The sequence below is a fragment of the Leptosomus discolor genome, chromosome 7 (genome assembly GCF_034619465.1).
Source record: "Leptosomus discolor isolate bLepDis1 chromosome 7, bLepDis1.hap2, whole genome shotgun sequence".
Lineage (NCBI taxonomy): Eukaryota > Metazoa > Chordata > Aves > Leptosomiformes > Leptosomidae > Leptosomus > Leptosomus discolor.
The window spans coordinates 38,573,558-38,691,146 of NC_141397.1; the positions used below are offsets into that span (position 1 = coordinate 38,573,558).

The window sequence follows — 117,589 nt, forward strand, 5'->3', positions numbered from 1 at the left end:
CTCTCCAGCCGCACCTTGCCCATCACTTTGGGGAGGAAGCAGCCCCACCGCCAATGGGAACAGGAGGCAGAGGAGGGCTGGAATGCAGCCCCATCCCATATACCCAGAGAAGTGCCTGCTGTGGGCGATGTTCCCCGCTCCAGCGTGACGTTTCCAGCCGGGTAATGCCCCTCCTGGAGCAGGGGAGATGGCTGCCAACCCTGTGGGGCTGCCCTGTGTTCCCCCCCGCTGCCTGCACCCCCTCGCAGAGGTCAGCATGGACACCACACACATGTTGTGAAACGTTATTACTAGGGGTTTACTGCAGAACATCTGGGGGGGTTGTTTTTTGGGGGTTTGTTTTTTTTTTTTTAAATAAAGGTCACTTTTCCAATTGTGGTGCTTTGCTAGTCTCCCCCCCCACCCCCAAGCACCCCCAAGAGCTGTCCCCATCAGCAAGGCAAGGCAGTGGAGCCTGCAGGCAGGGTGTGGGGGGGGTGCGGGCATGGGGCTGGGGGTTGCAAGCAGGAGTAGGGAGTTACAGCCAGGGTGCAGGGCTCTGCAGGCATAGGGATGTGGGCAGGGTGTTGCAGGCAGGGTTCGTGTGGCTGCGAGTAGGTGACAGTGGGCTTTGGCATGGGGCTGCAGGCAGAGTATTGCAGGCAGCATGGAGGGGTCTGCAGGTAGGGTGCAGGGCAGTGCAGGCATGTGGCTGTGGACACAGGGCTTGAGACCAGAGCTCTAGACAGGGTGCAGGGGGCTGTGGGCACAATGCCAGGGGTTGCAGGCAGGGGGTTGTGGGCAGGGGGCTAGAGACAGGGTGCAGTGGGCCTCAGAAGTGTCTGTGGGCAGGGGCTGCAGGCAGAAGGCAGGGGGCTGCGGGCAGCAGGTTGCAGGCATGGTGTTGGAGGCAGAGGCGTGCCAGCATAGTACAGGTGGGTGCAGGCATGGGGCTGTGGGCAGTGGGTTGTAGGCAGGGTGCATGGGGTGCAGGCATGGCACAGGGCACTGCAGGCAGCATGTTACAGGTATGGGGCTGACACCATGGGGCTGCAGGCATGGGGGTGTTGGCAGTGGGTTGCAGGCAGGGTACAAAGAGCTGCAGGAACAGGGCTGCAGGCACTGAGCAGGGGGTTGCCATGAGGGTGCTGTGGACTGTAGGCAGGGAGCAGATGCTACAGGCAGGGAGCTGGAGACAGCATTCATGGGCTGCATGAATGGGTTTGTGGGTAGAGTGCTGCAGGCAGGATTTGGGGCACTGCAGGCAGGGTGCTGCAAGGATGAGGCTGATGACCTAGTGTTGCAGACCATGCAGGGGGCTGCATGCATGGGGCTGCAGGCAGAGGGCTTCAGCCATGTGGCTGTCGGCAGTGGGCTGCAGGCGGCAGGCAGGGGCAGGAGGCAAGGGGCTATGGAAACAGGGCTACAGGGGGCTGGCAGTGGGGACCCACAGGGCAGAGGTGCAACAGGTTGCACGCAGGCTGCAGAGAGCTGCAAGCAGGGGGCTGTGGGCAGGGAGCTGGCAGCAGCATTCACGGGGCTGCAGGCATAGGGCCTGCAGGAATGGCTGAGGGATCTGCAGGCAGGATGCTACAGGCATGGGGCTGATGGCAGGGTGATGCAGGTAGGGTAGAGTGGGCACAAGGATGCCGGCAGATGACTGCAGGCAGCGTGCAGGGGTGTGGAGGCAAGGGGCTGGCAGCAGGGGCTGCAGTTATGGGGCTGTGGGCAAAGGGCTTGGGCATGGAGGTCTAGGCAGAGTGCAGGCAGCTGTGGGCATAAGCAGCAGGCAGGGGGCTGAAGGCAGGGGGCTGGAGACAGAATTCAGAGGGCTACAGGAAGGGTCTATGGGCAGGGAGCTGCAGGCATGGGGCGTGGGCAGGGGCTGCAGGGAGGGTACAGGGGCTGTGGGCAGGATGCAAGGAGCTTTGGGCATGGAGTTGCAGTCAGGGTTCACGTGGCAGTAGGCAGGGTCTGTGGGTAGCAGCACGCAGGGAAGGGTCATGGGACTGCAGGCAGAGGGCCTGCAGGAACAGCCCAGGGGGCTGCAGGGAGGGTGCCAAGGCATGGGGCTGATGGCAAGGGGGTGCAGGCAGAGGACTGCAGGCAGCACACAGCACTACAGGTGGGGGCTGTAGGTAGGGTTGTGCAGGATGTATACCTGCCTGTGGCACCTCTGAAGGGAGCGCAGCAGCTCCAGGGCCTCCCTAACCCACTCTGGCAGAGCTTCTCCTGCCCCCCCAGCGCTAGTCAGGACCTCTCCTTTCCTGACAGGATGAAGGCAACCTGCTAGAATGGGAAGAGAGGTGTCGGCTAGTGGGATCTGGAGATGCACCCACTGATGACGACAGCCTGCTGTCACCTGCAGAGGATGACACACCCCTTGACTGGCATCACAGGAATTGCTTCCTGAGCTGATCTGAAGAGCCTGGTGCTATGCAAAGGACACACCATCCATGTCGCCAAGCTGATGCTGCAAAAAGGTGAAGCCAAGAGCAAAGGGCTTGACATGAATGCACTAGATCCGAGAGGGTCACAGCTCTTCCATGGCTCCTGTAGGAGGGCAGGCTGTTGAAGCGCGTTTGCCACCCAGAGAGGACCATGGCTGGTCAGGATCAGCAATACTATCCCCAGGGGTGGGATAGCAAAGGATGCTAGAGAGTCAGTCGGTGGGTCAGGATCAGCAGGGTCCATGGTCAGGCATAGACATGGCCATGGCCAAGCTGGAGATCGCTACACCTACAACATACCTCAGGAAGTGACTGAAGGGCCAGGACTGAGCTGCGATAGGGCTCCTGGGCCCATGGGAAAGGAGTATAGGCCAGTCAGGGCCACCACACCTTCCTCCTCCCTTACACTGTGGCTGTATCCCCTCCTGGGCAGCATCACAGAGTAAAAGAAAGGTGACCCGGATACAATGGCAAGGGACAGGAGAGGAGCAGACGACTTTCCCTGGGAAATGTATTCAGCCTCTGCTGTCCTCACCTCGTCGCTGTGTGGGGCAAGGAGTGCCTTTTCACTGTGCTCTTGGCCAATAGCCCTGCTGCATCCATGCTCACAAAGGGAGTAAAGGAGAGTAGAGGGAAAAGGAGACAGGAGGGGAGCTGCCTTGGATTTGCTCTGGATCAGCAAGTCTGTAGGAAAATGAGGTCTGTCCATGCTATTCCTGTTCGCCCTCCACCTGGCAGGTTTTCCATTAACACCTGCATCACCTTCCTTAACTCTGCTTTCTCCACCTTCATCCCATCAGGGGTAACATCAAGCTGGACACGCCCCAGGAGGTGCCAGCCAGGGGAAGCATACGAGGTGACTCAAACGGGGCCACACAGAAGCTCCTGGCCCCAAAGGTGTTAAGGTGGCTGGGGCTTTCACAGGAAAGGTCACAGTCACAATACCTGGTTTTGAGAGCCTTGGAAGCCACCACCACCAGATGCCAACGTTCAGGCATTGGGCTATTTTTGCTTTTCTTTGCCTTTCAGCAATGTCTCCTCCACTTTCATGTGGTTTCTGCTATCCTGGATCTCACTGTGCTTGTCAATCTCTTCCAAAAGCACCTTTCCTTTCCAGGGGAACAATTCGCAGGAAAAACAAAACCCATAGCAAAAAGTACCACTCAAAAGAGTTTTAAAGTACAGTAAAAGCCTCCATCCCTGCAGATGTGTAACTGCAGCAGGCTGACTGACCCTGGGTCTGGCAGCTGGAGCAGAAGGGGCTGAGTTTATCACATCCCACTGTCTTGCCAAAGCCATCTAAACACACTGGCTGCCAGGCTGCAGCCTGAGGAGCAACTTGCCCAGCCAGCACAAAGCCACAGGCTGGGAGCAAGGTTTATACATCAGAGCCAAAAACAAAGCTGACTGGGGAAGCTGACTGGGGAAGAAAAAAAACAACAAAACAAAACAACATTCAGAGAACAACATTCAGAGTTTCCAGTTCTGCACTTTTCCCTCAGCCACTGGGGAAAAAACCAGCCCCAAATATTTAACAGACCATTCGTGGAGCATGGTGCAAAAACCACGTGCAGCTCTGCACCAGCCCAATGCACACTCCATCCTTTGGCACAAGCGGCACTGGGTGCAGCCCCAGTTCAGCTGCCCCCAAGCAGGGAAAGCTGAGGTGTCCCTGTCCAGCTGCAAAGGCGTAGGGTGCCATCGCCATCTCCACCACAGTCCACATGCAGTTGACACCACTGAGAAAGGGCCAACACAGACAGACTCGAGAACAAAGCAAAAAAAAAATTTATTTAAGGAATACTTTTAATAACTTAAACCCAACCATGGCCTCATGCTACCTGCCCCCCCACTACCCCAGCAGAGGCTGGCGTTTGGCCTCTGCTTTTGAAGGAGACAGGTCTTTGCAAGCAGAACAACCACCCAAAGAAACAGCAATATTCTCTCTTCAGCATTACAGATTCAAAGCAGGCAGCCTAGGAAGGATTTCCAGCTAAAGGAGTTCAAAGCATGACAATCACGTTCCAACAATACTCTGGCTGCAGGAAACAGTATAACCTACTTCATAAATATAACCCTCCCCACCTCCTGCATGGATAGTAGAAGAGCCACTGGTTTCACAAGACTAGAAATGCAAGGCCCAGCTCCATCACGAGCACAGATCCTTGCTGAAGACTGTTCTCACTCTTCCCAATGCTACTAACACTCGGCAACGCTACAGGGAGGCAGAGAATGCCCCTGACAAAATGGAAAAGAACATAACAGCTCAGTTGAGGGATGAAGGAAGCATCAAACCAGAGGAGAGGAGCCAGCAAAGGACAAAAAAGGTCTACCAGGAGCCTGCCACTCCCTCCTACCTAAAACAAAAGGGGAAGAAACAAAAACAAAGGAAAAATTCCAATGCTGCAGGACCTCGCAACATGCAGCGTGGAGAGTAATCATCCTTGTGTAAGCGCTGCAGGGAAATGACACCTCACCAGGGCACAAAGCTGTCTGAAGCTGCTGGGCAGGAAAACTGTGTTTTAGGGCCGTTTAGGAAGGGAAAGCTGAACGCATAGCACCAGGGTCTTGTCTCCCACCTGACCAACACCAATGCTGCTGGAAGATCTGTTTTTGGATAACCAACGCTCCTGGCCAGAGGATGGGATGGAGGAGAGCAAGTGTCCCTTGGACAGTTCATGCCAAAAATCAGAGCCCTCCAAGCAGCCTCCTGAGCCACCAAGCTATCTAGAATGACAGGCATTCCCCAAACCTTCCCTGCAAGATTAATGGCTGAGATAACACACACCATAGAGAATTTGGCTTTGAACACCACAGACAAACTGGGAAAATCTCCCATTTCTTCCCCTTCTTCACCGAGCATCTTCCTCAGGAGAATGAATCATACTCATGTGCTAGCAGCTCCCTGACTTTCCCTCTCACTTTGCCCCAACTGCTGACTAATTAAATACAAAACACGATCTCACTGCAGTCACCGGAGCAGGAGACAGGCAGGGGAGTGCACAGCAAATGCCTGTCATGCCAGATCTCACACATAATGTAGGTATCAATCTAAAAATGTTTCAAGCTGAGACCCTGCTATAACTCTGCCACTTGGGGCATGCACGCACACGTCCATGGGAGAAGAGCCTGACGTAAGGGAAGGAGAAGCAGAGTGAAACAAGCTTTCAGGACACAGCGCTCAGTTAAAGAAAAATTCCCAAAAACTGTCCAAAGGTGGAAATCACCCAAAGACATGGGCACCGCAAGACACAGGCAGTGCGCAGGGACAAAGACAGAGCAGCTAGCCTGGTTTGGGCATTTAACGGACCACTCCAGTCCCACAGAAACAGGACTGCACCAGTTTGGAAGAGGGGGAAGGTAGGAGACACAGAGGAAAGCAGCTTTTTATACTCTCCTCAATGACTGCCCAACTGCGAGAAACTATGCACTTCACTGGGGCAGCACAGGTGATGCGCACAGTGCTTCCAAGCAGCGAGACGCTGGGGAAAGAAGTCTGAATGCAGAGGTGATCAGTAGCTCTAAGAGGTAACAGGGCTGCAATGCTAAACCAAGGCAGAAGACAACATGCAGACTCCAACCTCTAAAACTCACCTGGCAGTGCACTCCTTCCTAATTTGCTTGGCAACTATCAAATGAAAAGCCTAAACATTAAGGAAACACAGAAGCCCAGAGCGTCAGCAACCCAGAAGAAGACAAAGGAAGAGGGGAGAGGAAAAAAAGTTGCAGCGTGAAGAGACAGTCTGAGGAAGTCACGCCAGCAATTGTGTCACGTTGCTCCCAAGCCCATGAGCAGCAGAGGAAGATACAATGCTGATTTCCAGCTTAAGTTTCTTCTTTCTACAGCAAGATGAGCTTTGAGTGCTTCAGACGATCTTTTTTCTTTCAGTCCACAAGTGTCCTGGCCCCCAGCCTCCCCAAGCTTCTCCCTCCAGCCCTGCCCTTCTCCATTCAGGCAATCTTGGCCAGCCATTTCTTGAGGCCCTCGAAGTCAGCATCTCCCTCCTCTCCCTTGCTGCCCCGAGCACTGCACTCCACAAATTCCACCTTCATGGGTAGCTGAGAGAAGTCAAAGTCCTTGCCCTTCTTCCCCAGCTGGGCAGGGCCCCCAGTGGCTGATCCATCCAGACTGGTGGGGGCTGCAGAGCGGGTCACTCGTAAGGTGTTGCTGCAGAGAAGGGAAAGGGTCAAGAACTGTAATCCAGGGGAAGGTTACCTACACCATGGCTGCTGAGATGTTCCGGACCCGGCTGTGTCAGCAGGATGCTGACTACACTAAGGACAGAAGGCTCCAGGCTCTGCCCTGTGAGGCACAGGCAGCGTCAGGCACTTTGGCCACTTCTCCTAAATACCTGCTGGAAGGCACAACTGCAGGGAGCCTCAAGACAGCAAGACAGAGAGGAGGCCACTCAAGGAGAGGGTGCTTAAACAGGTTTTGTTTTGTAATAAACAACAGGAAGAGTCAGGTGAGAATGTCCTCATCCAAATTTCCCCAACTATCCCCATGGCAGACACCAGTCACTAGGAATTACATGTGATTTAGCCCACAGGGCTCAGGATCTGCACTAGTTTAACAGGTTAACTGGGAAGAGAGAGGCACCCATGATATCAGGGATGATGCAAGGGCTCACCCCACTGCCACTTGAGAGTGGGACTGAGAGGGGGATTGAGCCCCTCCACTGCTCCCGTAAGCAATGCCTGCCCAAGGACCAGGCTGCAATGTCACTGCTGCTCCTGCCCTTCAGCTTGCTGCAGCATCTCAACCCCCTGTCACGTGTGGAGAGGAAGGATGGACCTCCTTGTCCACACTCACCAGGCACCCAAAGGCAGAGGAGCACAGGGAAATGGAACAGCCCAAGAAACGCAGAGGCACTGTGATTTGCTTGCCTCCGAGGTCCCAAAAAGCAAGGCTAGGGAAGTCAAGGGGCTGCACCAGGCACAGATGCAAAGAGCAATCTCTCCCCAGGTCTTCAACTTCCTTGTGGATGGCACACTGTACCTCTTCTAGGGACAGAGCAGCCTAGCAGTGCCTGCTCTCAGTCAACCCCAGCTACTCCTTATTCAGAATGGAAATAAATTACTGGGCCACAGGGAAAGAACAACACTGCCCAGAGGTGTGAGCTCAGGAATAAGAAAACAGACACTTCCTTGGGTTCTCCACAAAAGGACATCCAAGTAGAGCAGCACAGGGAGGAGGATGGCAGCAATCTGCCAGCCTGCAGGGATAACACTGCCTAACAGGGCACACATAACCTAGAAATCCAAATTCTACATACAGGCAACTGGCAAATGCTCAACATCAGAACCAAGGAACGCTTATTTTCTGTGAGAGCTTGAATATGTGGCAACTAATTCCTTCCTTAAAAACAGGAAGGTCAGGTATTCAGCCTGGAAGAGGCACCAGAATAAATAACCCTGCTGCCGTCTACTGGCCAAAGAGGTTAGAGAACCACAGAATCATTTAGGTTGGAAAAGACCCTTAAGATCAAGTCCAACCGTACACCCAACACTGTCAAGTCCACCACGTGGCAACAAGATGGCCGTATCCCACGAACACGCATTTGTTTGGAGACCAAAGAGCTACATTCCTCTGCCCCCTCAAGGCCGCCTTGCCACTAACTGCACACGAGCAAACAGGATCCACAGGCAAAAAGAAAGTGAAATACCCAGTTCTGAGTGTGCGGGGAAGGAAAAATATCTACTAGATGCTGGTGGAGAAGTCCACCGCAGCACAAGAGCTACACAGGCCTCTCCCAGAGCAGATTTGACCCAACTACAATTACGGGACTCAGAGGCAGAATCTTCACACACAGAAATTAAAGACAGCTTAAAAATCATCTTCTACTTGCCCTCTCCCTGGATGGACATGCCAGCCGTTGATGCTGCAGCTCATTTCAGCTGCCGGCTTACAACGTAGCACAGTCTACAAGCCACTTTCTCCTCCTTCCACTTCCTCTTACAACTTAAAATTAGCAACAGATCATACTTTGTTTGTCTTCCCAGGTTAATGTCCTGACATTCAGAAACCAGCCCTGCCTGTACCTGAGAGAGGACAGCCCTGGGCCACGGGACGTATTGCTCAACCTAGGGATGGCAGCTTTTATGAAAGGACTGGGATGCTGTTTCTCCAACCCACAGCTTCTAGGAGGCACTACACTGTGCCTACTGCTTTTCTGCGTGCTTTAGACAAGGAGCAATCTTCTCTCATCCTGGTTACACACACACAGACAAAACAGACTGCTCTTTTTCTACAGTGAACTTACATGTGGCTTAAGGGAACTCCTTGAGCACTGAGGTAAGAGATAGAAAGGAAAAAAGCTCAGAGTGTTTAAGATCCAATTTCATACTTACAGCTCTTTCTCCAGCTGCTGTTGAATAAGTTTTGCTGATTTTGCCATTGTGACATCTAGAGAGAGAAAAGAAAAGGAAATCAGCTCTTTGTTTTTTTTGTCAGAATTCAGAACCCTATTCCTCCCCCTAAAGGTACAGACAGCAAAGCCTGCTCGTCTGCACAGTCATAAGAGTTACTGGGACAGACAAGGCTGTGTCTGCACTTGGAGAAGGGACGCTGGAACTTTGGGTTTGCAGGCATGAATGGAAGCAACCCAAAAGTCTGAAATAAGGTAAGGAATTCGTTTCTTCTTGCTGGGCAGTTAAGTTGTTTCAAATAGAGGATGGGGTTTGATGTCCTACCCACAAGGCCCAGCACTCTCACCTGTCCTGGCAGTACAGAGCTCAACACAGCACTTTTTCACCTACAGCACGTGGAGCCACGAGGGCCTCAGGCAGCTCCTGAAGTACCACACAAAATAACTAAGAAAATCAAACCTGATAATGTCCAAAAGCTTCAGATTGTTAGACAGGGATCCACATCTTCACTATAAAAGCTGTAGGGATCTGAAAATCTAGTCCTTTTCAGTGACTGGATGTTCCTGTTAGTCCAATCAAAACGCATCACCTTGACAGCCAAATGGCTGTCTGATTTTAACACTGAAGTGACCAAGTGTGTACAGAGAGTTCGTTACACACAAGTTGATCCTATTTTCTGCTACCTGACAATTCAGGAAGACAGTTCCACATAAGGAGAAAGCCACCTGCCTTACTTAAGCCTGTCTAAAAAGCTGTAGCCCTCCCAAGCGGTGCTTCTCTGCAAAACTATAAGGCATACCTGACCTAAGAATTCTTCCAATAGCTGCTAGAAATGTTCCTGCTGAGTAGTCCAAGTTTAAAACTAAGCTCCAGCCTTCATTTCACTGAAATCCCAACTCCTAAGAAATTCAGCCTCCACAGCATGAACCCCTGTCACTCAAGGACCGAATCCAATGCCCAGCCCACAGGGCAGCACACAATACCTTGCTTATTGCAAGCAATCAGCAGCGCAGGTGCATTTTTGAGCACGGTGCTATCAACCAGAACCTGGTACAGGAACTCTGCCACATCCTTCACCTCCCGCTGGAAGGCCACACTGTCCACCACAAACACAATGGCTCTGGAAGAAAGAGGGAAGAACACACGCTGGGCCTGAAACTCTGCAACCATCTTCCCTTGCAAGTATTCCAGCCTGGGCTAACGCATCTGTTTCCACAACTGATCTCATCCAACCCACGAGCATGCCAGCACGTGCTGGCTGAAATACACCCCGCGTTCAGCCCCAGCAGGAAACCTTTCCCTTTCTGCCCGAGGGATACACCACATCCCCTAAACCCTCCCTGCTGCAGTTGCTTTGCCTCCTGATGCACGACAAACATAGGTAAGCAAAAAAGTAGAACAGTAACTATCCCCCGCTGCTCCACGGCAGAGCTCTGACTCTCAGGGCACCACCACACCGAGTGAATGCAGCCCACAGCATCCCCACCACCACCATTTGGTTTATCCCTCTCCAAAACATCACCTGGCCCCTCCTCCCCTGCCAACTTCCTCTCCAGGTTACCTGGCTGCGGCCTTGAACCTCTCTAAGAACTGAAGGCGCAAACTCTCATGGCCTGGAAGGTCGATTAAGGTCACATTAGCGCTCTGGGGACAGAAATGAGAAGGTATCAGCAACATCTAACTGAGGGGTACCACTGATCACAGACTGGGGAAAACCAGTCTGATATGGATTCCAGTTAACCCAGTGCTGAGGCAGCACTGGGCGAGTGAATCCCCATATACTGAGCAGAGGCACGGAACTCTCCCTGAGGCACAGTGTCTCCACCAGCCCAAACAATTCTGACAGGCAAAAGAAATGCTGACGAACGACACCCATGGCCGGGCCTCAGCGAGGAGGATACCAACACCGGGAAACCACCCGCCAGCAGTGAGTGGACAGAGCACGACCACAGAGAAAAGAGAACATTCAACTCATTTCTCTTCCAAAGCACCCCCCTACAACTACCACACGCTCAGTGAGAGCGACAAAGCTTCATCAGTCACCTCTCTCTATACAGCACTGTCCCCAAAAGCAGGCAGATCTCCGCACAGCAAAGCCACAAACTCCTGTCATGCAAGTACCCAAGACAGAATATTAATCCCACAGGCTCTGAATCAAGTCATCTATACACACACAGAACCTACCCACCTGCAAGTTTACCTAAATACACACAATTTCGCTGGGAATAACACAAAAATGCCCTTGCAAGAGACTTTTTTAAAGTGAAAGCTACAAATGTTTCCCTTCCCACAGGTTGCCAGCCAGAGAAAGCAGGGACATTAAAGAGAACAAATGCCTCTCACACACTCCTGATCAAGACATGGCTAAGCAGGGCCATGTCACCATTCTCAAGATAATGCTCATTGCTCTGGAGAGGGCAGGGAAGGCTACACAAGACCCCAGCTACTCACTGCTCTTGAATTTTAACAGAAACCTTGTCTACAACTTAAAAATAGAAAAGCAACAGCCTGCATTGCAGCATTCCAGCACCTCTCCCCCTCCAAATACCTCCTGTCTGCTCAATCTTAAAGACGCAAATATAAAAAAAGCCCCTGCACTTCCCTTTACTAGGTTTTCAGCCCCTTATTATCACCACTGTTACTGAAGATTGCCATAGAGAAGCCACAAAAAACATCCTCTACTTTTACAATTCACGGGCACGTAACACGCTTCCAGCTTGCTGCTCTCACTCCCACACGTGCCCCTGGCAAGAGAAAGAAACTCTTCTGAAACCAGAGTCACCATAAACTGAAAATAACTAGGTCTGTGGCAGCACCAGGACCTGAAAGTAACCAGAAAAGCACACAAAGTTCAGATGGAGGCTCTTTCTAAGCCTGCTAAAGCTTTTAAATTTAGGTTTTCTTCGGAGACACAGAAATTACTGCCAAGCAAATAAATCACACAACAGAACAGTCCCTCACAAATCTCCCTCCTGCTCTGAACCACACTGCTATCCCCACAGCACTGTGCTTTACTCCGCTTGTAAAAGCAGCTCCTTTTGCTCTTCTATAGAAAAAAAAAAAATACCCCACACTAGCCAGCTTTCAAAAGGTGATACACAGATGTGGTTTTCAGTCAAAAAGGTATCACAATTTGCCAAGCAAAAGCTGCAGAGACGAGGAGTCCCTAATACTTCACAGTATTTTCCTATTTTCTCAGCATGCATTGCCTAGAAAAATCCTGTCCTACATTTGGATGAAACTAAGGACTGATTTCAAGGTGGGAACAATGAGTAGCACAAAAAAAAAAAATAATCAAGCCAGGTTTGGCACAGGGAGCAGAAAAACAGAAAGGCACCAGAGAAAAAAAAACAAGAAAAACATAGGCATCAGCCGGCTGTAGCAACCATGCATGAGTTACAGTATGGACTAGATAATCTCCAGAGGTCCCTTCCAACCCCTACCACTCTGTGAAAAACCTGCCCGCTCACCTTGTCATTGTTGACTCTGTAAACTGCGGAGCTGTCGGTTATCGAGGTCTGGGTATCGCGGTATTTGCCTGTCAACAGCTGGGGAAAAAAAAAACCCAGTCATTTTCAGAAAAAGGAGACTGAAGGAACACTGGCATCGTGTTTCATCCACCCAGAAACTGAAATGATCCGGGGTAACAGACTTCAGATATCTAATTTCAATTTACACGCGTGAAACAATTTCAGGGTTTTTTTCCCCTCAAAGAATTTAAAAAACACTCATAAAGAAAAAAAAAAAAACACACATAAACTTGTTTACATACTGAATCTCCACGTCGCCAAGACAAGGAAGAGAGTGTGCCTGCAAATCCTTCGGAGCACCTTCACCTCCGCACGGGAGGCCGCCAGGCGGCTGGAGCCGGGCCGCTCCCCCGCCCAAGGCTCTTTTCGCCGCCGCTAGGACCGACGGGCCGGCCGCCCACCCCCGCCCCCCCCGCGACTCCCCGCTCACCCTCGCGAAAAGCAGCGTCTTTCCCGCGTCGCAGAGCCCCACCAGCAGCACAGCCTTCCGGCTGCTCCTCCTGCCCTGCACAAACCTCCAGATCACTGCGGGAGAGAGAAGGGAGCACCTGAGCCCGCCGCCGGCGCCCCCTCAGCGAGCGCGGCCCGGCGCTCCCCCGCAGGCCCCCAGAACGTGGCAGGGGGGATCCGGGGTGGAGGGAGATGGTTCCTCGCAACTCACGGATCGTGATGGCGACGGCGAGCAGCGCCAGGAGGACGGAGAGCAGGGCAGGGTCGGGCGCCCCCAGTTCCCGCCGAAGCGCCTCCAGGTGCGGCTCCAACCTGCCCGCCATGGCTACCTCCGCGCACACGTCCTCGGGCCGCTGTCGCTTCCGGCCCCGCGGCCTGCCGGGAAGGGTAGCGCGAGGTCTCACGGGAGTTGTAGTTCCCCGGGGTGTGTGGGAGTTGGGGCGGGGGGGGGAGGAATGCTGAGAGCCTTGGAAGTCCAGGCGGTGATTGCGCCCCTCCCGGGCTCAGCATCATGTCCTTGGTTTGAGACTCAGACATGTTAAGATGTTTGGCCACATCTAGGTACTGCAGCTGGTTTGCCCCCCCGCCCCAGTTCAAGCAAGACACCCATGAATGAGCGCAAGCACGGAGGAGAGCCACCGAGATGGTTGGGGGGCTGGTGAGTCTGGGGGAGCAGGGCTTGGCGAGCCTGGAGAAGAGGTGGCCACATTTGTAGCAGGCATCAGGAAGACGGAGCCAGGCTTTTCACGGTGGTGCAGGATGAGGAGCAATGGGAATACTCTGAAACAAGCGAGGTTCAGAATGGGTGTGAGAGAAACTTATTCCCCTTGAGGGCTATCAAGCAGCGGGGCAGGTTGCCCAGAGAGGCTGTGAATTTGCCATCCTTAGAGGTCAAGCCCTGAGCAATGCCGTTGACCCCTTTCTTTGAGCAGGAGACCCCCAGAGATCCCTTCCTATTTCAGTTACTCTGTGATCCTCTGGTGAAGTTCCTTTTATCCATGCCTTCTCCTTATGGCACAGGGGGTTGCACCTGATGTGGAGTACAGGCGACACAGCTTTTCTTGGGGAAAGTTTTCTAACTGTAGCCGTGTTTAGTTGTAGAAGCACAGTTTTAGAGACACTATTTCTCATTCTTTGCTAGTTTTTAAGAACAGGTTAAACATCTGTCCAGCATATTTCATCCTACATAAATGTGAGGAATTAAATTTCATTGCTTCCTGTCATGCTCTACATTTCTGTCATCCAAAGTGATCTTCAGTCAGGCTAGCGGACTTCTCACAACACACATCATGTGCATCTAAAAATCATCACTGCGAGTGCATCAAAACATTCATTCCCTCAAAGCCTCTTAGTCTCTTTCTGCTCTCAGCAGCTCTTCCATGCCTGCCTTGACAACAGGGTTGGGACTTGCTGGATTACCCCAGACTCTTCCTCTGAAGCAGAGGGCCTCAGCAAACCTTTTTATTTTTACCATGGATCAGAGCCAGACTGCCCACCTGCAGATCTGTTTTCAGGTCAGCAGCACATCGAACAAAACCATGCATGTTTCTGAGTAAGTCCTAGATTTTTTTCAGAAAGTCTAAGCCTAGACTGTCCCCATCAATATACGTGTGTGTTTTGAGAGTGCTGCCTGGTGGAAATGACTCAGATCCAGACAGCTGAGATATGAGATAGAGTGATTTCTATTCACACCTTCCATCTTACAACCACTGTATTTTTTTTTGTTTTTTTTTTGTTTTTTTCATTCTCCACCCTTCAGCTTTGCTGACTTAAACACGGGAAGAGCCTTTGTCCCGAACCACACTGGGTGACTGTCATCTGCTGGGGAGGTTATGGCATAACCTGGCTGAAGCAAAAGCACAGAGAATACAAAACATCTGTTAATTAGGCTCTAGGGCATATTTAATCCATTTTGCTTTGGTAAATGCTGAAATAAATTTCTCTAATGGGCAGCAATAGCCTTAAGAGGCAAGAGCCACTTTGGTATCTGACACTGTTCTACAGCGAGAGGTACTCAGGGAGGAATGGGCTTAAAGACCATTTTGAAGAATATCAGGATGCCCATTTAGATTTGAGATTTTATTTTCTTGCTGTGACGGCAGCAGAGAACAGTTAATTCTCACACAGACACTTTCAGAGTGAAGAGGAAGGGCAGAGAAAGCAGTGACGGCAGGGGGCCCTCTGCAGGTCGGTGTTCGGGCATGAGAGGAGTCATGGCTTGAAGTTTCGTCCCCCTCCGGCAAGGGTCCTTCCCGTCTCGCTACTTCTCAAGGAAGGTGCACACCTGGAGGAGATCTGAAAAGGGAAAGGACAGGGAAAAAAAATCAGATCCTGCCTTTAAACCCTCCCATCCCACCAGCACACACCCAGCTGTGCCAACAACATCATTGCATGGAAAATATATTCAGTGTACCACAAAAAAAAAAGTGTGTATTAACCATGGATAGCACTGAACCACTGATGGGACAGGGTGGGTTCCTTTTACCATTTCTCAAAGAGCATACTGTTTTCTAAAGGTGAGTAAAAATCTTTGATACCAATTGGTGGAGGGGACTTCAAGATTGTTTTCAGTTCGTCCAAGGAACTTTGAGAAAAGTATACTGTCATTTTCATGAGTTATCCTCATTTTGCTTTAAAAAATTAAATGGACAGCTACTGAAGAAACTGTCCATGCCTGCAAGGCTAAGAACTGCAATTCACAGACTTCTTCCTGGGGCTATTACAGTTACCTGATGGATTGCAGGTATTGAGGCTAGAAACTGAAGCATAGTATTGATCTCCGAGGAATTCCTTGTACGTTATTCCATCGCGAAGTTTGACCAGACACTTGGTCAAGTCTTTAAACAGAAGGTCCTTGGTTTGAGACTCAAACATCTTGAACTTGTCTTTCTCAATTCCCTTTGTTCCAAACAGTTTCTGAAATAAAGGCACAAAGAGGTAAGTGTATGTAAAAAGTAGAAAGCTGCCAAGATTCAGCTCGTACAAGCCTAGCTCTTAGTCCTAGCTCTTCACCGTCATCCTGGGGAGCCCGCAGCCAAGCTCCAGAAACTTAGGATTGAATCTTCTCTCCGTGTGGTTAGATGAGGGATCTCTCAGTGGTAGGTGCAGTTGTGGCACAACTATCAAACCCATTTTTTTTTTCCATTTTAACATGTCACTACACACAGAGCCCATCAGCAGATGCTGCCAGCAGGCCCTATGCCTTAGCCATGAGTTGAAACCAAAAAGAGCTGACTTCCCAAGTGCCTCTCAGAAGACCCTGATGGTGGAGCAAATATTAACATTTTCAGTGTAAAATCAAACAGCTGGTTTAACATCGTCACATTTACACCAGTAGCTGTAAGACTGTGTGTGTGCAGGGAGGCTGCTGTCTTCTCGGGGCTGTGCCTGACCCAGCTGGGTTAGGGACCAGGCACCCCAGAGGAGTTTTTGAAACACACCTGCAGGAGCACAACCCAAGAAAGAGGTGATAGTCTCATATTACACAAGTATAGTGTGACAATAGTAACCATTACGATCCAGCTGTTAACTAAAGGTGTATTTGCTAAGGTGGCAGAGGAGAAAAAAGGGTTTGGAAGTGATGGAGGAAGAGGGAGGGCCAAGGCACAAGGCTGTCACCCCGTATCAGTAAGTTAAAATCTTCCACGAAGTGCTGACTCAGGGAAGCTCAGAGCATCATTGTTCTAAAAATGCAAACGTGGCACATAAAAACAACCCAGAACATTTTTGCCACTGTCAGCACTACTGACCTCTTGTCTCTCCAGCAGCTCACGGACTTTTTTCGCTTTCTCAGGACGTGTGACCACAGCATGGGTAGGAACTTTGGCCAGGTGGCACTGCCTGTAATCCATGACATTTGCCCGTCGCCCATCAGTGCACAGCAACTCAAAATCGTCCATTTTCAGACCTTTGGCCCAGTCTTCTTTATTTTTGCCTTTAAAGAGAATTAGTTTGGAGACTCAGAGATCTGCAGAACAGAAGAACTAGTAGCAGAAGAACGTCAGCCTCACAACACCTAAGCAAGGCATTTGACCCTGCCTGCATGTGCACGGGCACTTGGAGATTTGTCTTGTCACGTATGAAGGAGGCTGTAAAACTCAGGAAGAGTCAATGGGATGAGTCAGACTGTCAGAGCAGGCTGGGAGATTTAGTTACATCTCCTTCCTTGTATTTTTTCCCAAATGCTTGGAAAACTTCAGCCGTTGCTTTCAGAAACGTGAACTGAGCTTTCAATTTTCAGGCAAGCAGGGACCTAGAGTGCGGTACCAAGGTGCCAAGGCAGGAGTCAATGGTTAAGGGACCGCCTTAATAACTGTGCAGCTGAAATAAATGATAGTTTTTCTGCAGGAATGCCTGGGAAGAGCCACCCTGGGCAGACAGCATGTCCTGACGCTTGAATACTGCTCCTCCTGAGAGACGGGTGAGACTGACAGGACGAGCAGGTAAAGCTTGCTATTACCTTCTGCACTGGGAACAAAAATAATGCAGATAGGGGAAGGCAGCCCTGCCAAGACCCATGCAACAGAACAATCACGTACCGTCAGTGTTTTCCTCGACGATCGAATGCTTAATAAAGGCCACATCCCCCCGCTCGACCAGACACCTGGGAAGTATAAAGAAAGGCAAGTGATGTGGGTGCTTGAATCCTGGCCCTTTCCTGCAGATTTGATTCTGACCTGTGTCTTATCTTGTAAAATTAATCTCCGAGGACAGCCATGTCTAGGAGCCCTGCTGTTAATATTTTAAGGATATCTGAAACACAATCTTTTAACACATTCTGGAAAAATACATGTGTCCTTCTCACATGGTAAGTACCCAATTTATTTTATTGTCAGAAAGAAGCAGTTTGGCCAGATTCAGAATTCTCTTTGCTTTCTGCAATGCCTGCCTGCAGGTGTTAATAGCCTTGTAAAAACACTAACTTGCACCCAAAGGGGTGCAAACCCTGAAGCAGGGTCTCTTTGCTATTAGATGTAAATGAAGCAATATTAATTATCTTTTTAAATTCATGCCCAACATGAATCACTTAGACTTGAGCTGATACTGAATGGGTACAGAGGAGGTGGCACTGGGGCTGACCTCTGATCTCTGAACTTTTTAGAGGACGGCTCATTTTAACTAAGGCAAGCAGCATTTTTTTAACAGGGAGTGAGTGTCTAGTGGTAGCATTGTTTGCAGGTCCCCATCTTTTAACGCTTCTTAGTTGTGTCAAAAGTGTAGCACTGCTCCCCCTGTAGGAGGTCTGGCCAAAACACTTGTGTCTCTCCAGGTTTGCCTGAAGGCACCAGGACATGAGTTTTATAGAATGGGAATGTTTTACAGAATAGGAACATTTTACATCATTTTGCAAGAAGCTGTATAAAGAAAAAATTTATAGCATATGTGTAATATTACAGAGATATAAACCTTCAGCTGTATAATGGGGAAAAAGAGAAGGTCAGCAAATTAGCATCAATATGAAGCTGTACTCTTATGTGATCTACCCATAGCCTCTGTCATTAGACTCAGGGTCCTTGGGAGCAGCCACCTACCGGAAAGCTCCAGTATATCCGTAGTATTTCTCATGGCTGCTGGCGACACACTTCTCCGGCGGGACCCTCCCTGAGCCCTGGCAGAGTTGGCAGAGGCGGGAGTTACGAGGAGACCCAGGAGCACAGCCCTCGCTGAAGTATTCATCTGAAGGCAGGAATAGGAAAAAGTCACTTTTCCTGCACTGAAAAATTAGGTTTTCTTTTAATAATATGTTCTCATGCTGACTTTGTATTAGCAGTGGGAGCTGGAAACAGGCTGCGAGAAGGAGCACGATTCAGTGGACAGCAAATCACATGCATCCAGTTTTCATTATGAAACATGTGTCATCTTATTATTGATAATGAAGTGGGGCCTAAGGCTCAATTGCAATAGACACTTATCTTGGCATAAAATGAAGAATGTTTTTGCTGAGAACCATTCCCAGAGCCAGCCCAACCCTCCGCAGCCTTTGTGGGTTGGCAGAGTTGCACTTGGCAGCAATGCCGGAGCTCTGGGAGAAGAACGGACAGTAGGAAAGGCAGGCAGGAGGATGGAGAGGCTGAGTCTAAAGCACACTAACACTCGTATCTTCTTGTGGTTAGAGATTTCCTTTTAATAACTATATGCTTAATTTGCCTTGGTCAATAATATTTCCAACTTATTTTTGTTGGACCATAATTCTCACTGAAAGTTGGGTGCAGGAGTTGATCTTCTGACCAATCTCTAAAGTCCCAGAGCCAATGCAGACTTTTACCCCCTTATTTTCAGGCAGTCAGATCAGTCCCTTTAAGTTTCTTGAAGATCAGCCTCTGTCCCCTGTTCTCAGCCCTTCCCCTCCCTTCTTCATAAGCCCATCCTTTATGCCCACTCCATACCCTGCACAAGCACCAGGCCCACTATACCTGGGGCAGCCTGTATTCCCTTTTTGGGAATAGCTTTTGGGCTGCTGCAAAGGGACGGGGAGAGATGTGAAAAGAAAGCAACGCCCCCCAAAGCAGCTGATGTGCCATATCTCACTCTGAAGCAGTCACCAACAGCCTGATCAGTGAAACCTTAAATAAGAGTCTTCTCCATTTCCCTCCTCCAGGTGGGAATCTTCGAAGCACAAGGAAATTTGAAGATCAAATGAAGGATGGAAAAACATTTTTGCAAGCAGATTCCCAGCTCAAAGGAACCAACACAAAACTCAGCTCACCAAAATTGCAGTTCCCCGTCCTGTTGTGAATCAAGCCCATGGGGATGTTCCAGCCAGCAGTTCTCCCAACAGCAGTGTGGCACGACTTCTTGCCCTGCAGATTGTTCCATGTGATACCACTGTCAGATTTCTTCACAACAGCCACAGCAAAGTAGGATGCTTTCAGAAGATAAAATAAAGGAGAATTAAGGACTGACCCAAGGACCCCACCATGCTCCCTTAGGAGAGCATTGGCTCCACTTGGGAGAGGATACCTGTGAACAACATCGGAGAAGTACTTCGCACTTATAAATTATTTGCCAGGCAGTGACAATGGAAGAGCTTGAAGATGTGATGCATGTAGTCCCACCATGCTCCTGGGAAATTATCCCTGACATTTCCCCATCCCCCAAAACTCTGATACTTTGGCATGTGAGAAGGCTATAGCAAGACATACATGATTTCTTATCCCCTCCTGATTTCTTATCCCCTCTGTAGCAAAGGACAAAACCCTTCCCTCCTCTCCCTCTGCCGGTTTCTATAAAGAACAATTTCCTAATGCTACAACCGAGACCCTCTTTCCCTGCCCACAGCTCTGGCACCATTATGGTGTGACCGTGCTCCAGATAGCAGCAATTAAGCACAAAGCTTTGCTGCTATTGTGTGCTTTGCCTTGATGTCTGCTTGCAGACCCAGACTTTCCATCTGACTACTAAATTTGTCTCCCAAATTATTAATATCTACACTGGAGACAGTGGCTCTTTGTGTGGAGACTGGCCGTTTATTCTCCACTCATGACTGCATATATATTTTTCTGCTTATATTCATCAGGACTGGTTTGTGTCCCTCTGTTGGTAGTAATTACCTGGTTCTCCTTCCGCCCTGCTGCATTGACTGTCATCTGAGGGAGCGAGAAAGAAGAAGATATTAGATAAAAGATACAGCAAATCCAAAAAAAGGATTGAGCTCACTAATTTCTGCAAAAACTTCGTTCTAGAAGTGACTATTTCAGGTAACACCTTGTGCCTCAACAGAACAAAGCACAGCCTCCACCTGCTCCTCTGAGCTAAAACAACTAGTTTTGCCAAGACTGGTGCTAAAGGACAGGGACATCATGATTAAAATGAAGAAAAGAGGAGCTGGAGGTTGTTGTGTTCCTGACTGTCAATGCCCACTCTCCAGGGCTGTTCCACCTTTGTGGAAAACTGAGGCATGCAGCGGTAAGCAGAGTTGCGTCAGAGCGCACTGTGTTTTCTGCAGGATGCAGCGCTGAGATTTCAGAATAAAACCAGTGCTTTTGCACCAGCCTGTTGCCCACCACCTGGACCCAGAGGGGCAGCCTGAACTGTGCTTACCCTCATAGCTTTCTCCCATCACTGGCACCAAGCCACACACACCAGCAGTGTAGACAAAACCTCCGTCTAAGCTGATAGCATCCGCTTCACCTTTCTGCAACGAAAATGGCGCAGTGATGAAATGATGCTGTATGTCCCCAGACCAGTGCTTTTCAGAAACTGGATTGTAAAAGAAGCACTTGATGTAAGGGAGAAGGGCTTGGGGCTAAGGGAACATGAGAAGCCATTCCTCAGCATATGGGCAGACAAGGTCTTGCTGATGTAAACAGAGGGAGTTTTGAAATTATCCCTCCCGTGCACTCATGAGTACCTCCAGCAGCAGCTCTCCTCCTAGCCTGCTTCCCTGCCAAACAGATTGCCTTATCTCACCTGTCATTCCAAGTTTGCATTTTGTGCCGTCTTCACCGTACTGACCCAACCCTCTGAGATGCCACCAGCATCCTCATCTATGCTGTAGAATCACTCCTCTTCTAAGCAGGCAGCTGTTTTTCTCTGCATTTTACAAAATTTGTATTTTGCCTTCGTTTTCCAAATAAAAAGTTACTTCACAGCAGAAAATTGCTTTTTATTTAGGGAACATTAAAAAAAGAACACTGTCCAATAAATTTTTTTTTTTAAATGTAAACTGGCAAAAAACAAGTCAAACCTTTTCCCTGTGATGACATTGATTTCTGCCCACTGGTATTTTGCACAAAGCTTCCAACATTTTATTTTAAAATCTACTCCCCCCTGCCCCATCTATTCCCAGGCTGAAAGAAGCAATGCTGCTCTCCATCTGAAAGGTTCACAGGGAGAAGAAAAGGAAAGAAGCCATACCATGATCTTAATAATGCAGTCCTTGGTGTTGTCTGATACGGTGCACTCCACCTCCCCGTTGCTCATCACACTCCAGAGGTCACACTTGCTCTTCTCATTGTTGCCTACTGCACACCATCGTGTCTTGTTTTCTCTGCGGTTGGAGTTCAACTGATCTGTAACACCGGCAGAGGAAGAAGGATAAGCCTAGAGCCCCACTGAGCAATAAGGCTACAAAAAGGCTGCTTTCTGGGTGCGTGAGACTCAGCCATTAAACCATGTGTACACACCAACGTGCTGTTGCCTGGTGCAAGATGTTCTTGTTTAATAAGCCCTGGGCTGGCGTGAATAGAAGGAATGTTTTTTAAGCTGAAGGATGCTCAAAAATCAACTTAATAGGTCAGAAAGGAGAATTTCTGCGTAATACAAGCTGTTCACGCAGATTCGTGTTAGCTAAATCATCACAACCACTAAACCACCATGCATTAATAATACTTGATATTGCTGCCTAGAATGTATTTCACATTTCTCCAGACCTGACAGCCCAGACAACCATGAGACTAAGACCAGACCAAGCTGGAAAAACCTAGTTATGTTTCTGTACAGTGGCATATGAATAATCTGTTTTGATGCTACTCAAAGTCCATGTACCCACTTCCACAAATGCCATAGCGGCTGAGCCTACCACAGAGATCTCTGAGCAACTATGTATTTAAAGTGGGTTTTGGAGGTCATTCGTGGGACGTTTGACTCCCAGAAAGCCAGCTAGAACATCAGTAAATGCCTGATGAGTCTAAATGAAAATAAAGACTGTTTCCCTCAAGTGGCCGATACTGAACCTGGTGTCCTGGGATGTTCCTTCCTCTTATGTCCCAGAAATGGCTTTTCTAAGCAGCAGTTTTGACCATGCCCACTCTCTACCACCAGCTGAATAACTGCAGGCAATTTTTGTTGTAATCGTGGTGAAGGGGTGACAGGTGGAGCGTGTGTAAATTTTCCACCCTTATCAGTGTGGCGATGATGTTATTTTGACTTTGGAATCAAGAAATTCCTTTTGTCAATGTAAGTGAAGTTTGCAAAGATTGTGTGATTTTAATTATAATGCCCTTCACAGGAAATATTTTGCAGAGAATACTGTCTGTGTTTGTTTGAAAAAATTGTGTTCCTTTTGCCCAGGCGTATTTGCTGATCCTGACTCTTCAACGCAGCTCACACTGATATGATATTAGTGTTTCATGTCCTGCCTACCTTTCTGAAGGTTCTGGATGGCAGTGTAATAATTAAAGCCCAGGTAGAGCTGGGAATCCATTCGTGCTGGGATACGCTTCAGCTGTACAGCAGAGTCTTTGAAAAGCAAGTCTTTGAGGCCTGTGTCCTTCTTGCCAGGTGGCCCAAAGAGGTGGAAGCTGCTGGTTGTGCCCACACCAAATTTTTCCTGCCACAAGGGGAAAATAATCAGCAAATGACTGTACCAAAGCTCTTGGAAAGCTGGAGAGAGCAAGCAAAGCCAGAGGACAGAAGAGAGGATGCTAGGGGAAGGAAAGCAGAGCTTGATGATACCTGTGCTTTTGAGAGAAAGTTCCAGATGTCATCAATCTTGCTATCATCTCGAGCCACAACGGCATGAGCAGGCACCCTGGCCCAGTGACAGGCTTTGTAGTTGTCCACAGTCTGGCGGCTGCCATCCAGACACAGAAGCTCATATTCTTCCTTCTCGTCCTGGGCATTTTCTGGAGGAAGGGAAGAACCACGAGTTGCATCACCACAAAAACAGACAGATAAAAATGTGGCAGCTTTGTATTGAATTTATTTCTGCTGAAGCTTGGGGGGGGATTCTTTGCTGAAGACAGGTTGCACACACCCCCTTTGCAATGGTAATGGGGTCACTGTGGTCATATGAAGGCAATGCAGAAAGGAGAATACATGTGCCTGTGAAAGAGAGATTACCTCTGCCTCTGTTTCATAACTAACTTAGCAATAAGGTTTATGTAGCAGTAGTTGCTAGACATCCAGACACATACCAATGAATATGAATACATATAGGTTTACAAACACCATACAAATGGATTGAACAGGTCGGGAACTGCACATGGACTGTGAAGGCCAGTAGGTAGCCAATGTCAAGGCTGAAAACAGAACCCAGGTCCAATATCATAGGGTTACAGGACAATTCAGCTGGGAAGGGACCTCTGAAGATCTCTGGTCCAAGCCCCTGCTCAAAGCAGAGGCAGACTAGGTTGCTCCAGGTGGATCTTGAAAACCTTCAAGGACAGAGCACACAGCTGTCCTGGGCAACCTGTCCCACTACCTGACTGTCCTCAAGGGGAACAAAAATTCCCCTTGTATCTGGTCCAAACCTCTCTTGTTTCTGTTTATCATTATTGTTTCTCGTCTTTCCACTGTCCACCTCCGTAAAGATCTTGGCTCCACCTTCTTGCTAGCCTCCTTGTAGGTAAAGGCAGGCTACTCTGAGGTCCCCCCAAAGCCATCTCTTCCCCAGGCTGATCAAGACCACCGCATTGAGCATCTCCTCGCAGGACAAGTGTCCCTGCCCCACAACCATCTTGGTAGCCCTCCACTGAGCTCACTGCAGGTCTTGGATGTGCCAGGCCATCTTCCATCTCTGAGAAGTGCAGAGTTAGTGAACTCTCGTTGTGGGCTGAATTCCCTCCAAAAACCCTCCCAGACAGATGGGTGAGTGTAATTACATCCACAATTGCTCACCCTGTGTTTACTCTGATAAAGTTACAGCTGGCTCTGAGATATGGCACCAACTATAACACCATTGAACTTAAATCAAGCAGGTTTTCCTTCTTCAAAGAAGAACCTCAAAGAAGAAAAAGTGGACCCGACAATAATCATGTTTCTTAATAACAAGGATGAGTCAGCCCACAGTGTGCAAAACAAGTATTTCTAGAGATGAAAAAGAGAAGGGCAAACCTGAAGAGGAATGAAAGCCTGCACAGTGTATATTAATTGCAGGATGGAGTGGCAGTGAGACGTTGAACTAGGAAGGAGAGGAACAAGTGATCTTGCGGGCCTACCTTCAACAGTTGTGTGTTTCACAAAAGCCACATCTCCTTTTCCATCTTTCAGACATCTGCAGGTGGGAGGAACAGAAGAGATGTTAAAAAAAAACAGACTTTATGGCACCCTATCTCCTGTTTCAGCAAATTACTTTGGCACAAACTGCAACCATAGAGCCATGGTCTTCCCCAAGAAAAGCTATGCTGGCAGGGAAGAAAATGTAATGGCAGAGAAGTAATGCTCAAGAAGCCCGGTTAGACCTAGCACAACGCTAATGCTATGTATTCTTAAGTCTGTGCAAAACCATACAGCCTCTCTCATCTCCCACTAGCTGACTGCCAGTTATTACTAATTGGATCTTTAATTACCAGCACTCCCAGTTTTTCTATAAATTCAGTCTCCTCAGGACCCCTGATTACAACACATCCCTCCCTGGTAGAATGAAAACTTGCATGTGTCAGGGCTAGAATATTTTCCCAAAGGAAAAGTAACTTCCACTCACTGAAAAGCTCCAGAATATCCAGCATAAGGTGCTGAGCGTGAGCATTTGGTTTTGGGGTCCCCCTTGCACTGACGGCACAGTTTTTGTTCACTGGTGGCACCAGGCACACAGCTGGCAGAGAAAAAATTGGCCACCGCTATGGATGAGAAAGAAGCAATAGTTAGTCTGAAATTCACTTTTACAAGGTCCTGGAATGGAGGGGATGCACAAAAAATATCAATGATTTGACTGCTCTGTGAGCCACCTCTGGACCTCTGCAGGACATTGCTTTCACTGTACCAGCACCCCAGCTTAACACCAAGCTATTTATCTCGCCGTTTCCCACCTCACCTTGCTCAATGGAGCCTGAGTCTTTGCCATCCCACTTGATGTCTCCCCGGCGGAGGAGTGTCCCAATTGGGATGTTCCAGCCAGCCGACCTGCCCAGGCCCGTGTGGCAGGAGGTCTTGCCCTGCAAGTCATCTATTGTGAAGCCGGTTCCTTTTTTCACAACAGCCACAGTGTAGTAGCTGGTTGCGGAGCCTGCAGTGCAGGAAAAAGCAGGAAAGTGATGAAATAACAGGACTTAGGAACATTTTAAATCCTGCCAAACTCCCAATTTCAGAGAATAAAGTGCTGCACTTACAAATAATTAGCAGCTTAACATGAACACTCATGGTCTTCCCATTTTCTTGAGGGCGAGCTATACACCAAATATCAAACCAATGCTGTGCATTACATCTTGTAATGGTAAGTGGTCTGAAAATACTACCGCACGCAAAATGCTTTGTCACTGGGCAGACATTAGGCATGCTCATAGTTTTGTAAGGATGCTTCAACAAGTCTTTTTGGCAAATCTTCTTTGGCAAGTCTTTTCTCAAAAGCTGTTGCTCACTGAAGCATACATGTAAGCCTTATGAGACTGAAATTCCACGCTTAGTCTTTAAAATTATACCTAGTCCATCGCATGCTACATCATCATGAATAAAATGACTGAGTTTCAGGGGTGGTAGAGACCACAGCCTTCCATTTAATATCTGTATTTGCTTAGCTACCATGTTGAGAATGACTCTGCCATGTTGCTTTCATCCTGAATATTGTGTACAAACAGGCTGAGCTCCAGGGCAGACGTCACAAGAGATTGGGAGCTTTGGATGTGGTGGGATTGCATGAGGTGAGACAGACAAAAAGGGAGAAATAACATCTGTTCGGCTCCCAAGAGAAAGATGGGAAAGACAAAGGATGGTACGGAGAATGAGTAGAGATGGAGCAACAGAGCAAACTCTTATCAGAAGGGATTGCTGCAGAGCACTTCTTATGCTTCTCTTCTTTTTTTCCTGTGCATTTTCTGCATGTCTTGCCTCAGTAATCTCAACCAGGTGTTCCTTCGCAGCCACTAATGGCAATGATGTTGCCTCGTCATTCTTTTTTTTTTTTGTCTTGATGACTGTGCAGGAAGATACACAGGCTATCTGTGTTATCTAGCTCGGTGTCTTACCCACATAGTTCAAGGTCATGGAAAGCAGAAGTTCTCTAGGACCAGCATAGTTTTTATGCCATGCTTCACAAGGACCATGATTTCTGCTCATGTTGCTCTCCTTCCATGGCCACTGCATCGTTACAGGATCATTGACTTTCAACATAGCTAATATCAGAAATGGGGCACTGGCTCTGCCCCTTTCCATTGCAGTGACTCTGTGACAATGAGTGATGATTCGCATTTTGGTGTAACGGCCCCCCACTCCTTCCCCTCGAGGATCTAGAAGCCAGGGGCAATATCTTGGACACCCAACAGAAATCATGTGGGTGCTCTCTGTGGAAAGGATGGACTTTGCACTATCAGTTTGTTACCACCACTTGGACTAAAAATATTGCATGAAAACCTACCTCCACTTTCTTGATAGACTTCAGCAGCAATGGGCTTCAGCTTGTAGGGGGCAAGGCCTGCCTCAAAAATGTGACCACCATCCAAGCTAGTGGCATCTGCTTCATTATTCTAAACAACAGAAAGATTTTGGTCAATAAACAAAGAGCAGGGACACGTGAGGGCAAATGCTTCCCCAGGGTCTCTCCTGGATCCTGGTGGGTGCGTCCTTCTCTGCAGGGGGATCACAGGTAACAAACAGTGACTCAGGGAAACCCCAGTCTTCTCCAGGCTGCTGAAACATCCTCAGTTCCCAGCACAGATGTTTGCTGCCTACTCACCGAAATGGCTTTTATGCAATCGAGGTACGTTCCTTTCTGCAAGCAATTCAATGCAACACCATCTTGTTGCATGAGGTCCCTTAGAGCATGGCATTTGTTCTCTTCTGCTGAGGATATTGTGCACCATCTGATGCTTGCCTTGGGGGGAGCAGCAAAACACAGAGCTGTAGAAAGAAACAGAAATAAATACTCTCTGAGAGGTAGAAAGACACCACGTGGAGAGAAAAAGCATCTCTCTGAATACACAATCTCTGGTTTCCTGCAGTCCTGGCCTTGGGGGATGGCCGGGTGCAAGATCTCCCTTGCACATCTCCTAAGTCACGCAGGAAGCCTGTTTCTTTCTTGCCTGACATGTGCCCCTTCAGGAACATTTGGAAAGATCATTCCTGTTCCCGGGTAAAGGATGTCACAAACAGCTCCATGATTCAAGCAGCCTCAGCTCACAGCAACATCTACAGGAGTAGGAGAACAAATCCACACGCTTCAATAGAAAGCAAACTCAAGGCTTTGCAAAAACTGAGAGAAAAGGCAGTCCACTGCAGCCAGTCTTTGCAAATAACCCCAGAGGGAAAGCAGCTCTGATCTGGCCAGGCTATATTTGCTATGTTGCCACACATGACCTCCTTGGTAGCTAGATGATCTGATATATTTAACTGTCTCCACCTCTCCACTACATCCAGTAACAGAGATGCTCTACCAGCTTCACAGTCCTCTCTTCTGAGAGTCCTGCAACTAGTAAATACAACTGACTGTCTGCTCTGGGAGACTGGAGCAAAGCAAAGACCTCAGATGGACACAGACTCATGGCTCCTTCAGCAAACTAAACACTAGAAATGCTGGAAACTTGCAGTTAAAGTATGTGGCTGGCCTGTGCTGTGCAATTCACCTTAACTCTGCCCCTTTCTGGCAGGATTGTGCAGACCAAGAGGCTGTATACACAGCTCACTACCTCCAAATTCTTGATGGCAGATTTCATTCAAACATCTCAAGATTAACCTGTGTCATTTCCATTTTCTCTTTTGCCTCTGAAATATTCTCTCTTCTTTGATTTTTGAGCCATAACTCTGACAGCAGACACCTCCCCTCCTCCCAGTGGAGGTGCTGAGTTTGGCCACAGGGAGAATTCTTAGCCTTAATTTCTACTGCCATCATCTACGTTTTTCAAGTCTTGGCTGCACAAAGCCATGGTCACCTTAATCCAGTGCTGGCAACCATCCTGCATTGGGCAGAGGCTGGATAGATACCTCCCATGGGAGTTAGCCCAGCTGCACTGGTGAACACTGAGAAGGCAATGGGAGCCCAGGTGTCACAGCCTCTGCCACAGAGATTTTGGGCAACCCCTTGGCTCCTTCCATGCAGGGGAAGAGGAGGGGCTCTTCACCATTAATAAGACATCATTGAGTGCTAGTACTCAGCAAAGGTGCTCAAGCACTTTCTGATGCCAGTGGCACAGGGAGCACTTCCCACTGGAGTACATTAATCACCACCACAATTTATGGGGGATCAGAAGACACCTGCTGCCTACTCCAAGAAGGGGAACCCTCTTTCCCTTTCCAGGAAGCAGTCCCCAGGTCAGGTGTAGACAGCAGCAATCTCCTTGTTGTGACTACATGCCCAATGCCTGCCAAAATTGTGAGGAGAGAGAGAGAAAATAATCACTTCAAGAAGAGTCGGCTCTGCGGCGGTGTAATTTAGGCATGAAATACACAGGAGCCTGAGCAAAGTGCAGCCACGGCAGCAGGACAGAGCAGTGCAGGAGCAGAGAAGGGAGCATGCGGATTCTTTCATTATTTAAGATAGTTTCTCCCCTCTGGCTGAACTCCTGCTCCTCTCTTAGCACAGCAGTTGGCCAGAGGGTGATTTTTCCCTTTACCCTGCAGCAGCAGGTGTGAGGAGCCTCTCCCGAGAAGTCCCCTCCCCAGCAATGGGTGCCAAGCATCCCTCCTCCTTGCTAGCCAGGTGCTCAGCAGCTTGCTGTGGGGAGCTGCAGACCTCCCTCCAGCCTCCATGGACTGGCCCAAGGAAAAAAGTTGCTGTCATTAAGGCTCAAAATACCATCTTTGTTGACAGAGATCCACAAATGCCAAAGCAACCATTACTTCACGTCCTGGCTTTTACTTAACAGATGCCTGGGTCTGGCACGTGCTGCAGCTCTAAAACAGCCTTGTCTAGGGGAAAAGCCTGGGGTCCTGGGAGGTCTTGACTCTTCCTTTCCCCCAAAACTGCTTTCAGCAGACACTTACCCACTATCCCGAAGGACAGCACAGTAGAGAGTAAAAGTTTCATACTTGAGCGGGGAGTCAGATGCTGAGGAGAGAGTGCAGGAGTTTTGGTCACAGACTGTCCCCTCCAAGTCTGTGATGGCTCTGGAACTGCTTTCTCCCCCTTTTATAGAGGAACAGCCCTGGTTGTGTTTGCAGAAGAAATGACCTAACACTGTTTGTCCTTCCTTGTTTCTCAATAGCTCCTAAATCGCCCCCCTCCCTGGATCAGCCCATTTTTAGGAAGCCTTTCACTTTGGCACTGAACCCTTCCACAGGCAGGAGTCGGAGCTGCTCATTTTACAAGGGGTTTCAGATGGAAAATTCCCAAGTTGTGACATTTGAATTCCCTTGCAGGCTGAAACACCGCAGGAGGGGCTATTTTCTTTGTGCTAGCCACCCCCTGCCTTGCAAAGCCTAATCTCAGAAAGTCCCTGCTGGATCCAGCCCTGAGTTTTGCACGTTTGCCAGTAATTGCTGCTGTCCTGCCCATCGCCCTTTGGCTTGCAGCACCCTGAGTGCCTGCCCACTCCCTTGTGCTTTCTTGGCAATGGCAACAGGGTTGAAAGGTAGTAAATGTTCCTCACACATGATCTAGAAAGCTCCTTGCACAGGCAAAGAAAGTCAATGGCAGTGACAGACAGCTCGATAAATGCCCTCCAGCCAGAAGGAAATATCATGCTGCACCTTTGTTAAACTCTTGGGATGAACCTGGGAAGAAATGCTGAGATTAGCAGTCATCCTCCTCCTGCTTCCTCTGCAAAACCTCTCCATCCAATTGTATCACTCCTGATTTATCTCCCTGCAGCCGGGACCAGCGGGGCACGGCTAGGTTTACAAAGGTCTGCCTTCATAATGCTGTCCTAAGCTCAGTGTCCCAATATTTGCTGCAGGCTACAAGACCAGCTTCAGGTTGAATTTGGCAAACACACAGAGTAAATGAGAGTCCCTGGACCACATCAGCTAGCCCACAAGCCCTGGCAGCATCCCTAGACAGTAGCTGTTGGGGCTGGTCCACCCACCAGGTCCACCTGACACAAGCTACAGGAGTGCTGTAGGAAGCCCAGCAGTGAGGTCCAGCTTCCACGCTCGCTTTCAAGAGCACCACCCTTCCTTTGTGATCTTCTGGATCCCCTGTACAGGTCCTTCCTCTCCCATTGCCTGCACCCTCCAGGCAGCAGTGCCATGGGCCTGCCCACAGTAGGCTCCTGGCTGAGGTTGGCTGGAAGCACCCTGGGTCGGCTTTTCCCTCTCCTCTCAGCAGGCTCAGGGCACAGCAACTTGCAGGTGGGTGGCAGTGGCCAGAGTGTCTTCAGTGCAGGTTGGAGCCCAGTATCAGTCAAGGATACAGCTCTACAAAGTGACCCAGGGAAGGAGACTGCTGGAGACCTTCAGGCAATGACCATCTCCACCGTGGCACCATGAGCCTGCCCCTACCTGTGACTCTGGCTGCTGGAGGTCCCTACAGGCTGAGCAAGAGGCACTCATGGCCATGCTGGTTATTTCAGCATCATCTTTAGCAGTTCCTTCAACATGGTTAGTCCTTATTTCTCATCCCTCCATCCCTTGCTTTCCCAGAAGGGTAGCGCATCTTGTGTTCAGAGCATCTCCAAACACACTGCAACTGCGGGGGGTGGAATGACTTGCCTTTTAAAACATTGTCATCTCCCATCTGTATTTACTCCAGCAATACTGTGGCCCTCCAAGGTCTTCCTCCACTGAGACACATAGATGCCACAGAAATCCATCCCCAGCTCCCTATGGGTCTCACCAAACCTCGCTTCACTCAGGGTAGCCTTAGCAGTGTCCCCATCCATAAGAAGAAGTGGCATGAGGGCTTGCAGGAGGCCGTCCCACCCAGTTCTTCCATAGCGGTTTGTCAATTTGTTCCAAAATGCCTGTTCTAACAGATATCTGAGAAAGCCTAGAAATTGCTACTGAAAAGACAAAGTTATCTGAGCACGTAAATAACGGTGAAAATACTTTGACATTTTGACTCCACAAACTAAGTAGTCACAACACTAGCCAGAATAGATAAAGTTATTTTTGCCACACGACAGATGAAGGGGAAAGAAGCAGAAGAAAGTTTGGAAAACATAAAGGATCTATTCAAGCAACAGAAGAGCAGTTGCTGGAAGAGCCCATACTATCTTGCCTTCTGCGTGTGGTTCCCAGCTTTTTTTTTTACAGGGAACACCCACTGCTCCTCTCAAGTCGCACCTCCATCCCCAATACACTCTTTGTACCTGCTGAGGGGATGGGTGTGATGTAGTGATATGATGGGTGGTTTTTCACTCCACTACTCTTTCCCTTGCCCTCCCAGATGGCATCAAGGCAAATCTAGGGATGAAGGAAGAGGCTTGGATTGCAATAGATTTTACTGCTTACCTCTTGTCCTCCAGCCTTTACCAGTAACCTCCTGGATTTCCAGATGCCCAGCCACTAGTCATCTGGAGAGTCATTGGCCACCTACAGAGCAGCTTCTATACCTCCTTTTGATGCTACCAAATCCTACCTTTCTCCACGATGGATTTCTATTCACTTCCTGGTCTGTGCCCATCTTGTGGCTGCTCTTTCAATGGCTTTGCCTCTCCTGTGGCCAAGATCTGCTGCTCCAGCCTGTTGCAGAGCAGATCTGGGGAGAAGAAACTCTTCCAACATGCAGCTTGCCTTGGAGGTACCAAATGGCAAAGGCACAGCAGATTGGTGACATGTCCTTTAGACCACCTGGGCTTGAAGGCTCAGACCTTGATCTCCAAAAGATCCAACAGGCCTCCAAGATGCTCCTTTTTGAGGAGTACCTCTCACCAAGGGAAGCCTTGGATGCAAATGGAAGAGTACTCTGGGTGGCCTCCAGCTGCAAAATGCCTTCCCTTTGGAGTCCAGGAGGGACAAACTTCTTGGTGCAAGCAACTTCTTCCCCTGAATGTCTATCAGAAAACTGCTTTTCCAAATTTTGTGTTAAAAAATTCAAGCTTATTTACACAGTGGGTGCCTCTCTTTCACTAAATGCATACACATGCTTCTACAAGCTCTAATTAGATCCGTACCTCACTGCCTGGGTGCACAGTTTTGTGCAAAAAGAGAGCTCCTCCCATGCCCAAATGCATGTATGTGTCTGACTAAGCTGAGATTGAACACCATGGGCCAATTCTTACTAACACTGGAAATTCTTGTTGTCTTTCAAGATAAGAGGTCAATGCTCTGGCTCATACAAGCAGGAGCAGCTTTACCAGAAAGGACAGAGCTAAGACAGTGCCTCTCGGACTTTGTCCTTCTTATTCAGAGAGCATCAAGTCTTCTATAGTGTACATCTTCATGAAATGAGTTGAATTACTATTACACATCACAAGTTCGTTGTATTGCAACACTATGGATCCTGGCTGTTCTGCTTTCAGAAAGAGGATGCTGCTAAAAATTGCATGAATGATGAAGAAATACAAATTAACACACCCTCTGACCAACCACAGGTCACTGGTGATTCATAAACACATCTAAACCCGAAGAAAAAAACAGGGCTCAGCCCCGTGTTAAATAAAATTAAAGGTAAAACAATACTGCTTATTTCTACATCTCCCTTATTACTGCAAACCACACTGTGGTTTGTGGTTGAGACGAGGCTGGACTGGAGTTTTGGTTGTGTCCTAAGAACATTTGTTGTTATTGGGCTGGGGTAAAGTTAGAGCTGGCACAACTGTCTGGGAGAGGGCTTGGCTTTGTCATGGTGTTGGCTGCTCCCCATGGCAGAGCTCATCCTAGAGCAAATGCAGCTGAACTGAGGCTGGAGCCAAGCTCTGGTAGTGTGTGCATGTGGGGAAAACATTAACTGGGGAGAGAGAAAGCTGTGATCAAAGCACCGCATCAACACAGGCATCTCTCCTGACACTTTTGAGCAGCTATTTCCGTAGAGGTGATCCTATCCAGCAGTGGAGGCCGTTGGAGACAATGCTGCTGTTCCCAGGGGTCACCAGGTTGGAAAAGGTGTGATGAAGACCCAGCTCACCTGGAGATATTAAGGAGAAAAAGCACTGAAAACAGAAGAATTAAAAAAAAAAAAAGGAAACAATCGAATCTCGAGGTGGGATGGGCTGAGGGCAATATATACCCACCAGGACTTTGGGCTAGTTTCCCTCTAGAGAGGGGGTTTCTAGTTTGTGGCTCAGAGAACGCTGGAGCCTGCCCACCACAAGGACATCAGCGTGGTCAGCCGTCAAAACCGGGCTCAAGTCTTGTTCTGTCCTGGCTCCACAGGTCGTGACACAGCAGGTGAAGGCAAGAAGACCAGCCTGACGGGAATCCATTTTCCCAGACCATCTTCCCTGCTCCTCTGTCAATAGCCCAGGGTGAGACACGAGAGTGAGACTGGCACTGAACTGGCAACAGTGCCCATCTCAAGAGATGGGAGACGGTGATGCTGGCCGGTGAATGGATAGAGAGCAGCCATGTGGAGGATTTGGGGATATTGGTGGGTGACAAATCGGACATGAGCTGGCACTGTGCAACCGCAGACCAGAAGGCCAACCATATCCTGGGCTGCATCAAGAGCAGCGTGGCCAGCAGGTCGAGGGAGGGGACTCTGACCCTCCGCTCTGGTGAGACCCCACCTGCAGGGCTGCATCCAGCTCTGGGGCCCCCAGGACAAGAAAGACATGGACCTGCTCGACTAGGTCCAGAGGAGGGCTCAGGGGGCTGGAGCACCTCCACTGTGAGGACAGGCTGAGAGAGGTGCGGTTGTTCAGCCTGGAGACAAGAAGGCTCCCGGGATACTGTTCAACATATAGAAGGGGCTTACAGAAAAGAGAGAGACCTTTTACCAGGGCCTGTAGTAACAGGGCAAGGGGCAATGGTTTTAAAATGAAGGAGGGTAGATTCAGATTGGATATTAAGAAGAAAGTATTTCCTGTGAGGGTGGTGAGGCATTGGAACAGGTTGCCCGAGTGAGTTGTGGGTGTCCCCTCCCTGGAAGTGTTCAAGGCCAGGCTGGACGGGGCTTTGAGCAACATGACCTAGTGAATGATGTCCCTGCCCATAGCAGGGGTGTGGACTAGATGGTCTTTAAAGGTCCTTTCCAACCCAAACCATTCTGTGGTTCAATGTTCAGGTACCAAGGAGGGGCAGGGATAAATCAGAGGGGTTCTGCAAAGCTGGCTTACCTGGTCAATGTAAGCATCTGGGGGAAATCCGAGACCTCCTGCCCAATGCTGGGTCTCTCTTGGAAGAGGGAATCACTCACTTGTCCCCTGGAGCCTGGGTCGGCATGGGGCTTGCAGGAACTCTAAGCCACACAGTAGGAGTGACAGTTCGGCCAGTGTGTCCGTGGCCGATGGTGGACCAGGACCAGCTCAGTATTCCCTGTGGCTCCCAAGGCCTGACAGATACCTGGAGAGCTGTGGCAGTCTTTCCAGAAACATACTTTTAGCCCCTGTTTGGACCTACAGGTCAATTTTGAGGCTGTGCTCCATCTCCAGAATCATCTGAGTTAATTTATTTTTCAGGAAATGCCACAAACCAGTTTCCCTGGTGGTTAGGAGAAATACTTGGTGTCGGGTTTTGACTGTGTTGCAATATGCTGTTTTCTACCTGGGATGAGCTTAACTGGCCACTGGAGAGTGGGAGCTGATGTTGTTTGAACTAATATTTGCTTCTAAGTATTGCTTCTAAGTATTGCTTAATTTCAAAACCGCTCACAGCAAACAAAGAGCTCTCTGTCAATTTTAAGCAGCTGTTCCTGGCTCAGAGCACTAAGCCCAGCTGCAGACTGTAGCCTCTTGTCCAGAGCTGCTTACCATGTCATGCCATTACAGGTTTGCATTTTTAGGTTGGAAGCTACTGTCAACTTGACAGCCAGGTACCAGCAGTTTGACGCTTTCTGCCTTGCACAGAACCTCTGCAGGACAGTGCCACTGCCCGCATCCTGTCCATGCACATCCCCCCCTCCAGCAAACTCCAACTGGTCCAGCATTGGTGGGGAAACAGGTTTTCTTGACGTCCTTTCTCAAGCAAGCCAACACTAATTCCCCAGCCCCCTTCCTGAAGTCAGCAGCGGTTTCTGCTCTGCCAGCCAGCAGTCCATGCAACACTCACCCTCTTGGATATGCAGTTAGAGCCATTCCTCCTGATGAAGGATTCCAGTTTGCTCAATTAACCCAAAAGTTAACAGGATTACCAGCAACTCTATGCTACCTTGGGAGCTGTGATATTCTTGAAGGGTTTTCAGAAGGGAAGGCAGAAAAATGCAGTGGGTTAATCATTCCTGCTGAAGACATGCTTGCAAATAGAGCGTCTGGAGCTTGATAACATTCACCCCCACTTCCCATGTATTTTTCAAAGATCTGTAGGAACAAAGCAGTAAATACTGATAGCTGGGAAAGAAAGGGCAGGAGTGTCAGTCGCCCTGCGTGGCCACAGTGCCCTCAGCTCCTCAGTGCCCTCGGCTCCTCTGTCACAGGACCCCCAGGTCCCATGCCAGGGCAAGCACCAGGTAGTTGCACAACTCTTCGTTCCACAAAATGGTTGTGTCCAGGTCTGTGGGACACCCAGACATTTTCCATGGAGGCATGTCGCCACAACGAGATGCTGTACAATCGCAGAGGATGTGTCTGGGTGAGAACAGGAGAAAAGGTGGTTTATTTCCAGGAGAGGAGGGAGCTGTGGTGCACATCCAAACAAGGGAGTAGGGGTGTGAGTGGTAACATTCCCCTGCGGTCACAGAGCCCAGGTCACCAGGATGGGGACAGAGGCAAGAAGGTGGTTGAGCTGGTCAAGAAGACCCCGTGGTGAGAGGGGAGCAAGAGTGGAGAAGCACAAGGTGTACCTGGAGGTGAGTCACAGCCACCCCATCACCACAAGGGGACACCCAGCTGGGTCCTACATCTTTGGCTGCCAAAGGAACAGGGAGACATCACTGAAGCAAGCAGAAGAAAGTTCCTGGCAGATGCAGCCAGCCTTGCTCGGCTGGCAGCCCTGCATGTGCTGTAGAGGGATGCTGATGATCTGGGTGGACCAAAAGTGACTTTGAAGGAGCTGTGAGCACAGAGCTGCTGGTGAGAGCAGGCAGCAGAGACCAGCAGCTAGAAGGGCACAAAAGGAGAAAGCAAGGGGAGACATCAAGATGGGAAGACTTGTGAACCGACTTCACAGAGCAGCGCCGGCAGCATGAGCCCCAGGGCTCACAGCCCTGGCTGGCTGTTGGAGCAGCTCTCGCTGGTGAATCCAGTCCAAGGAGTGGGGATTGAACCTCTTACTCTCCTCCACAGCCCACGGGCAGCCCGGCTGGGCTGGTGTGGCCACCTGCCACTGCACCCAAGCATTGTGTTCAGCTTTTGGATAGCCATTCTAGCCAGACATTATATTTGGGCATTAAATGAATGGGAAAAGGGTCAGCTCACCAGTGGGTCAAGCTGAACTCTACCACTTGCTGTTCAACCTCTTTCCAGTTAGTTAATTCGTGGTAATCATTAATACCAAGCCCCTGTCCATACGTGGAGCCTCACAATAGCTAATTTTTAAACTGTCACCGCAATTACATGCTGTTATACATGTCCTGGTTGAAGCCACCTTCCCATTTAAACACTCTTATGGCAAATACATTTCCTCACTGATTAATAGTGCGTGTTTTGAAACCACAAATAAAAGGGCCAGCATTCCCTTCCACTTCATCATTTTAAAGCAGCATTGAAGGAAATTAATGGAAATAAGGATTCGGAATAACAGCAAGGCTTAGTCTTTATTGGAGACCCTTTGAACTCTGGCTAAATTAATTTTCCTTCTGCTCTTAAGATTTTCAAACACAGATCTGGCAGTTCAGCAGTCATGAGCCATGCAAACATCTCACCCTTTGGAGGTCAATAGCTAAGTATGACAGCAATGACTAAATACTGGACCCAGGAACTGGGAGGGCATCTCTTCCCTTCCAGCATCAGTGAAAGACCTCCCCTGCCCAGGAATCTCTAAGGAGTCCATCGGCAGGCTTGACCTTTTCGTTCCCCCTCTCCCTCCCAAGCAGCACAGGAATTTGTTTCCTGGTCATTGGTCAAGATGTTCTCATCAAGATAAAATCCGAGGGGAATGGCTCCTCCCGTCCTCACTGCTCCACTCCCTGGTTGCCCGGGGCTGGCACAGCCCCGAAAGGCACTGCTGGACCCTGGCTCTTAAAACACCTCGTTCTTTCCAGTAATTACTGGTTTTCAACGTGGAAAATAATAAAAGACTTGGGACTATTAAGAGCTCTGGAAGGAGCAGAGAGGGGGTAGCAAAAGGCCAGGCTAAGCAGATTTCAACCCCCTCCTGAGGTCTCAGACTCCCACGGAATTTTAATCCTCTCGGCATTTCTAGCTGCAGGGATAAAGAAGCAGAAATCCTAGGCAGAGGTTTCAGGGCTTCAGAGCACATGTCTGGCTGGGGCTGGTCCTGGGAAGGAAGCTCTGATTAGCAGGATGCAGCAGCCCTCTCCCAGAGCCCCCACAGCATCATCCATAAGCCCTTTGCCCACATGTTCTGCTCACTCATGTGCCTTGGGGCTGGGGAAGGTGATGGCAAAGCCCAGCTAAAGTGTGACATGGCCCTGACAACCCCTGAAAATGTTGCAAGAATAAGGAAGGAACCAGAAAATTTTCTTGCTTCAGATGCTTTGCCTAGTCTTGGATAAGGTGGGGGAATGTGTCTGTGCTCTGTAGGTGTAATGGTCAGTTATATTATAGACAGAGGGTGCTGTATGGGGAGAAATGGCTTCATGCCACTAACCTTCAAACAGCAGTGCAAAACAAAATCCTTTTAGGGAGTCTGGTCACTGGCAGTGATTGAGGGTCTCAGCACAATCATGTCCACACCCTTGCAAGAACCGAGCTGATATCTGTTGTTCTCCCCCTCACCAGAGTTTTTGCCCTTCAACACACACCCCTCTGATCACCAACACCCTTCCCCCATCATCTGTGTGTGCCAGTGGCATCCACTGCAGGCAGAAAGACATGCCACCATTCTGCCATGTGAAACCCAGACTGACACCACAGCCAGAGTGCACTGGGACCACATGCTAAGGACACAAAGAGAGAAGAGAGAACAAGTTTTGGAGAAACATTGGAGACAAGTGTTTCTTGCAAGAGACATCCCTCATCAAAAGGCATCACCAGCTCTTAAACCTTCATCCTCCCTCATTTTCAGCCTCACCAGGGGCCTCCAGCGAGAAGCCTGCAGGAGCCCATTCATGCTCAGCCCATCAGTCCTTGCCCAAGGAATGCTGGAGGAGCACTGGTCCCCAAGTCCACCACAGCTCTGCACTCTGCCCCCTGCCTCTGCCTGGCCATGGCCCTGTTGATCCAGACCCTGACCCATGGACAGACTTCCCAGCCAGAGCTGCCTGGTTGCTGCAGACCTGCCTGGTGATCCCCAGGCTGTGCCCAACCCTGCTACAGCCCCCAGACCCAATCCCAACCTCGCACCTGCCTCATCACCATCACCTTCCCAGGGGATCTGGACTCTGGGCTGACCCCAGCTACTATCCCAGGGCCCATCCTGCTCACCTTGCATGGAGACAGTGATGGATGAGTCCCCCGCCTGCCCAGCCATGCCATCACGCTGCGCTTCCCATCCCTCTGGGAGCAGTCAGCCCTTGCGGTACCCTGGCACGTAGGAGAGAACAACACAAAGCTATCTCCTGGTTAGACTAGGGAATGGAAAACAAGACCCCAACTCTCTTGTAGGGCAATGAGTCTGTATTTCAGTCCATTTGCAGTCCACTTTATCCTGGGCAATTTTTTTTATATGCAGCAGTGAACCAAATGTTTCTACTGAGTGCTGGCTCTCGAAGGAGTCCCACAGCCCCAAGCTGACATCAACACCATCTTCTACAAACATGCCATGGAGACATAACATGAACAAACAGCAGGAAAGGCTTTATGGAGATCCTATTACAAACAAGATGTTTGTTCCTCTCGCACATTCCCCTTGAGGTGGGAAATCCCCATGAAAAGACCAGGCTGGCCTTTAGTCAAGGACATCAGACTTGTGTAATAACAGCAGGCTCCAGGGAAGCTGGAACTATCAACCTGTGTCTCCTTTCTTGTCTACTGCAAGGGATGCTAGCACAGATTTTAAGAGCATAGCAGCAAACAGCTTCTCAGGGGAGTGTTTTGCACCAGAAAAGCAATCAGCTTTTTACTCATTAGCATAATATTTCTATCAGTAACACTTGTAAGCTCTGTCTGTGACAGAAGACTTAATAAATAGGAGAAGCCAAACGAAGGGACCATCTTGCTCTGGTTTAGCCCTATAAAAGTTAAATCTGGGCTGCCTGTATCATCCCAGGGGGTAGACATCTTCAGAGGCCAGTTCATCCCACTATAGTACAGGTAGCACAAAGTATCCCATGGACGTGGTAGAGGACACAGCTGGTGGCTCAGACAGCACACCCACTTGCCTGGTGGCTAGGGGAGGTTATTCCCACCTTCAGCAGTCAAAGATGAATTAAAGGATTAACTGATTGCAAGTCAAGCTGTCCTAATTTTAAGGGGAGACCTAAGCACCTGCAGCAGTTCAGGGTTAAATCTACTGTACTCACAAATGCCAAAGTACAGGTTGCTCATTTATCCAGCAGCCATAGTGCAGTTTCTTCTGGTCACAGGTGACCGCTTAAAAATAAAAGAGGTGGGGGTGGAAAGGTAGGGGTGGGAAACACAGAGGATGTGCCATAGCTGGACTCCTGTGGCAGGGACATTCACCCCGGCTGGGGCACCTTGATGGAGAGCTCAGGGCTGTGGCCAGCTCCTGTTCCAGCTCATGCACTGCTAGCATGCAGGGTCCTGGCTTGAGGGGACAAGCCAGGGAACAGTATCCCAACCCAAACCTTGGACATCATCTCCTGAAGGTTTCCAGCAGGGTGCTGAGTCTGCTAAACTCACTTTCCTGCATCTGCAATCTTCAGTTCAGTGCTGAGCCAAGAAGCAAACTCCAGCATCTTTGGGCACAAGACATAGCCTTCCTCTCCAGGAACAGGCGCTCCTTCTGCTCGTGCAGCTTGACCTGCGACTGCTTTTTGATTTCTCACACATGGTAATAGAGTTTCCCAGTTTGAGGAAAGATCCTACTTTTCTTTTACTTTTTCTTTAACTTATCCCTTACCCAGTTCACAGTTGTCATACTCTCATGTTCATGCATCTCTTACTCAGAGACTTTAATGGTGAAAGGGAAAGTAGGGGAGAGCTAGAAGATCATGATCTGTAAGATTAGCTAAGGTTGAGGAGCAATGTAAAGATGGAGAAAGGCCTCAGGCACTATCTTCTCATGTTGCTCTGTTCAAAGGAAAATAATGCTCCCAGACTGGCTGAGGAACACCTGGAAAGAGACACATCCTGCGCCAACAGAAGGCCAATGTCCCAGAGGTGTCTGAACACTAATATCCGTTCCCTGGGGCACTGGGGCTGTTTTGGAGGGACATCATGCCAGTCCCTCCCTGGAGCTACCACACATGGGAGCACACAGACCACCCTCCAGAGACGGTCTTCAGACTCTTCAAGGCTGGTGGAAACCACTGCAGCTACACAGACACCAGCAGAGCTCTTCCACTTCTTGTGATCTGACCTCACATCTGTAATTTGTCCTACACCACTTTAAGCCATATGCACATCTATGGCTTCCCCCTTTTCTCCTTTCAATGCCGAACAGCCTGAATTACCCTAGTTTCTCTCTTCTGGGGCTCAGTTCCTCATCTCTGAACATCTTCTCAACCTGGACCTCAATTCTCTTTATTCAGAAATTGCCTTTTTGAAGATGGGATCAGCGGATGTGAAGAAGGGAAGGCTCCTCCTGGGATGTGGTGTCCCACTAGACTGTTGGCAGCAGTTTCCTGCTTCCCAGCTGGCTGAACCGCTGAGCCTCACTGGGCGAGTGTCTCCCTTGGGCTACTTTCAACATAGACCTTCTCTCTGACAGGAGAAAGATATCTAGAGCCCACTCTGATGTACAACCAGCACCAACAGTGGTACTATGTACCCCTATGCCTGCACGCTTTGATCAACATTGCATGGCACCTGCATTTCCCTCAGCCTTGTTTTGCAGAGAATTAGTTGTTTTCATAAATATCAGCTCCTGCCTCCTTACAGCATCCCCAGGAGAGGCAGCAAAGAATGCATCAGCCCTATCCAGCTTTGTGTCTGGTGGAACAGGAGCTCATCCAAGGTGCCCTGCTGGCTGCCCTGGGGCAGCATATTGCAGAAGATACAGAGGATAAGCCTGAGGAAGAACCATAAAGCAGCAACTATAGAAATAAATGGCCCAGAGGAAGGTCATTCCCCTGGCCCGTGGCAGAGAAAGGGATCCAAAGCCAAGGCAGCGGAGGTGGGGGGGGCACAAGTCGTAACATGTGATCCCCAGAACAAAGTTCAACCAAACTGTAGCCTAATGAATCCCCTCTGTGCAAATAACAGCTGCTTGCTCAGCAAACACACCTACCCCAGCCCCATCTGCCGTAGCCTCGGCCACAATTTTTGGAGGAAGGGATATTTTAACACCTGCAATTTGGTATTTGGATCACTTATGCAACAGTTGCGTGTCAAGAGGGTGTACCTTCACATGCAGCCACAGTGCACCCCGTTCCCCTCATTGAACCACCATCATCAGTCTTCAGAGGTGCAACCAGGAGTGCCCTTGCTCTGCTGGATGTAGGAGAGTACACCAATGGCACCTGGTAAAACACCCATATCCAAACCCACAGCACACAAGAGACTCCACCCCCACCTTCTTCGGCTCCTTGGCTTTCTGTAGGACCTCAGACCCCATGGGAAGAGAGAGAGCTCTCCAGGCCCAGGACCAAGATGAGAAAGGACATCAGAGACGTCAGGGCAGGAGGAAGGAATGAAGGCAGCCAAGGAGATGGAGCAGGGGTAGAGTGCCTGTGCTCAAGTGTGAAGGAAGGAAACAAGCTGACTGTGCTCCTCTTCCTCACCACATTGCCAGGGCTGCTGCATCCACCTCAATTGTCTCTTCTCCTCCTGCCCCACAGGTCTACATGGACTACCCACTCTGGCTCTTGAGACCACAGCACAGGGCTCTCAGTCCCCAGACTCTATCATGTCTCTGATGAGTAACATCTTTCCTCACACATAGACTCTGGACCCAAATCTGTCCCTCTGAACCTCCGACCCACCGCTGCCAACAAGAAACGGCAATGGCAGCCTTGGCCTGGCACGTACTGCTGTTTGCACAGCCCTTGCTCAAACACAATGGCCAGAGCTGGCTCTACGTGGGGCACAGCTCCCCACCAGCAATGCTGCAACCTCCCTCCCACCCTGACCTGCTGCCTTAGTAGGATTACAATACTGTATTGTGCACCTCCATCTCTGCTTCAGTGCCTGTGGGAGTTTGCAGGCAGGTGTCCACAGTTCAGCTTCAGAGTATGAAGGTTCACACTCCTTCCGTGACTCACCTTGTCACTCCTCAACTAACCCGCGGTGTCTCAGAGGGCATTAACATCCAAATTAGGTTAATTATTGCAGTTGTACATGGTAATCAAGCATAAACCTCAGACAGTATGTACTATAGGGCTTTGCTGGTCTTGGAGAAGACAACAGTGACTTGGCTAATATTCAAGCCTTGGATACCTTCTGTGTCAACAGTGTCCTGAAGGCGAGAAGTGATGAGAATGTGGTTTATCTACAGCCTCGATGCCAGCTGAGCTGCAGCAGAACCAAGCAGAGAGCTTGGGAACCCCAGCAGGAGCCTGACCTACAGATGTTGCTCTAAGAAAACACTCCACATTTACACCTTGACCCATGAATCCCCCCAAAGCAGCACCATCACACACAAAAGCAGCAAAAATAAACAAATAAATTAATAAATAGATAGATCCATCAGCAGGTACCAAGCCTCCAAAAGAAGCAATCCCCATTGTAGGAAAGCACAGAGTCCTCCCGGCCAAAGGGAGAAGCAGCAGAACCCTACCTTTTGTGTACATTATGTGTGCAATGGAGCAGGTTGTAGAAACAGAGCATCAGCTCTTCATTCATAGTCAAAGGTGTCACACACTCACTCATGGAAGCTCCAGGGACCAGCCAAGAAGCTGCTGGGACTAACACAACACAGACCTGAATGCCTTTCTGTGGGGATTTGACTTCAAAAGTCCTTCCTTCTTGGGGTGAAGAGGGCGGTGGCAAAGGAGCCAGGCCAGAATAGACCAGCACATGCTGGTGGAAAAGCAAAGGAGCAAAGTTAGGCTTCCTGTGAACTTCTTCAGCTCCTATGCAGCCTTCCAAGGCCTACAAACTATTTTTCTTCCCCTGAAAACATTTTGAACATGTCAACAGATTTCTCCATGACAAACAGGGATAGAAAATGCAGATCTCATGGGCTTTTTTCCTGCAAAAAGAGTTCAGATCAGGAAACACTTTATCATGCGTGTTCTCTGGGCAGCTATCTGCAACTTCCACGCTGTTTTGATGACCCCTGCAGGGACAAGTAGTAAAAAGTCCTGAGTTTTAATTGCTTCCTCACCTAGAAGAGCTGTGATGTGAACATGGGCACTGCAGTTGTCATAAGGGATAGCTGTGAAGGCCAGCCAGTCTCTCCTCCCTGGGAAAAGCAAAGATTTAACACTCACTGGAAGCTCCTGGAGTCAGAGGTCCTTGTGCAAGGAAGGATGACTGTTCTCAGTAGCATCCCGCTGTGGTTGGGTATGAATGGAGGAACCAGATACAGCATCCGCTGCATGGAAATGGCTGCAGAAGAGCCAAAACACATGTACACGCACATTGCTGGCAGCATGGAGTGATGCTGGCCTTGTCCAAGGACACCACCTGATGTTTTCCATCTTTCCCTTGCCTTTGACATATAGAAGTCTTCCATCCTGCCCAAAACTCCCACATCTCTGCATAGTTCTTTTCAAGTTCATCCTTCTACATAGCTACATAGCCACTGCTTTTTCCCTTTCCCTGGTGGGCACTCTTTCTTCTCTAAGTCCTTCAAGGACACTAGCACTAGCCCTCTTGTTCTCTTCCTTGCTGATGGGACTCCGTGATCAAATTCCCAAAAGATCTGACACAGCCTCACATGAGTACTAATGCTCTCGGTACATGAGGAGGAGGCAGCTCTGTTGTCAGGATCTACAGGAAAATACAACTGCAAACCCATAACTTCAGCATCCTTCCTCTTATTGAACTTCGGCTCACTTGTGCGCAGAGCAAAATTCTCACATCCCACCTCACAGACATGAAAAGAAGATGGAAAGATCTGATTTAAATGTGGACGCCTCCTCCAACACTGACCGTGACCCATGCAGTAATTACGTTTCATCATGGCTGCAAGTATCCCTAATATGGACTGAACCAATGTTTTAAGAGATCTCAGACAAAAGGCTTGTTAAATGAATATCAAATAGCACACACCCTGCTGTGTTGCCCTCCTTACTGGGTGCTCACAGGAATGCTCTGCAGTATCTCTCCATGCACACTCCACCACTCCCAAAGTTTTCCTTTTTCTGATCTCATCGTGAGAGGCAGAAGGCAGGACACCCTTTGTGGCATGAACATGCAAATACATCTCAGTCAGCAGGGCAGGTATGCAAGGGACACTCCCCTTGGAAACCCAGCAGAACAGCCCATCTTTGCCATCATGTTCAGATGATGACACTCAGCTTCCCTCCGTAACCCAGGGAACACCGTCCAGTAAGAGGTGAGGCCAGGGTAACTTGCACATCTCCACCTTTGGGGCAACTGTACTCATGAGTCAATGCTGTAGCTTTCTTAGAAACCATAAAATCTCTCCTAGATTTGACTCCGTTTTGTTATTTTTTTTTGCCAGGTGAGGCATTGACATTTATCTAGGTGCCCTGTCATGCCTTCCATAAATAGGAGGTGGCATCAGACCGTGAGGTCCCCGCCCTGTTTGCCTGCTGATTTGTTTCAAAAGGCATTTCTTCTGTAAATGCCTGCTTCCTTTGGTCAACATGGCTTTTCTAGACAGGCTTCATCTGAAAACTATTTCCACTATTTTGTTCTAGGCACCAGACACTGGCCAAGGCAGATCCAGCACTAGACTCAGGACTTACCCACTCCTCCAGGTCAGATGCCACTGCACAGGAGTCCCACTGGCCATGGAGAGTCCTGAAGACATCTTTGGCCATCCCCAGGTCAAACACAGCTTTCTGAGCTCCAGCAGCCTCCTTTCCCACTCTGCTCAGTACTGATGAGGCCACATCTGCAGCACTGGGTCCAGTTCTGGGCTCCTCAGTATGAGAGATGCCCTCACTGGAGCCAGTCCAATGCAAGGCTACAAAGGTGAGGAAGGGTCTGAAGCATCTTTCATATGAGGAGAGGTCGAGAGAGCTGGGGCTGTTCAGCCCAGAGAAGAGTAATCTCGGAGGAACCTCATAGATGTATATAAACATCTGATGGGAGGGAATGAAGATGAGGGAGCCAGGCTCTTCTCAGTGGTACCCAGTGACAGGACAAGAAGCAATTGGAGCAAACTGAAATGCATGCAATTCACCCACGGGAGCTGACTCTCCACCTCTGCTGAGGAGAGAGCACAGCACCTCGCAGCTGGGATGCCCATTTTCATTTCTGCTTCCAAACACCTACAGCTGGACCAGCAAGTCCTCCCAGTAACATGTAACCTGGTGTCTTTGGAGAAGAAGACCCGGATAGCCATCAGGAATCGTTTAGAAGATCCTGGATGATACAAGGCCCTGAGGGATCTGGCCTAATGTCAAAGCCACCCTAAATATGCAAGTCTTTCAGCACCTGAGAGCTGCTGGCACCACAGGCTTCAGAGACTCCTAAAACAAAGCCCAGTTTTGTGAGGGAACACTCTAATCTCTCAGAGGTTTCTGGCAAGGACACAAAACTAACCAAAAAGAAATGGCAAGGACTGTTCCCAAGGTGAGTGGAGATGTATTTGGTTGTTCAAAGGCTTCTGATAAGGTGACCAAGATTAAAGAACAAATAAGTGTATGGGTGGGGCTGAAGTCCCAACACAAGATGAACAGCATACAGCCAGAAGCAACAGCATGCTTCTCACCTAAACTGAAGCACATCCAGCTGTTCTTCAGCCTTCATGCCCAAGAGCTCTGCCTGGTTCTGGCACAAGCTCTGCCTCATCCCCTCTGGGACAAGGTCCCCATGCCAGCAGGGATCTCATACAGTCCAGCAGCACTGGTCCTGTGCTTGGCTCTCTCCACACTTTGCTCCCGACTTCCCAGCTGGACACATTTGCTCCCATTGGCCCTGAGCATCCTTTCAGAGGGAGCTGGTATCAACGGGCATGTCACTGCAGAGTAGACTGACCTCAATGTCCTAGGTGAGCTGTTGAAGTTAATCGGAGCTAATTGAATGGGCATGCCTCACTCACTCTGCAAAGTGTAAAATTAACTAAATATCAGTTTAGGGAGGCACTAATGGACCGGCAGCTGCCCAGCAGCGGAAGGGGAGGCCTGGTGTGTGACAGATTTCAAAATTACTTGAAAAGCAAACTTGCACATTGCTGATAATGCAGTGCACTGGATTGCCCAGAAAAAGTCATCTAGAAATTATCATGGGTCATTTCCTGCATAAGTCTGTCTGAAAAGCCGCACAGAGAGTTGGATGGGGGTGGGGGGAAAGCTCGTCCCCCCCTGAAGTTTCTCTCCATCAGGGGTTTTGTGGAAACAACTGCAGACCTAGGAGATAGTGATATCCCAGATGATGATTTCCTCAATCCATCACTGTGTCTGGGGCTGACTTGCTGGTGGGGAGACACACACAGACCTCTTGTCTTCCATTCCCCTTTGAGATCCAGCAAGCTCTAGGCTACCAGGATACAAATGACATAGCCAAACTGACCATGTGTAGACAGAAAATGATGAACATAAGTTCTTGCCTAAGCAAAGCACATACACAAAAAATATTTTAAAAGCTGCAAAGAAATAAAGATGAGGGGAAAAAGAATGATGAAGCAATGTGAGCAGGGACAGCTCTGCCAGCCTCAGCAGAGTGTAGGTCTCAGCTGTGCTCCTCTCTCTCACTGGGATCAGAACAACAAATTGTGGCATTGCTCAAAGGTACCGTTTTATGTACCGGCTTAGGTTGTACTTCTGTGCCTGTAAAAGGCAGATCCCCAGCCTCAGCCACAGCTCGGCTGTTTCTTGCAGGGTGGGAGGTAGCAGCGCTGGGTGACTGGAAACCTTAGGACAAAGGACCTGAACTGAGAGGCAGAGGCGAGTTTAGGGGTTTCCTGCTGGGATGCTGTGAGCAGGCAATGAGAGATAGGCCAGTGGAGCCTGGGCAGGAGGCATGGCAGCACAGGCACAGCGGGGACCAACGGTGGGAAACAGGACCTTGTGGTCATCCTGGGTAAGGAATGGGACCCAGTCCAACAATGGACATGCCTTCCCTGACTTATTCCAGTAGGAACAGCCTCCTTCCACGTCCTCAAAGCCTAGATGCCTGCATGAAGCTAAGGGATGACAGTCACCAGGCAACTCTGGCTTCAGGTACCAGAACTCCCACCGCAGATGCAGCCAGTGCCCACAGTCCTTCCTCGTGGAAGGCCTCCTCAGCTCCTCTCACCAGCTGGGCTTCTTCCAAGGTCTGCCCTACCATCACAGCACTGCCAAGAGGTCTTCCAGGCTCCTCTGATATACTATCAGTAGATTTTTAACTCCTGGCCATTCCCAGGAGAACTTTAACCCTGGGTATGCCTTTTCTGTAGCACTCTGGTTTTCCCCCTCCAGCTAATGACTTCTCCAGAAGTTTAAGGAGCATTGACTGCTTCTTTTAGGCACAGAAAGGTTTTCATTTATTTTGCAGATGTTCTGCTTTGACTTTAAAGTAAGGAGCCATTTCCAGCAGGAGCTCCATCACCCTCCATTCCCTACTAAGTAAATTTCTGCGGGCCACTCCCACCCCAGGAGATTTCCAGCAGTTGCCCCAACCTCTGCTGGCAAAGCCCAGAAGCAGTTTTCTCCCCTACCCCAGGACCCCAGTCTCTGCTCTCTACAAAAACACCTCTCTGGCTGCCTGTACCTTCCAGGCTACAGCTGCCTCCCTTTGCCAACACACACAAGGACATCAGTCCCCTCCTTGTTAGCCAAGGAAAACATTGTCCTGGAGAGCAGCAGTGGCCTTTCTCTTGCACCTTGTTTTCACAGCACTGTGTCAGCATCCTAGCTCTCGCAGGAGAACAAAGCTTCACTGGTCCTCCCTGGAAAGCCCTTCCTGGCTCCTCACCTTTGCAAGGTGATCTGTCATGCCACCCACCTGAAGGAGGCTGTTCATGCCTTGGGGCTCATCAAGGAGTGTTGTTGATGCCAAACACACCTGCCTTTAGCAAGACCAAACACAAACCTATGCACAGCTTTCTGCTGTGTTATTTTTATGCTTGAGTAGTCCCCCACCCAGCAGGAAAAGGAATAAGGTATGGATGAAGGGAGGCAGACAGCTAGTTGATGTTACAGCAGAGGTCAAGCCCTTGCAAACCCCAGTGCTCTCCCTCGCACCATCCATTGCTCTGGCAATTGGTCCAGCCCCCAGTGTTGGAAATCTGGGTTGCAGGTCTCCTCTCCTCACCAGAGAGGCAGTCACCTTCCCACATGTTCCTCTTCACCTCAGCCCTGGGTACAGGCTTGCAAATGGGCCAGAGATGCCCGATTTCCAGGCGCAGATGCAGCTTGTTCAACAACCCAGGGAAAACCCCACCAGCAACCCTTCCAGGCCATGGACAGGCCAAGCAGGATAGTCATTGCACGAGAATGGCAAAGTCCTGGACGTCTCAAGGCAAGCTGAGGTCTCCTTGCTCATCATCTTAAGCAGGGGTGGGAGTACAGGGACACAGGATGGGAAGGGACTTCAGGCTTCTGCTATTATTACCTGTCTTTGGGGCTCCTTATCTGCCTTCTGCTGAGGTCAGCCTGTCCCCAGGTAGTGAATGAGCACACCACCTAAGAGGGTGCACATACCCTATGAGTATGACCCTGTGACAGTCTTCTCATGTACACAAGTTATGAGCCTGTTAGGTCACCCCAGTAGGACCCAGCTGCGCAGTGAGCAGAGACAGAGCCCAATCTCTCCTACAGGGCTACCTTTCGCTTCTCAAGAGACACAGCTGCAAAAGGCTCATTTGCCTGCCTGTATCCTGAGCCCTGCTCCAGCATCTGCAGGAAAGAAGAGACCACCAAGTGTAATCTCAGAGGACTGCCATCTCCACCAACGGCCTCAGACACTGATCCACAAGTGGAGCCCCATCCCATCCAGGTCATGCTCCAAAACAGCCTCTCTGGGATGCAGTTGCAAGGTGACAGAAGCAGCCCAAAAGAGCTGTTGAGGTCCTGCAGATGTGGCCGCCAACACAAGAAGCATACAGGCAGATGAGAGCATAAGCTGTACTTCACATCACCAGATCCCAGCAGGAGCAGACTACTTTGCCTTTGGAATTTCTATCCGAAGATGCATCAAGTCATGCCCAAGAAAGAGACTGCCAGGCAGCAAACATGAATACAGGAGATCCTGAATGGGATTACATACCGAAACTGGACCTCCCATGAGGTCTTCGTGGACAAATAGGCTTGTCCTTAGGGAAGCAAGTGAGCCAAGCAGTGGCAAATCCTGCAAGTGGCAACCCAGCAAGTGGAAACAACCAAAGAAGAGCAAGATCAAGTCTGTTTGGGCACCCTCACGTTGATGAGCCTCTGGATGCTCCCAGGCAAGGGTGCCCCATGCCTTGCAGCAATACAATGTCCCCCGAGGTCTTGGCTGGAGGATGCTCACAGCCACCTCAGCCACCTACCCCACATCACTGTGCCCCCCCACCAGGCAGGCTTACCCATATCAGATTGCATGGGGCATGGTTGTACAGAGGGAAGGAGTGGGGAGAAGCACCAACCCTCAGTCCCAACAGCAGAAAGGGGTTTGATCCTTTCAAACGGCAAGCTCACTCATGGCTCTCACCCAGTCCCAGACTCCCAGATAAGCTGCCAGCCTAGGCAGATAGCTGGAGCGCAGGATGGGTGGAGAACACGACAGCCCCACGGTAAACTTGTGGTTTTGATGAGGTGGACAGGGAGAGGCAGCGCCTGCCTGTGCAAGGGGGAGGGGAAGAGGCCTCCCTGTCTGCAAGCCGGGAGGGAGGAAGCTGGGCCCTTTTGTCCCTTGATAAAAACAAGGTCTGGGCTGGAAGTGACTTATCTGCCAGGTATGCGTTTCCTGAGACACATGGGCACAGGTGAAGGGAAAGCATGCAGCGCCAGAGTCATCTCCACCGGTGCCAGGAGGCATGTGGAGGACCTGGTCCTGCAGAATGGGTGTTGCACAGCCTTGAGACACTGGTCCTTATGGCACGCATCACAGCCACGCATCCTCCATGTCCACCACCACCCCAGGTGTCCAGGGCCTAAATATGAGAAGCATGCGGTCCTGCTACCTGGGCTTAGGGCCCCTGGTCATGCAAAGCCATGGCTGTGTCTTGCTGATGCTGTGCAGGATGCTAGGATGAGCCTCATAGGGGAAGGAAAAGCTGCTAAAGAGGGATGAGACCCTGGTCAAAGGACTGGCTATGGACCTCCATCATGGAGGGCAGCCTCCCAGTCCTCCTCTGAGTTGTCCTATATTGTCCACCAGCCAGCAAGAAGCAGACCCAGTTACTGTTTTTCTACTGGTACTGGAAAACAGTTGGCTTCCTAGTGGGGCTCTCCTGTTGCTGGTCATCCTGGCGCAGCACAAGGAGTTGAGGACTTCAATGGCTTGGAGGAACATGAGAGGCCAGTCTGAAGATGGCAAATGCAAGACATTAACATATTAAGCTGTGCCTGGAGCCACAGGTGGTTAAACGCTATGCCTGGAGCAGGGAGTACGGCAACAGGAAGCAAAGGAGGGAGCTGGGTACTGCTGTAACTCCAGCCCAGGGTGGATGAAGCCAGGCTGCATGGGAGAGGATTAGCTCCATGCCATGCAGGTGTGACCCAGCCTGCACAGGATCTCAGCAGCAGAGACCTAAAGACTGTATCAACATAGGGATTATCAACAGCTAAACACTCACGACCAAACACCTCTGTCCTCAGCTTTGTCAAGAAGTAAGAGCAGGACACAAGAAGGCAAAAGAAGGGACAACAACAAAAAGCAGAGTGAGGACATGAGGGGTCAAAGTAGATCATCAATATCCATGGGCGAAACCAAGGAGTACGGCAGGGACACAGACATGAGTGGCATGGCCACCCCTCTGCAGTGTCTGCAAGCACCTGGACAGCCTGCCCACCACTCCACGTGACGTGTCAGCAGTTTGCTGCCAGCAGCCCTTTGAAGCTCCAGCCATGTAAATGTGCCACTCACTGGAGCAGAGGTTGGTCACTCCCTGGGGCAGGCACTGGAGAGCAGGGCACCGGTGGCACGAGTGGGAAGTTGCACTGCGGGCTCACCGATCCGGGCGCCCCCCCCCGGGGAGGGGCCACTGGCCGCAGGCACACAAGCCAGGCTCCGAGTGTTTGCTTTCCATTCTCCCAGTCTGATGATAACCACACGCTCCCCAGCCAAGGCTCCGTCTCACCATGCTGAAATTCAGAAGGTATTTGATCACGTAAGTGGATTTATTTATTTATTTATTTATTCAAGTAAAATACTGTTTCCTTAAGTAAAATTCTATTTCCATCCTACCCAGTGGTCATGTCCTTGTTGGTCCCTCTGTGCTGAGAAAAGATTGGAGATTGAAGTGATAATGGGAATGGGCAGAGTAGTGCTTCTGTTCCACAGAAACGTGGGGAGGTCTGGGTTGATGGGGCTCTCTTCTAGTGAATCTCCAAGGGCAGCACTTCTCCCCTGCGTGCTAGGCAGGAAAATAGCATCTTCTGTAAGGCCTGATACTGCAAAGGAAGAAGAAGTGGGGCAAGTAGCATGCTGATCCCTCCTGCCTTGTCCCAGGTGAGGTCTCACCACTTTCAGCTCTGCACACTCACCTGCGGAGCAGATGTGTAGCAGAAACATGTCTCTGCACAAGTCTTCTATGCGGCCAACCCAATGAACACATCTAGGGTGAGGTGCGCTCTTCCGCAGCCTCAATTTCGGAAAGGATGGATGAAGAACAGAGAAGGGCAAGGCTCGACTTCACGACAGTGCCCTTCTGCTGGGGGGAGAGCCTTTCAGGGCAGGACAGCCTTTCCACACGCACCTGCAGCATCTGGGGCGATGCACACCCTGCTGCTGCACACCAAGCTGTGGTGCTAGGGGGCTCGGGGTCTTTCCTAACCCAGCTGTTTCAAGGGTAGGTTGGACACCAACACAGGCAGGCAGTGCCATTGTGCCCTCACTGCGCTATGTTATCTTCTCCTGAGCATCCTGCAGACCTTTGTCCCTTTTTCCTCATTTATTGCAATGTAAGTGAAGAAAATGGCTCCAGTCGCTAGACAGGGGAAGCAGACTATTGCTGGTATACATATCATGTACATTAATTCCCCATGCAGCATCACTCACTGCCTAGAGAATATCTAGCCCCAGCAAATCAATAAAGTAATTTTCTGCCACCTGTCTGTCTGGTGAACTCTGTCTCAACACCTCTTACAGCACCCGGCAGTCAGCTGAGACCCTGCACGGCTCAGTAAATGCCAGCCAACCATAGACCCATTCAGACCAGTGCATTTGTTTTATTGTTGGACAGGGAAGGGGCACAGGTCGAAAGGAAGCAGGTCATCCTCTCTGCTTCAAGCAGAGGGAAAAAAAATGGAGGGGAAATCTGTAGTCAAGCAGTACCTGCTTCCAAGCAGCACCCCAGGCACCCCTTCCTCTGCCATAAGCAGGCAGCAAGACACATCTGGGGGATCGCCCCTTGCAAATGAATGACCAACAGACTGGGTTTTGATTAAATTAATCAAGCCAGCATAGGAGGACTCAGCTGCTGTGGCTCTGCTGCTGAGCCCTTGCAGCCAAAGGCATCCTTGGGGTGCTGCTTCCATCTTTGCACCCTGCTTTGTCACTTTTGGAGGTGACAGTACACAGGCTCTGATCTGTGGGGGCTCTTCAGTTATAGCCTGCCCACAGCCCAAGACATTTCCAAAGGCTCTGCAGGTTGCTCTCACAGCCCAGCCCACTCTATAGGACAGCGTTGATGCCCACCAGCTCTGAGTGCATCTTGGACATCTTCCTGGTAATTTGATCTCAAGTATTCAACTCTACTCCAAGACACCCACACCTGTGATCTCATCCTGGCATATTAAACTGAGAGAAGGCTGTGAAGGAGTTACCCATGGAAAGCAGTGGAGCCTTTTGAAGGCTCATTGTCCAGCTACAAATCATCCAGCTGCTCCAGCCTCCAAGACAAAGGCTTCTCATGCTGCACCAGCCATTTTGTCCTGTTTTTTCTGCCTGCAGGGCAACTTCTTGGCATCTTCAATACAAACTTCAGTGCTGCCACAGCTCTCCCTTTTTCAGTGCACCCTCCTTGATGCACGTGTGTCCCACCAGAGCCAGCCTGGAGGAAGGCCTTTTTGCTAGCCTGATCAGACCCAAGCAGCCAGGAATGCGTTGTGCATTCTCAACTGGCTGTTCAACAAACACAACGGCCATCTCAAAAGAGGCAGCAGGCGGGCAGAAGAAGGACCTGGATCTTTCACAGATTCTTTACAGGTTGCAAGTTTAGTACTGACCAGGGACCTCTGTGGAAGCAAGTCCAAAATCATATCTGCACAAAATACAGTTACTGGAGTAGCAGAGGGTGCCATTTACCTAAGTGCTGCTTGCTGGGGAAGCGTTGCATCACTCTGCCTTCAATACTGGGTGCTCATGCAGATCTTCCTGAAGAAAGAGTTTGGATCTATCGCTGAATATCAGAGTCAGTTAGGTCTTCATTCTCTTCTTGCTGCTTTTCTTAGGCTGGCCAGGTAAACAAACTTATCATCAGCTGTGCCTTGAGTGATGGGAGAGTTGGATCAAGTCTCCAACAAGATCTGTCCAGCAGCATCATCTTGGAGCAACTCCTCCTCCACTGCCTTCTCCCTCTTTGGTCTCTCTGGCCATCAGTGATCTTCCACACAGGCGTATTTCAACAAGCCTTGCCATGCAGCACCTCTGAGGCAGCCCCGAGTCTCCACTTCAACCCCCTCCCTTCAACATGTCTTGGCACTTTAAGTGCCATTTAAGCATTTGGCATTTTTCTGATCCATTGCTTTTTATACCCATTTATCTTTGACGGCATGAGGCTTTCCTTGTGCTGATGCATGGCCTGTCAGTGAGCTCATGTGAGCTTGGCATTCTGCTCCTCAAGTGGAAAATGAGCACAGATACTTCCAGGTTGCCATCAGGTTTTGGGGATGCTGTGCTGCTGACGACTAGTTGTCATCATGCTAGTAATTAGGTGCCTTTTGAATCTTCAGTAGCAGTGTCATAACGGAAGACCTCCCAGCCTTTACAGTCCCAAGTGCTTTAGACATTAAAAATCTCCCAGGAGAAGCTTAGCATTTCAACTCAGTAGGTGACGTTATTGAGAGCAGAGCAGAACCATACCTATGAGTGTCCAAACTGATGCACAAGCACTGGAAGCAGTGCTGTAATAAGCAAACTACAGTTAGTCATAACAGTTGAATATTTTTCTGGAACAGATCCAGTTTTTCAATAGCAAACCCAAACTCTTGCCCGGTACCAACAGGATGCATGTGGCCACTTCAGAGAGCCGACGTTTGTGTCATTGCTAGCTCATCAAGCTAGTGCTTCTCCCACATGTCACAAGACTGCCCAGAGTAGGAGACAAAGCACCATGGAGATGAAGAATCTCTGGGACAAGCAGGTCTGTGCAGTCCCAGGCCCACTCTCTTGGTCCAAACCTGACCACTGAAGGAAGCAGGCAAGATCAAGAAACACAGATTAGCTATCGGAACACATCTGGGGCTTGCAGGCTGGACTCCCACCCAAGGAGGAGCCCACAACAGAGGATTTAACTCGATTTCAGTACAAATGATCTCCCGTTAGGCAACAATATGTTCCCTGGGTAGAAACCAGCAGAAGTGAAACGTGAACTAATCTTTTTTTTCCAGGAAACTTAGTCCCCGGACTGCTCTGCTTAAGATTAAGACTACGATCAAGCTCCACCAGGGTTTGCAGCAAGTCCTACAAACAGTGGAAGTCCTGTGGCAATGTTTGTTATGATCTGAATGTCCACACAGAGAACCCAAAGCCCCATAGTGTAGTGCTGATGACTTGAAGAAATCACGCTGCCATTGTAGACTTGGCTAAAACCAGACTAAGAGCCAGGTCATGCACCGGAGAGGCACAGCTGATGCCCCCACAGTAGCATCACATCTGCAGCCACAGCTGGAGCCTGCACAGGTGGCAATTGCCTCCAACGGCAGGTGTGGAGAGAAAGGGAGAGCAGGGAAAACAAAGTTTTATTCTCTTTGTTTATAAAGATAGGGTTCTGATGTTTCTAGGCCAGGCAGGGTAGGGAAAATGCAAGCAGTGCCTATTCCTGCTGCCAAAGTGGGAGCTCAGACTGTGCCGGTAAGGCGTTTCTGAGCAGCCAAAGGGACTTTGTAGTTATCGCTGTTTACCTTTCAGTGCGATATTTGTGTCCCAGATGGAAATTTCCACTAGGCTATGCTGCTTGAGCACAGCCTCTGAGGTTCATTGCTTATCGCTGCCTCCGCACCCCTTCCACCTGTGAAACATGACCTTACCTTAAAAAAAAAATAGCTAAAAAGTCTCAAAGCGCCTTTCCCCTCTGCCTCACACATGCATTTCTTCTACTTACTAATGGCCTAAAATGTCTGCTTCCTTGCAGGAAGTTGAAAGCAATATACAGGTGCCAGCCAGGTCGTCTCTGGGTCTTCTTCAGCCTCCTCATCTTCCTCTTGTTCACGCTTCAAGTCGTGGAGAAGCTGCAGCCTCCCAGGTAAGTCCCAAGCAGGACTGCAAACCTGCACCTCATCCACCAGCCTTTCGCTGACTACTGAGATGGGCTCAGAACCGCCCTTCTGAAAAGCACCTAACACTGTCTTCTTCAGACAGGGAGGAAAATCCAGGTGGGAGAGGACCCCTCTGAGGCTCTCAGGTCCAAGGCCTACACCCTGGCCAGAGCTGAGCCCACTCTGCCTTCAGACCAGGCTGCTCTGGGCTTTGTCTTGGCTGGCCTCAAAACCCTACAGCCCTTGAGTGTCCTCCCAGTCATCCCAATCTGGGGTCATCTGCAAACTTTCCTCCAGCTCCTCAAGGTCACTTGCTCTCCTCTTTCCTTGCATCTTCTTGCTTTGCCCCTTTCCACAAGCCCACCATGCTCCAGGACAGGGCCATCGCTGACCTGTTCTTCTCTTCTCGTGCCCACCCCGACCTCCCAGGGCAGTAGTCAAGTCCTACACTCACCAGCAATGCCACCCACCCCAAGAAAGACAGGGGAACATGCTTTGGAGTGTCTGCAGGGGGGGGTTAATTTGGCTGCAGAGGGGCTGCCTTCTTTGCACTCTCCTTCCATTCTCTGCAGCTGAGCCTTGCGTCCTCCATGTTACAGAAACTGCCACTGCAAGCTGGAGCATGCCCTGCAGCAGACCGCGGACCATGGCCAGAAGCAGCTCGGCTATGCCCTCCAGACCCCTCACCAGCTGTGGGAGGACGATCCCCCGCATGGGCAGAGGAAAGCCATGCTAGACCCCACTTCAACTGAGAGCGTGCAGGACGTTTTCCAGATGCATCTGTACTTCAGCCAGGAGACACCCCTGGAAAGCAGCCCAAGCAGCCAAAAGGAGCACTGGACGTGGCAGCCTGTGGAGAGCAACAGGAAGGTGAAAGCCCATCTTTCATCCACGAGGCTGAAAGCACAGCTTCCCAGGCTGATAAAAACAACCAAAGAGGGTCCTTCTCCAAATCTTCCTGGGAGGATCTCTGCAGTTTGGGGAGATGCTGATGCGATTACCAGCAAGTTCACAATCCTTGCCAACAGGATGACTGCAGAGGAGCACAGGAGAATGTCACCACCAGAAAGGACACGGGTAGTGGTACAGAGCCAGTCTCAGCCTCAAGCTATGGGCTCCCCCCGCCATCAATGGGGCAGCTCACTTAAGCACGCCATGCCAGATTCAGCTCAACCTCCACAGGCAGAGGGCTTTTACAAGACAGACCTGGAGATAGGACTTTTCCCAAGCCAGACAGAAGTCTCTAAGGTTAAGCAGGTGACACGTGAAGAAGACCAGAAGGACAGAGGAGTCTCCTCTCGAGCGGAGACATGTAAGCCCAAGACTGACATTGTTTTCCTAAAAGTCCACAAGAGCGCCAGCAGCACTGTCATGAACATCCTCTTCCGCTTCGGTGAGACACATAACCTCACCTTCGCCTTCCCCATTGGGGGCGGCAACCAGCTCTTCTACCCACGCCACTTCTTGGCGAGCTTCGTGCAGGGCTTCTCCCCGAGGAGCCCTCAGCGGTTCAACATCCTCTGCCACCACATGCGATTTCTGCAGCCGGAGGTACAGGCAAAGCCATGGTGTCTTGGGAAGGGCGAATGGGGGAGGGAGAGTGTGGCTCATGGGGAGCAAGGTGAGACACCTAGCACTCTTGGATGAAGCTAAAGAGAGACAAGATTTCCCCCAGGTACCTTACATGTTATGGGTATCTCCTGAGCACTTCTGTAAACAGGGGACAGCGTCTGCAGCAGTCAGCAACTGCCATCTCATTCTTGTCTGGTGGGCCCTTGGAGATGTCTTGCTCCCAGGACAGGCCCAGAGGGTATCAGTTGCGAGAGGAGAATGCCTTAAGTGCATCAGCTCAAGTCTGTTGTGCCCAGCATCCCCCCTTCTGGATGCTACTTGAGGACACGCAGATCCGGGGAAAGGCAAGGAGGCAGGACATACCTCAAGCCCAGACAGGCCACCCAGATGTTGCAGCATGTAGTGGGGAGCTTTGGTCACTGCTGTCCCCAGGTACCTCTTCTGGGGCTCCCCATAGCTGACACAAGTGCTCCTTTGATGAGCTGCACCCTGAAACCCTCCCCAACACCCACCATCTACAACCCCAGTGAGCGTTTCTGCTTTCCAGCCGTGCACAAGATTGCAAGAGAGCAGGGCACTTCTTCCTACCCCACCTTTAAAACCTCCTTTTTCTCCTCCACAGGTGCAGAAAGTGGTGTCCAGCTCAGCCATCTACTTCTCCATTCTGAGGAACCCTGTGCAGCTCATGGAGTCCTCCTTCATGTACTACAAGGGCACGTCAGCTTTCTCCCGCGCTCGCAGCTTGGAGGAGTTCCTCAGCCAGCCCTACAGCTACTACAACCCCTCAAAGGGTGACAGCCACTATGCCAGGAACCTCATGACATTCGACTTTGGCTTCAACCCCGATGGAGAGGTCTCCGCTGAGCGGGTGCAACTCATGCTGAAGGCTATCGAGGCATCCTTTGACTTACTCCTCATCTCTGAGTACTTTGACGAGTCCATGGTGCTGCTGAAGGAGATGCTGTGCTGGGACCTGGACAGCATCGTCTCCTTCCCGCTCAACAGCAGGGACAGCAGCACCAAGTCCCCCCTCCCAGACACTATTGTGGAGAAGATAAAGAACTGGAACAGGCTGGACTGGGAAATCTACACCCACTTCAACAGGACCTTCTGGGAAAGGATTGACCAAGACTTTGGCAGGGAGCGCATGCAGCGGGAAGTAAAGGTGCTTCAGGAGAGGCAGACAGAGCTGGCAAGGACCTGCCTGCAAGGTATGGGCAGCGTGGCCCCGAAGGACATCAAGGACTCTTCCCTGCGGCCACTGCAGCATGGCAGCGCAAAGATCTTGGGCTATAACCTCAAGCAGGGCTTGGACAAGGAGACAGAGCACATGTGCCGGCGGCTGGTAACCCCAGAGCTGCAGTACAGCAGCACTCTCTACAAGAAGCAGTTTTCCCAGAAGCACCCCCAGACCGCTCCCTCTCAGCACAGGCCAGAGGGCACCCAGAACTGAGCCTCCTTGTCCCCTCCAGGCATCGTTTTCCAGCTGCCTTTGCTGAGGACAGCGAGGCACTCGCCTCCTGAGCTCAGGGGCTCCTTCTGCCCCAGGGAGGGGCAGGCAGGCTGGGACTCTGCTGCCCATGAGAGACCCTGGCCACCTCTCTCTGTGCAGGACTGTGCGCAAGCTCTTGGGTGCTACATGCCGCTGTTGCTGCAGAGCGGGACAAGATGCAACAGGGGGTCTCAGGGGCTCGACACGTCATGACCCTTCCAGGGGTAGGTCCTGACCAAATAGGGCAAAGCTGCCGACTGGCGGGTGAAGCCTTGGAAGAGGCAATCCGGGGCTTTGCACTGTGTAGCACCAAGTCCAACAGCAGAAGCAAGAGGGCAGCCCAAGTCCTTGGCCCTGTGCCAGGTCAAGCTGTAAATCAGAGCTGCGGAGCTTGATTTACAGCTTGGGAACAAGTCTGTCTGTCCAGCTGTGGCTCTCCTCCACTATGCTTTAATGCCACTGTGCTGAAAAAGCAGCCTTTTAATCAAAAATAACAATATTCAATGTCACTCCTATTAAGTTCCCCTTAATTACATCAGTCTGCCCAGTAGATGATCTCCCCAGCAGCCCAAGAAACAGACCTCAAACATCTGAAAATGTCCTAGAGAAAAAAAAAAAATCCAGTCCTGACTCTGAGGTTACATGTTACCTTCAGATGCTGCACTCGTACACTGCATTTATAGGATCAGCATCCCACCCCAGAGCTGACTGACACCGCGGTGTCAGCATCCCTGCAAGTTAAATACCCATGCGCGCAGGAGACCTCTCGTGAGCATCTCTGCAGCCAGACATCCCGACCCACCACTTGGAGCGGCTGTAGGAATATTCTGTGCTCTGCCTTGGGAAAAACACCACCAGAAGGGGTTGTGGTGGGCTAGTTAACCTTACTTTTCACATCCTATGCTTATCTTCAAATCAAAAGCAGAGCCAGCAAATCAGTTTGGATGAACAGAGTCCCCATCTCAGGATTTTCATCACAGTTTCCAAACCAAAAGAGGTTCAGAAAAAAATTGCCGGTGGGGATCTGAGCATCCCAGGCTCTCCCTTGGCCAGCCACGCAGAGCCTCAAAGGTTTTGGTTTCATCCTGAAGGTGTCCCATTTCCTGCTTACAGCTCAACCAGGATAGAAGCCAGGCTGTGTTCCCACAGCCTTTCCCTGGAATGGACAGGGCAGTGCTGAGCATCCAGCCCAGCATGATGCAGGGGCATCATTTTTGTGGCATTTGCTGCATCGTTTTGGGGGCATTGTTTGTTCCATAAAGTTTCATCTCTGAGGCATGTCCATGTATTGCTGCGTTGGTCCCTTCCCTCAGTTCTCCTGTTGGGATGTGGTGTGGTCTCAAGGTTTGCAGAGGTCTGGCTTCCCTCTGGGTTCCTGGGTGATCTCTGGTTCATCCCAGAGGGCAATCCCACATGGGATCAAGGGAGATGGGCAGCCCATGGGCAGCATAGCCAGGGTCATCTCCCACAAACCCACAGGGGACACGGAGGGTGGTGCAGGGAGGAGCAGGGCTCGCACCCAAGTACCAAACCTGCATCTGACACCTTCACTCTGGCTTTTAATAGGGTCCCACTTCCTTATTCACGGTTTGCAACTCGGTACATGGGAGCAGAACTTCCCTGCTCAAGCTCCTGCCAAGGCAACCCAGCGCAGGGACACTTGTACAACCACAGCATTGCGTCCGCCCTGTGACCACTCACATAAAAAGCACAGCCTGCCCCAGAGAACGCACATGGCCAATTGCTCCAACAAGCCGTGGTGCATCAAGAATATATTCAGCCTGGGAATTTTCTGCGCCAAGAGGTCCTGCAAAAATTGGCTGTTTGCTGCAAAATGCAGGAACTGGCCTTTTTTGGCAGGGGAGACCTCTTGGGCAGCAGCTCAGTATCCAGCCATGCCCAGCAGCCCTGCTCCAGGGATGCTGCACACGGGATTGCCCCAGCCTCTGCTTTTCCCCATGAAGAGACTCACGGGGTGCAGCAGCCATGGGGTGCCCTGGCCCCAGCACTGCCTGGGGAGAGCCCCACTTACCTAGCAGGCATTTCCACCCTTCCAGAGCAAGGGGCAGGCAAGGCAGAGTCAGTTTGGACATCTCCATGGCGTCTCGCATTTTCAGGGATCAGATGGGCTGATGCCCCCTGGCAGAGCTCACGGGAATGACATCACTCTACCCAAATGCCGATCACAATATTTATTTTTATTATTTCCACAAGCTGTAATTTTATCTTTAGGTCTATTTCACATAAACACAGAGAGGAGCCCTGGGATGCACTTGTTCTCCCACAACAGCTGCTGTGTGGATCTCATTTTTTAACCACAGACACTTTGTGCTCTGTTTCTTGATGCCTTACAACACATGACACCCAGGCTAAGCACCACGTCCACAGAGGAGCGCGGTCTCCTGTGGCCAGTGAACTCCCTTGCCCTGGAGCATTTTTAATTCCTCTCCAAGAACTGCCAGGTTCAGCCTGTGCAATTCAAGGACCTCAGTTTAACTCAAAGAACACCAATTTTTGACCAATATCCAGGTCTTGAGCCTGCTTCCCCCTCATCCCAAGTTTCCAAGGCGGTTACTGGTTCACACTTTGGTTTTACAACTGCAAGAGACCCAGTCAGATTATTTCAAACATGGCATGATGCAATAACCTGGGAGTTGCTCAAGCCTGCTCACATAATGGTCCCAACTTTCTGCAAGCTTCCTGGCAATACAAGAGAACCGGCACTTTATGCAAGTGATGCAGGTTTGAAATATTTTAGGCTCTCCAGGGAGACTTTCAAAGCTATTCCGAAAGGAGCTCAGAGATTCAGTCATCTGTAAGGCCAGTTTGGCCAATTGCTTTGTGATGCTTTAAAAAAATCTCACTCTGCAGTACGGACTGAATGGCCACGATGGATGCTGGGCGGGATGAGCAGCAAAATCCTCTGTGCCAGGAAACCCACTCCCAGGTGAGGGGTTGTAGGGACCTCCTTGGGCCCCATCTGCGGCTCAGACACGAGGATCAAAGTTGCTCTTCTCCCCTTTCATCTTCTGCTGTGGTTTGTCACCTTCCTTGTGCGCTGACAGCCTTGCCTTGGGTATCTTGTATTTGCTCTTTGGGTTGTAAAGGAGGTTTTTCTGGAAAAGTCGTGGGATATTGCCTTGGAACACCAAGAGGGCAGCTAGCATCCCTGAAACAAGAGCACAGATACCTTCCATGTGCTGCACCAAGCATCTCCACCCTCCCCACAGCTGAGCAGTGATTTTCAGGTCTTTGCCACAACCTTCATCATGACCAAAAAGTAGCTCAGCACCACTGAAGTCCCCACCAACAGCATCTGAAAGACCCTTGCTATATTACTTAAAGGAGAATTTAACTATTGTGTCTTTAATACAATAAACAAGGCTTGTTTTGAACCAAAAGGGCCATAAACCATGCCAGCGATCTTCTGCTCCCACTCTTTGCATTCAAGGCAGCACATATTCAGCTCCCCATGGTCATCCTGAAGCTGTGGACAACCTCAAAAGCATAGCTCAGCTTGTTGCCCTAAAACATCTTTGCTTCATCTCTCCCAGACTTTGGCCTCGGGGAGAGTTTTGCCGATGCCCCGTGTAGAAACTGGATTAAAAAAAATGGATAGCAGAGAGATGACTCGAGTGACAGGGAAGGGGGACAGAAAAGGACGCTTGCTACTGGCAAGACCCAAGTTCAGCCCTTTGCCAGGAACAGTTTGTGTTATGCCCAGCACTTCTGTCTTGCCCACTGCCCCCGGTGCCAACTCCTGCTCCCCAGTACCTCCTGGGCAGATCTCACCTGTGAGGGGCCCCAGCCAGTAAACCTGGACGTAGTCCCAAAAGCTGTTCCCCGAGCAGTGGAAGGTGGCAGCTGTGGCAAGGGCAGGGTTGAAGAAGGCCCCCGTGAATGGTCCGGCTGCGTGAGAAGAGGAGCATGGCCATCTGTTCCACTTGCATCCTTTGAAAACCTGACAAAGAGCTGGAACAGGAGACCCACAACCTCTCCTCCCAGCTCCAGCAGCTGCATCTCTTGGGCTGTGTAATAGCAGAACACAGGGAAATCCCACCCCGTCACCCTGAGCTTTGTGGGAAGCAAAAGATCTCGGTGTGGGACCGAGGGGTTGCGTTAGGGGACTGTCAAGGAAAACAGTCCCAGTCTTGGGGCAAGTTATGGCTTCTCATGTGCTGATATTACACCTGCTACCTAGATACCCTAAACTGCTGTCTTCATCCCCAAAATAAGTAGAAAACAAATGTCTTGGTAATCATTACCTCTCAAGTCCTGGAAAAGGAAAAAGGGACCATTCCTCCCCCACAAATTAGATATTTTTCTAAATGGCTTAGATAAAGAAAGGCAAGTGCTGCTCACCTGCGTAGGTCAAGAAGGTGACGGTCGCTGCCAGCACCAGGACCCGGTACATCAGGTGACTCTGGCGCCACTTGAAAAGGACAAGGTGGAAAAGGAAAGAGCAGGTGCCTTCCACAAAGGCAGCATGATGCAGAGGTGTGTGGATGGAGGAGCTGCACTCTGACGCCATCAAGTTCTGAATGAGGTGGAAAGGCGTCAGCTCCCAGGACCAGTAGAGCTTGGTGACAGCCCAGCCCAGCCCTGTGCCCACACCCTGGGCCAGCAGCTTGGCAGCAGTTGCTGTGAAGTTGGACTCAAGGAGCAGGAACTCCTGGAGACAGATGGTCGGGTTGGCGGACGCGCCATCGAAAGAGGCACCGTGAACCACAAAGAGGAGGAAGAGCAGAGTCAGGACCACATCTAGGCCAAAGCCACCCCCCCACAGCCCAATCTCCAACAGCATCCTCAGCTCAAGGCAGCTCATGCACAACTGTAATGAGCCAGCAAGTTCTTTGGCAAGGCAGCCATATGCTCCAGGAGACAGAAGCCTCTTGGAAAGGCGCCTGAGCGCCTGGCACACCCCAACAACCAGGAAAAAAAAAGCAACAGAGACATTCAGGCCAGCCATAGCCACAGCTACGTGGGGGAGAGAGACTGAACCAAACCCAGGAAAGGAGCAGAGAAATCTTCTGCACCTCCTCTTTATAAAGCTGCATATAAGCAAACGTGGCACAGCCCGACAGGCTTGGGAAACACAGCACATGCCCTCTCCTTCACCGGGTAGTACCTGCTGCCACAGGGAGCTGATGGCGTCTCCCGCAGCTGGATCAGCCAAGTTGTTTGTCCCAGCAAGCAGGTCCCGGTGTTATCTCCACCACATGGTCGCTGAGCCTCCAACCCACAGCATTCACATCTGAGAGCCTGCAGCAGTTCCCCAGAGCTGCTCAGGTCTTCCAGAAGGAGCAAAAAACTTCATTTCATTTCTACTTGGCACCGTAAAACGCGACCTACCGCCCCAATCCCAAAGCCTGGGACATGAGGGGACTCCTAGAAAGCCAGCGACCCATGCAAGGAGCTTCCATTTCTCCCAGGCAGAGCCACTCTAAGCCACAGCAAAGTCTGCCTTCAGCCAATTTGAAAGCCCAGCTCACTTACTGCTTCCCATCCTTGTCTTGATTAAGACCTCACCTCGTTTGCTGGTGGTAGCACTAATTGCACATGCCATTTGTCTGCAGGTGGCATTTTAGCAACAGTGACTTTTCAACTCCTTCTGCTGGTAACGCACATATCCGGGACAGGATCTTTCCCAGCTCCACCAAAACCACCCCATGGTGTCATCATTACCTGACTTCTGAAACCCACACCATCCAAACACCCAAACACATTTGGGTTAGACCTTTGAATACATGATGGAGTCTACAGCAATCGTAGGTGACAAAATACACCGTGTTTTCCCCAGTGGTTACAACCTTCGCACCAGCTCCCACCAGGTCACTGGGGACCTCTGGACTCCCACTACTGGGGTCTGCAGGAAGAAAGGAGATGGCAAGTGATAAAAAGCACAAGAGCAGCACAGGCCATGACAAGAAGGTTGGGATAGGGTGGATAATGCCATATGATCTGGGACTCACAGTTAACAGACCATAAACAATTCATTATGTCTCTTCTGGATCACTTCCCTGCTCTGCAGCAGAAATTACACCACCCTGAGCCCACGTTTCCCATCCCTGCAGTCAGAACAGCATCTCCTTCACCATCGGCATGCTGCAGGGCTAAAGGCGCCCAGGGCATCCTCTGCTACAATTGGTGGGACATACCGTGAAACAGCTGCTGGGCATCAGGGCCATCACGCTGGGTACACCATGCCCAGGGCAAAGCAGGCAGCATCAGTGGATAACGCAGGCTCCTCTCATTGCCCCATTGCATGCAAGGAGCCAACAGCTTTTATTAATGCCATTTTATTTTCCCCGCTAGTCATTTATAAAAGAAATTGCCAGGAGACGCAGGTTTGAAGCATGCTTGAGCCAGGGATGAGCATTTAACACAGTTCAAGCCGGCTACAGCAACGCAGACCAACCCATGAAAACCAGGAGTGTATGCTTCGAAGGGATCGGAGCTGCCCGGCCTCTCTCCCTTATAGCCTTACTGCAGGCGAAAAGTAACATGATGGCTTGGTGGGGCATTTTGGAGATGTTTGTGAAAGTCACGGCCAGCCTCAGCATCTCCTCCTGCATCTCCCTCCTTTCATCTTCATTCCCGCAGCCATTGCTATCACCAACTGCTCACCTGAGGGTGGTTTTGAGAAGTTCCCTAGTCCCCAGTGATCACCACACACAGCACTTGCTTCAGAAACCCAAGCAAGGAGAGGGATCATGCCGCAAACAGCCCATCATCCAAGCCTTCCCCTCCTCCCCACAAGAACTGCCCTGATTTTGGTTGGCCTGCCTCAAGACATACCATGATTTCACCATTTTTAACCTATTTCTCTCTCCAGAAGACAGGGCCAGCATTCATCTTTAACCTCAAATAAGCAAACGACCTTGCCTGAATAAAGGAAGATGAAATATGCTTTAAAAGTCTCATAAAATCAATATTTTTGACCTCATGAAAATCCACCTCTAGCAGCGTCAAAGTGCTGGTCAGACTAAGCTACTCATCACTGCAGAACAGACCACACAAAAATCCAACATCACAATCCAATTGGTTTCTTTCCATCTCCCCATACTTTTGTGTTTCTCAAAAGTAGAGAAACTGTAACAGTTTCATCTTGAGAAACGTTTTATCTTGAGAAACAAAACCTTACAAGGACGCAGCAACATCAGCCCAAAGTCCCTGGAAGAGAAGCACCAGCTCGTGGGACACTTCTCTATCTATTGAATCTCTCAGTCCCTCTTATGAGCATGTAAACCTGGGTTTCAACAGATAGAGAAGACCAGAGCTTTCCGACAGCTCTCCTCTGGAGAACGTCTCAGCCATCGAGCAGAGTTCATCCAGCACAACACAAAAAAGGGGGGTTAACCCAAGTCCCTTACACCAACATTTTAGCTACTCTTGTAAGAGAAAGCTGCCATGCACCAATGCCCAGGAAACAAGTGCATTCTTGTCCCCTTTCTCCAAACACAGCTGTGAGATGGAAAACACTGTAAGACCCATGGTAAAACTGGAAAAAAAATCCTAACATCTCTTTGCAGGAACTGATTTTTCCCTTCTCCCTTTCAAGTGTTTTAAGAGTTGGGCCTGAGGAAATAAAGGCTCAGAGGTCTTTAAAAACTATGTCCCATCCATTGCCTGTAATTATGCCCATGGCACATCCTGCAATTGTGGGACACTTAATCCAGGCCGAAGAGAGGAGCTGGAAGCTGCCGCTTAAGAGGATAATTATGGGATTAAATAACGCCAGTGGCAGAGGTGCAAGTGGCTTGTTTCCTATCTCGCTTGAGTGCTGTCACAGCAAAGGGGGCATGCTACAAGCTCTGTACAGGAGCCACTGCAAAGGCAAAAGCAAGAGTCCATGCAACCTTTGCATGGCTGCTTTTCTAGAAACAAGTCTGTCTAAAAATTCAGATACCTGCATTGAAAACCACTTTTCCATGGCTGGAACATCAGTGTCTTTGCTACATCAAATTTCCTTTCAGGCCTGTCAAGAACTATGACAGCTTAAAATGGGGTTTTTTAGCCATGGGATAGGAACAAGCTGGCATTTCCACCGTTAAGTAAAATAAACACTCTTCAAACACACTGAAGGATAACAAAAGCTGAACAGGACCGCCCTGGCTCCCCCCACCATGCTACTTTCACCCACAAAGAGGTAATAGCCACAGCTGAATAGAGTTGTAAGGTTACTTAAGGAGAGTTTTACTGGTCAGAGGAGTGGTAAAGAGCTTTCCAAGAGCAGCCACCTGTTATCAGCCATTGCGATAAGGCAGCAGAAACCTGGCGGCAGGTTTCCTGCCACAGGCAGCCGGACGAAAAGGGCTCAAGGAGAGCCATGAGTTAATGGGGCTTTGCCAAAAGACCTGAATCCTTAGAACAAGCATTCACTGGGAGGAAAAAATAACAAAGACAGACCATCCTTGGCTCTAGAAATCTTGAATTTAAGGGAGATGTCTGTCCCTAGGAAGATCACCCCTGTGCCCAGTATGGCAAAAGAGCATCTATCTGCTCCCCCTCCAGAACATCCTGTGGAAGTGCCCTGAGTCACATCAGCATCTCCTCTGCTGATCCATAGCTGTACTCAGCCAGATTCATTATCCACAAGCCCTACAGAAAACACCAGAAACTGGTCAGTGCGTTGAGATGTGCTGCCTGCTACTCCAGTCCCATCCTCCCTCTACTGACTCAATAAGTCTTCTCCAAACCACAAGCCTGGTGGCCTTTCAGTGCCCTAAAGAGAAGGAGCAATCATTAACTTTCCAGCCGGCAAATCTCAGTTAACATCATCCATCTCCACAGGCTGTTTCACTAATCAGGTCAACAGGTAAATGGGATTTGACATGAGGTTACAATGTGCTGGAAAACATTCCCCCTGCAGACACTGGCCAGCAGACAGGAATAGGAAAAAGCAGTATCACCATTGGGATAAGGGAACGAGAGCATAAGAAGCTGCAGCAGCACTGCCCTCCACCCTCCTAACAGACTGCAGGTAGAGAAACTAGAGTCAAAAATTCATTGTTCTCACTTGTTGGTATTTCTCCCTCTCAAGGAAAAAAAAAAAAAAAAAAAAAAATCTTCCTTAGGCTGGAGTTCAAAGTAGGGAAAAAAAGCTCTTGGAAAAATCTGCTTCCTCCACACATCTGGAGAGCAACATCAAGAACTTAGCTCAGCTCACTTTTGTGTACCTTTCTCACATGACTGAGGATGCCTATTTTTATTAAAAACAATCTTCAGAGCAAACTGCAAGTTATAGAAATAGGAAAAAAACGCAGCTGTACAAATCCCTGGGAGCAGGCGTTCGCAGACAACTGCTGTGCTCGCACACCAGCCACGTGAACTGCATTGAAACCAAACACTTTTCTTCAGATCCTCAGTTTTCAGCCACTCTGTTTTTAACCAGCGTGTTGCTAGCTCAGTCCAAATAACTGTGCTCAGCTTTGCGGTAAACTCACTGCAACCAAACAGCAGCCCTGAAAGGGAGAAATTGTTGCCCCCAATGTTGTTATCTTGAATGTTTTAAACACCCAATCTTCAGTAAGATCTGGTTTTAGTCTAGGCCAGGTATGCGGAAAGGATGAGCAAGTCCACACTCAACAGGATTTATCAAGCAAGAAGTAGCAACTTTCAACTTGTGCAAACCACGCTCGGCCAAAACTCTGCTCTCTTCCAGGCAGCACAAGTACCAATATTCAGATAATTAGCGAGTTCCACTAAGCACCTTCTCCCTCCTCTTGTCAACTTTTTCCCCCACAAATTGAACGCAAAAATCACTTAAATGCAGAGTTAGAGAACATCAGTTTAAATGTATAAAGGGTCAAGTATATATAAAGACAAAGATACTACAACAAATTAATTAACCTGAAGAGACAGTGCTTTGTGCAAAACATCCTCACGTCTGGTTGAAAAGGCTTCTGAAAACAAGTGGTTTTCTCCCTTCCCTTTGTCAGTGGTATGAGCAAAGCTTGTACAACATGCAAGAAAGGGGAAGAGACGATTTCCCAATAACACACGGGAAACACACGACACGACAAGTCCTTGAGATTCACAACCGAGACAGAAACTTCATCTGGATTTCAAACGAACCAGTCTCAATCCCAAAGTAAATTCATGTAGATGTCCTTTTCTTTAGCTAGACTGCCATGCCAACACGCCACAGCGTTTTTGTAGTTTCAATGAAAAACACGAGCAACACTCCGCAGCCTCCCAAGAGGCACCATCGATCTAATCCAAAGTCCTAGGTGGGCTGTCAACACCCTGCATCCTCATCAAGAGCCACATCTTCCAAGCAGGCACCAGGATAGCTCATTCCCTGTGCTTCCTGTGCCACAAAGCTTACAGGCAGGATACCGGACGATATTCATGGTGCAATAAAGCAGTCTTGTGCAGAATAGCTACTGGAACATCATCATATTGCCACAACTGCAGTTTACTGGCCCATCAGTCCCACCCCAGTCACCACCAAAAGGCTACCTTATGGTGCACAAATGGTGGAAGATGAGACCGGGACGAACCAGGCTGGTCTTTGCTTTGCTCCCATCACAAGAAGAGCAAGGGATCTCTCTTCCACAGTGGGTGAAAAGGGAATTTCAAAGCCACTCTCCTCCTGTCAGCGATCTGGAGCATTTTGTGGGAGGTATAACTGCCTGCCAGCAGTGTGCGGCAGCAAGGAAAGCTTGCAGTTATCATGAGGTTCATACAGCCACTGATGAGTAAATCAAATTTTAGAAGAAACAGGACAGGCTAGTAGAGCATAAAGTGATCTCCATCATAATTAAAGTATTCATAAGAACCTTAATTACAAACAAATACATTCTGTTAATCTCATTAAGACATCTAAACATGGACTCGTTTTCAGCTACTCTTGTCTTAGAAGGTATAAAACTCATGACAGGGAAGAGGGGAAAAAATCCAAATGTTTTTTTTTTTTTTAAGTTTATTTCTAGCCCTGAAAGAACAGTTATTAAACAAAGTCAACAAATACAGTAGTTAATATTGCAGTAATTAAATAACATAATGGGATTAAATTACACAAAAGGCAACATTAAAATCTGAAGACAGTTAAAAAAATAAAAAGAAAGCTTGCACCTACTTCCATTTCCATTAATAGCACGAGGAACAGAGGGAAAACCAGACCAGAGGCATTTATTTATTCAACTCCAGCTGGAGAGACATTTAATCACCTCCTTGCTCCCTCCCCAGCCCAACTACCACCCGCTCTGAGAAAGGGACCCAGCCTCTTCCATCTGCTCTATCCACACCTTCACACCTCCCTGCACTGAGAGCGGGGGCGGGGGGGAAGCCTACAATTAATCTCATTAACACCTAAGGCAGGTCCAAGTGCATGCTTCCTACACCACAGTTGCTTTCAGTGAGAGTTGAGGTTTATTCTCGGGTAACAAGAGAATCCCTGGAGTCACCCATTCCCTGCACACTTGCCTCTCAGCCATAGGCTGCCCAGCTCTATATATCCAGCTCATCACACCATTGTACATTACACTTCATATGTGTCACATGCGTGTCTGATGCTGACACAGGATCTTAGCGGGCACGTGCGAGAGAGCAAGACGTCTGGGAATCCCAGCGCTTCCACGTGCAATCTTTCCCTTAGCACCTTCTACTCGAGCTCTGGCTTCTCTCTGGCTGCCCTAGTGACACAGCAGAGCTGAAGGGCTCTGCAGCAAGTCTTAAGGATGCTAATCTGCTCCCATCAGGGGAAAAAACACAGCTTGCAGTTTTTAATCTTGCAGACACATCCAGCTGACATTAGAAACGTGATGCCCGACCCACTAAGGCACAAAAGCACAGCACAGCAACCTTCTGGTGGCTCTCTTCTTCTGCCAGCTCCATCTCTGACCCAGATTTCTGGCAGGAGGGGGTGAGAAACCTCCCCACATAACAGAGCTGCCAGGTAGGGAAGGGGAGGTGTGGACACTTTCAGCCCCCAAGCTAAACACCCTTCCAGGTCACACAGCTAGTGCCAAGATACCTTTTGGTAACTTCTGGATTGGGCCAAGTTTTGTGTGCTAAGATGGCTGAAAGTTTGGAAATCATCTCCTAAGTAGACTAAATTGGTTTAACACATGTTACAAAATTTGTCCATTCTCATTCATCAATAAAAGAGAACTAATAAGTTAAAATTACTTACGATTTCTTCGTTTTCTATTTTAAAAAACTAAATTTATCGCAAGTAATCTTACCATCTAGCTTGTGCCATCAAAAAAAAAAGAAAAAAAAAGAAGAAAGAAAAGCTCCCGGTTTAACTCTGGCACAAGGAGTTTCACGAAGTCCATTGCCAGCAACGGACAAAGAAGGAATCATTGATATGACTGGTTTTTTCCTCAGCCAAGCCTCTTCACGACTTCATTTGAGCAGGGAGCCGGACGCACCCAAACCAGTGGCACCGCCATTACAGTGTTTACAGTGTCCACAGCTCATAACCCATTGTCCCTCAGAAATGCATCTAGATTTCCTTGCCTAGAATGAGACACTTCCTTGAATTTAAAACCATAACTATCCTTACGCTTATAGCTAGGGGGCTTTATTCCTGCAATGCAGCAGTTAACATAATTTAGCCAACGTACACTTGTACTACCATGCCAAGAGCAGAACGCAAGCCGAGCTGCGATACTGCAGCGCCCTGCACCACAAGGCATCTTGCTAGTACCACACCAATTCCTAGAAGCCAGCGAGCTACAGCAGTGGATGCTGCAAGACCCTAGCCCCACTTCCCCTCCGCCATCAACACAAATAGCCTCCGCTGTTCTGGCTGGCAAAGTTGCTTTTGTCATACCTTGGCCACCAGTCCCCAAAACATAGTTATCTCTATCACTGTACAAATACTGAGATTATCTGAACACGACTTCTATCTTCTGCCAGCAATGTTTGCAAAAGTGTGCAAAATGAATTTTATTCAGGGTCCTCCACCCATATGCAGCCATAACCCTATCTGTCCCAGGTCCTGCCCCACTGGGAATGCAATAAAATCCCACTAAAGCAACGGTTGTTCTTTCACAGAATCATTTGGCACACTGTTAATACAGTTGGCTCTTCGTTAAAACTGTTGGGGAAGTTGAAATGTATAGACTGCAGCACTAGGAGAAGCCAGGGGCACAGGCTCTTCCACACTTCCCCTGGTAACACTCCAAGAACTCAGCCGCCCGAGTTGCTCACTGTCCTTCAAAGGGAGGCACTTTTTCTTGCACTGAATGTTTAACTCCAGCCATTCTAGCTGGTACAATGGTCTTTAGCGAGAAAGGATCAGCGTGACAGATCACATCTCCTCAGCCTTGAGCTAGCTGGTCAAACGAGCCCCATGAACGTCTGATGGCACTGTTCTCCCCTCTCAGAACGGCGCTTTGACATTTCCAGGTGTTCGTAATCTTTTGTTTGAACCATTTTAAAAATCCTTTATCTTCAGTGTCCTCAGATCCAATCATTTGTTCTTCTGATTTCATTAGTACAAATGGAGTACATACAAAATTGGAAAAAATAGCTCTAATAGTTAAACTCTGACAACTCCATAGGTTGATGCATTATTTGCTTGGGGAAAAAAATTACAACATATACAAAAATGTATTTGATACAAAGAAGGGAAATGTAAAATAAAAAAGTCAAAGGCACCAGCATAACTTCCAAAGCCCAAGTCAGCACAGATACAATACAGGTTTTTGAACCACTCACTTCACCAAGCACATTATCCCTTAAGCTTCTGGCCAGCAAGTCTAATGGTAAAAAAAAAGAGCAGACAGGAAGACAGCTGGAATTATTTTCTTGCCCTGACTATAGCTGATCATTTGATCATAAATAAAGTATTTGACCTCTACCTATATATCCATAAACTGACATCCAAAGACTTGACCAACCATTAAGTTTATACAAAGAGGCCACATCTTTGATTAAAAGTCCACAGAGCACAGGCATATGAGAAACAGCTGAATATTTCTCTTCCGCTTCTCTCCATATTCATCTTAAAAAGTGAAAAACATCTCAACATCTTACAAATTCTTAAGTAGCCAAGTTGTCAATTCTACAGTACAGCGACAGCTAATCCATAAAAGAAATGAAGGGCAAGATGTACCTTCACATTTGTCACACTTGCCATGAATCTAGTCATATGGGAGCTTACTAGAGCGATTTCAAAGTAAAGAGGTAGAGGGGAGGAAGAGGAGAGTGAAAGAGATCAGCAGGTAAAATTAGTACTGCTCTCTGAAAGCTTGAATCTGTCATTCAAGTATCGAAAGTACCCAGAACGGTACAATGAATGGGAGCTGTTACAGCGAAGTCGTTAAAAACCCCTTAAAACCCCGGGCACAGTAAGTGGCATTTCTGGGCTGTCGGGGGGAGGGGTGGGAGGCGAAAGGCCAGTAATTCAGTCCTCAATTCCTTCTGGACTTCAGACAGGGATCGCTAAGAGTCGCCACAATTTATTTTGGGTGTCTTCTGGATGAGAGTTTCTTCCCTTTTGCAGACGTTTCCCCCCAACAAAATCCCTTCCCTCCCCCCACAAGTGTAACAATTTCATATATTATAAAGATTTGTAAAATACAAAACCAAAAAAAAAAAAAAAACAAAAAAGGATGAAGGCTGTGGCAGTAATGTTAGCGGTTACTCTTCATTGCTTCTTTGGCTGCCAAGATCAGTGGCGTCAAGCTAGACAGAGGTTTGGCCAGTTTCAAGAAGGGATGCTGCCAGGAAGAGAGAAACACAGTAAACTAGTGAAAGACACTGTTTAAAATGCCAAAAGCCTTATATCTACACAGCCCTTTTCATTCCGAGATATGAAAAGCAATGCAAATGCTATCAATAATTTTTCCAATTTTCCAATAATTTCCAGTAAGACTTCAGGGTACCTATTACAATCTTTGGTGACTGTAGCTCTTATTAACTGCTCTCCACTAAAGTCCTCAGAAGAAAACACAGAAAAAAAGGGTGCCAGTTACAGTACAGTTTATCACAGGCTGACCTTACTTGTGGCTTCTGTATCTCAGACTGTGAGAAGAAGCTGACCCTCACCTGTAGCAATTCTTTGGCTGATCCTCTTTTCTCTACATCCATCTCCAAACATCGGTTCAAGAAATCCCGGAATATTGGGGACAGTTTCTCAGGGTTCTGCAGTTCTGGTGTGCCATTAGTTGCTATCAAATATAAAGCCTGTAAAATGAGGAATATCATATCAACAAGCCAAATCTTTCAAAGATGCCAAACTAACCTGCCTAAGCGGCAATCCCTTAGTATAGATAAGAAAGAGCTCTGCAGCCTACTTCTCCTCACCCTGATGAGATGAAAAACCGTAAGAATGCATCAATTCTGTGTGATTCTGTGATTATAGGCAGTCGTGACCTATTCTTGCTAGTAGCAAAATAACATTCGAAATCTTTTGGCAATTGATACTTACTCTGGCAAAGAAAATACCAATTCTGACACAAGCAGCATTTTTCATAACCTAATGGATTTACTTTCCCTAAACTATCACAGAAGACTAAGCTCAAAGTCCAATGTTTTAGTTACAAGCAAGTTCTCATCTTTTGAACAGAAAAATTCAGGGTAGGGCTGGTAGCAAATTCAAGACAGCTGTCTTCCTTTTGGAGGAATTTCATCACACTGCTGAAGCTTGCTGGTTTTTTTCATTTCATTTTCTTTTTAACATAGATACTATTAATGAACAATTACTGAAAACATTCACATAGTAAACACCCACAAACAGTTCTAGCCACGTCAGGGCTTCTTACCCGCAGGGGGTTTTCATTGAGGTACGGGGGTTCTCCTTCCACCATCTCAATAGCCATGATGCCCAGAGACCAGATATCCACTTTAGGGCCATAGGCTTTCCGGGTGACCACTTCAGGAGCCATCCAGTAAGGAGTTCCAACCATAGTGCTACGCTTGCTCTGCTCTGGGGTGATCTGAGCACAGAAACCAAAGTCGGCTGTAGGATAACAGAATTTTAAAAAGTTAAATTGGTGTACACCAAACAAGGGGGCTTCCTAGACAACTTCTCTATTCTACACAGTAATTCTACTCCTCTACACTTGAGAGGGGCTTAGGCGGAGTGACTCCTTTTTTTTTCCCCCCCACTAATTCTCCGTATTACAAAATCCAACGTGCAAGACAGATACAAAACCTGAAGGTGTTCAAGCAGGGCAGAATTCCGTGGAAAGAAGGTAAGGCTTTCTGTCCTCTGGAAAAGCAACAATAGTATTACCCTGTAGAAGAACTGTATTTTGCCCAGCCCTTCCTTCAGGAATCCTAGACTGGTAACAGCCAAGAAAAGTAATCAAGCAGAACACAGAAGGCAAGTGTTCTGCGCATGGTGTGTTATACAGCCTGAGCTAGAAAAAGAACAAATCCACAAACCATGGCTTCTGCCCTGCTAAACAGATTTTATTTGTGCAGCTAGTGAGTTCAACATTTCACAGCAATCTGGCCATCAAATACAGGTACTAGAGCTGACGGACATATGGAAACAAGGCTGCAGGTACGTGAAGTACTACCCCACTCAGCAGAAGAAACCTGGACAAACAAACCTTTCCACAAGGTAACTACCAAAGAGAACAACCACACTCAAGAAAACGAGAAAAGTCACCTATTCCTATAGCCTTCAGGTGCAGCAGCAATGCATGTTCCATCATGTTACTTTATCCAGCTGCAGCACTCCCACTTCCCAGACTTCCCAGGCAAGTAAAGCATCAATAAGAACACAGTTAAGGCAGGAGACAGATATTACCTTATCATTCACACTGAGTTTGAGAGAGAGAAAGAGAGAGAGAGAGAGAGAGAGAATTTAAAATTTCAAGTGGATTTTGAAAGTGTTATGCCAAGCAGTGCTAACAAAAGAGCCACAGTCATGAAAGTGCTAAGTTGTACCAAGAGGACAAATTAACAAAGAACTAACCCCACCCTGATTGTCAAAGTGCTGCCTTAAAAACATAAAACCAACCAAAAAAAAATAAAAATCAAACCTATAGGAGTCACTGAGTTCCTGGCCAGCACTTCTTGGCCTTTACCAAGGTGTCATACTCAACTCAAAGCACAGCAGCGTACGTCTCCTGACCTACCAACGATGCCTTCAGCACCAGGCCACCAGCAAGGAGAGAAAAGACAGCCAAGATGTAGAACCCAGTTTCACCTACCAGTGGTGTGTGTAGGTAAGTAGTGCTGACAGGCAGACCGTTATCTCTTCTACTGTCACCAGTCTCCCAGAAGCCAGACTCCCTCAAAGAAGGGGAAGAGCTTGGAAAAAAGGTGCAACTTCTTCCACCTCCACCCTAAACAACTGCTGGAAGCTCTATAATACACAGCCAAAGAAGAGCTAGTCTCAATACTGATTACAGTGCCTCCCCTTCATATAGGACATTTTTACAGGTGACTCCTATTTTCTCCTGCCTTTCCTTCCTCCTCATCTTCCCCCAAACTCCTGGCGCCGATGTTTCTTTACACAGTCTGCTAACCCTGTCCTTTTGCCACACTGTTTTGCTTTGACAGCTCCTACGTTTTTGAGCCTTCTGCATCTAACTCTTCTCTGCCACATCCTCTAACGCAGCTATTCACTTATCTTCAGCCCCTTAATCCACACAGTTTGTGCACAAACGCGTCACACCCTTAAAAAAGCCTCCTACGCAAGCAAGTAGGGCATCCAACAATGCTGGTAAGCAAATCAGGTTGCTCATAATCTTTCTTTACACTCCTTACCATAAACAGTATGAGACTGCAAACCATCGACACTAAGGAATATTGATTGCTGAGATACATTTTCATGGCATTTCAAATTCCTACGCAACTGCAGAAACACCATCCCTTAACTTTTTGGTCACTTTTTCCTTTGCACATTCCCACATACCAAGAAGTCAGATATACACCTCTCTCAACAGTCCTGACAGCTTCTTCAAGTGGTTTCACATTTTTTTATTGCTACACACATTTACACACACCAGAAACTGACTTACTGTACGCAAGTCCATGCATGCATAACAGTCACCCGAAAAGCAAGTCGTTTCTTTTGTCATTTCACGATTACACTAATGAAAGTCTGTTACACTTCCAGTCCAAGAAAAGGAGTCCCAGTACAGGCGCAGCATAAGACTAGACTGAATACAAATGGTTAATAACGTACAATTTTCGTGTTAGTGACCTTCTAATGAAAACGGCAAAACATTAAAAGCAAGTCACGACAACCTGAAAAGACTAACAAAGCAACTGCAGTCAGCTGCAACTTTTCTCTTGCAATCATTCACATCTTTGCTTCACTGTATGGTGCCAGTTACTTCATATTTACCAACGTACTCATGTGGCAACAGGTTTGCTTCAACATTCTTCCCATCTAACACGTTCACAGCCTTAGTCTTAGGGCCCTCAGAATTGCAATACCTGCTACCTGCGAGTTATACATTTTGTAACACAGAATGAATTTCTACAACTCATAGTCAATAAAAATTCACCTCGAATTTCCCTGCCAACTCTCCTTCTACCGATTTACATACTTCAAGTCAAAGTTTACTGGGGAAAGGGAAAACAGAAGGTTGAATCAATTGTTTGGTACTCACTTAGTTTAACTGATCCATCCATTCCTAACAGCACATTGTCACTCTTAATGTCTCTGTGGATGACCTGGTTGGCATGTAGGAACTCAAGCGCTTGCAAGCACTGGATGGGGAAAAAAAAATAATTCAGAAATATTCAGCACATGGAAACACAATTTATGTACATGAACACAAATTCAATAGCAGGGGTTACACCCTTGGCCAGTGCTGAGCAAAAATAACAGGTATTACTTAAAATAACCAGCAGAGGAAGCTCTTGTGCTTAAAAAAATACTCTCCAGACCTCACGAGGTCAAAAATCATTTAACCATGGTTTCTCCGCTATCTTAACAAACCTGTAAATTAAACTCCTCATCTCCTGGTCATCACCCACGACAGTCTCAAAAATCCCAGATGTTAATTCTGGTACTTCCCACACATTCTCCAGAGGAACCATAAAGGAATAAGTGAGAGCTTTTTAGCCTCGAGTCTCACGAAGAGGAATTGGCGAGACTTCATTCTCAACACACATGCAACTTCTCCTACAGTGAAGGCTGTAAAACATCTTCATTATGAAAGTTACTAATACTGGTTTTGCCCTGGTTTTAGATCAAAACCTTTTCTGCCTAAAAATGTGCTGGAACTTACCTTCACTATTTGAGAATAAAAGGCAAAAAAGATTGTAATATTTTTCTCTTTTAATATAAGCAGAACATTTACCATTTGCAACCTGGCACAGATGTAGTCCCCAGTGAGTTTTTTGTGTCTTCATTTGCTTTATCAAAATGGCACCAATTTGCAGAATGAAGCATATCTAACACACCGGGCAACAGAGTTTCAATGAAGTACAATAGTTCAACGTTAGACTTCTTCCTTGGAGAAGTTAATTACTGTTACCGTTAATAGTTACTTTCGGTTCTCTGCTTCCAGCTCTGGTTTCTCTGGAAACCATTACCTGTCCATACACGTTAATGAACCAGTTTGCCTTCCATCCCCTCCCTTTGGGCGAGTCACCAAAAGCAGACGTCATGTTGATGTAGGCAAATGGGGTTTTTAAAAGCCTAAGTTTCTCCTGCACAGCAGATAATACAATTATTTCTCTTTCTGCCATAATAAACCAAACCTGAGCTGGATGCCAGCACTGCCTCAGGGCAGAAACCATTGATAAGTTGTGACATCAGCTATTTTTAACTCTTCCATTTGAAATCTTACTGCAATTTTAACATTATTCCAACTACAATTTTCTGGAGAATTGTTTTTCTGAGAAATCCATAAAGAAAGTTTAACTGTCACAGAACTACAGATTTCACACACTATGAAAATGAGAAAGGGATAATCTGCATCAAGTTCACCTTTATCTTAGCACACGTTTCTTAAAGTATTCCTGCTTCATCAGATCCACTTTCACACTCTAAGCAAAGACAGTTCCCCTTCTTCCTTCTGGAAAACGCTCTGAAGCTTTCAGGATGTTGTCCACATCTCTACTTTCTACATTACCTATGTATGAATACTCAGTTTTCTTTTTGGTGCCTTTGAACATACTTTGCTAGTCAAAGATAAAAAAGACATTCTTTCCAGCTGCTAAACTTCATTGCTCTTCCTTGAACTTCAGAATATCTTTCTGCCAGCAGGACTAGGCAACACAAGTACCAAAACCAAGATCTTTATTTACTCCATCACCTAAAATTCCCAAACATCCAGCTCAAAACCCACCACAATTTCTTTATGTTAAAACTTGCAAATGTCCTATTTTCCAAGTTAAACTCAATTTATTATTTTCTGTAATTTTAATATTGATTTCTGCTCTCAGTATCATTCATTCTTCATAACTCAATGGCTCCCAACAGCGATTGCTGCAATGAGTCCTAACCTAAGTATACCATAAAACCCAGCAGAATAAAGTGCACCTTCATTCCTCTGCCCATCAACTATAATACGCACCTCTCTGCAAACAGCAGCAATCTGTGCTTCATCCATACATGTTTCTGTGACCACATCTGTTAGTGAGCCTCCAGCTAGATACTCCATCACCACAAACAATTCATCTCCTACAAGGTAACTGCAAACAGAAACCAAAAAGCATGCCCGTTGCCATCAAAAGATCAAGAACTAAAAAATGACTGATAAGAGCTGGTCAATGAAATGATTCATAAGCACTTCAAGACAAATAAAGAAAATTAATCTCTGGAAGGTAGCCTGAAAAGTAAATGCTGACAATAAAAGCTGCATGCTTCTTACTACCTAAATGGGCAAGAAAACACTCTGCATATCTCGTGCACAACACAAGCATTGCTCCAGCTGTGCTCTTGTCCACCACTGATCCCCAATTACATGCAGCACTGCATTCATGACAGAAGAAGCCTTCTTACTGAATCATCAAGACCATTCCCTGTAACAGATGCCTTTTTTTCTTTTTTCTTTTTTTTTTTTTTTTCTTTTTAAATAACAGTCTAAATACAGTCTCATTTGCTTATAAGACCCTTTGGTACCAGAATTCCAGGTCTGTGTAAGTATATCAAGTTACAACTTCTTGAAACCCTTGGGGATGAAGGAATCAGCCAGCTGTCTGCATTTACCTGTCCAGGAAGTTAACTATGTTGGGGTTCTTTAGCTCCTTCATTACCAAGATCTCATTAATAATCAACTCCTTCTTGGGCTGTTTCTGCAGGTTTATCTGCTTAATAGCAACCTGAATAGAACAAAATAAAACAGCAATCACTCAAACCTGAATATCAAAACCCTTCGGTCATTCTTAATACAGTGAAAAGTTAGAAGTTCTGTAACAGGATTAAAGGAGTTTAGCACAGCTTGCAGCTGGCAAGTTGTTTATTTATTAGCATACAACTTAAAAGAATGCAACCTGATGAGGATACAACTTGCACCCACAGCCACCATCATCCTCTTGCAGCTGAAGAGATCCACAAACAATAACAAAGGCCACAACAGAGAGCAAAGGAAACATTCAGGAGATAAAGATACTTGCCTAATCTCCTATCAACATGCCTAAAGCAGAAGAGAACCATATAGAAACTGAGAAAGTAAAAGCCTTCCAATGTAAGGCAAGGCAATTCTTTTTTCTATATTCTGACCAAATTAGTGTTTGGGTATAAGGAATGCTGGGAGGCAGAAGGAACTCCCCTCAAAGCAATTAAGCCAATGAACTATCCCAGAGAGAGAAGGGAAGATAAAAACCTATCTTGTTAAGGAAATAAGTTAACCAGGACAAGTATTCCAGACTTTAAAATGGAGAATTGTCCCAGTCACGTTGGCTACAACATTTTGAGGAGGCAGGTCCGGAGTTTTACAAGACAACCTACCCATGAGTCCAAAACCAAACAGAAGAACCAATATAATCTTGTAGAAACAATCATTATATTGCCGAGGGCATTAAAAGAAAAGAACTTGTGGCACAGAATCACAAAATAACTAAGATTGGAGGGGACCTCTGGAGGTCATCTGGTCCAATCCCCTGCTTAAAGTACAGACAACGTGGAGCAAATTGCTGAGGCTCTTGTGCAACTGTTTTGAACAGAGATCTCAGTGAGCAGATATTTCAAAACCTCTCTGGGCTCCTGTCCCATGTTCGATCATCCTGACTATGAGGGGGGAAAAAAAATTCTCCTATCTAACCAGAATCTCCCTTACATCAATTTTCATCTGTGACCTCTTGTCCTGTCACTGTGTAGCTCTAAGAAGAGTCTAGCTCCATATTCTCTACAACTTCCCATTAAGGCATTGAAAACAGCAATAAAACCCTCCTTCAGCCTTCTCTTCTTACCTCTGAACAGTCCCAAATCTATCCTCAGACATTAAGTACTGAGGAAGCCAGAGTACTGCACCCATTTAACACATGAGGATTGCAGGCAATCAACTGTTAGCCCACCTGCCTGACAAGGCACAGAGGAGGTCTAAGAAAGGAACTGGACTACAAAATTTACCCTGCAGTCAGTAAGATGACCTGAAGTACTGCAGTCTGTAGAAAGCAAATTAAGAGACGACATATGGAGATGCTTGAAAGGCTTGAGTTTTATCAAGATGTGGTGCTCCACTACAGTACTGGTAAACGGGGTTACTGTTGAAAGGGCAACTACTTAGCAGTGACCTAAGGAATGGCTACTGGCGGATATTTAAAGGAAAATTAAGGAAATCTGAATTTAAAGAGAAGCAAATAATTCCTAAAATTTTAGCCCCGGGATCCAGAGATGACCACTGGCTGACAAGCATGCAAAGTATTGCTGATACCATCAATTTCACCAAGTGGGTTTGGAGACACCAGAGTAAAAGCAAAGAGCAGGATGTGGAGCAGGCACTGTACCTATAACAAAGAATCCTACGGGGCAAGCTGTTTCCATACAGATAGGCACATCCATCACCTCTACTGAGGCAGGACTAGAGTGCAAAATGTGCAAAGACTAAACAAAATTTTACTTCTGAAAGCCCAGGACACCGTTGCCCACAATTCTTGACGTGTAAACTGTTTTAAAAACACCTATCTGGAACACCTCTCTCCCTCTGCTTTTCACTGGAAAGACAAAACTATTTTTAGCTTTCATCATCTGATTATTACAAAACAAGGCACACACTGTTACAAATGACTACGACAAACATTCTTCTGAGAGGTGATAGCAGAGATGGGAGCCACAGAAATAAATCTAGTCAAATCATTCGGATTTGTAGCCACCTACAGAAGAACGTTTATACAGAAAAAGTTTTTCACTGCAATGAACACAGAAATCTTACCTCCTGCCCCGTTGCCACATCAATAGCTGTGAAAACTGTACCCGAAGCCCTGTGAAGAAAACCATTGCATCCAGTTGCATGTCTCTGTGTAACAAACACGCACTTGAACAGACGAATCACAAACACAAGACTGTCAGCTCTTGATGTTGCAAGAGCTGTGTCAAAAAGAAGGCTACTAAAATAAAGTGCTATCATAGGAATGCCAGTCAGTTCACATAGAACAAACTAATCGCAAACATGCTCTCTTCTGACATCAGCTATACCTCCTGCACTCAGGATGTTTAAGCCCCAGAACTTGTGCTGCTCCCTGTGATCAGATAAGCCAGGCAGCCCTTTCTGTAGTAGGTATTACTTTTCATTTTCCCCCAGGGGAAGCCTGCCCACAACACACACAGACCTATTTGAAGAGTATACAATAGGAGTTAGGCATACACATAAACAAAGCTGGAAAAGCTAAAACTTGTATATACTTTTTTTCTCAGAAGGGTTCAGAGGACCACCAGAACAACTTAGTCAAGGCAGCACTGTTAGCTTAGCAGACAGAAAGCCTTCTGATGTGCCCTCACGCTGTTCAGCAGTTGTATTACAAAATGGATGAACGTATCTTATCAGGAGAGGAGAGGACTAGATACACCCACAGAGAAGGTAGAGCGCTATGCTTTTGCATTAAAAGACTCAATTCAAAATTTCCACTGCTGCATAAAGCCTCCACCATCTGTTTATCACGGCCAACATTTCTGCCTGCTTCAGGGAGTGGTGGCTACATGACAGCACCTGATAGAGAACAGGACACCACTTTTAACACTGGCTCACTGGGAATAAAAATTGGAGTGAACACTTACCCCTGCCCAATTTTTTCATATCTGGTGTATTTTTTCTTGGGATCTCCTATGCTCACAATAGTACCTACAAAAAAAAAAAAGTCAATCCCACTGTCCCCCTTTAGTAGGGCTGGCCTGGCCAAGATACCTCCAAGAGCAGGTCAGCTCAAGTAGTAAAGGCTGATGCATGAACAGCCAAAGCTTCCCGGTTCAGTTCCAGTCGCAAATGGTCCAACTATCAGATGAACATCATGCTAGGTTATACTCTTAACAAGACAGATCATGCTATTTCGCCTAGTATCTCAGTTTAACAATAGTCTTCCATGTAGCGAAACCCAGTATGAGGTTATGACAAACCCATTAGCTTAGCCTAGTCCAGAAACTAGTCAGTTCTCAACTTAAGCACAGGCACATAATATAGTGAAGAATTATCTTCATGATAATGATGGAACAAGCAACAGCAGAAACTATTTTGTGTTATTATGGTCGTATTATACATGTAGATCACGTTATCACAACTGAACTTCAATCCAAAAAAACCTGTTCTACAATTTTTTTACCCAATAGGCCTCTGAAGCATATAAATCAGCAAAACATCTGAATGCAGTGCTCTCAGCTACAGTCTGACAAAACCCAATCAAGCACAGTATTCACACAACCCTTACACAGAAATAAGGATGAGGGCAAAAAAATTAATTTTCTTGCCCCAGTTCTAAAGCATTTGTTTATCTGCAATAAAAAACACCTACGCAGTTTTTCCATGATCTCTTCATCTGACATTTTGGTCTTCTTTTTCTGCTTATCACCTGATTTCGTCACACTGTCAACGGAAGTGTCATTGGCTGGTGCAGGGATGGGGTCAATTACAGACCGTGTATAAATCTGTCAAGAGAGATCATTTAACTAAGCACTTTCTTTGCAATCATTGACCTTCAGCTGAAAACAATCACAGTTCTTCAAAGATCCCTAAGCACCATTTTACATAACAAGTCGAAGGCAAAAATTAGATCTGAGAAATATTAAATCCAGTAAGTCAAGATGCTGGCAACCCTACTGACCTCTGAAAGAAAGACCCAGGCACCTCCTGAACAGAGCAGATGCTAGGAGATAGATAACTAACTTCCAGAGACAGATGTTTTGAAGGTTTTCTACCTGCTTATTCTTTATAACCCACGCTAGTTAACAGAACAGAAATCACTATATAATAGCAAGATCAACTACTACTAAGATCTAAAGGAAAAGACTCATGCTTTGCCATGAAAAGCAGCATGAGACTCTCAGAAATTTCCAAGTTGTTCCCAAATTAGGCCATTTTCTTGGAGCTTTACTTCATTTCCTCCTGAGCTGTTCACAGACATACACAGCTACCTTAGAAATATCAAACTGTAGACCTGTCACATGATGTCTACATACCCAGTAGGGCAATTATAAAGCAGTAGCACTTGACAAAGAAATACAATTCACATTCGCAGTTCTGGAGTGAGAATAAGTGGGCATCAGAGTGGCAAAATGCACACATACCACAGTCAAAAGAATGAGCTGGGGTAACTGGGATCCCTGGGACATTATTAACAAGGTGTGTAGTTCAGGACAACTACAATAAAACCTAATTAACTTCTTAAGAATTTAACTTTTCATGTAACGCTGATGACTTTGTGAGGGAAATAGGCTTTCAGATCTTAAATTGTAATTGGTTGGGGTTTAGGTAATATATTTGGCGAGGTTATCACACTGCAATCAAATAAAATAAAGAAAATCAAACACACTACACTTGTACCACCGTACTGTGCAAAATTACAGAAACTAGCTACAGGTTTTTAGGACTAAAAAGCCTCCGCCTCACATGTTGTGTTGAAGGATAAGCACAACCGAATGCCTTCCACACAACTTCGAATCAGCATTAACTTCAAGACTTCTGATCCAATTGATATTCAGAAGTTAGGTGTTTTCTTAGCAAACTCAAATAAACCCCAGAACTTTTCCCTAAAAACTTACAACAGCTCATTTCACAAATATAACACTTTGCTAGAATACAGAAGTAGACTAAGTTCTGTAATACCATAAATTTTACAGCTTCTCACCGATTTTGTGTGATCTGGCCGTGGAGCAATAACAGGAGGAGGAACTTCTTCATCATCCTCATCATCATCTGCCACAGCTGTTGATGGTTCTGAACCTTTGGTATTGGTCTACATTTTTACCAAAGTTAAAAAAAAAATTTGTCTCCCTCACAGTGTTAAAGATTTGCTCTGCCCCCCCCCCCCCCATGAATCTAAAAGAATTCTTACTGATGTCAAAAGAGAAGGATTGGTTGAGTGGTTTAAGTGCCCTATTACATTTCATTATGAGACTCAAATAGTATTGATCCAGTGAAATATGCTCTGTTGACCCCCCCAATTTATGCTTTTATTCCACAAAAAATTTTTATTTTGTTTTATACTACAAGGTTCAGTGTATAACAAATACAGAAGACATGAACTTGTGCGTGCCTAAGAATAGACAAAGGATAGTAAAGGCACTCACCGTCGGTGTTCCTGAAGGGAAACCATCTTTTTCTAGACAGAACAAATAGCAGAACACATAAAATCATCAGAAAAATAATAAAAAGTGAACTTTAGAGTAAAGACTGCTTTGGAGATTTTTTTTCACCCCTCAGAAAGCAAAATTTCATGGTCACAGATAAAAGAAACAAGTATTGCCCTGTAAGACCATGCAGAAGGAAGCTGTAAGTTTTTAAATCCTTCCCTAAGGGCAGGCAAACCCACTCATTTCCCAACTTGCTCATCATGTCACTTGAGTACCCACACACCATTTTCCAAACTGAGCACTGCTCGTCACACATAGGTGTTCTGTCTTACTGAGGTGTGAAATCAGGATCAAATGGCTACTTCTGTTCCCTTAGCAGGATCTTGAATTAAGGATGAGAATATTACAAAGCCTTATTACTAAGCTATTTTCAGAAATAATTTGGAAGAAACGTAGGTAAAACTGCATCTGCTTGTAGAACTGTCATTCTCTCAGCACCCCACATACCTCCCCCATCTAGGAGCCACAACTTACTTTGCACCACACAGTGACATCAGGTTCACAGACAGCTGTTTCAGTCACAGACAGGAGGAGCCAAGGTCTCCAGCATGAAACCAATTAATCACAGTTTCATAGCCCCAGTTCATAAACACAGCCCCTTAAAGTTAATTTTGGCTGCTATTTTGAATTATCCAGTTCCACTTCTTCCCCTTTCCACTTAAAACAGGAAATTAACTGGACAACGCCAGTTTCCAGCAAGTTTTAAATCCATCTTCAAATATTTGTTCCTCATTGAAAAGTAGCTTGCTCTTTCAGCATTTGAATCTGATTTATTGTTCTGAAAGAGAGAAAGACTGTTCCAAATGTCCAACTACTCTAATGTCCTGCACACACTTGGATCTCACCTGGGGCAGAAAAACTCAGATACTTCTGTTTTGCTGTATCTTTGGAGTCATAGAATTTCAGCACATCTAGTACCGCCTGGGGGTTTTTCTTCTGTTCTAGCTTTGTGATATTTGAGGTCTGAAGCAAGCGAGCCCATTGCTCTGGCATTCCCTGAAAAAAAACAGGCTGTTTCAAGCATCGTTCTAGTATTTAAGATTTTTAAAAAGCAGAACAAATTTCTTTCCTCTATAAAAAGCATAACACGCACAGCCTTAAACATACAGGCAAGTAGAATAGGGTTTTAACGGGGAGCCATATGTCCATAGGTGACACAACACAAATCACTGTGCCAACATGACATCACCTCTTTCAGGTGTATTACGCCAGATGTGAGGAACTGGAATACACAAGCGCTCCAGAGAACCAGCATTACCCACTAATGAAAGTAAACTGAAGAGGGTTTCTCAGAGAAGGCTCTCCCAGGTGACACAAAGCACCAGATCTAACATTTACACTGTAGAAGCACCAACAGGTCACCATTTCATTACTCTGCATGCTGTACAAATACACAGTAGAATTATGTTTTTGATAAAAACAACGACTAACTCGCACTTTATTCTAAAACGTCACAATGGCTTCACTGCAGCACTGACTCATAGCTGTCTTCTGAGCAACTCCAAGGCTCATATAACTTACAGTGAACTCTCCAGTAACAGCATCGAAGCCAACATGGATGGTATGCTCAAAATCTGATGGTGGGGAGATCTCTGGCCTTTCCTTTTCCTTCTTCTTGCTTCCTGAAAAAGTCATCCAAAGATCTACTGAGCAAAGATTTAAAGTCCTATTGTCTCCATTTAATATAATCAATTCAAGCATTACAACCATTAAGATTAATGTAATGTTTACTGGATGGAAGGATTTACATACACAGTGCAGTGATTTGGTATTTTCAAGTTGGTATAGACTTCATATAAGAATCAACAACTTGTTCATTCAAATAATTTATACTATAGTAGCAAGTAAATAAGAGATTAAGGGCACCAGAGTGCAAGGAGCTCTGCTGAGCATATGAAATCTAAACATATGAAATGTTTACAATGCAAAAAAGGATATTTTAATACGGATTAAGAACACCACCACCAAAGACAATTTCAGTTCAACCTCAAGTTCACCCTAAAGACAGGTAAAACTCAGTTGCCTCATTGCTTCAATTCAAGGTAATTAATGCAAACTAGGACTTCCTGGGATGAAGATAAGAGTTTATAGCCTCAGAGCAATTTAAATTAAAAGGGCAGGGGGGAAGAAGAGGGAAAAAAAAAAAAAAAAAAAAAAAGGCAAGCATAATAAGTACCAGAAGCTGGAACAGATAAAGAGAAGGACCACATGCACAATCCAACCTAGATTCAATTAAATTTATAAGATGTTTTATAATGCCTGGGGCTTGGGCTTCTATTTTCTTCTGACAGAAAATAAATAAAAATGGAAGACAATTTGTAATTAACTCTAAATAGAAAATACACCATTCTGTTCCCTTCACTCAGAAAAAGTTCGTAGTTAAATTGGAAGGCTTCAGGAACCTATTTTCTTTCTCTTGCAAAAAAGCCTGAGCCCTGCTTTCTTTCCCTGCCAGAATAGAGGAGCGTACTTGCTGTTTGCTCTCCAGGTAGAAAGATGATGCTCAAGGCCTCATCTCATGGTCCTTGCTGAAGGGCAGAGGCCTGGCAGCGAGCTGTAGAACGTGTCTAACCTGATACTAAGAAAAGTGCCTATGTAATCCTGGGAACGCCTGTGGGCTTGCAAAGCATATAGCTGAATCAGCTGCATTTATTGTAGTATGCATGAAGCCAGTATGAATGCCGTAGTGCTCATAACCACAAAGGAAAGCAGCACACCATTTTGCGATCTAACTTGATTACCATTTGTATGTCCAAAAAGCATGTTTGTTTTATTTTGTTTTTAAATTCACATTAAAAGTCATGTAGTTTCAGTACAGGAAAAGAGCAGCTAAACCAGCACCCTCTTCATTACTACATGGTAAAAAGTTACTGACCACGGGGCAAGTATAGATTGCGCTGCTCAGAGCCAGAGAATCAGTCTGAAATCCCCTCACACTGGCGGGAGAGGAAGGACAGGGAGCGGAGGACAATACTTACAAACGAAAAGCCATGTGGGCTGCCTCCAGCTGAACAATGCAGTGGAAAGACATGGTTATTATAAACAGGATATCTTTAATATGGCTGCACAGGTCAAAGCCAAAAAGCAAACGGACTGTCAAATGTCCTCATTAACATCATTCAGTCACAGGAGAGCAGAAACTTGCTTACATGAAAACCTTTAAGGAAAGTACTGTTTCTTCCCAATCTCTTGCAGTTATTTACGTGAAAGCAAAAGACAAAAAGAAAAAAAAAATTCCTCAGGAAGGTTCCTGTTCAGGAGCACTTGACACATAGGGAACAGGAGCTGGGCTCAAACCCTCCAGCATATCCTGCACAATAAACTCACTCCTTCCAAAAACACAGCAGGCTAAGCAAGGAGACTAAAAAAAAAAAAAAATCACTCCTCTGCCCACAGGAACAGCAGATCAGAGCAGTACTTCAAACACTAGCAGCAAGCTTCAGTCAAGAGGGAAGTCCCTCGAGTCCTGTGTTGGCAGGACATACTTGAAGCTCTGCAAACAAGGCCACTGTGAGGCCACACTGCTTTGCAACCTCCGATTATGTCTGCAACACAGTTCTGTATTTAAATGGGAATCCCTTTGATAAAGGGCAACTCTCGTTTCAAACAGCAAGTGAATCTAAGATGTGGTCCCTTGGCCCTGCCAGGACAGAAGCATAGTCCCCCCTGTTCCCGGGAGGCAGAAGACACAGGTCCTTCAGAAGGATTTGGTAAATTGTCAAATTGCTCTGTCAGATTAAGAAAGTGCCTCAAATACAACTGGACTCTTCCCCTGATGAAGCCACAGGCAGCCAGAAAGGCATCACCCAAGGTACTTCACACACCCTCCTGCATTGCAAACCCACCCTCAAGCTTCCCTCGCACCCCACCAGCCAAGCTCTGCAAAACGAGACAGGCAGGTGTTTCTCCACAGCCTGGCCATAGTAGGTAGATGACCCCAGATGGTACACTCCACATTACCAAGCCGCAGCTGTAACAACACTGAAACCTGCCCTGAGCCACCAGCCTTGAGCATGTCACCGTCACCATCCTGGGTCCTGGGCGATGCCCCACAGCACCTCCTTTAATAAGCTCTGCTCAAAGACAAACATTTCTTGTGTTGGGGGACTGTTTTAAAGCTTTCCAAAAACACATGCAGGTTTCATTGGACTTCAAGTCTAGCCAAGGAAATTCATGGCAATTAAGTACTCTAGTAAAAAGATGACTATTATTTCATTTATCCTAAACAATGGAACTGGAACTAGGGGAAAAAAAAAAAACTTCCCTGACTAGGTCATGAAATAATCCCTTCAAACTCTTACGATTATTTCAGTGCAGAACTAGCTCAGACTTGGGGCAGAAACTCTCTATTTGCTAAACCTCACCATCTGCACCTTCCCCAATGCCACCTCCTGCACTAGAGAAACCTCCCAAGAGGTGGACATGGGCAGTGAGCAGAGCCGTGGCAATAGGTATAATGAAGCTGGCCAGGAGGGACCTCGCAAAATCACATGGACAAGAGATTTGCAGAACAAAGCCAAACGATGTTATCCAGTAACAAGTCTGTATGCAGTAGCCTTGTACACCTCCTGGTAGGGCATCCCTTCATTTTCTAAAAAGGAGAATTTACCATTTTTGTGGTAATTTTTTAACTTTTGCATAGAAAAATTTCTACCCCAGGTTGACAGATTATTTTGCATATAGTCCCAATATATTCTTTAAATCCAAGGAGAAAGTTATTATTTCTGTAAAGCTTCCCAGCAGCAGGATTTAAAAAAAAAAAAAATTATTTAAATATGCATTTCTGGTGAGGGTGTGCCTCAGCCATGCTAATGAACAAAACAACTAACATCTGGCTATTGTTTTAGTGCCAGAAAGTCACTGTGTCCATTTATATTCTGCTTACATTTGACAATCAGTTTTGCAGTCTTGAGGACCAAAACCTTTTCATTGGATGTTTACATTACCCTTGCTGCAGGTCATCCAACTGACAAGTTTTTTACAAATTAAAAAAAACTATGTCTTTAAGCTAGGTAATTTGACTACCATTTTTCCCAACCACATTATCTTGCCATGCAGTAAAACCTTCTGCTTTTTTTCAGGACATTACTTTAAATACTTTTTAACATCTAGAAAATATAAATGGACATCATTTTCTCTAAAATGTACTTTTCTCAGCAGAAATTATTTCTTCCATTTTCAGTCTGCATCAGTAAATATCAGTAGGTATAAAGAAAAATGCTAAACAAGTATGCAGATTAATCTCCATAAATTTGGTAGACGTCAGTATTTACAGAGTGGTCTGAAAAAGCTTAAGTCATGGGATTCCAAAGCAGTTTCAGATAAGCAAATTCAACTTTACACAAGTTTTCAACCAGCTCCCTGGCCATTTCAGCAACGTTCAAACCCACTGTCAAGATGGAAAGAAGAAATGTCTAAGAAGAAGTACAGGCACTATTAAATATCACACAACTCTCCATCTGTGATGCACCCTCTTGCACTCGTGATTTGTTTCACAACACAAGCGAGCCTTACGCAGCACTGCCGATTCAGAACAAAGGAAACCTTCCTTCATGTGGGGTTTATGTTCTACTTCACTGTATCTCTGTAAAGAAGGGCTACAAATGCTCTGATGAACGATCAACGCAACAGCCACCCCAGCTTCTAAATCATTCTCCTAGTCTGAAGGTGGAGAAATCTGATCCTTCCACAAGATTTTCTTGCAGCACTCACCATGACAGTTTCTAGGCATTTCCTTCTGTGACCAACAATACAGTGGTAAAACACCAGTTTCTGCAGTATTGAAGGGCTAAGCTAGAACCTGGTCCATACACGTGGCACTACACCTAGCTGACAGCACCCAGATTCATCATCCTCCCCAGCCTCAAAGGCCTGAAGTCTCGCTCTTGAGGTGCTGCCACCAACCTCTGGTAGGTTCTCAAGTTCTCCTTACAGACTTTCCTCTTAAGGCTTACCCATGTCAGCAACAAGACCGCCACTTGTATTGCTGTAATCCAGCCATGGACAGTTATGTCACAGTAAACGACTACTCTGCTTCCAAAAGCTACACTGGCCAAATCCTTCCATCCTCCAAAAAAGAAAACATGCCCACTGTTGAGAACAGAAACTCTGCCAGATCACAGAAAGCCAGATCTTCCAAAGACAGGAAAGCCTGCCTCTAGCGTTTGTCTCCAGGGTGAAGCATGGCTGCAGAGGGACTGCTCACACAGCTGAGCAAGAGTGAAAACCAGCCCTGGGGAAAATACTTAACCAAGCGAATAAAGAACCAGAGGAGAAAAGTCTCTTGAAACAGTCAAACCTGCATCAGCATGACTGAAACAGTCCTGCCCAGCACATCAGCAACGAGGTACAGGAAGCCAAGAGCAGAACTAGAAGACATTAAGAGCAGCACGGTCTTCCCCATGTGCATCTTCATAGCAATCACAAAAATGCTAACTGGTAGAAATTAATAAAATGCACAGCAGTTTCAGGTCAGGCTTATAAGTCCCTGCGCAGTTTTACTGTACCAGATGTTAGAACAGATTTCTGTCGATGCACCATTTTGTTGTACATGGATACAGACATCCTGGAGAACCAGGATCAGGGCTCCAGTGCTATACATACATTCATCACACAGAAGAGAGGTCAGAAACAAAACACAAATACAGTCTAGTTTCACTACATCAATTTTTTCTCAGAAATAATCCGTTACACAGGCAGAAAGACTTAATTTTTCTCAATTCTCCTTTATGCACACTGCACCCTCCCCACTGTTTCTTCACTACCTTTTCTTATCCTCAACGTACCACATAAATTGTCGTCAACATGAAGTAACTTCCAAAGCAGCTGGATGCTCAGTTTAACCTACAAATCTGCATTTAGCATAGCAAAATGGTAACTAATATTACACCCAGGAATCACAACCATTTATTAGGGTTGTTTGGAAGTGCGTTACTTTAAACTGGGCAGCAAACATGAAAAGCAATAGGTGGTGGTTTTCCTCAGTGAGCTATTTAATTTCTCATAGCATTTTACCTTCAAACATCCCAGTGAAAACAAAAAGGACATCTCAGCTCTTTGAACACACATACCCAACTTTCAACACTTCCTCCAACCCCCTACACTTGGAGAGGCTGGACTCAAAACATCTAAAGTGCTACCAAAATGTCTAAGAAGAGTAGCGTAGTAACCTTGGAAAAGAGAGACATCTTACCTTTTTCAGTGCTAGAGAATATGGAGATTATTTTATTCCTAGGTTTTCTCTCTTCTGGTACAGAGGGCAAGGGTTTCAAGCTGTGGTTGGCTGACAACTGGTCTTTGCCCCCTGAACTGAAGATAGTACTGCTCATCCGGACAGGAGGAGCTGGTGGCTTGTCTTCCAGTTCTCCATTGTCAGACATGGTTCTCAATAGCTAGTGAAAGCACTGAAATAGAAATATTTGTTTTAACGTAGGAAGAGAGCATAGAATACATAAATGTAGCATTTCTTCTGTTGGCCAGCAAAGAAAGGTTGTGTGAATTCAACCCTGAGGAATTCAGCAAGCACCACACTGGCAGACGCTGATGTCTCCACCCAAGGAAGCTGATCTCTTCCTCACTCCCATTTCTGGTCCGCCCATTCATTTGTGCCAGGCAGCAGCATTCGTGGGATGGAGCAACACACTTCTCCAGTGATAAAACTAACCCAGTCGAAAAGAACAGTCAGTTGTAACACGGACCAATTCCCGGATCTGGTTCACTATCTGTTCACACAAAAGTTGCCTAAGTGACAAAGATAGTGCATGTTAAGGGTGTTAAGTACAACAGCTTTTATAAGGGTGGCTCTAGCCCAAAGAGCTTCATGCTCTAGAGCCAAACACCTTTAAAAGCCTTAGATGCCTTCCTGCTTGCCGTTTATCAGATGAGATCTTGGGGAGAAAAGAACAGATAAGCCATAATTCAGCACGCTGTCCATTAAGTCATACTAAGGATATCTCTACCGAAATTACGCAGCCCACATTAGAGCATGGGACTAAGATCCACTGGATGTGTTCCACCTCTGCATGAGGACTTGCATCGATTGCTTCACCACTTTGTCCCATACTTTCTCCATTTGTAAGAAGAATTTATACTATCACCACAATTTTCTTCGAATCTTTGACAAAAACATGAGCAAGATCACAAACAAATAGCTGCTAAAGCTAAAAGCACAGTATAATAAAGCAACTACATGACACATTCCACATTCAAGAAAATCTGCACTAGCCCTTCCTCCCTCCCCATATCATGGAGATTTTTCTCTGATCACCAAGAAACAGGCAGTCTCTCTGCTACAGAGTAGATAGCACAAAGACAGATTTGCAGAAATTGCCTCTCTATGACAGCTGAATAACCAGTATGCCCCTCATTCCTCCCTACGCTCCAATGACGACCTACCTCTTTGGAACAGGAGCCAATACATCTCCTCTGTGTTAACCTTCTCCTGTTGTGACAGTTTGGGAAATGAATGGCCTACTGGTGTCTACCAGCTGCCCATCATAGTCCCAAAGCATGACTCAGTCCCAGCCCACCACTGGAGCAATAGCTATCAGTGTCATTCAAAAGAGTCAGGATAAGACAGTGCAATCCACTCTCAATTATGACACCTTATTTCCAAAGGATAAACATTGTGCTATACAATGTCTCGCCACAACACGTGCACCTTGCACAACACGGTCTTAGCAGCAGAACTAACACATGTGGACTGCCATTCCCTATCATTTCACTGGGTGGGTGAATACTGCCGAATCCCAAAAAAGCAAAAACCCAATTAGGCTAGCAAGCCTGAATTCAAGCAGCACAAGAGCACACTGGTTTATGTCATGAAGCTCAAAAGAGATTAAAATTAATTACCACCATAAATGCCTAGAAAAGCATGTAATTTCTGCACAGATATCTTCAGAGGCACGAGCAGCACAAAGCAAAGTTTTAGCACTGCAAGTAAAAACTAGACCTGTGCTCGTTGCCCCATCTACTGAAAGATGATGGGGAGCAGCAAAGCTGGGCAACACACACCTTGACCGACCTGCCTTTTGAGCCCTTTGCCTGATGACAGAGCGATAAATAGACCTGCAACACTTGAATATGTCTGCAGGCATGCAGTTGTGAATCAGATGGCAATTCCCATCCTCCAACAGTCTTCCGAAGTCACTTACTGATTGCTCTTTCAGATGTCGCAAGTTATCTACAGGATCTTTTGTATTTTCCAGTACTTGCACTGCAATATGGGGAAAAAATTAAGAATGCTGCAATCTAACAGCAGGTCTGAGCAGCCTATCCACAGGGATTTTAAATTCCAGACGCCTCCCTAACAAAAGATATTGTTTGCACAAAGTGCACGCCACTAATTTGAGACATACAAATTTCTGGTCTGAACCACCAAATCAAATAGATATATGGTATTCAAGAGTCCTATTGAAGTTGGGCTTGGAGTGATGGCAGTACAGGGGACCATAATCTAAATAGATTAGCCTTATGCTAATCAAACCTCAGAAAAAGAGTAGGATATAGGGTCCTTCGCTACCCAAATGGGAGCAGATATTTAAAAGAAAGCACTCCTCCTTTTCAACAAAGAAATACAATCAGACAGCTAAATAAATCATAGTAGGTAAATAAGCATATAGCATAACTTCAACATTAAAATGATACATTATGTGAAGAAAGTAACATCATGAGCAGCCCTTTGTGTTTTGCTAAAATAAACCCTATTATTTCCTCCATCTGTGCAGTTTTTTGAGCTGCCTGATATTAGCAAGAGCGGGATGTAAGGACAAGCAACTAACCTGCATCCGAAACTGGACAAGAACAGACTTGGCCCTCCAAGCCCAGACTAATTCCCTGCATGCTCCCTTGGAAAGCCCAGTCACCAAGTTAACAACGCTGTAATGTGGTACGCAGGCTGCAAATTTAAAAAAAAAAAAAAACAACCACCAAACAAAAAAACCCACAACAAACCAACCAAACATTTACTGCACCTTTGTTTACATATTTTTAAAATAAAATTCTCACTATAGTAAAAATTCTTAATTTTCAGTAACAAGTGAGCAGTGAGCAGTGCTGAATACGCAGTATTACAGCCTCTTGATCCGAAACGAGTTATTCCTTAGCATCCTGCGTGCTCAATTAACTGTTAAGCAACAAGCTGGGAGCAAGTACATGGAAATCCAAAACCTCATCTATTCCGCATGAAAAATGAGGTGCTTCAAGAAACTGGCATAACAGCATCTGTGCAGAACCCTCAGAGCTGCAGCTCTGATCAGCTGTTCAGTGCTCAGAAAAATCCTTGCCCTCGCTCAAAGTAGAGCCCAGGAGCTCTACTGAAGGGAAACAAGCTGCAGGGCTGGTAGAGCAGACTAGAGTGGCAGAAAGAGCTCAGGCATCAGCTTCCCACCTGAGGGACTGGCTCCATCATTTGCAGTTAAACAAAATCCTTCAAGCTCATTAAATCTGTGGTTTAGTAACACCTCAGCTTTTAGGAAAAACTCCAGAGATGTGACTTATTTAATAACACAAAGTGGTATAATTTCTGAGCAGCTGTTTGAAAGACCATTGTTAAAATAAAGTGCTAGATCCAAAACTATTTTACACAAATGACCATTTCAATGCACAGCAGCTCTGCATTCATAGTTTAAATAAATTACAACAGCTCCACTCACAACAGACTGCTTCGGGAGAAGAGTCTGATCCTTCAGTCATCACCCAAAGTTAAAAATCAATCATTGTGTTCAGGTTCAAATCCAAATAGCTAGTTTCTTTCTGACAGCTGAGTGCAGAAGAAAACAGCAGTTCTCCTCTCCTTTATCCTTACCCTGCCTTCATTACGCAAGGAAAGATTCCACTGTGCCAAGAGTGCTTTTGAAATTGCTGTGGAGGTTTGGCATTATGGGCAATGCCTGGAGGACAGATTAAAAAAAAAGGGGGGGGGGGGGGGGGGGGAAGAGGCATGCAAATACACCCTGAAGCTCCTTTTCTGCTCTCTCACACACCCTCCAGCCAGAAAAGGAGCCTGTTCATTTCACAGCAGCAAGGCGTAATCACTCTTGCACCATCACCCACGTGGCTGCCTTGCTGAATCATGGCTTGCACAGGGAATTGCAAGGACCAGGGGAATTTTCATTTTTCCCAGCGCCTGCCAGGAGTCTGTGTACTGGCAAAGGGGATGTCAGGTTCATGTTTCTCTGACAGAATCAGGCAACACAATTAACTGGGGGAGGTGGTGGGGTGGTTTAGCTTGGTTGAAAGGCATTTACTAAAATGGTTAACCTAAGTTTGAGCAACCTTTTAAAAGTATGCTAAATCTGGAAGAAAGATGACAGAAGGCGCAAAGGTAATAGATGGAAGTAATAGGGCAAAGGGATTCACTTTCATCTTTGCCAGTGAAAATACCAGCAGCACTAAGAATATATTCAAGCAACTCCCCCACAATCACTAGTTGCACTACATTTAATTCCAAGAACTAGAAAGCAATGGAATGAACCACAGAGACAAGCTGTGAAGCTGCAAACACTACTTAACTACAGACTTCAGATTCATTCCCACCACAGCACAGTGCTGCAACCCATTATGCTTGCCAAAAAGACACTAAAAGAGCTAAAAGCTTTTCTCCCAACAGTTCTGCTACTTGCTGCACAAAACACACTCACAGGTACCAGTGCTGGTGACCACAAGGCTCCAATTCTCAGTCCTCATCTCCAGTATACGACACTACTCCCAACAGCTGTCCCCTCCTTTTGACAAAGGTTTCTTGCCCCGCACTGGGGCAGCAAAAATGGCTGTACTCTCTTCATCCTTGGCAGCCTTAGACACCACCATACAATGAACAAATGTGCTCCCTCCTCTGCTGCAGAGGCAGCGGCAAGCAGCCAGCCAGGGTCTGTGCCATCCTAAGTCACTCACCACCAACAGTAGGACACCTGAAACCAGGTTCCTCAGAAGTGCAACTCTTCTCTTTCCACCTTTGCCTGGTGAGGCTGAGGCAAGACAAGCACAGGGAAGCTCCTTGTGTAGCTTAACCCACCCTCTTCTTCCCAGACCTGCAGTGGCCGATTTGCATGTGTGTTCAGAGTTTCATTTTTACAACAACGTCCCAAGAGTCAGTTCTGCTGCTCACTAGCTTTTTTCCTTTTGGGGAAGAAAAGGGCCCAATAACCTACAGCATACCCAGGTCACACAAGAGAGACAGCAGTTCCTGTTGCTGCCACTGGTGGGAAAACACCCAGAAACATAACCCTGACAGTGAGTAAAAGCTGGAAAATAAACTGAGAATTGAACAGCATCTTCAGAAAACTAATGAACACACACTGCTGCAGCACATGAATCTGAATGCTCTCACTTCGACTTGTTTTATTGTTGCGTTTGGATTCCCGCCCCAACTCCCCCTTGTGTGAGCATAAAGCTGGGCTGCTTCCTGAAGAATGTCCTAAGTACAGCTCTTGTGCTGGTCCTGGCTCCCTCGGCCTCCCTCGTGATTGGTATCAAGGCTGACACATACGCAGGTCCCAGCAAAGCGGTGTGCTTGTTTGGCAGCAGGCTCTGCCACAGAGGCCACTCTCCACCACAGGGCTGCTGTTTAGCTCGTCTGACTTCTAAAAAAGGATAAACATTTTTCCTCTCAAACTTGTTTGCAGAATGACTAAAAGGAAATAAAATTAAATCGAAGACAATCACTTTCCTATCTGCTGCAGTGCACAGTCACATTTTTCCTGGAGCACTTGCACTGGAACAGATAAAGTTTTAAACATGCATTATGTGGGCATACACATCAGTCTTCCAGCGTAGTACTGCAAGGCCCCAAGCATGAGTAGGAAGATGGTACCATGTGTCAAATCAAACAGCTGGTGTAGAAAGTTTTCGTAACGAGTTGAATTTGTCTTCTCAAGATGTTCACATTAATGTATCTGTGGAGCCTAGGCTGCACCTGTATTTCACTGCCTGCAACTGGATGCAGAAGTAAATTGGGACTACTGCTTGGAAAAAAACCCAAAGAACGCATCAAGCTCAAAGCTGTTTGATAACATGTACATAAGTTCCTGCTCCTGGCACACAATATGCTGGCTTTACACTGCCACTTAAGCAACAGATCTCCAAGGAGCCAGAACTAAATCAGTGAAATAAACCCCCTGTATGTACATAGCCTGACAGGAGGCTCACAGAGCTGCAAACTGAACTCGGTTCTGTTTACTGCAGGTAAAAATTTCTCATTTACTATTGGCAACATACCACAGGAGGAGCAAGACAATCATCAAATTTAAGTCTATTTTGCAGAGCTGACCAAAAAGCAGAAGTAACGGACTTCAGGCTAACAATCCATTAAGAAACATAACCGCTTTGCTTTTGCAATCATAATCCTTGATGTGCCACTACAGCTGCAGGACCTTATTGGGACACCACCTGAACTGCTGCAAGAACTGCAGAACATTTGGGTGACGGTCACAGCCAGCAGGCACAGTGCTTGAAAGCAACACAGCAAAACCATTCATTGTCCGACAGAAGGAATGGAAGAAGGCAAGAGAGAATAGATCAAAAGTGAAAAAAGCCCTGACGGTCAGCGCATTTCCCTGTCCTGGCTCTAGCAGAGGGCATGAGGGTTCAGAAAAGAAAGTTACCCTTACAGCAATCTGCACAGCAGCGGCTGTCATTTGCTCTCTTCCTGTAAAGCCTTATAGGGTGCTACTGGCAACGTCTGTCACACACAAAGAGCAGCATCCGGGACAGCCAGGTCCAGAGCAGAGAGAAATAGCAAAATAGATGTCTCGCAAACAAATCTCTAAGATGTCAAGTGAAAAAGAGTGCAGAGTAATCAAAACAATACAATAAAAGAGCTAGCGCGTGATGCTCCAAGAAAAGACCCATGTAACAAGACAGATTTGAGACAGTCATGCCCCACTCTTGGTTTATATTATAAAAAAATCCTTGTTGAAAGTGTACAGAGACTCAGTCCCAGTACACTGATTCCAAGCCTCCAGTGGTTTTGGTAGCTAGCTTATCCTCTGCCTCCCCACCCCACTGCCTTTTAATACCTCAAAAAACAACTTACTGTAGGAGATGAGACTTGATGCTTCATTAGTCTAGAAAAAAGGGCAAACAGAGACATATGTTGTTCAGTTTTTAAGTGGAGATTGGAGGGCTGCTCATTTCATTAGATACTGCATTTTCTTGAACAGAATAGATTCTGGAGCCCAAAAGCAGAATGAAATGTCTGCATAGGAATTTTTCTTTCCCTCATTCTCCCTGCCCCCCCCCCCCCCCCCTTTTTTTTTTTTTTAAAGGCTCCTGTTGAGCAATAGATTTCCTGTGATTAGCTCACTTAGTACTGATTATAGCTCACTTCCTCCCAGGGATTAGCTGAAAGCAGCTTTCTGACAAGTTTTATTCAGATGGTGCTACCTAGCCACAGCTCACTTCCTGCCCCATCTCTAACAGCATGTTAGTTCAGCAGTTCCTCAACCTGAAATTCTCTCTCCGCTGCAGAAAAATTTACAAAACCAGCAAATCTCAGACTGTCTTCTCCACGAAAGCAAAACAAATCTTTGTGGATGTTTTGCTTTCCAACTTAAAAGCATTTGGATCCATGAGATTTATTTAATCAGATCCGAAAAGGAGTTTTCTGGAATAGTATGTGACTACCTTCAGAGACTGAAAATACTTACCTCTTCATTTCAACTTGGTCAAGTTATGCAAAAAAAAACCAGCAGTGGCAGACAAAGAATTACTTTCTCGCAGACTTGGCAAACGGAGTCACAGATCTTCTGCCTGCTGAAAGAGGACTTGTGCAAAAGCAAGAACAAGAGTAACCTTGATAATGGCCAGTAAGAGCCAGCAGGATAATCTGTTCCACCTACGGTTATTAAACACACGTACAGATGCTTTAAGGCAGCGCGCAGCTCTCAAAGCCTTCCCACCTCTAAAATAACAGGCACCAATCTCCATGGGACTTGCTGAAACATCTCTTTCCACCTTCAGGGGGTCTCAGATCAAAGTGTTTAGTCAATGCCAAACCACATACCTGTGAAAACTAACAGTTATTTTTATTTAACTTTCCTTTATGGGGAGGGGAAAGAAAACTAGATACCTAAGATAGCCTAAGATACTCCAAACAAGCACAGATCTCTGTAATTTACAAGCACAAACAAGCAAGATACCCCCTCTTCAGATGACACAGTTGAGAAAACAGCATAAAAAAAGGTATTTAAAAAAAAAAATCAAACAAATTTTGCATTAAGATTTACAAGGGGATACACATTAACCAAACTGACTGCTCAGCAAGGCTGACCCGCTAAAGGAGCCAGCAAATTGCCAGCATCTTTTTTTCCAAGATTAACAGCCACAAACACCAGTTTGCCTCCCTTCAACCAGCAAGGCTAAAACCACAAAGTTTATAACCAGGTCCTTTCTTGCTGTCTTCCCTTTACTACTTCCTGTGACAGAGGCAATGCATCATACTCCCGCTCTAACGACAGTATAGAAAAACCTCAGTCTTTTGCAAAAATCAGACTGGCTGACACATATAACATACCCAGCTAAATTCTTTCCAATTTGTCTTTTTCGGACCCCTTAATTTCCTTATGATTTTTGCTGAGTCACACAAATAGAAGGGAAAACAGCACGAAGAAAAATGTCGTTTAATTGCCAAGTGAAGAAGAGAGTTAGGGAAAAAAAGGAAAAAAAAGCATGGTTGAACAAAAAAAAAATATAAGAAAAGCAGAAAGGAAACTATCTTTTGTTCAGGATGAATAGTCTCTCTAAAACTGTAATGAGATGTGCTTACCATGAACCAAGTTACAGAAAACAAATATCCTATTCATGGGGTATTTGAAAGGGCTTCCTAAAGAAAAATATTCTTCAAAACCATTGCCAAAGTACATTACAGCCTAAAGCAATTCCACTTTTTACTCCTTAAGGCTCTTAGCAGATGTGCAAAGTCTTGCACTAAAAACAAGCAATCCGTCTGCGAAAATGTCATTTTCGAAAACAGATTCCACTCTTCTAAGAAGCAACCAGTGGCAAACGTCACCTCAGCCCCTAGACAGCCAACACAACCTGCTGGGTTGCATAACTCTTCCGAGTTGAAATGAGGAGAGAAGTATTTTGCAGTGCTTGCAGCTAAGACATCCTCACCCCCCAGTGCAGGCACAGTAAATGCAGCTTTCATACAATCATTGATAAAGTGAAGCAGATTACACTTCTAGATCATGGCAGCCTTCCAAACTGGCAGAGCAGATTCATGAAGTCTGTATATATAGCAAAAATCTTAAAAAATGAAACAGCAATAGCAGAAACCTTGGTAAGGACAAATTTTTCTGCCAAATTTTCAATTTTTTACTCTTTGAGTTGGGGAGGGGGGGATGTTTTCTTAATTATCGGCTACATTTTGTAACTGAAAAATACATCAATAGGGAAAAATCAGAAGAGGCACAGACCAGAGACAAGATGTGCAAGAGTCCTGGTAAAAGCCCATTAGTGCATAGAAAATTTAAGCAAATTAATGATACTTGACTTCAGTGTATACTGCAGCCACCTGCCAATCTTGCAATACATCTCCACTTTTTCCCTTTAAACCATGCACAGCAATCAGCTCCCACCTGAATCATCGTTTCTGCTTCATAAAATAAATTTGGCACTATTGAACTGCAGTGTCATATTTTACCACCAGCAAACTAGAAATCTCTTCTCTGCTTTATTGCCTCTGAAATACCTCAAACACCAGAGAAGCCAGTATCAGAAGGGCCTCAAAAGCGACTTCCCAACTACCTTTATTTCCCATTTCCCCCAAGTTTGGCAGGAAAACTCACTCAGCAAGTCTACGATGCCATTATTGCCAGCTGATGACAACAGCGCAGAGAAATGAGCCAGCCAGCTGAGCTGACAGCCATGGATACCCATTCTCACCTTGCTCTGAGAGGCAGCTCTTTGCAGGTCCGAAGAACACGATGGAGGAGGAATTAAATTAAGAGGGATCCATTTCCACCCTCCACCGCAGGGCTGGGTAGTTACCGCCCACCAGCTGAATTCAGGCCACAGCTTCGTTTTATACAGCCCACAGCCACAGTTTTCCTTCAACGAGGCATTGTGCAATGCTGCACAACGATAACATGTACTTGAAGGTGTTGGAAAAAAGCTTATTCAGTCCTCAACAAGGAAATTACTCAGCCCTGCTCTACCTACTTAAAAACCTGAGTCAACTCAAGGCAGACAAGACAGCCTGCAGTGTGCACAACGCATGCAAATCCATCATTCAAGGTGTTTATGCTTACTCATATTTCACTAACTAGAAGACACTTTTCAGCCTTTATTTTCATGAGCTGAGGTTTTCTAAAGATCAAAGGAGAATGGGGAAAAGGGCAAGTAGGGAAAGTTTACAAGAAAAAAAAAAATTAAGTCTGCATCTCATCGTAGAGATTCTCCCTTAATTAAACCTAGCATTTACAGGCAGGGAGGGATCACACATTCCAGAGCAAAAGTTATTTGAATAAAGGCTACCCTGCACGAGGTACCTATACAACTCGGTGCACTTCTGCATTTCTGATAGCGTTCACAGCTGTTTAACCTGGACAATCACCACTCAATACAGCAATGACACAGCTTAAAAATGTCAGGCTGCTGGTGCTGCGCGAAGAGATCACCAGTAACTCTAATAGGAAGCAAAGGCTTTATTTAACCTCTGTAAATACTATCAGGCAACGGTAAGACAAGGCTGTGGCTTACCCATCCAGATTAGAGGTCCAGGGCTAACTAGAAAGAGAAAAGGAAGCACACAGTGTGTACCAGGATGGCAAAAAAACAGAAAGAATCCAAGATGAAGGGATCCGTCACTCCCTCATCACACTGGTAGAGCTGTCAAATGTCAGCTATGGACAAAAGGAATAAGGGAAAAGACAAAGAAGAAAGAAGAGAGAAATAGCAGAAATGCTATCTTTTTCATATGCACTGCACTCAGAATTGACCACATTGTTTCTCTCTAGCGGCTGGCCAAGGCTTGCTTCAACTGCAGTTACCACTAGCGGGTAGTGGTAAATTCAGCTCAGCTCAGTAGCCCTGGGGGCCAAAACCCTTGACTCTTCTTGCAGAGCTGTCAAACAGTGCCAGTCTGGCACAAAATGCCACAATGGGAAATTCTATCTCTTCCAAGTCAGTTTTCCCAGCCAGCGCGCACACCAGCGGACACCAGTACAGTGCGCTGCCACCCGGATGATCACAACCACCTGGAACAGTTCACCAGTTTGCCAAAACCCCTACGTGAACAGACCCAAGCTCAAGACACTTACTTCTTTATACACACACTGGACACAGATTCAGCCAGAAAGAGTAATGTCTACAAGAAACCAAATGCAGGATCTTACGTACAAAAAACACTTGAGCATGGCAACAGGTCTTTCAAAAAAATCAACAAAACCAACACCCCACACAAACCAGAGTTGGCTTGGATGAACATAACTCATTTCCTAAAAATATTCTAGCAGCACCATACAGAAAAATAGAGATCATGTCTCCTGGAAGAATTATATTCCATTTGTGCCATGACAGACAAGCACAGTGACTTCTTCAAACACTCAATGAGAAGAGTTCTCCGGAGCATCCCACTTCTGCACCAGGCAAGTTCACTTGCCGCTAGGTGGGAAAGCTGTTCTTGGCTGGTATGCACAAATCGTACAAGTCTTAAGCCCTCTTAGAAACATAGCTTCTAGACTTCCCTGTCACCAGAATAACCTACAAACATCAATCAGGGCAGTCTTGGCCAAGGCTGCAGATAGCACTGCTGCCACTAACAGTTTTGCCAAGGTCTGGTGCTCTCACCCCTAACCAGGGTCCTGCCCACATGAGCAAAAAAATTATTATTATAATAATAATGATAATTCCCCCACCACAGCCAGACTGCTTTCGGTAACAGGAAAAGTACAAAGCAGTGGTTATTGCTGCAGCTACTTGGCAGAAAACGGGGAACGGGACAGCAGCAGTTAGCAACAGCCAGCCGTCGATCTTGATGGGGAAGCAGGGCGTCTTTTGAATTTGCAAGTGAGGCTGTCAACTTATTAAAACAAACAAATCTGTGAGAAAGCAACATGCTCTTATTGTTGTCACCCCAATATTTCTCTGCCAACAGCAACTCAGGCCTGTAGGATAACATCAGATCTTAGTAAAATACTCCCCAGAGATCAGTGATAAAAGCTCGCTAATGCTGCTTCTGCCTGCAGCTAGTTTGTATGAGCGTTTCAAGATCGCCACATTCAGAGAGAACTTTTTTACACCGCTGAAGTTTACATTTTTACAAATTTTATACAGAGGCAAATGATTAGCCTATTTTTTCCTGCCATGTTTAACTCTATTAGGAGAGGTAAATATACCTAGACGGGGCATATAACAAAATTCTGCAGTCATTGCACATCATCACAGGCAATCCTTTCCGCGTTATTTCAAAGTCATAAACAGTACAAAAAGCACAAACTGCAGCTGTCACAACTCAACGTGAATTTCTAAGATCTCTACGCACATAAAATTTTGGACATGAAGCCCCAAGTTCATCAAAAGGGAAACAGCAAACTGCAATACCTAGAACACTGCGGGGAAAAGTGAACAAGGCAAACTGGCTCTGTAAATCATTCACGCGTGTTCACATTCCAGTACTGTCTGTGTGACACTGTCCTGGTTTGCCTTGCATGCTGTTATAGGTTTTCTGCTTTAAAATTACCTGCACACATACAAGCAACATATTAATGTACAGTTTAATGCAGCAGTTCCCTGAAATTTGGGCAAATGTTCTTATATGTCTTTCAGGGAGCCAAAGCACTGATTTGGAAGCTGGAAAGAACAATTTGCATTCAAAACACTGGCTGTCACAATGAGTTTTTAAACTAATTTTCTAATTTTCCTTTTTTAAGTCATTCCTAGTAAACTACTTCTCTCGCTCTTTTCATTCACAAGCAGGTTTTTATCTGAAATGCCAAAAAAACAAATCCAAACCAACTAGAACTGGTGCACAAGCTACAAATCAAAATCAGCCAAAAAAGCTTAAAATTGTATGATAATTCAAAACGAACACATCTTTATTCCTCACATGCTGATGTGGAAACTAATTTTTGCCAAGCCTACAGGACAACTATAGCAGCCAGTAAGCAGCGGGGGGGGATAAAAACACCCAACCTCTTCTGTGTATTATTCCTACTACATATGCTCTTACATGTTTTTTACAGTTCACAAATCAAATGTATGATAACAATATCCTAAACATATACATACGTAAATAAATATACACTGGTTTAAACAGCAGTTGTGAGTGGTCAAGCAAATTTATCGAATTTTCCAAGTGATGTAATCCATCCTACTGTTTTACATTTGCACACTTCACAGAAGTTATTTTATTCCTGCTTCACTGAGAACTACACAATTTTTCTCTGGCCATCTATGCCTGTTTATACAGGATGCTGCAGCACCAGGACCACAAAAACTGATTTTACAGCTCAAGAACGAAATAATTCTTAAAAAATAAAAATACAAAACGAAGAACAGTTACCAACTGAATAGCCAAAAGGACTGTGAAAATCACACCAACACGGGATAACCACCACTCTGTGAAGCAGAAGAGCTTCCAAAGGAAGCTATCAAGTTAAAATAATATTTAAGCAGTTGATAAACCATAATGTTGAACTGAGAAAGCTGCAAAAGACTTTAAAAACCTACTTATACCCTTGTACAAATTACGAGAGGAGATTAACCAGAAGCATATACAAGAGAACAAACATCATGTGAAAGGTCTCTATCACCAGTGATAGGTTGTCTTTGGGCATCTAGCAGGTTGCTTAACAATTTATACAAAATGTTAAGCAACTGTAAATGTGATCCTATTGAACTTATTATTCAAACCCTTTCCTTAGGGTGTTTTACACCACTAGTATTTCGGCTGTCACCACTAAGCTGTGAGGCCTGGGCTGTCTAGGCAAAGACACTGCAGTACTGCAGCACTTGGAGGAGTTTAAACTTAAGTAGCCCTTCCAGCTCCACATACTGTAACTATGTGCCTGTTCAATAAAGAATGAGAAAAATTCGTATAGGCAGAATGATGAGATTTCAGTGAAATATTACAGAGCAAGAGTAAAGCTTCAGAAAACACAGTTGTGCAATTATAAAGCAGCTGAAGATGGCTGTGAGGATGACACTGAACTCACATAAAACAGACCTCAGACTATCTACAAAACACAAAAACTCCTCCACAAAATGGCAGCTTCTGTCCACAAGATCCTCACATACATGCATACGACCCCAATAAAAAATTAAAGCTACTTACTCCGATAGAAGAGAGATACCCTACTTATCTGCAGGGCTCTAATTCCATTGCAAGGGATGCATGACAATAATCTATGAAAAAAGAGGCAGCAGACATCACTCACGCTGTGCCATCAGCACAAGAACTGAAGACCTGAATCATTATAGCATTACCTTAATCTTCAGCACTAGCTGAGCCCTAAATCACCAGAATATGAAGGATGCATCAGGGAGGCATCACTCTGTGATAATCTGCTCCTTCATCTGGAGGTACTGTAAAACCAGGGAACTGCAGACAGCAGCTGAAGCAAGTCCTGGGCCACACCCCAGCTCCAAAATGCCACTTAAGAGAGTTCTTACACTGAAGCCTCTATCCGTCAAGAAGAGACTGCAGTCAGTACCTTGGGCGAGACATGTCGACAGCCTGACCCAGCACAATTTTATGCCTTCCAAGTCTTCCTCTTTTTAATTTACAATACTATTAGCTGCTACCAGTGAGTCTGAACATACGAATGGGGGCATAAAACGTTTTTGCTGCAACAAGCAAGCATGGAAGACTTACAAATTCTCCGATTATGAAAATTCAAACATGCATTTTTTTAATACAAAAGAAATGTTTTTCTCTCATAAAAATTATTGTAACTATGGAAAAAGTTAACCCTACTATAATACCTTTAGAAGTGGTCAACCTTCCAAGAGCTTGTCATCTAAGGGAAAATTTTCTCAGGTCCTTTCAATTCTGTTAAGAAAACAGGAAGTGAATTTCAGTAAGCCATTTCAATAAAGTAAAAGAGAGATAAGGATCTCTGTTAAACTTGGCAACAAAGAGAGAGACCACAAAATATCAGCTTGAACAGTCACTTGTCACCAGTCTATCACCACAGTGTTCACTGGAAAATGGCCCATCATCCACCATTGACGAGGTATGTATGAGCACATAGGCAGTATGTGTGAAGCCAAAAAGAAAGCCCTGATGATACCTGTACCACATTTAGGAAATTAAAAACATAAACAAGTGAAAGGGAGAATTAAGACCCAAATTTTGAGGATTACTGAGAAGGTAATTGACAAAATGACAAAACCATTGAGAGTTTGGAAGAGAAAGCTGTTTGAACAACATAGTAAACACGATCTCTCTTATAAATCAGAGCGACATGGAACAAGAGTTACATCTATTTTCAATCTTGACCAAGATGCTTGAAACAAAGAGATTTCTCCAGCTAAGATGCAGTTTTCAGTTTAGAAAGCTGGTGTCTCACTTTGGCCCATGGGCTTTGGAAGGGCTAAGGAAATAAAGTACAACCATCGCCAGTCACTTAGCCAAATAAGACCTGGTAGAAAAGTACTGCCGAAGACTAACTTCCAAAGATTTTCAACACAGGGGCAAGGAGGATCCCCAATGAGTCAGGCTTGAAGTGTTACAAGATAAAAGTAGTGTCAATCACATGTCTGACAAGTATCTCTTAGCAGCAATGAGGGAACGGAAAAAAAAAAAATTTAAATCCTGTTAGTGTTAATACAAATTTTGTTTTGCTGGAGTAACAAAATCATCACTACCATGAATCCACAAAAATTAATCATTTCATCTCGGTATTTTCACTTATACTTTTTCTTTTAGTTTATTCCCCAACCCTTCTAATTTTTTTTTTAAAACACTAAAACTTTATTACAGTAGATGCTCCAAGCTCTAGTAATATGGCTGTGGATGTGCTATCACAGAGGTTTACCAGGTGTTTTAACTTGTTCCACAACTAATACTCAACTCAGTTTTATCAAGCATCAGTACATTTGCCTGTGCTGCAAAAAGACTGTAAGAGTTTCCAGCATACACACAAGCCATGGAGAATGAGAATTATGCCTCTTAGAAGTAAAATATTTTATAATGGAATAATTATTAATAAGACAATAAATAATTGACATCACAACCACACGCTAAAATGCACAGCCCTGCTTGTGAAGAAAGCATCCAAACCAGCTGTACTGAATTATTCTCAATTTTTATTTTCCAATTCCTACAGCTACCTGGAAAAAATAAACTTACATCTAAAAATCTCAACACCAATCCTCTCTAAAAAAAAAAAAAAAAAAAAAAACAACAAAACCAAACCAAACCAAAACCCAACAAACAAACAGTACTGTTCCACGTATATAAAATCCCTGTAAATAAGTCCAGAAGAGCTGGAAAGCGGCAGTCACAAACGCAACAAGTCACCACTACTGCCAACATGTATTTTGGTTCCTGCAAAACAGGCCTCTCCCCACCACTCTGCCATATATTTAGCACCATGCCAGAAACAAAAAATCAGAAGGTACTTGCACGAATCTCCTGCCTGCACCAGTCAAGGCCCTCTTTACTCCAAAGAATAACTTCGTAAGCTTGGACATTAGTATCAAAGAGCCTTAGCACGTTAGATTAACTGTTCTTGTTGCTACATATCTTTTAAAATCCTGGCCTTTACTTGCTTTTTCCACTCAAGGATGCAAGAAGACAAGCAGAAAAGATTTTACTAAGTATTTCATGCTTGGTGATAATGTCCCAACTCCGAAAATCAAACGTTTCACATAATTCATTTTTGTAAGAGTGACAGCTAGCATTTCCCACATTAACAAAAAAAAAAAAAAGGCCTCTTTCAAAGTAAGAAATCATTTAACAACATTAGAAACCCATTTTCTATGCCATAGAAAATGATTCTAGTATTTTGTGACATCTACAAATAAACACCCATTTGTTCATTTTGTGTTCGAGCTGAAGTAACATTCCCAAAAACTCAGAAACACACGTGAAAAAGGCAGAAGGAGCAGAAATCCAGACACACAACTCTCCAGCTATTGCAAACTGGACCATTAGTGTCACATCACTGAGCAAAATTTTCAAGCCAAATTTAACATCAGTGATTCTTTTTCCAACTATTTAGTTCCCTGACGCAGATCACTGCAGACTCAGGGGATGCCACAGTGCTAGCTCGTTGGAGAGGGTAGAAACAACTGGTTTGGGGCCAGGGGAATGCAAGACCCTTCCTTTCCCCCTTCAACCTGAACACCTGGTTCTCATATTTACTTTGGTGTAAAAATCAAGCAGCACCCTTATAGTCACATATTTTTGGTCTACATTAGTCGCAGCAGGTGGACTTTGAGGTTGTACCTCGAATGCTGTGTGCAGTTTTGGGCCCCTCACTACAAGAAGGACATTGACGTGCTGGAGTGTGTCCAGAGAAGGGCAACAAAGCTGGTGAAGGGTCTGGAGAACAGGGCTTATGAAGAGCAGCTGAGGGAACTTGGGTTGTTTAGTCTGGAGAAGAGGAGGCTGAGGGGAGACCTTATCACTCTCTATAACTGCCTGAAAGGAGGTTGTAGTGAGGTGGGGGTCAGTCTCTTCTCCCAAGTAACAGGCAATAGGACAAGAGGAAGTGGACTCAAGTTGCGCCACGCGAGGTTTAGATTGGACAGTAAGAAAAATTTCTTTGCTGAAAGAGCGGTCAAACATTGGAACAGGCTGCCCAGGGAGGTGGTAGAGTCACTGTCCCTGGAGGTGTTCAAAAAAACATGTTGATGAAGCACTTCTAGACATGGTTTAGTGGGCATGGTGGTGTTGAGTTGATGGTTGGACTTCATGATCTTAGAGGTCTCTTTCAACCTTAGTGATTCAATATGTCCCTGCCCACTGCAGGGGGTTGGACTACATGACCTCTAAAGCTCCCTTCCAACCCAAACCATTCTATGATTCTTCAGGCAAGATAAGTGGGTTTTGAAATTCTCAAATTGATATATCTAACTTCTGTTCACAAATTCTAAAATGCTCTTAAAAGTCTTTGCTTCAGCTGTTAACGATGGAGTGGTGCTTAGAACCGTTTTAATGAACACACCTTAGGTGCTTTGTGTAATAGATAGGTCATGGTTTCCCAAGAGCTCTAAGCCTGGTGCTGGTGTAGCTCTGGCAAGGGTAAGTTTGCCCAAAGTTGCCTGGAATACTTGAGGACATCTTCAACTACATCAGGTTGCTCTAAGCCCTGTCCAACCTGACCTTGAACATTTCCAGGGATGGGGCTTCTACCACCTCTCTGGGCATCCTGTCCCAGTGCCTCACCACCTTCATTGTAAAAAATGTATTCCTTATATCTAGTCTGAATCTGCCCTCTTCTAGTTTAAAACCATTACTCCTTGTCCTGTCACAGCAGGCCCTGCTAAAAGGATTGTCCCCATCTTTCTTACAGAAAAAAAGAAACCTCACCAATTTCTGACACATTTCAATATACCATAAGCTCAGCATAAGGAATTCCTTTTGTGAATTCACAGATAGCGCGTCTCATCACCTAAAATTTATCTAAACAGCAAAAATGAAACTCCTGTCAATTTTAATGCATGTTCCTAACACTTATATCTCTACCTGCCAGGTGAGACGTTTTCAAAGCCTGATTAATCCCCAGTCCCAACTGAGAAAACAGAAATAAGGTGATAAAATAGAAACAATGATCAGCTTTAAAAACCTGGCAACAGAAATGGGACCAAACCCAGTGTTTCCAGCTGTCGGTGACAGACACTGTCCACTGCATCACTCAAAATACAAGCACTAAAGTATGTATTTTCCAATTAAAGTAAGGCACAACTTCAAGTAAAATCATGAGATCTCACAAACTTTGAGCGGTGAGGTAAGGCTTGAATATCAACGGTGAGCTCAGTCTACACCTTGCAATCCAGGCACCAGTCAGGTAGGTCACTAGGACATCTCTTATTCTCACCTGAAAACATCTACTACCTCTTACCACCAGCACTTAAATGCAAATAAGAGCTTTCTAAAATATTACCAAATAGCAACTTCAAGACACCCTAATCGCGAACAGCAGAACACAGTAAGAATCCTCAGGCCTTCAGGGAGCGCTGCAGTGTTTCCTTGCTAAAAGGAACCTGCCTTCAAACCTGGTGCCTTGCCCCAGAGTTTCTTGCCCTTTGCCACAAGGCAAGTACCCTGGACTGCTTTCCTCTTCCCCACTTACAGCCTACCATCCCCCTGCACAAGCACAGCTGCCCTCACACCACATCAAGAATCCAGAGCTTTCCCTCTGGCTTGCACACAGGTGTGCACCCCTTCCTCTATGGCCTCACTATGCCAAGCTGGAGAAAATACTGATTGGCATCTAACATCAAGTCCTGCAAATACTGCAAGGTTGCGGGAGATGCAGCCTCCTCCGCAGCGCTTCTTCAGTTAAGTTGACCCCGCCGTGGTGCAGAACCATTACAGCACCAGCCAAGCACTGTGTTAAGAGGCCTTTATTGTTTCTGAGAGTCAAACCTGTAGCTCCTGCGCTTCAAGTGATTAGTTCTTTTTAGCACTTCAGCTAAAGTGGTAACCTCAGCGTTTGTAATATGAAACTCGACTGAAAAGGTACATTCAGTTACTGTCACTATCAGAGCAGGTACATAAACCTCTCCACAACAACGCTGCAAAATTACAGAGCTCTCAGTTTTGGGCCAGTCAAATTCGATTTAGATTTAGGAAGGAGGTGCCTCCTTGGAAAACTAAAAAATTGAGCTTGCTGCAGCCTTTCTGAACATCTCTCCTAGTCCAAGAGCGTGCCTCTGCTCTGACAAGAACAGAGCAGAATGGATCACAGCCACTGCGTTCCTAGAAAAAGAAGGGAAAGCTCCACAATCACTTTTTGGCAACTCCGTTTCCCAACTGCCAGCAGAAATACAATTCATTAGGATGCACGCTAATACATGGTGCCTGGCTGCTGAAGATCTCTCCTGCCCCTTGCTCTCCCCATCACCACCTCTCTGCTACCTTCTCCTCCTGGATGCTTTGGTAAGTCAACTCATTTTCAAAGCTTTCTGCCTGTGTCCCAGTTTCTGACGCCAGGACTCGCATCTCTGCTGGTGTTATCGCTGGGCCCGGCCATCTAGAACAGCATCTCTGTGACTAGGGGTTGTTTTCAGAACAAACAGCTTTTTCTTTGTTGTGGCTGCCACGCAGACGTGTCAATAAATGTGCGTGTTGTAAGAAACAAGAATATACTGGCACAAAACTCACAGGGAAGCTCAGAAACCTCCTAATGCAGAAAACAGATAAAAGGTTAAAAAAAAAACCAACCCAAAAAACCAAAGAAACCCCACCCGAGACTGATGCAAGAACTCTGAAGCAGAACTATCTCTTATTAATAAAACACAAAGACATAGATTCAGATCCCTAGGGCTTTTCATACCATCACAGTAACAAAATCTGCAGCATCACTACCCTTTACACTTACTCTAAAGTTATTTAGAAACCAAAGGCGCTTGAACCATTTTCTCTTTTAAACATAACAAAAGGCTGACTTAAACAACACAAGCAGGCAGGAGTTTTTAAAAGGATACATTTTAAAATAAGCACAAGATTCGACCTGCCATACATGGTCAAAGCATTCACCCATCCACTCCAGCATCCATCCCAGAGAGAGAACATGAGCAGGTGCCTCCAGAAAGAAACTCCCACGGTTGGCCAAACATCCAATTTGTAACTCAGCACAAATTTCATCCCAGTAAATCAGCCTCTGACAAGCTGCCGCACAGCAGCTCAGATGGCACACACCTCACGCACCAGAACACGTTGCGCTGTGTTAAAAAGTGCAAGATACATAAGACCAATGCACTGTTCCCCATTTAATAGCCCGATATTTTTGTTTTAACAACTATGCCTGAAGAAAGCTGAGTCAAATTCCATATACAACTTAGAGTAACTTGGACCTTCTGTGTTGTCTCTCTCAAGTGTTTTTGTTCTGGCCTCAAGAACCGAAATATCCAACCAGTGAACTTTACCATATGGCTTTTCCTTCCTCTAAAACATTACTTTTTTTAAGTGCTCCTATTATCTTTGAGATGCTAGTCAAAACCTCGTAACACAAAGCTTTACATTTCTAGGTTTCTACCTTGCTTCTGTTTCAGTCTGTTAGTCTGTAATAACAAAATGACCGAGTCGTCAGTTCTCTGGTAACATAAAATGGGAACAGCTCCTTTGTTTACACACGGACATTTCTTAACCTGCCTCCACAATATCTCTGTGACTTAAGTTACCTCCATTTCCTAAGTGAAGAAACTGAATCACAGTTTTTTAGGGAGATACCACTCCAGGGCTTACATTGTGAGGATACTCCATACTGCAAAGCAGATTCTAGACTTTCACAAGGGCAGGTCCATTTCTTCCAAGCATAAAAAACTCCCCCCTCCCCCCCCAAAAAAAAACAAAACCAGAGAAAGCCAAAAATAAGAAGATAAAACGCCCCACAAAACGCCATGTTTGAATTGCGCCCAACATTGCTACTATTGCAAGACCTCCAAAATTACGATTACTAAGATGCTGCAGTATCTGGACAGTCTTCACTCACAAGGCAGCACGTGACCCTGGTTTATTTTGCCTACAGGCAAAGTGCACCATTGCTCCTTGACAGCCAGCTAGTGAACCCTCTCCTCCCAAACTTACCTTCGGGCAGTTGCTCACACCTACCAGGCTAAACCCAACTTTATTCTCCCAGCTCCCCCAACAGCTCACCATTGAACAACTAAACCGTCCTGCACGGCTCTGACGGAATAAATACAAAAAGCAGTAACAAAAATAAAGCAGAAAAGACAGGGAGGAGAAAATACCATGCAGGTTTTAACTGGCACGGAAAGACGTGGGCTAACGGCAATAATAACAGACAACCGATGCATTTAACAACCTGCCGCGATACCTGCACCGCCTGCGCTCGCTGTACGGGACGGGGAGGGCTCTGCCTCTGTACTTAAATCAACTTTTTATAACAGCCATATCCACACCAAGGTTTCCCCCTCGAGATTAACGAGGTTTTAACCAACTTTCCAAGGATTAAGAAACCCCCTAGGCGACGATGTTCCCTCGGGGGTGGGGGGATGCTACCGCGGGCGGCCGAAGGGGGTGGGCGAGGCGGGGCCCGCCGAGGCCCGCAGGAAGCCGGGGCCGAGCTCCGGCCCCGCACCGCTGTCCTCCTGAAGCCAGCCCAGGGCGAGGCGGCCTCGGCTTGGCCCGGCCCTGCCCTGCCGGCAGCCCTCGGTGCTTGACGCGCCGGGGACTGCGAGCCGGCGCTGGCGGAAGCGCCGTGAGGGGAGCAGCCGCCGCCGCCCCGAGCTCACCGCAGGCCCCGGCCCGGCCCAGTCGGACTCTACAACGGAAGGGAGGCGCAGCCGGCAGGTGGGAGCGGACTCACCGGGCTGGGGCGGCGCCTGCCGCCTGGGAGGGACGGGCGGGCTGAGCGGGGCGCGGCCGCCACACGGTACCTCTGCAATGGCGGCGGTGGCGGGACCCACCGAGGCGGCGGCGGCAGGAGCCGGAGGGGGAAGCGGAACCGCCGCGCGTGGCCACAGCCCGCAAGGGCGGGCGGGGGCGGGGCACCGCCCACACCACACCTCCCGGCGGGCACCGCGCTCACGCAGGAAGTGACGATGGCGCGCGCGGCATGGCGGGAGGCGCGGTGGGCCGCTGGCTGGCCTGAAGGGTGAGCTGTGATGGAGCCGAGGGCCGGAGCGGGCGCCTGCTGGGTCGGGAGCAGGGGAGGCCCGGGCCGCCGCTGCTCGGGACCTCCTTCCCCGCTCGCCCTCACGGCCAAGGCTCAGCGGTGGTGTTTGCGGGTCACGCCATCTCAGCGTTGTATATACAGCTTTTCTTTGTCCCTAGCGCAGTGGGCTGTAGCCAGCTGCAGGGGCAGAAGCCCACCACCCTCGGAGAACAGGGGCACACCACTTATAAACGGGCTTTTCTTCACCCCTCGCTTCCATGTTCCGGTATTTAAATTTGAGATTGTTTCCTCAATGCTGCTTTTTGTGAGGAAAACTGGTTCAGCACAGCACAGGGCCTTCATGCCGTGTTTCAGTGCCTCGAGGTCTGCCCTGACTCACTGAGGGAGCAGGGCTGGTGGCAGCCAGCCTGCTCTGTGACCAGGAGGTTGGGAAGGGTGTCCAAGAGCAGAGGTGGTCATGCTTCATGTTCCTCTTCTACACTAACTCTTCCTCTTGCCCTGAAGGTACTGGAAGGGGCTCATTTTTGTATCAATACAGCCGACAGTAACTTAACCCTTCTCCCAGCAACTCCTTGGGTCCAGAAGTCCACATGACTCAGGGTTCAGCATTACTGGTGAAAACAGACACAGAGCAGCTTTCCATGTTGCTGCTTCCTACCATCAGCAACCCAAGCCACCACTCAAGATGCCAGGTTCAAAGCGATGCAGTAATAACACAGCTGAGAAAGCAGCATGTGTGCCCTCAAGAATTCCTGCAATACATTGAATCTTCCAGACAACTTCCCCAAGCATCCACTTGCCCTGCAGCCTGGACCTCACCTTCTCTGTCAGTCCAGGCTTGAAGTAACATCTGTTTTTTCTTTCAGAAGAAGGACATGCATCAGGCAGCTCCTCTTCCTAAAGGTCTTGCAAGGGGGGAAAGTAGCAGGCTTCCACTAAGGCCTCAAACCTCCAATTCAGACTTTCCAGCTTCTGTTGCTTTCAGCCAACACTGGCTCTCCTCTCTCTTACTCTCCACAGAATTACTGCAGAGCCAAGTCACAGAAAACTCGCCCCTACAGACCTGCCTTATTTCAGCCCCATTCTTGCAAGAACAGTACTCCAAAGTGACCCTTCCGTGGCTGCTGGAGACTGCTCTGGTCTGCTGGCTGCAAGGCAAGGCCATCGTCTTTCCTTCTCCATGCACATTGCTTTGTTACTTTCCCATTCTGACTCAACTCTGCATTTGGTCCTCCCAGGATCAAGCTTTTGCTAATTCATCTCTGCATGCACCTCTCCAGAAACCACAGCAGATTTCTGAACTTCATGTTTCCCTCAGCTCTTTCCTTTCCTGTAAGGTGACCTTAGCTCTCCTTGCTGCTTCAGCCTTGCATCCCAAAACCCACTCAGCTCCTGCTCCAAACCATTTTCAGAATCCTTAACCCTTTCCCGTCCTTCTGTCTCCCTCCCCAGGCACATCTGTTTAAACAAACTAGGAGGGGGTTTGGTTTTGGTTTTGTTAAACCCATTCATTTGTGATTCAGAACATCCTAACTCCTAACATGCCCTTTAACACCCCTGCCCCTTCCCCTTTTCTTTCACTGCTCCAATTCCATCCTTACACACGTTAAAGATGGCTATGTCTGCGTCCGACCCTTGCATCCACGTTCTCTTGCTAAGAGCTTGCAGCCACATCATTTCTGTCTCCAAAGCT

The 117,589-nt window shown here is 46.9% G+C and overlaps 5 protein-coding genes across 5 annotated transcripts; 1 reads left to right on the forward strand and 4 right to left on the reverse strand.

Annotated features, from left to right (window-relative positions):
- Positions 1–4,194: 4,194 nt before the first annotated feature.
- On the reverse strand, positions 4,195–13,101 carry SRPRB (SRP receptor subunit beta). Its single transcript, XM_086468383.1, has 7 exons — positions 12,990–13,101; positions 12,759–12,853; positions 12,269–12,346; positions 10,360–10,442; positions 9,782–9,918; positions 8,781–8,835; positions 4,195–6,597 (listed from the first exon to the last, which is right to left on the reverse strand). Exons 1-7 carry the CDS (start codon positions 13,099–13,101, stop codon positions 6,381–6,383), a joined length of 777 nt encoding a protein of 258 aa, XP_086324509.1. The 3' UTR covers positions 4,195–6,380.
- A 1,937-nt stretch (positions 13,102–15,038) lies between these two features.
- On the reverse strand, positions 15,039–29,612 carry TF (transferrin). Its single transcript, XM_009949540.2, has 17 exons — positions 29,570–29,612; positions 27,327–27,490; positions 27,009–27,117; positions 25,473–25,664; positions 25,143–25,278; positions 24,658–24,713; positions 23,174–23,343; positions 22,862–23,048; positions 21,635–21,789; positions 20,819–20,912; positions 20,329–20,364; positions 19,485–19,643; positions 18,310–18,454; positions 17,317–17,381; positions 16,528–16,712; positions 15,508–15,694; positions 15,039–15,073 (listed from the first exon to the last, which is right to left on the reverse strand). Exons 1-17 carry the CDS (start codon positions 29,610–29,612, stop codon positions 15,039–15,041), a joined length of 2,118 nt encoding a protein of 705 aa, XP_009947842.1.
- A 22,473-nt stretch (positions 29,613–52,085) lies between these two features.
- LOC104345188 (galactose-3-O-sulfotransferase 2) lies at positions 52,086–59,448 on the forward strand. Its single transcript, XM_086468554.1, has 4 exons — positions 52,086–52,114; positions 56,300–56,410; positions 57,023–57,974; positions 58,618–59,448. The coding sequence occupies exons 1-4, from the start codon at positions 52,086–52,088 to the stop codon at positions 59,446–59,448; spliced, it is 1,923 nt and encodes a 640-aa protein (XP_086324680.1).
- Positions 59,449–61,755: 2,307 nt separating this feature from the next.
- LOC104345187 (aquaporin-12) lies at positions 61,756–64,485 on the reverse strand. Its single transcript, XM_009949541.2, has 3 exons — positions 63,850–64,485; positions 63,280–63,396; positions 61,756–62,656 (listed from the first exon to the last, which is right to left on the reverse strand). The coding sequence occupies exons 1-3, from the start codon at positions 64,454–64,456 to the stop codon at positions 62,475–62,477; spliced, it is 906 nt and encodes a 301-aa protein (XP_009947843.1). The 5' UTR covers positions 64,457–64,485; the 3' UTR covers positions 61,756–62,474.
- A 9,586-nt stretch (positions 64,486–74,071) lies between these two features.
- PAK2 (p21 (RAC1) activated kinase 2) lies at positions 74,072–115,606 on the reverse strand. Its single transcript, XM_086468483.1, has 15 exons — positions 115,588–115,606; positions 93,336–93,546; positions 87,665–87,765; positions 86,989–87,139; positions 86,081–86,112; positions 85,639–85,746; positions 84,307–84,439; positions 83,579–83,642; positions 82,737–82,785; positions 80,573–80,685; positions 79,938–80,055; positions 78,021–78,120; positions 75,210–75,406; positions 74,494–74,631; positions 74,072–74,165 (listed from the first exon to the last, which is right to left on the reverse strand). The coding sequence occupies exons 2-15, from the start codon at positions 93,520–93,522 to the stop codon at positions 74,079–74,081; spliced, it is 1,578 nt and encodes a 525-aa protein (XP_086324609.1). The 5' UTR covers positions 93,523–93,546; positions 115,588–115,606; the 3' UTR covers positions 74,072–74,078.
- Between the last annotated feature and the right edge of the window lie 1,983 nt (positions 115,607–117,589).

Excerpts from the sequence above, each read along its gene's own strand:
- SRPRB (XM_086468383.1), bottom strand. The coding sequence starts at position 13,101 with ATGGCGGGCAGGTTGGAGCCGCACCTGGAGGCGCTTCGGCGGGAACTG. Across the intron at positions 12,347-12,758 it reads AGACGCTGCTTTTCGCGAGG|CTGTTGACAGGCAAATACCG; the intron begins GTGAGCGGGGAG and ends TTTTTTCCCCAG. Across the intron at positions 10,443-12,268 it reads ACAGAGTCAACAATGACAAG|AGCGCTAATGTGACCTTAAT; the intron begins GTGAGCGGGCAG and ends TTCTGTCCCCAG.
- TF (XM_009949540.2), bottom strand. The coding sequence starts at position 29,612 with ATGAAACTTTTACTCTCTACTGTGCTGTCCTTCGGGATAGTGG. Across the intron at positions 23,049-23,173 it reads ACTTTCTCTCAAAAGCACAG|GAAAAATTTGGTGTGGGCAC; the intron begins GTATCATCAAGC and ends CCCTTGTGGCAG. Across the intron at positions 17,382-18,309 it reads GGATATACTGGAGCTTTCCG|GTGTCTGGTCGAGCGGGGGG; the intron begins GTAGGTGGCTGC and ends TATACTTCCCAG.
- LOC104345188 (XM_086468554.1), top strand. The coding sequence starts at position 52,086 with ATGCTGAAATTCAGAAGGTATTTGATCAC. Across the intron at positions 52,115-56,299 it reads TTCAGAAGGTATTTGATCAC|GAAGTTGAAAGCAATATACA; the intron begins GTAAGTGGATTT and ends GCTTCCTTGCAG. Across the intron at positions 57,975-58,617 it reads TGCGATTTCTGCAGCCGGAG|GTGCAGAAAGTGGTGTCCAG; the intron begins GTACAGGCAAAG and ends TCTCCTCCACAG.
- LOC104345187 (XM_009949541.2), bottom strand. The coding sequence starts at position 64,456 with ATGGCTGGCCTGAATGTCTCTGTTGCTTTTTTTTTCCTGGTTGTTGGG. Across the intron at positions 63,397-63,849 it reads CACCTTCTTGACCTACGCAG|CCGGACCATTCACGGGGGCC; the intron begins GTGAGCAGCACT and ends CTTCTCACGCAG. Across the intron at positions 62,657-63,279 it reads CTGGCTGGGGCCCCTCACAG|GGATGCTAGCTGCCCTCTTG; the intron begins GTGAGATCTGCC and ends CTCTTGTTTCAG.
- PAK2 (XM_086468483.1), bottom strand. The coding sequence starts at position 93,522 with ATGTCTGACAATGGAGAACTGGAAGACAAGCCACCAGCTCCTCCTGTC. Across the intron at positions 83,643-84,306 it reads AGAGATCATGGAAAAACTGC|GTACTATTGTGAGCATAGGA; the intron begins GTAGGTGTTTTT and ends TTTTTTTTGTAG. Across the intron at positions 80,686-82,736 it reads ATGTGGCAACGGGGCAGGAG|GTTGCTATTAAGCAGATAAA; the intron begins GTAAGATTTCTG and ends TGTTCTATTCAG.